Consider the following 138,514-nt stretch of genomic DNA (forward strand, 5'->3'; position numbering starts at 1 on the left):
CACCTAAGATTATGTTCCGTAATTCGTGAAGAGGAGAGAGAACATAAGGCTAGATAATGATCAGAACACTTTTTAATCAAAATGAAAATTGTTAAAATCAGAATGCATTTGACCTAGAAGGAAATACACCAATTTGTATTAGGACAGAAAATTCGGCATGGTCCTTGCCGACCTGAAACTCTTCATATAGTTCAGATCACAATGAGGGAGGTGGGAAGGACATTTTTATTTTGTTATACAAACATATATATGAAATCGTTGCAAGGTTTTTGGATTAAGTTTTCACACGAGTAGATTCCTTTATTGAAGTTTATATCTTTGACCAATGATTATGATTTCAATTCTTACTATCTCATTCTCTTAGAACGTGTTTGGGAGTTAAAAGAAAAAGAAAAAGAGAATAACTCTTCCATTATATATATATATATATATATATATATATATATATATATATATATATATATATATATATATATATACTATTTGACTTGAGTTACATACTTAAATATGGTAGATGAATTTATCATTTATATCTAATTGAATTAAAGTGTGTGAAAAAAAAACTTTATAAATATAAATATAAAAACTATTCAAAAATTATATATATATATATAGCAAACTTTTTACAAGTTATTGAGAATCCTTTAAATCAAGTCATGTAGTAGTAATTCAAGGAGTTCTCACAAAGAATAAGCATATTCAATTACAACTTAAATTTATTTTTTTATAAGTTAATACAAGAGAAAAATATTTTTTTTTATTGTACATAAGATTTTTTTATTATTTTTTATTTATTTATATTCATAAAAACTATTTATAAAAAATTGGATAAAATAGTTTCAATTTTGTTAGCCAAAAATGAGAAAATGAAATCTAGATAAATACCAATACATATTATGAGTATAAGAATCAAAATTAAAATTAATAATTCAAGATTTTTTATACTAAGTCATTTGTCAATTGAACAACTTCTGTTGTTATCCAACTTTTATTTTAAACTATATATACTCCAAAATATATTATTTATACAACAAATTTACATAATAATTTTTATAGCAGTATTATTATTTTTTTTATCTTTCTCATTTCATGAACCATTTTGTCTCACAGCCTCTCTTCTTTTATATCTCTTTTTTGTTTATATATATATATATATATATATATATATATATATATATTCTTAAAAATGGAAAGTATGCAAACATGACTTTGTGTTTTACCTACCAAAGAATGAGCATAGTCTAAAATGTTGTTGAACATAAAAGAAAAGAAAAATCTCATGATTTGATGCTTGTGTGCACTTTTGGGTCTGTCCAGAATGCAGATGCAGATAACTACTTGGAGGAGTTCAACAGAAACACTACGAGGATCAAGTGACCCTTTGATTCACGCTTGAGCCGTTTTTTCATGTTGATGGAACATAGTTGACGCTACAGAATTCGGAACAAGGAGCCAAGGGTTGTTTCTACAAGTTGCAGGCACGTGGAAAATTCTGTTGCTAAAAGATTACGAATAATGTCTAAATATGAAAAATGTAATTTTAAATGTTATCTATCTGCCCATGATAATGCCATAGAAAAAAAGTAAGATCCCCATTGATGCAAAGCTAAATCGAGATGATATTGAGCTATTACCTCTTTTGTTTTTTCTTTAACCAAATAACAAAGGAATCACTTTTTTCTATATTTCCAATTCCCCATTCACATTTCTACTTAAGTAATGACAACATTTGCTGACATGGTGTAGGTGACCTCCTTAATTTACTCAAATAAGTCAAGAATGAAAACTCGATTAACATAAGATAATAATGTCATTAATATATGATGGCATATTATGCAAACTTGAGCTAGTTTTGTTTTTGTAAATTTTATGATTTCTCAGTTCTCACTTTTAAGAACAGAGCGACTTGTAAAACAAATTTCGACCTTTTCCTTGTTAGACTTTTGTGTAAGATTTTTCTAATGAAAAAGAAAATGCCTTGACAATTCCTCATAACCCAGTCAAAAATAGATGCTCAAGAAGGATTATGTATCCTTATGTGACAATTATCAAAGATAATTTTCTAACAAATAATTCGGGAAGCAAATAATAAAACCCTAACCACATCATAGTACTTTTGAGTTGACTAAGGTTTTATGCAGCATTTAATTTACTAACCCATTTAGTCCTACAGATAAAAAATAAATGATACTTATGATATAACGTCAATAGAATAATACATTGAGTCCAAATGTTCATCAATTTAATGAAAATCATAAGCTCTACCCGTAGGACTAGGAGCATAGAACATCTTCTCAGTATCTTTCTCTTCCCCAGTGTAACAGCACAAATTGCAAAAAATGGAAAATTCCGTGGGTATATGTAATTTTTTTATAAATTTGACTTTTCTAAATAGAATATTTGTAAAGTAATAAAATATATACTTGAATTATTAATTTAATCAAGTGTGTATTCAATAATGAAAGAATTTATAACAGCAATTTCATGAGAAGCCTATTAAAATGAGCTAAAACTTTCTTTATTTTAATAAACTATACTAATAACTCATTTAAATGAGTTATAAAAAAGAACTTATGAGTATTGTATGTTATATTTTATAAACTCTTTTGAACATTCCTAAAATAAAACTCTATTCATTGTTAATTTAAACTCAAACATTATAAACATAAGTAATTTTAAATCACCGATAAATAGAGCTTTACTTTTTAGTTTTTTTTTTATTCTCCTTAATTTAATTTAAAGAAGTTAAGTATGTAGATTTTTATGATATCAAGGACCAGCCAATTAGAGTAGCCCAAAAAAGCCAAATGCTATTAACGAGTTAACCTTTAAATCAGCATCTGCCAAAAAATAAACCAAATAAAATAAAAACTCTTTAGTTTTCCTCACTTTTCCAGTTTCCACTCTGCCTTCGTTATTCGGTGCGAATCTTGTAAAAACATAAAAGTTGCTACTTCTTGTCGATTGGATAAACCCGACACCTCTTAGGTCCCTTTTATTTAAAATTACAAATTTTAAGTTTTAGATATTTAAAAAAAAATACATTTAATTATTCAATTTAAAATTCATTTATATCAATTATATTTAAAACTAATCACATATTTGAATTCACATTTAATCGAGCATATGTTTATTTTAATATTATTAAAGTAGGATTTAAGATAATAACTTATAATAGTAAAATTTTATTAAAAAGATAAAAAAAATTATACTTTTTTAACTTGAATGTAGGCAATTATATTTTTATAATTTTTTATTTATAAATACTTAAACTCAGCTCTTGAAAATTAAGATTAACAAAAGTCAATTATTAATTATAACTTTTAAGTTAAATTTGTATTTGTTTATAAGTACACGCTAACACGTGGTGGGTAGACAAAGCTTTGTTTGTGACATATAAAAAACAGAGGTAAAAACAGAGGAGGCTAGTCAAATTATGATATACTTATGTTAAATATTTAATGTGTTAGTGATTAATTAAATTCCATGTTGAGGGAAAAGTTTGAGATGATTAATCATTCTCCGTTCTGGAATAATTTTCATAATGCTTGCTGCAATTGAATGAATACTACTAACACTAATATTCCAAGCTAATGCAAAGGACGGTGGGTGCTATGCCTAATGTAGCCAAAAGCTTGGGTTGGATTCATTGTCTCACTCGACCATGAATTACCACTTTGAAACAGTACTTGGGGAATCCATTTTTCTGTTAAATAGAATTTTTATTTCCTCATTTAAATGCAAAAGGAGTTTAGACAGTCATATCAAACACGTCCTTCTCCTGAGGCTATGTGTAGATTGTCATAAACAATCTCAAAAGTTAAAGCCGTGAAGTGTTTAGTAAAGATGCAAGAATGGTGGTTTTACATCTCCATGCTTTTTTCACATTAGAGATCTTTAGACTTAAAGTGAGACTCGTGAACCAGCTATTTCAAAGGCTTAAGTAAAGATACATGAATGGTTTTGAATCAATTTGAATGCTTTTTCATATGACATTTATTGTATACATTAAAAACAACTTCTACACATAAAACTTTATTAAAAACCTATCTCATTTAACTTTTATATGAATACCTATAAATTTATTAGTACTTTTATGTAAGTTTGGAATCATATTCATTTGAAAAATTCTTAAGCCTTTATTTTACTTCTCTCACATTAATATCAAATGGTGTGTGAACAAGGATGGAAAAGAATGGAGTAAGAAATAAAATAAAATATTGTTATAATGGAATAAGAAAAATGTTCTGCCTCATCTCAAATTAACGAAGAGGAAAAAAAAAAGTATTGGACGATTGTTGTATTTCATTTCGTTTCATCCTATTTTAAACTATTTAATCAAAAACATAATATAATTCTATTTCATTCCTTTTCATCAACCCAAACAAATCTAATAAATGAAACTCACTTAAACTCAATTGCACTAACCGTGCAGGTTTGGGGAATCCATCTATGACATTACTTTAATGTTTATTCCTTTTTCAGATGTTTATTCCTTTCTATGTGAAACTATCCAATCTCATCTACCAGAATAAACCATCTACAACTGGTATAAATAGACCTCCACTTGATCTCAAGTTCCTCATAGCAAAACAAACTAAATTCTTCAATTCACACCTAAACCACATATTTAGCCTTAACCCAAATTATATCATAACAATGGATGTGGTGACAACATTGACAGCTGACAAACCAGTTGTGATCTTCAGCAAGAGCACTTGTTGCATGAGCCATACTGTGAAGGCTCTCATATGCGGCTTTGGTGCCAACCCTGCAGTTATTGAGGTAGACAAAATGCCTAGAGGACAACAAGTAGAGAGAGCATTACTCCAACTTGGTTGCAGCCCAAGTGTACCTGCAGTGTTCATTGGACAACAATTCATAGGTGGTGCTGATGAAATCATAAGCCTCAACGTTCAAAACAAGCTTGCCCAATTGCTTCTCAGGGCTAAAGCTATATTCATCTAGGGTAGGTGATGCAGTTGAAAACTCCCCCCCACATGATCAAATAAGAGGTTCCAATCTAAAAGTTGATGATGATACTATTATTGCAGTCCCTAGCTATTAGAATCATGAGGCGTTTTAGTGTAGAAATGCTTGTACTCGTCATTTTTCTTTGTCTCTGTCTTTCTTTTTTGTGGAGCAGAAACTGCACTCTTTCTTTTGTATAATGCAAATCAGGCTTTGACCATACATGGCCTTGTCATGTAATGCTCACCTACAAATAATCCGATTTTGAGTTCTGTGGACAGACGTTTATTAATTAAAGTTAGTATATGATAAATTTTAGATGAATTATACCAAATTCGAAGATTTTATCTGGGCAATATGGAAGAGATGTGTAATTAATAATATGCAAATAGCACTTACTCGAAGCTACTTAAACATTGACAGCATCAATCACAAATATATAGTTGTGGTAATTGGTTAAAATATATATTCAAAGTGCGTACATATGTTCAAGCGTGTATACATAGTAATATACTATTATTTGAGTCACATAAATTTTGAAATTAAGCAAATATTCCCACTCTTTTGGGTACAATGAAATTATACCGTATCCTAATTCGATGACCTCTATTCAAAATTTTATCTTTTAAAATGTATATGTGTAACATAAATGTGTTATTATTGAATAATTTTTTTTAGTATTCCAACTTTTTAGGAATTGAATTCATTTTTTACTCAATTTAAAAAATATTTACTTTCAAAATTTTATATTAATCAAATTTTTTATTTGCCAGTTTTTTCTTTATTATATTTGAATGCAAAATTTTAATGTTATGATTTTTTAACATGCAAATTTTAAATAATATTAAAAAATCAAAACATGGATTTTTTTTACCATATTTTTATGATTTTAATATTTCTTATTAGCATAAGGAGATTAATAAATCAAATTGAAGAAAACAATACAAGTTACAAAAAAGAAAAGAAAGAAGTGCATGAAAAGTAATCCCATGAAGGACAGTAGAACTTCCTATTTGTAGTGTTTATAGATACATTGAAACTATTTAAAGTAATAAGTGATCTAAAGGGTATCGCAAGGAAATTAAACACCAGTTTCTACGTACATTGATGTAGGAGAGTAGCCAATATGGCACAGTTTATTTACTTTTTTTACGCACATATTCCAGCTTTATAAGTGGGATATCCTTAAAATATGAGATGAGTGAAAAGTAAAAAATAAAATATGCATATTAATTCTGAAGCAGAAGCTATTGTCGAGGAATCCATAGTCCCCACTGCGATGCCAAGAACTGGCCTCGCACTAGTTTTTCTGTTCCATACTAATTGTAGAACCGCATATGCCAAGGTCCTTTTCATTTTTGTTTTACAAGGGTTGGTATATGCCAACAATAATTGAACTTGAAAAAAAAATATGCTCAAGAGAGTGTCTTTATAGTTTATATTTAGAATATAACCTAACCTTCTTTTGAAAAACAAAATAATATTGTATTAATTCAGTCCTTCTCATTTATCAATTTCAAGTTTAATTTTCACCCCCTCAGTTTATTTAAGCTTAAGGTTATTAACTTTAAAATGCTTGCTATAATCCTAAAAGATGACATGACATGTACAACGAAAAACAGTGTTGTTTTGACAATCTTAAATATCGTTTCTGTACAAGTATAACATTACATTTTAGAATATCCATATTTTTTTAGATGAATTTCGACTAAACGATATCATTTTTGTATAATCTGTTAAATTGGACAAGCTGTATCATTTTTATCATTACTAATTAATTTTTAAAGTTAACATTGATAAACTCAAATAAATAGTGGAAGAAAAATAATTAAGAATTTCAAATATTAAAGATTGAAGTATAAGATTAATTTATGAGACTACGTTAGTAAAATATATACTTTTTTTAACATATTATTTTTATCCGATAAATCTCATAAGATCCCATTAAAGAAAAACTTGGACCAGTTTGTTTTTAGTGAAACTCACGTAAATTCACTCAAAAGTTAAATGTTTTAAAAGAAAAAGAGATGGTTGATGACGAACACCTTTTGAAAAAGTTCATTATTATACACGGCCAAGAGGAAAAAATGACATAAGATCTGTTGTAGTAAAAACAAAAAATTGTTAAAGAAATGTGTTAAATAGTGTTCTAACATTTTTCGGTGCATTAATTAATCAATATTTGTATTTGGATAACCAAAACACATGCATAAGAGTTGCTTTGAAAAACCAGAACCTTCGGGTTCAAAGGAGCTTTCACCTTTGCATAATGCTCCATGTCAAAGAGCGTGCGGTTTCCTTAGCTGATAAACCCACCGAAAGCTTGACGCATGTTTAGGAATTGGGCTAGATAAAATCCTTATTAGATAATACAAGCAACAAGATAATGGATCTACTTCATTTCTCATCCTAGTTGATAAATAGATTTTGCTATAAAAGTTGAGTCTCTTTAAGCAATTTTAGTGCACTTTTGACGTGTTTTATATCGTTTTTTATGAGAGGGGTGTCAGCTTTGTGCCTAAATAGCTAAGCAGAAGAACTCCTTCCCGGTCAAAGATCAAACACAAACGGCTTACGTAACTCAAACCCAAGAAGAAAAAAGATCACTAACAAACAAAACTTTCTCCCCTCATTTTCTTGCATCTTATCCTTAAATGGTAAATGCAATTGAAACACGGCGAAACTGCGATGATATGTTTTGGATGTTAAAGTAAGAGAAAAAGATACGTTTTTTATTTAAGATTATAAATAATTAATAGTACAATTCACTAATTAAATTTGATAAAAAAAAATCATATCTTTTTCTCTTTAACATAACTATGCAATATTACTTAGTTAATAACACAATATTACTAACATAAAGGATTAAAATTAAGAAGAAAAAAAAAGGATAACGTGACATTATTTATTTATTTCTCTTGGAAGGGGCCATTATTCAAGAAACAGAGTTTTCACAACTAAAGTACCCCAAAATACACAAATTCAGAAATAGGTGAGACCCAACAAAAGCAGATGGTAAAAAATCAAGATTGATTATTCCATAGCATAGTGCATATCATCATATTATAGTAAAAACATAATAAATGACAAGTTTACCAAAGTTCACTTGTGAATATAGTCCTTTAAAACATGATGATTTACGTTGTCTTGAAAGGTTGCATTAGTTCGCCAATTGGCTACAGCTTTAGAAACCGTAGCATTAGCCTTACGAATTTCCTCAGCAGAAAACTTGTGCTCTATGATTCCCAAGGGTCCAGGCTGCAGCACCTTTATCACAGTCTCCATTTCTTCCTCAACCTGTCTGTTACCAACACAAACAATTAACTGCCCCATTTTAACATAACACAACAAAACCCTAACATTTTTTTTTGGAAAAAAAATTGAAAGAAACAAAAGAGGAATGCTATAATAATAGAGAGTGCGAGGAAGCAGTGAAAATCGATGGATTGGATTACCTAATTAAACCAGAAAAGGGCAACGAGCTTCGAAACCCTGCCAATGAAACCCTCATCCTTCACACTCCACACTGCTGCAACACGCCGATTCCAAATCCAACACAATGTTTCTGTTGCTACGGCGTCGTTTAAACACTGGGCCGCACAGCCATTGGGGTTGAAATACGTGATGGGCTGGCCCACGGAAGAATGTACAGACTGTTAATTGTTGACGAAAAGAAGACTAGTGAAAAAATGAATGAATAAAAATAATATTAAATATTATTATAATAGTGTATTAATAATAGTTTTTAACAATTTTTTCTTCATTTTTAATTCCATAATCGATGTGCAAAACATTAGTTTGTGTTGATTTACATAATGTGATGTAATTTTTGGAACATATATATATATATGTTGGTCTTTGGGCACCTTCATGATTTGGACTTTGGATTCCTATTATTGCTCATAAAAATGGAGTGGGAAATAATTATTACTTGTTTCGTGTATAATACACTTTCCCTCTTCCTTTTCTCATTCTTCTTGTGTCTCCAATGAGTTGTTGTATCTTAAAAATCACGGTATTGGTAGCATGTCATCACGCTTATACCTCTCAAGTGACGACAAATTCTTATTTCGAGTATCGGTATAGAAAATTTTGATGTCTCAGAAACTGTTTCCTGTTCTCATGAGGGTGATACTATTATAATTGAGCACCCCATTTTCGAATAGTTCATCAGGGTAATGATAGGAGCACTGAACACAGCTAGCAAGGACATAACTCAAAAAGCTGTTGACTGAAAAATAGACACAATCACACCATGCATTATGTTTATGCATAGTATTACTATACATATATTACATATTTGAATATTGTCATGAAACTGAGTGGCGCCTTCGCTTTGGAAAAGGGAAGCGAGTTTCAGAACTAGCTTTGCCCCCAGTTGGCTTAATACTATTTATCCGAAATAGGGTATTGAGTTTGCTTAGTTTTTTGGTGAATGATTTGAAGAGCTTGTTGGCAGGGTGAGACTTAACAAGCTCCTGCTTCATAGAAACATGGTCTTTCTCCAAATCAGTGAGCCTCATTCTCATTCTTGCAACTTCAAGCTTCAGCTCTCGGTTCTCTCTTCTCACTGATGCATAGTTATCTCTAGGGGAAATGGCTCCACTCCCTGCGCCACTGCCAGAACGTTGAGGGAATTGACCAAAGAAGAATTGGTTGTGCCCTCCATTCATGGCATTGCGAAGCCTTATTTGCTCAAAGTAAAGAACTTGAACTGCCATTTGCACTGGTAGCCTTTCATTCTGAGCTGCATGACTGCATGCTTCTTGAGACAGTTTCTGACAATCAATGGTTTTGCACAGCCTGTACCTGTCTGTCTCCTTCACGTTTGGATGAACCTATCATAAGGAAACAAACACCAGATACAACATTGGTTACTAGAATCAACGATAATAGTATATTTTAGATGACATTAGGAGTTGAAATTATGACACCTTTAAAATAAAATGTGTTTTTTATAATTGTAACTATACTAAAATATAACTTCCTGTAAAAAAATTCTAAGGAAATAAGTGCATGTTTGGTTCAGCTTATTTTGAAGAAACAATCGCTTATTTTTTGACAGTTTTGTGAGTGATTTTAAAATATAAGTGATTATTTTACTAAAAAAAACTTGTACAAGCATGCACTTAATCACTTTCTAACACAATCTGAAACCATAAAGAGTGAATTAGAGGGGAGTTTTCACCTTAAGGAAGATATCAACGGCTCGATAGAGTCCATCACTCACAATACGTGCATGATCTGGGAGTAGCTCTGCAAGTGCTATGAATTTTGATGGCAACAAGTTTGAGTCTAGCGCTACTTCAGCGAGGTAATTGTCCAGTAATTTAGATACCTTAAGAATTGAGCTTTGTTTTGGAGATCCAGGACTGTCAAAGTCATACACCATTTGGCTTTCATCAACAAAGTTATCACTGTCTTCGCCATCCTCCTCATCCAAGTTAAGGAAAATAGAAAAGATCCTCAGAACTGAATCTGTGTCATACATTGTGACGAGGGTATTTGGAGGTGAGTTTGTTGGAATCAAGATGTCTTCAAGAATTGCCTGGTCAAGTTGTAGACCAATTCGCCTCTCCAAATCAGATTTGCAAGGAGTTGAAGCTGATGTTGCTATTGCAGCTTTCAATAAACTAGAGAGAAATGCCATTGGAACCGGACTTTTTCTTGATTGAGTTGGGAGTAAGCCAACTATGGTTTCAACAATGATCCTTTGTTTCTTCTGTTGTTCCATGTCAATTAGACTTCCTTTGACCACTTGAGGATCTCTAACACCAATCCCTTGAAGGGAACTATGTGCATAGTTCATCAAAATCTTGCTGATCATGTCTTGTTTTAGTCCCTTTGACTTCACAACAGATACAACTCGTTGGAAGAACTCAAGACTAAGAACATTGAAAGACTTGCCCCACCAATCTGAGGGTGTTTCTGGTTCCATGGTTGGTATAGATTTAGAAGGGAAAGTGTGATCAAGTTTTAGTAAACCAGATGTAAGTTGCTCTTTGCATGCGTTATTTGCAATTGCAATGATTAGCTTATTGACAAGGTTTATTTCTTCTGACATGGGAAGAAGAGTCTCACAACAGTGAAGAACATGTATGGTGTTTGGTATATTAGGGAGCACTGTGTCCCTTAGATATGATTCAGCTCTAGACTCTAAGTTTTTTTCTGCAAGTTCTTCTGTCATTTCAAGAAAATGAGCTGTGCAACGTAGCAAAGCAACATTTGAGAGTGTGAAGTCAACATTGATTCCATAGCAGAATTTGGCAGCAAGCTCAAATGCCTCTGCACCACCTGGCACACTTGGGAGACTTACGCGTGAAACTTTTGAATCTTTTGCTTCTAAGACCAGCTTCCGAATTCTTCCACTCCGGGAAACAAGAGGAAACTGGTGAAAATTTTGCAAGTTCACGGTGAAAATGTTTGCTATGAATTTTCTGTTTTCATGATAGCTTAACATTCTAATTTATTTCTTAAGTTTATTTTTTTTACTTTTTTAACTTTAGTCATGAAGAGAAGTCACCAAGAATTCTTAGCATATCAGCCCCCAGCAAAAGCAATGAGCATATTTTATGATTCTATTTTCACTTACCAGCCACTATTGTTAGTGGACTATGGTTGGGCATGAAATTCTCTTTAAAGGTGCTAAAAATATATGTTTGATAGCAAAAATAAAATAAAACAACGATCAATTCAGAAAATTGCCAAATATTTATAAACACCTAAGAAAATCATGCTGAATATTTAATCTAACAGAATGGCAGCTTGTTTCCATTACCTTGTGAAGTGCAAAGGTTGATGTTCCTACTTCAATGGTAAGATCACTAGAGACGTCAGATATTGGCCTGCATAAACAAATCTGGCTTAATTATTATATGACATAAGACATGAAAATTTCAATATTAAGCAAAAACTTCAACTGCAGGCATACATATTACCAAAATTAATTATCATAGAGTTTGAAATAACCTCTCCTAGCATGTATTTTCAATATAAATGGAGCTCAAGCCATGTGCTTTTGATAAACCAAAAGACAACTTAATCTTCCAATATCAAGATCTTAGGTGAGAATGGCCCCTACTCAATAAATACAGAATTTGGGCAAGACTAAAATATAAGCACTACTGCAGACAACATTGTTACATGAGTTTCCATGTCAAATTGATATTTCAGAATCGGTTGTGTCACTGCAGTGGAACCCATTACTTCAAATCATTGAACAGCTAAGATAAGAAGGAAAAATCAATATTAGAGCTACTCTAGAATGGTGAGGTTGATGTTAAGGGTTGTCCTGTTCTATGTGCTGCCAAAAGGTTTACATAGTCGGTGAGCTCCTATTACATCATCCCCTCACTCATTTAGGGCCTAAAGATATAAAAGCACGAGAATAATTGACAGACAAACATTAATTGTCGTTCACATTGTTGACAAATGAGATCTGAACATTCACCATGCAGCACCATACCCCTGTCAGGTGGGTAAAAAGCACTACATGAAGGTCAATGTTACATCTTTATCTACAAATCTCAGTGTTTTAACCTATGCCATGATGCATGAAATGTTGTTTTCTTTCATAAATTTGGACAGGCTGTGACTTTGTCACATGAGAAATTTTGGAAGATTGAAAAAATACATGAGTTGGATTAACACAACAACCAGATAAGACCCTACCACCACTAATAGCAACAACAATCGAAACTTATCTCACTAGATGAGGTCAATTACATAAATCATACAACGTTATTAAGCACAGTCAAAAATCAAAGAAGATATTATTTATTGTCATTGCACTATCACAATGGCAGATAAGGCAAAATAAAAAAAATCACCCTCATTAATGTATATAAATGTCTCATGTATGATTGCAAACAAACACTAAATGAAACAAAACATCTTGGGAAACAGAAGATTATATACCATTCAGCTGTTTGTCTTATGCTTGAACTTGGACGAAAAGTCCTTTTTCCTGAAACGCTAGGCTTCAATTCACCAACAGTTACAACTCCCATGTGTGAATGTGATAAACTGATAATGCTTAAGCACCAACCTCCACCAAAGAATTGTCACTGATCAGCCAGTGATGTCACTGTGTTAACGACCTATTTCATATCAGTTAAATCGAATCCAACAGAAAACTGTGTTTTGAGGACCACTTCTTGAGCCCTCTTCCTTCTGTCAATAGAAAGTTGAAGTGAAGTGTAAGTCACATGAAACCATGCAGGCATAAAGGATGGAGATGACATGGAAACATACTTTATAATCTTAAATAAAGGCAAATGCAGGTGTGCTTGCACTTTTCGGTGAAAGCTATAAGTGGTCTTCGCTTTTCTTTACATGGTTTTTGTTTTAAGATATTGCTGGAATCCCAAAGAGTAGAAATAATAATAGTAAGCTAAAGATACCCACGTAAAGAATAGCATTAAAATAAGTAGTTAAATACATGTATTATGTGTAAAGTTCGCTAAAAGTGGAAATTAAAAGTATGAATAGCATTGCGTGTTACTACTATAATATGAAACATGGTAGTACACTAATGAGCCAAAATACGTGTATTGTTTAAAATGGTGGAAAATTAGCATGTTGCAATCTCTTAGACAAGCTTCCAATCCCATTATTTTAAAGTTAAATTAGGTTCAGAAGCAACTAGCAATAACAACTAAAAAAACACTTGTTTATTTAAATCACCCACAAAATATTTTAATATTTTTTATTAGAAATAATTCTATTTGAGGTGAATAAAATTATTACAGACGGTAAAAAAAATTCTGAATATTCAAGACAGTAACATTTAATAAGACTCATTCTCAAAATCACAAATTAAACTAAGATAGTCCGTATTAATTGACACGAGATAAAGAAATAATTATTTTGACGTAGGACAGGGACAATGCATGATTGGAGCTTATTCGATGCGATAGGAACTGAAGTTTAGTGCATTGTCTCCGGCAACATGCATTAAATTAAATAACATGTGCTATTTCTTAATATTATTGGTTAAGAAAAAATTGAAAAGTTTAATTTAAAAACATTTATTATATCATAAAATAAAAAACATATAAAATAAAATAATTAAGTGTGATAGAGAATAATAATAATAAAACATTATGAGTAATATCAATATAATATATATCACCATCACATATCACTAAAGTTGTTATCACAATTACTCATGTGACAACTGTTGGATGAATCATGATAATTGACTGCGTCCATCTGGTGGTCATGATGAGACCATCAATTTCTTTTGTCTAATGGCTGAATAGTCCGTGTGGTAATCAGCACAATGAAATATTAAGTTTAAGATATTTTGTTATTTGGTTTTTGTAATTGTGTTTGAGGATATTTAAGTTTATAAATAGAAAATTTACTTTTAACACCTTAAACTTTAAAAAATGTCATGATTTTTAAAAACTTTATAAATTCTTATTTATTTTTAAAAATATTGAGTAACCTATATTTTCAATTTCTCATAATATCATAATGTTTTATTTTGTCTCCTACTTTTAGAAAGTTATTTGCTAGCTCTCAAAAGAAATTTTCCATCCATCTTTAATACCCCTATTAGACTTTTATTTGTTTTATTTCTTACTTGACACTTTAGACGAAAGATATAATAAAAAACTTATAATATTTAAAAGAATTAAGTAAAAATATGATATTTAAAGAAATCATGCAATAACCAAAAATTAATAGATAAAGTCAACAGAAAGCTAATACAAAATTACATAAAAAATGAAAAGAAAAACCATAATTTAACCTTAAAAACTTATTTTAATGATTTCATTCATTCATCAGAACTTCACTGTCAACAACCCCACCAATAGAAATAAGAACAGCTGAAGGTGGTACAGTTTAACTCTGCAATTTACTCTTGTCAAAGTGCAATTAGCTTTAGAGTCACATGGTAATAAAAGAGACTCAAATGAGCATAATTTTGTACTCCTTTCCTCATTCATATATATGTCAAAACCGCTCCCTTATTATCTCTATCATAGGATTAGGAATCTAACTTCAAAATGGACCGTGTGTCTCAAACCTTAAGAGTGAGATCCTAAAGCAGAACTATGATGTAGTTAGCTGCATTAGCCACTACTTTTTCTGTCTTCTTACTTAAAAGGGTAAAAAGAAAAAGCATTTCTTAATTCTCTCTCCCTCTCCTGAAATATTTGTTGTTTGATACGATATAATTATTCTCTATGTTTGATTTGCAGGATAAGGTAAAGGCAATGCTGATTCTTGTATCAAGTCTATAAACATAGGAGACACACATGCATTAATTCGTGCCACTTTGTCTTTACATTTCATCAATACTTAAAATGCTCATATCAAGTAAACTTTCTTAAACTCAAAAGTGGCTTTGTTCGTGCTTGCTAAAGTTCGTCAAGATTAATGGTTCTATATATCATAAAATAAATACTATAAAGTTGAGTGTGCTGTGACTCTTGATATTCAATTTGACTTTTACACTCAAACTATCATTTTTCCTCTGTTAATTAATTAAATAGTTTATAGAAATTATATTAAAACCAATTAAATAAGAATAATAATAGATGCATTAGCGTGTTAATAGACATTCTCTTATAGCCTTATAGGCAAAACATTATGAAAACGGATGTTTGAAGAATCAATTATGGGTTTTGCTTCGTTTTAAACATTAATAAACATATTACCACTTATGTTCTTTTACACAGTCCATTAAATTCGAATCACCATTATTAATTTAAGTCCAAGTACAATAAAGTGTAGCTTTTGGATCGCTGAACCTCCTATTTCTATTTGCTTTTGGAACATAAAAAGTTCAAAAACATTGTTAGTACATAGCAACCATAAAATTGAAAGAGAGAAAATCAGATAGCCACAGCCAAAAAAGTTTTAAAAGAGGACTTCTTACACAAATCACACATCGGGATGAAAGAGGTTATATATATAATAAAAAATTCTTAACACCACACTTTTGTAATTTTTAATTAATAATTCAAAATATGTCGAAAAAAAAATCTTAAAATAGTATATTAAAGAGTGTTCCTGAACACTCCTGCGTGTATCATTAGACATTAGTGCAGCAGGGGTGAAAAGAAGGTGACCACATCATGATGTGCACTAAACATTTGACCCCACCCTTTTAAGACTTATGGGCAGTGGGGACACACACTCAAATTCTAAGCATCGCCTGGGTGAGCCAATAGGTGACGGAATAGTGGATATGCAGCTAACCTTGTATGTTCAACTTGGCTTCAATTATATATATCCACTTATCTATGTTGATAAATTGGATTTCTGATCATTTCTCACTCTACATGAGAGAGATCACTAAGACATTAGCATTAACATAATTGTACCCATCTGTGTATGAAAACAAATGTGGCCTTTTCAGAATTAGTATCAAATACTTTTTCTTTGTCAACAAATAATCAGTTACTACATGTCTGTCTTCTGCTGATCAATCACTTGATATAGCTTTTATGTTTGTATCAAATCACTTTTTTTTTTCAAATATTCATGAATTAACAAACTCTAACGACACTTACTATGCTAAATATTAAAAGCATTACAACAATGCATACTAAATACACATTAAAAGATTAAACACATGAATACTAATCACAACTTATCAATCCTCCAAATACTAAGCACAATAAAATTTAAAACTAATCTTCCACTTTCTAGCACAACAAACTTAACTTTTAGATTGGCCCAAATTTGAAAGTAACTCCAATGAGGTTTCTTCTTCTTCTTTTTCTTTTTGAATTAACATAAGTCTGAGGTGATTCTAATAAATTTAAATCCAGGAAAAAAATGAGACAAATATAGTAAAAAAAGAATAAATATAGATAAATGATAAAAGGAGAGATAAACAGTTAGAAGAAAGATTGAAAAAAAAAAAGACTAAATAAAGAGAGACAAAAATTCATCGTATATGAATAAAAACTTTATAAGAGAAGGAAAAAAAAATGTTATAAGAAAAGTTCTATCAATCACTTAATAAACATTTATAATATCAAAACGCAAAACCCTTTTCTTACCACTTTTTAAAAATTAATTTTTAAACTTAATTTATGAAAATAATTAATATCTTTCAAATTTTTGTTTTTAAAAAATTATAGTATGATTAGTAAAAATTACTGGTGCAAAAAATAAATTCCAATTGTGAAGTATTATTCAGGTGATATGTCTGGAGCCCAATGTGGGGCTCGTTTACCAGAAGTCTGGGCCGCACTGGATCCAAATGCTCGGGATGCTAAAGCAATCTCAATGTCATCATTATAATATAAGCACGCGAGATATGGTTAATTAAACACTCAATCAATTTGCCTAACCATATATTCCATCAGTTATTTATTTTAATGATGATATTAATGTTATGATTGGCAAAATGTATCATAAAGTTTATAGTTTTTCTTTTTAACATGTGTATTTAGGTGTTTAAAATCATAAATAAAGACAATGTAAATAACATAAGACTAAGTACATATTTGAATTAAACATGAAAAATATAAAACTATGAAACGTTTCTTTAGGCATTTATTTTATATTTTTCCACCACCATCTCACTTTAACAACGACGCTTATAAATCTCGTATTCAGTACGTGTCATTTTTAATAATAATAATAATAATCATAATAATAAAATTACCATTAATTTAAAATTTTAATTACATATAGACTACAAAACTTATTGACATAGGAGGGTATTTTTTATTTCACATTATAAAACATTGTCTAGTTAAGTTCCGATTTAATTTTTTTTATGACTTAATTGTTAGTATTGATTAAATTAATATACGTTGTCTAACATGTCTTTTGTATACTGCAAATAGGTGCACTCGAAAAGGGAAAAAAGGCTTTATAACACCAAACGAAAAAATACAGGACTAGAAGATATAGAAAAAAATCTCATTAATTATTAAATAAAAAATATTTTAAAACATAAACTTTTAAAATGACATATATAGAATAAAAAAATTTTATACTAGTATAAATTTAAAAAAATTTACACTTAATTTAAGTCTTTTATTTAATTTAAATCTAATGAATTATAATTTATTACTTTACTGATCATTAGATTTAAGTTAAATAAAAAATTTAAATTAAGTCTAAAAATTTTTAGACTTACACTTATAAAAAATAATTTCACCCATATATTATATATAATACGAAAGAAAATGTAACGAAATTAGTAAAAAGTCAAAATGGAAGAAGGCAGGCCAAGACATGCCCAATTGTTAATGGGCCTCAGAAATTGACAGAAGAGTCTGACCCGAAACCGACCCAACGGAAACTGTCTCTCATCTCATCCAAACCGTAACACAACCACTCTATATACGTGTCTTGCGCTTCTTCACCGTATGCTCTGCGACCATGAGTAGCTTAACGGCGAGCTTCACACCTCGAATATGTGGCACACGTCGCAACCTACTCCCAATACGACACCGTCCCCTTCATCATTTCACCAACAGACGCGTCACCACCACTCTCACACTGCCAAGAATCGTTTGCATGGCGGTGCGTCACCATAATCACTGAAATAACAATACAATTCGTTACTTCAATCCACTATTGCATTTTGCTTTATTCGTTTCGAATTTCAGGAACCTTATCTCATAACGAAGCTTGAGTCCGCTGAGAAAACATGGAAAGAGTTATCGGTATGTCAATGTCAATACACGCTATGCTCCAATTTTCTGCTACAAATTTTGTCTCAAAAGTGAAATTTCAGGTGAAGCTTGCTGATCCGGACATCGTGTCTAACCCTAGCGAGTACCAGAAGTTGGCACAATCAGTGGCGGAGCTTGATGTGGTACTCTAATTTATGTTGTAATCAAATTTTCGGCACTTCAACTTTGCGTATTGACACTAGTGTTGTTTATGTGGTGTAGGTTGTGTCTACGTACAAGAGATTTAAAGACTGTGAAAAGCTTCTAGAAGAAACCAAAGGTTTGTTGAACTCAACTCTCTTTGTGTTAGACACTTGAAGTTGATATTGATCGTTTTCTTTAACTGTTGTTAATTAGCCTTAGCGAAGGATGATGGCAACGATGAGGATATGGCGGCAATGATATCTTATGAAATCGACTCTTTGTCCAAGCAACTCTCTGAGCTTGAGGACAAACTTAAGGTTTTTATGTTTTGTCCTGGAGAATATTAGTCACATTTTCGCTTGAAAGTTTGTGTTTAGTTTGGTTATTCTAGTTCAATACCAATGTAGCAAACATCAATTCAAAATGTTGAATCAGCTGAAATTTCAAAATCATGGGGAGGAATTTGAATTCTCTTCCGTAATATTCATCATATATACTCTCTGTTGTCATTGGCTATAATGAATGTTCATTCCTTTTTTTTCAAAACCATACCATGAAACTCCTCGATTTTGTCTCTCATTGCTCTCGCCCTTTTTGTCTTTGGCTATCTTAAGTTTTCGAGCCTCTCCTCCGTATTTTCAGTTTTTCCTCACTTCCCTCAGTTTTTAGCAACTTATTTATTTTTCCTACACAACCACAGGTATTACTTCTTCCCAGTGATCCTCTGGATGCAAGAAACATAATGCTTGAAGGTACATTGTCTCTTTCAGTCTTTCTTTACAGTATTGTTGGAGCCCACTGATTTTACGTTATGGCTTAGTTGAATGTTTCATGAATCACGTCATAGACTTATGAAATAGGACATAAAGCTAATTTCTGAAAATTTAAATATTATTTGCATTTTAATAATGGGAAATGTGGAAAATATGTTAGATTCAGGAATTTATTAAATTGATAAAAGTGAGAGTGCATCATCATATGCTCATAACTGGATTTAATGGTTACAACTTGCTCATTGATTTGATTTATACATCACAGAAAGGCATAATTTTGGGCTTCCCCCCTGTCCCCATCTTGAAGTCATCACTGAATTTACATTCTAGAATTTCTAGATAGCTTAGCTTAACATATTGATGCATGATCATCTCCATTTATTTTATTTTATTTTTCAAGTTCTAAATGTTATTGTCATCGTTGACTTTTGCAGTACGAGCAGGTACTGGGGGTGACGAGGCTGGAATATGGGCTGGTGATCTTGTAGGTACATGCTTTCGTTTGTCCTTTCTAAGTATAATCCATGCAGAATGCATGAAGTACACACACATATAATAATTCTGTCATTGGATCATTTCTGAATTGCTTAACTATCTCTAAAACATTTTCATTGTTGTCATTCAAATGTTTTAGTGAATGAACCATTAATGTGCAGTTTAATTATAGGCATATTCTGATGCTGCTTTGATATTGAATCAGGTCCGAATGTATGAAAAATATAGTGAACGGAATTCTTGGAAGTTTTCTCCTGTCTCGAGCTCTGAGGTATTTCTCATGAAAACTTTGGAAGAAATAGCTTCTCACCACTTATGTAGTTTGTATATTTTTTTGCTGTATTTTAGGCAGAGAAAGGAGGATACAAAACTTATGTGATGGAGATAAAAGGGAATCGTGTTTACAGTAAATTGAAATATGAATCTGGTGTCCACCGAGTTCAACGTGTTCCTCTAACAGAAACACAAGGTCGTGTACATACTTCTACTGCAACAGTGGCCATCATGCCAGAGGTGGAGTACATATTTCAGGCTTTTAGCAATAGAATATTCATGATCCTAACTTTTAGTTTTGAAAGCAATCAGGGAATTATTTAAAAATTAAAAAATTTGCATTTGGACAATTGTTAATTTGATATTTTATCCTAAAAGTTACTGCTTTTGTATATAGATCCAGTGTTTTGTCAATTCTTTGTCTAGTATCGTTGAAGGAAGATTAAATTTTGTGATTAAAGGTTGATGCACTATTGAGTTGTTTGTTTTAATCATTTTTAAATTCATGTGTTTTAATCTGCAAAACTTTTAGCATACTGATACAGTTAGAATATATTTGGCTTCCTTCCTTCTTTTAAGGTTTGAGAGCAATATCTAAATCTATAGGCCTGAAATCTTTGTCTAGGCTGATGAAGTTGAAGTTGTAATTGACCCAAAAGATATTGAACTGACAACAGCACGTTCTGGGGGTGCTGGAGGTATAGATCTATGAACATGAACTATTCCAGTCAAGCAATCAAATCCTTCTATTTCTTGAACAATAAACAAGTTCCTCCATGAATTCACATGCAAAGATGTCTTGCAGGGCAGAATGTTAACAAGGTTGAAACAGCCATTGATCTTTTCCATAAGCCAACAGGAATCCGCATCTTTTGTACTGAAGAAAGGACACAACTTCAGAACAAGAATCGTGCTTTTCAATTGCTCCGAGCAAAACTGTGAGCATCAACATTTCCATTTTTTTTTTTTTGCTGACTTCTCAAGTCTGGTTTTAGAATTGAGTCATGTTTATGTCTGCAATGTTTTCAAATTGTTTTTCTCCTTTTCCTCTTAAATAATGTTGGCAAGATTAAATATCCCAATAATTCTTGAATTTCAATTATCATGAGGAACTAAAGGATATTGATGTCATGAAGCCAAAAACTAACCAAATGCTGAGTTCATTAGTATAATTTTTCTGAGTGTTCTCTTTAACCTATATGGTTTGGTATGTCGCATGTAAAAATGATACAATCTTTTACAGGTATGAGATGAAGGTAAGGGAGCAGCAAGAGTCAATACGAAATCAAAGGAAATTACAGGTACGCTCCTTCTTGTGTTTGTGTTCAAAATACTAGTTAGACATTAAAATTCAAATAGTATACTTGCTATATGTGTGAGCAGAGGAGTATGGAATTAAAATTCTTTGCCATACTTTCTCAAATTACAGGTTGGTACAGGTGCACGTGCAGAAAAAATTCGGACATACAATTATAAGGTACTCAATGTTGCTTGCAGTCTAAATATTTTTTCACATACATACACTAGGTACATGTAGTATCTCCAATCCCCGTCAAAAAAACTTTATGAGTTTCATACATTACAATTATTCATAACAATTTTTCCCTATATAAATGTGTAAGGTTAGGAGGATAAGGTTATGTTGTTGTTGTTGTTTTTATAAATTTGTAAGGCAAGCAATGTTGATGCTGTTTAGTTAGAAAGAAAAGTTAAAAATATACGATAAATATGACATTGAATTATTACTTTAAGATCCCTCATTATCATGTTCGTTAAATGAAGTAAATAAGATTCAATGATCTAGAGTTGTGTAGTTCCTGTCAGTATAGTGGTTTGAGGTGGAATAGCTGAGTGTTACTGAAATTTCGTTTTGCCTTGATGTGATTATATTGTTTACTAGCAATTTTTGACACTTCAATTTTTCTTATTAGGACAACAGGGTTACTGACCACAGATTGAAGATGAACTTTGAGCTCACCTCTTTTCTTGAAGGTGATATTGAAGATGCTGTTCAGGTATTATCTAGGACATGGAATGAACTTCTGTTTTGGATACGTTTCCTATTGTTTGACTCCGTGCAATATAGGCTTGGAAAGTGGTATCTATTAATTAATGTAGGTGCACCTGTGCACTTTTTGAGGCGGCTAAAGGTATATTGATCAAAATAGGTTTGTATTGAGATGAAAATGGGTCTGGTAAGCAAGGACCTGCAACAAGAAAATTTTGAAGGGTTTCTGAGAAAACCAATATTTAGATGTTTCATAGCGGTTAAGAAATAAAATACTCTTATAAGGCTAGAACAAACTTCGTTTGATGAGCTAACTTTTGGAAGCAAGTTAAACCCAATTTTTTAATATGGTCCAATAGCTTATCCAATTTGAATGTTGGTTTACCTACATATTTCAATCCTGCAAATTCCATGCTCCAATTATCCAGTCTTGAATATGAGGATCGAGCAAGAATACTTCTCTTATAAAACGAGTGAATTAGGGCCTAGTTTTCTTATACCCAAAAATAAAATCATTGAAATTCCTGGATTGGATTTGTAATGTTGAGTGGGGTATTTGGGAAGGAGATGGTGGGATGCATCAGCCAAATGGCATTGTTTCTCTAACCGAAATTCACATAATCACATCAACCAACAAATAACTTGTTTATTCAATAGTACCCAAACACGGCAAGGGTGAGCAATGGAAACCCCAGCAAAACAAAGGATTAGACCTCTCCCCACAGGTTTGCACTCTGCTTGGTCTTTTAAAAGAAAAAAAGTGAAAACACCCTTGACTAATCGCAACGAATGCCAAACACTAGACTGACCAAAAGTTGCACTGGTGATATACTACAGACCTAGCCATTAATACGAGTTAATATGAATGAAATTGTTTAATTGATATCGAGGCTCTTCATTATTAAAAAACTTTTTCCTTGCAGTCTTGTGTTACAATGGAGCAAAAGGAACTTCTGGAAGAACTTGCTGAATCTATAGGTGCACCTGCTAGCTGATATGCAGCAGATTTTGCCTAAGTTATTTGAAAATTTTTGTTGAAGCACTTTTCATAATGAAGATCTTCCATATTGTTGTTCTCCTGAATGTGTCCCATCATCCAAAGTTTGAGACATACGGTATCGAGTTGATTGATTGTCATAATGTAGTAGATATGGGGCACTTTCACATGTAACATTTCATTATATACAGTACTCTGTAAAAAAACTGTCTTATTATGTAAACCGATGCAATTAACTTCTGCATTTTGTGCTCGCTGCATTCTATATGGTGTTGAACGACAGTTTGATTCTCCCTCGTACGTTGGAAGTAGGAACTCACTTCCTAGTTCCAAGCCATCTATAGTCAAATGGATTATTGTTAATACTAAAAATATGGGTCAAAATTAACAAATTTTCAAAAATTAGACAATAAAATAAAATAAATTAAAATTGAGAAATCTATACTTTATACTTCTATTTATAACTTAATTATTCAAAAATTGATCATTCGAAATTTGTTTTGATTTATTAACATGCGACAATAATTTAGGCGGTTGGGTTTTTATTGATTTTTTCATCACAATAAGTTTAAGCTACTATTTAATTTGAATATATGAAATCATAATTTATTTATTCTTTCGGTTATCTACAGTGTTATTTTAAAATTTTAAGACTAATTATTTAATAAATTTAAATTTTTATCAAAAGAAAATAAATTTGAGTATAATGCACGTATAGAATATTTGAAAGATTAAGAAAAGGAAATAATTTTATGTAAATAGTCAAGGATGTTTTTGTCAAATTGACACAAAATAATTTACCATTAACTAATCATTTTTTAAATTATTGTTTTATAAAAATAAATAATTTATTTATTAAGATCAATAAAAAATAATTATATATTATAAATTTTTAATTTATTTTAAAAATATTCCTAGTAATAAATAGTAAAATTAATAGTCATATATTAAATAGATAAATATAATTACTTATAAAAGATAAGATAATAAATGAATGTCAAATTAACACTAATTTAATAATAAATAAGAGTATAAAAAGAATTTAATAATTAACATATCTAAAAATAAATATTTATTTTTATATCAGATTTATGAAAAAATAATAATTTTTATAAACAATAAAATTTTCGTATAAAAATAAATAAAAATAAAATTAGAGGAATTTCATTTCCCCTGCATTTAACAATTGAATTGGATTATCGTATAAAGTTTTATCCATTTTTAACAGAAGTGTGTCAAGAACAGGGCACTTGTGGACGAAAAAGCAGGTCCAACCCAAGCGTCGAGAAGTGAAGTAGTACACATGGCACCTCAACCACCCTCCCTCACAGAGACGCAAATATACAACAGTCACAGTGCCAATACTCCCATTCACAAACACAGATAGCAATAACAGTAACACCTTCTGAACTCTTCTATGCTCCACCGCATCACCCATTCCTCTTCTCTTCTTCTTCTTCCTCGTCTTCTCTCTCACCATCACCAACACCTTCCTTCAAATTTCAATTTCCCTTTCTCTTTCTCACCAATACCTCCTTTCCCTCTCAAACTCAATCTCCTCTCAATGGCAACGTCTCTTTCTCACCACAACCACACAAATCGACTCGCTTCCGAACAGAGTCCTTATCTTCTCCAACACGCACACAACCCTGTGAGTTTAACTTCACTCAATTCTCATCTCACTCCTTGTGCAATTGCTTCGTTCTCACTCATAATCCATTTTCTCATATTCAATTGAAGGTTGATTGGTATCCCTGGGGTGAAGAAGCTTTCGCCGAAGCACGCAAGCGAGACGTTCCTATCTTCTTATCAAGTAATTCTCTCTTTTTTCGATATTCTCTTTACAATTTTCGTTTGCGTAATTAACTGCTGCTTTTGTTTGTGGTGTTGATGGCGATTCTATTCGAAGTTGGTTACAGCACTTGCCACTGGTATGTGTGAGTCATAACAACTTCTGTTGTTCATGTTGAGTTTGAATTATGGATTGATTTTTTTGGGAATGTGAACTGTTTACTGGTAAGGTGTCATGTTATGGAGGTGGAGTCTTTTGAGGACGAGGGGATTGCCAAGTTGTTGAACGATTGGTTTGTTAGCATTAAGGTAATTAAGGAGTTTTGTTTCTCTATTGCTTTGGATTGTAACAATCTTCTCTCCATTTTGTTTTACTTTGTTCTGTAGCGTTTTAATATGTCAATGTCACAGGTGGATCGAGAGGAACGACCAGATGTTGACAAGGTATGTCAACTGTTCAGTTAATTTATGTATATATTCTTTCTTATGGAACCCAAAAAAAATGCTCATAAATTATCCTTAAGTTATGCTCGTAGAAAGTTTAAGGCGTTCCACTGGTAACCAAGGTTTACTGAAAGAGTTTTTCTTCAGGTGTACATGACGTATGTGCAGGCTTTGTATGGTGGTGGAGGTTGGCCCCTGAGTGTGTTTCTTTCACCGGACTTGAAACCTTTAATGGGTGGAACTTATTTCCCCCCCGATGATAAGTATGGGCGACCTGGATTTAAGACTATACTTAGGTGAGAACTATCGCACATGTCAGTTTGAACGGTCAACCTGTTTAGACTCTTTTTCGTGGATAAATTTGGTGGACAGCATTTCACAACTTGTTGAGTGTAAAATTTCAGGCCAATTGTTTGAAGTTATTATTCTGGTTCTTGATTTTCTTGTTGGTATACTATTTGTTCCTGTTTTCTCCAGAAAGGTAAAAGAGGCTTGGGATAAAAAGAGGGATATGCTAATCAAGAGTGGAGCATTTGCAATTGAACAGCTTTCTGAGGCAATGTCTGCTAGGTCAGATTTTGATAAATTGCCTGATGAGGTTCCAGCTGATGCATTACGTCTATGCTCAGAGCAGGTGATGATTTGAGTATCCGCTTTTTTTTCTACTATTTCAATTTTGTTAGAAAGCCTTCCCCTCATTTCTTTGACACATAAAGGAGAGAAAAGGAAACGGGAAAAAGAAAAGAGTGTTTTCATATATACGGTATTGCTATCCTTGTGTAAGCTGCGTTTTATGGGTTGAGAGTGGGGAAATTGTTACCAAAATAGCAATCATGTCTTCTCATTTATAAAAAATGAATTTATGGATGATAGTAACCAGTGATATATTGTAACAACAGAGAGCAAAAAAATATCTTTTTTTTAATGTGAGATAATATCTCTGCATGTAGTTGTTGAATGTTTTGGATCCTTAATTCATATTGAGTGTTTCAAATTTTGAGTATCATTCAATCTACTATTTTCTTTGTAGCTCTCTGGGAGCTATGATTCAAAGTTTGGTGGGTTTGGATCTGCACCAAAGTTTCCCAGACCAGTTGAGATCAACTTGATGCTTTACCACTCCAAAAAGTTGGAGGATACAGGGAACTTGGATGGAGCTAATGGAAGTCAGAAAATGGTTTTATTTACCTTGCAATGCATGGCGAATGGGGGGATTCATGATCATATTGGAGGGGGGTTTCACAGATACAGTGTGGATGAGTGCTGGCATGGTAAGTTTACCTTGAACAGCAGTCATTTCTGCGAGTAAATACCTGAACATTTTATGTTAAGTAGGATATGCTGTTGCATCCAATACTCTTTGTTCTGAAATGCTGTAAAGATGATTTAATTGTTTAGTTGTCATATCTTTGCAGTTCCACATTTTGAAAAGATGCTATATGATCAAGGGCAGCTTGTTAATGCTTATTTAGATGCGTTTTCTATCACCAAAGATACCTTCTATTCATGTATATCACGGGATATCCTTGATTATTTAAGGAGAGACATGATTGGTCCAGAAGGTGAAATATTTTCAGCAGAGGATGCTGACAGTGCAGAGACTGAAGGAGCTGCAAGAAAAAAAGAAGGAGCTTTTTACATATGGACAAGCAAAGAGGTCTTTCATCCACTTTCTATCTGACTTTCCTTAATATATTTCTTATGGATAATTACATTGTAGATCCCTGAAAAATATACAATTCTTCATTATGGTCGCCGGAAAATAAATTGATTCAATTAGATCATTCCAAACTTTTTATCTTTCAGTTGGGTCCAAAACCATATAGATCTATCCGAGCTGACATAAAAACTGTGACATGGCCTTCAAGTTTCTGACATTGCCCAATAACCCACTGATGTAGCAGTTGATTAAATTTTTTTTTAGGATTCAATTGTATCAATTTATTTTCCTCATATATGAATTAACTTTTTCAAGAGCACAATATGTTGTTTAGCCTGTTTCTTAATTAACTGTTAGTTTGCTAAGGACAATCTAACTACAGTATTTTTAAAGTTGATCTGGAAATTTTTGCTGGAACTTGTGAGCTATAATACTCCTTCGAATTTTGTCATTTATTTTATATTTTTCAATTTGTTGTTTTGTATTTGTTCTCCTTGATATTTATTGCACAACTGTGGATATTAAGTTTTTTATTTGTTTGGTTACAGTAGGCCTCTATATTGTACTTCCAAATAGAAATAGAATATTTTAGTTGATAATAAGCTGATAATTCATAGAGATCATTTTTGCTGAATAAAAACCGTGTTTTAAATTGTTTGGTAGTGTCTTATAATCCTGATTCCCTCATGTAGTTATGCAATTATATCTACATTGTCCTGACAATTTCTCATAGAAGTATTATGATTAATGATTGGTTTGTCATTTTTGGTGGTCACTTTCAACCCAGTTTTTTTCTGTTTAGGTTGAAGACATACTTGGAGAGCATGCTACTCTTTTTAAAGAGCACTATTACATCAAGCAATCGGGTAACTGTGACCTATCTGAAATGAGTGATCCTCACAATGAATTCAAGGGAAAGAATGTCCTGATTGAGAGAAAAGATCCTTCAGCAATAGCATCAAAATATGGCATGTCAGTTGAGACATATCTAGAAATTCTTGGACAATGTAGGCGGAAATTGTATGAAGTAAGGTCAGGGCGTCCAAGGCCACATTTGGATGATAAGGTAAATCTTACTGATTTATTTAGGATCCTCCCACGATGATTTCGACTCCCAACTTGTATGCATATTCTCAAGAGTTGCTACACTTCTAGGTTATTGTATCTTGGAATGGACTGGCAATCTCATCTTTTGCGAGAGCCTCTAAGATTCTAAAGAGTGAAGCTGAAGGGACCAAATTCTACTTTCCCGTTGTCGTCACTGCAGTAAGTTTTCTCCCTACTGATATAGTAGTGCAGTTAGAATTCTAATATTTTATTTAGGTGAAGACTACCAATATTTAAAAAGATGGGAGACACTCCTCTTTAATATTATCGATGCTGTTTCTGGTAGATGTCTGTGAATTATCATAAGTGTACAATTTTATTCCGTTGATCTCACAATTCTTGCTCTCAGCAATGAATAGTTTCTAACTGAGTTAAGAGGGCATCAACTGTTTAAGTTATGAAGGAATGGTGGATGTTGTTGCTGGAGGAACACCTGTACCCACCTTGATTCTTTTCATTGTGTTTAACTTTCTCTTTCTTTTGATGGTGCGAATTCCAGCCACAGGAGTACATGAGAATTGCAGAAAAAGCAGCATTCTTTATTCAGAAGCAACTTTACAATGTGGAGACTTGCAGGCTACACCATAGTTTCAGAGGTTCTCCATCTAAAGCTCCTGGTTTCTTAGATGATTATGCTTTCTTGATTTCTGGATTGCTGGATCTCTATGAGTTTGGTGGTGGAATTAACTGGCTTCTATGGGCCATTGAATTGCAGGAAACCCAGGTAAAATTGATGTCTGGGCTCAAGAAAATTTCTTTCGTCATACCAGGCAATAAGTTGCTAATGATACGAGTTGCTTGCAGGATGCTTTATTTCTTGATAGGGATGGAGGTGGATATTTCAATAATACAGGAGAAGATTCTTCAGTTCTCCTCCGTGTGAAGGAAGACCATGATGGGGCAGAACCCTCTGGAAACTCGGTTTCTGCCATAAATCTTACAAGATTGGCTTCAATGGTTGCTGGAAGTAAGGCTGAGCAATACAAGCGAAATGCAGAACATCTATTGGTCTGTAAATCCCTCTCCCCTTTCCTCCTAAAATCTGTTTCTCTCATTTATCTGCTAACAATGGTGGGATGGGATTATTAAAGGGAATCTCTGTTATTAGACCACTTAGTTGCAATTAACACGAATTCCCTTCAAACGGTAATGCAGGCAGTTTTTGAGAAAAGATTGAAAGACATGGCTATGGCAGTGCCTCTAATGTGTTGTGCAGCAGATATGCTGCGTGTACCTTCCCCGAAGCAAGTGGTGGTGGTCGGTGAAAGGACGTCACAGGAATTTGAAAGCATGCTCACTGCTGCTCACGCAGTATATGATCCCAACAGAACAGTGAGCATCTTACTCTATAAAATTGCATCTTCACATTTCTTTCTGATAGTCATCAATAACATTTTTGCTGGTGTTGATCGTAGGTTATTCATATAGATCCGAACAACAAAGAAGAAATGGAATTTTGGGAAGTCCATAACAGTAATATTGCTCTCATGGCGAAAAATAACTATGCAGTCAACAGGGTTGTAGCTCTTGTATGCCAAAACTTCACTTGTAGCCACCCTGTAACTGATCATTCGTCGCTTGAAGCATTGCTCTCTCAAAAACCTTCCTCTTCGTTAACATAAGCTACTGGTTCTGATTTGAGTAGGAAAAATAGTTGACGTCAGTGAAAGATCATCATTAGAAATCCCCGTCGTCATCTACGGAACTTGTTCGTTGTGACTTGTGTGTCAAATAAAAGTAGGTAGTATTATCCGTTGAGTTGAGGGATTGATACATACGACTATAGTTTGCCTGTACTTGGCCATTCGTGTCAGGACAATCTGTACAATTGATAGCTAATGATTCAAAAATAAATGTGTTCAACAGAATCATATAAACACATGGTGAGAATTTCGGGTATTAAAAAAGATTTAATTATATATTTTTTTTTTCCATACATATAATTTAACATATGTTAATTTTGGTCCTCTTAATTTGTTTTTCTAAATTCTTTAATATTTAAATTAAGCCATTTACTTTAAAATTAAAATTTTTATTATAAATAAGCATTAAAAAAAATTAAGCGCCCCACAAAGTACAAAAACTAGTAAGAAATGGGTTTCTTAAAACATTACGACACTAGTTTTTAATTAAACTAAATAAACTTCAAGTATACTATTAATCTTCAAAAGACACTTTAAATATTGCAACAATAAACGTTGCCAACGTTGTCTTCTTCCATGCCTTTGTCGATGAAGATAGGGAGTGAAAATAAGTGGAGTACATGAATAACAAAAAATAAGAACACTATTTCTTTCCATTGGATCGAATAGAGAATAAAAAATGGAAAAGAAAATGTGGGGGCCATCCAAGAAAAGAAAAACGAAAAGAGGATAGGCAATTTGTTAAAACAATAATTTACCCACCAAGTGACCTTCCACTAATATACTAAAAATAATTAAATCGTTTAACATTATAGTAATTGATCATTTTCTTTCACTTATTTTCGCATGCAAAGAATGTAACGGGATAGTACTATAGTAAGGGAGTGCGAACAGTTGCGCTATAAATAAAAGGATAACACAAGCGTTTCTGCAGCAAGGTGAATCTTAACACACAAAAACAGAGAACTAAAAAAAATTTAACGTATGCAAGATATAAGGTTCTTATACATGCAAAACTTACAAAGTCTAAACCAACAAAAGATACTCTTCATAACTACTATTGATTGTGCTGGCGCCATCAATGATTCAACACCCTTTGAATTTCAAGGAATGCTACTCACTTCTTGGATTTCTTCGGTGCTCTGCATGAAAGAGATAAATTTAGGCTACAAAACAGACGACCAAAAGCTGTATATAAGCATAAGCTGTAATATAATACTCACTGGGCAGACTGGGGTGCTGTGGAAGACGGTGCACTGGGTGCTGTAGATGGTTTATCACCCGGACCCTAAACATTTTACAGAAGATGGAAGTGTAAAAATTTCCATTACCACCTTCACTGAAAATACTTCCCAGTGCAATAAATCCCCAAGTTTCATGAAATATACAAGTAAAAAGATTCTCAAGGCATTCTGAAACTCACTTGGGCTAAGCGCTCCTCCCTCCGAGCAATTTTCCTTTCCCTGCTTGCTTTGTTCTTTGCGCGCTTTGCCTCAAACTGATCAGACAAAGTCTTCTCTCTTGCTTTCTCAGCCTTGGTTTTGTGAATGCTCTCCATCAAGACTCTCTTGTTCTTGAAAACATTACCTTTCACTTTCATGTACATATCATGGTACATGTGTTTGTCAATTTTCTTTGATTCCCTGTACTTGCGAAGCAATCGTCTAAGCACACGCATCCTCCTCATCCAAAGTATTTTTGTGGGAAGCCTTGCCTCCCTTGTACCCTTACGCTTACCTAATATTTTTTAGGTGAACAATATAATCAGTAAATGATCCCCCTGCCCCACCCCAAATGACCATAGAGCAATTTATTTTATGGCCACCCATACCCACTAATGCTCAGAATACATATAGTATATAACATTGTCTCATAATATATTTAGCAGAATTCTAACATTATTCTTTCAACTGATTAGCAGCTCAGTAAAACCTTGACATTTTAAACCGACTAAGCCCTAAACTATAAAATGACAAAAAAATCCATGACCATGACCACAGCTTCTAAACATGCATAAACTGCAAAATTTCGAGAATTACATCCCGACAGAAAATTTCCAACTCAGGGGTTGATATTCATTGTACATTAACCCCGTAATAGTTTGGGAATAAATACCATATCCGGAGTGGCGCCCCTTCCTCTTAGCTTCCTTCATCCTTCGAGCACGTGAACGAGAGTGAATCTTGGTTGGCTTCCTGATAATAAACCCATCCTTAACCAACTTCCTGATGTTTTGCCCTGCAAACGGAAACTCACCAAGCTAAGTAATGCTTTTATTGCAAAAGATTTGTATAATAGAATATCAGAGTAGATATTATATACAATTAAAAGGGTTTTTTATTCTTTCCAATGGCTTAAGCTCATGCAAATTTGAGCCACGGTGGAGGTTCAGCAAAGCCCCCCAGGTGCCAAATTGAGGATTAAAAACCCCTTGACACTGCACATAAGATTCCCTTGAAGTCCCATTCCACTTATCAATAAGAAATATATTCAAATAAGACGAAAAAAAAGTTTACAAAGTGTTAGATGCAGAACTCTTATGCGTCATAGCTTTTATTTTGTTGTTAGCAAATAGCATTAGTTAAATATCGCAAACAACAATAAGCTTCGGATCCTACACAAGTTATCGATCCTCAACATAATCATAAATAAATGGTGAAGTGAAAAGAAATGACAGCAACGGAAAACAACGAAGAAAAAGAGAGCGTACGAGAATTGGCCATGGAGATTTCATTGACTTCATTTGGGTCAAGCCAAACCTTTCCTCTTCCACACTTCAAAACGCTTGCCGCCAGCCGCTTCTGCAATTTCAGCGACACCATTTTCACACCTCTGTCGCTACGATTCCTCAATCGGAGGAAGGAAACCCTAATTGCTTCATTTTCCTTGATATATATAGGGCCCAAACTATCTGGATTGGGCCGGGTCTTTCCTTCACCAATTGTCTGGGCCTAACATTTTCGGCAATGTTGTGTACTTGTGTGTCATTTTCGTATTCTAAATTAATTATTGACCAAAAAAAAATATTATAACGTAATTTTGTTTAAGCTGTGTAAAATGTTGGGACTCAAAAGTATCATATAAAAAATACGGTGATCTAGAAAAAAATTATAAACTAATTGATTTAATTTATAACATTTAAAATAAAAATAATGATATTAAAATTTTAGATATAAGAAATTATTAAATTTAATAAATAAATAATAATATAATTCAAACTGAAGAGATGAAAATTACAATAAAACTTGAAAAGGATCAGCTAACGAGCGAAGATAACCTTTGTTAAAAAAAGAAAACAGAGACAGTGTATCTGAGGAAAGAAGGGGAGATTAAAATGGTGGAAGCATTAGCATAGCATAGCATAGAAAGAAAGAAGTGTAGGGTTTGTTGTTTTGGATGAAAATGGTGGAAAGGAGAAAGCCTCTGATACTGTGTTCCACCAAACACATAATCAATTCCACTTCCCCAAACACCAATCTCTTCCAACACCAACCTTCTCCCAATCTCCGTTTGCCTGTTGGTATTCTCCGTTTCTCCAATCTACCAAATCCCTCTCTCGACCACTCTGCAATTCTCGCCCTCTCCACTCCCCTTCTCAAAACCCTTTCCATCACTTCTGGTTCCCCGGTAACTCAATTTCCCCCTCTATTTGTAATTTCATACTTGTTTTCATTCCACTTCAATTTTTTTATTTTTCAATTTTCTCAGGTTCTGGTCAAAAATGCTGAAATGAACATACACAGAATTGCACTGGCTATTGCTCTTGATCCTCCAGGCACACCCACTAATACGAACTCGCTCTCTTCTTCTTCTTCTTCTTCTTCTTCACGGATGATGCTTCTATTTCCTTCTTGTGATTTCCCTCTTAATGGTCCTTTATTAAACGATCACGTTGCTTATTTATCTCCGTTTTTAGCCTTTAACCTTAACTTGCACGTAGCATGCTTAAAGTCCATTTTACACCACGGCCAAGACGCTTTAGCATCATATTTCAAACCTCAAGGTAAAGGGGGTGATGAGGATACTGCTAGAAGCGTTGTAGATTCTGTCATCAACGTAGAATTGGAACCGTTTCTTCAACCTCCAAGGTTTGCCTCTCTTCTCAGGGTTTCTTTTGTGAAGATTCCGGAATGTGGCATCCTTGAATCTATTAGAACAAGTTCACCGATTGAGTCTCAAGAGCGTCAAGACATGATTGACTTGGCTTTGCAAAAGTACTTTGAAGTCGATAGGTATTTGTCAAAGGGAGATGTTTTCGGAATTAACATAAACTGGAACTGCAATTCCACCATTTGCATTCCTTGCAATCAAAGAACGCCAAATAAAGATGACAACCTTATTTGTTTCAAGGTATCCTTGAGCTCAGTTTGGATAAATTTTTAAATAAACATTTGTAGGAGAAGAAAATAATGAATTAAACTTCTGTCTTTAAGTTAAATTTAAAACCTTAGTGCATAAGTCAAAATTAACTTGTGTTGTATAAAAGTTTATCTAAACTGGGCCTTAACTCTCATATTCTGGCTAAACCGCAAGAAATATGTTGAGTTTGTTGGTAGAGTGTAACTTATATCTCCAGGTCGTTGGCATGGAACCATCAGATGAACCAATTCTCCGGGTCAATAAAACATTAACTGCTCTCGTGCTAGTAGGGAGTTGCCCATCTGCACTTCCTCCAGATTTGATGATTGGTGGACCGCAAGGACCTGTGCCTTTGCACGGGGACACTGTAGATATCTTGGCTTCAATAATTACACCAACTGTCTGTCCGTCCGTGCTTTCTTCCAAGTTTAGAGTTTCAGTTTTATTGTATGGTTTGGCAGGTATGTTCTATATTGTCCTGCTTTATTTTCTCCTATAATTCATTAAATTATTTTGTGAGTTGGATTACCATTTGATATCCTCAAATTGTTGTTCATTTAAAATGTCAAAAATGGTGGTTTTGGATTGGATTGATGGTGCATGTATTTCCTGAACAACATAAATATGCAGGTTGTGGGAAAAGGACTGTCATTAGATATGTTGCTCGTCGACTGGGCCTGCATGTGGTGGAATATAACTGTCATGATCTAATGGTGTCAGATAGAACATCTGTTGCTTTAGCACAAGCTTTCAAGACTGCTCGAAGGTTATATATTGAACATTTGGAATGATAAGAACACATAAAGTGCCAGAAACTTTGTTCCTGCACATTTTTTTGTTTTGGAATGTGGTAGAATGCAAACTTTGCTATCAGGACAGGAATATATAGTTCCATTAATTTATCCACCTGCTTTTTCCTTCAGTGTCTTTTCTCTCTACTTAACATTTATTAAATTATCGGGCTTTACATGGGCCACTTACCTAATTGCCTGATTATGTCAAGCTCTCAGAAGTTTACCATTTTCCATATGATTTCTCTCTAAGCTTCTAGTCTGCACTTACAGGATGATATTGTTACAGATACTCGCCAGCAATACTTCTTCTTCGTCATTTTGATGTTTTTAGAGATTCACAATCACCCGAGGGTTCACTAAATGACCAAAGAAGTAATACAGCTGAAGTTGCATCAGTTATTAAGAAATTCACAGAGCCAGTTAGTGAACATGCTGACAATAACTCCCTTGGGAAATCAAATGGTGAATTTGTAAGATCTAACCTAGTTGAACTTTGATATTGCTTTTACTGTTCTTTGTACTATAACTTTCTTTCTTCACATCACAAGTATTATATTATATCTTATATTGTAAATCAAATGAAATAAAACTAGTTAACCTCAAAGAAATGGAGAAATAATTGCTATACTTTGCCAGTTCTCTAATAGATTTTTTAGAGGTAGGGGAGGGAGGCAACTATTTCCTCAAAAATAAGTGTTAGGTACTTAGGTAACATGGCTTAGATAATTAGTAAGCGATAATATCAGTTTCTGTAATAGAAAAGAAATGTGATGAAAAAGAATTAGTTTCTGGGAACTCTAAAAAGTTGAGCCAACCACTCCGCTGGGGACAAAAGCTTGTAAAATTGACTGTTTCATTCTAGGGAAAAACTACTATTAAGTGAAATGCAATATACTTCAAGACATATAAAATATATCTTGCAGAAAGTTTCCTTCACCATGCAATTTACACTCAAACACTGCTCCTTTAAGAACTGAATATGTCTTTTATCATCAAAAACCTGGGTTTCCTGTTAGTTTTTTATTTTAACTAGAATTGCAAAGATATTTACTTTTACACAATGTTGGTGAAGGTGGAGAAGAATGCTGAAAAGACAAGTGGGCATCAGGTCTTGTTGATTGCTGCTGCTGACAGTTCAGAAGGTCTGCCTCCAACTATTAGACGTTGTTTTAGCCATGAAATAAGTATGGGACCTTTGACTGAAGAGCAAAGGGCTGAAATGCTATTCCAGTCACTGCAAAGTGTTTCTGGACTGCTCTCTAATGTAAGTGTGGAATGGAGCTTCTTCTTCCTGTGTTTGTGTCTTATTTTGATTTTTCCTTTTATGGACAAAACATAGATCAAGTTCCATGTATCCTTGTCATCAACTTCTCAAATCAAACAACATGTGGCTGCTTCATTCATTATTAAACAGCATTTATTAAGAATATGTTGCAGAATTTCCAAAAAAAAATTTGGCCCTTCCATTTTTTATTTGAGAATTTGTTGGAAAAGTTATAAGGAGTTGGTTTTAGTTTTTTTCTTTTTGGTAAATAAATTGGCTAGTAATGGCAGTACTGACAACAATTCTCTCTCTAAATTTCAAATAACTCAGTAAAAACTGACTTAAAAACTAATTTGTAAAAGAAAACAATCTTGATAAGAAGTTCCTTTGAAGTTGGCAGTGGGTGTAAGAGGTGGGGCCATGTGATTATTTGGAAATCAAATTTTCTTCTTTCATTTCAGCTAAAAATATGACACCAGGCTTCTAGGAAAGGGGAAAAAATGAGATTCCAAATATTGGAACATTCTTGTATAATGGTATAGATGTTACATGCTCCTTCAAATTATTAAGAAAGGCACTTTGCTACCAAATATTGGAAGTTGGAACATGCTTTTTATAATGGTATAGATGTTTCATGCAATATCCTTCAAGTTAATAAGAAAGGCACTTCACTATTGTGCTCCAGAATCCTTGTTTTTCTGTTGAGTGATAACTTTGATCAATCACATTGTTGCTTCTTGCAGACTGATTCAGAGGCTTTAGTAAAAGAAATAGTTGGACAGACATCTGGTTTCATGCCCAAGGATATGTGTGCTTTAATTGCTGATGCTGGTGCCAACTTATTTCCCAGAAACAATGCTAAGGTAGACAAAGATGGGCCTGATGATGTAGATAGTTCTCTTTGTTCTGAGATGACGGAGGATAACATTCACCAGAAAGTTTCACCTCAGATTCCCGGGAAAGAAGACTTGATAAATGCTTTGGAACGATCAAAGAAAAGAAATGCATCAGCATTGGGTACTCCAAAGGTAAATTAGGTGATCAGGCTTTTATGGTGGTTGTCTTATGACTTATCTGCATTTAAAATCCAGAACAATGTGCTATTATTTTATTGCCAAAAAGTGTATACATTGGTATGTAACATGCATTCTATGAAAAAATGTTCCTCAATGCAAATAAAATTTTAAGGATCTTGTTTGTAGGTTCCAAATGTGAAATGGGAAGATGTTGGTGGACTTGAAGATGTGAAAAAATCAATCCTGGATACTGTTCAGGTGGGTTCTCAAGCACAACTCCCTATTATGTAAAGTTCTGCTTAATATATCGGGGACAATACCTGTCACCGCAACTTGAAAATATATTTCGTGGAAAAAGAAACTCTGGTTATATTTATATGATCAACATTCCAGAAGATACATTAGGTTGTCATATTTTATAAGCAGCATAAGAATAAAAATTAAAGAAGAAAGAAAGAGTGTGCTTTTGGAGTTTCAAAAGTGAAATTTGAATGCAGTACTGAATTCTGCTAAAAAGAGATTGAATAGGTTTTTCTACTTGAGCAGAAAGAGAGGACCCTTCCCAAAATGCATACAGAATAATGGGATTTTCCCCTCCACTGTCAACTTATTACTGCATATGTTGACTTTTTCTTTTGATTGGCAAATAACATTCTTCTCTTTCAAGTCGCTTATTTGTCTATTTTAAGAAAATTCCTCAGGCTTTTTTCTTTTCTATTTTAATATTTATCTTCCTAATTCATGTGTTACCAGGGAGATACCATTTATCGTCTGTAATTTCTGAATATCTGATTTTCTGTATACCATATTGTAGTTACCTCTCCTACATAAAGATCTGTTTTCATCTGGATTACGTAAGCGATCTGGTGTTCTTTTGTATGGTCCCCCTGGAACTGGCAAAGTAAGTTGTAATATACCTGTAAATGACAGTATTCTATCTCAGTTTTCTTACTTTTTAGTTATAAAAGGTTTCTAATGGCATTTTCTTACTCTTTCTTTTAATGCCAGACATTATTAGCAAAAGCTGTTGCTACAGAGTGTTCCTTAAACTTTCTTAGTGTGAAAGGCCCTGAGCTGATCAACATGTACATTGGAGAGTCTGAGAAGAATGTTCGAGACATTTTTCAGAAGGTATATAATATTTGGGTTATTTTGATCTAAGTAGTTTCTCAAGTTGAATTGAATATGTATGCATGTATGTCTTTCCTGTGAACTGGACAGTTCAGAACAGAATTTGACAAAGTGAACTTCAAAATAATTCACAGGCCAGATCAGCACGTCCATGTGTCATCTTCTTTGATGAGCTTGATTCTCTTGCACCAGCTCGGGGTGCTTCTGGAGATTCTGGGGGTGTTATGGACAGAGTGGTTTCTCAGGTGATTCTCTTTCCTGAGCAAGACTGTGATGTATGTAGGTTTTTTTCTCTTAGTTTCCGTATGTAATATATCTCCCTTTTTATTAGATGCTTGCAGAGATTGACGGATTAAGTGATTCAACACAGGTTTTTTGATCTACTTGAAATAGTTATCTTTTCGCAAAATACATTATCCTATTTTGCTTCTAACAAGTGATGTGTTTGTTGCTGGTTTAATAGGATCTGTTTATTATAGGTGCAAGTAACAGACCAGATTTGATAGACCCAGCACTTCTACGCCCTGGTAGATTTGATAAACTGCTATATGTTGGAGTTAACTCTGATGCATCTTACAGGGAGCGGTAAGTGTTTTTCTGGCTCTCTTTACTGTGGAGTATCTATTGTTGGTAACATATTAGGGTGCACCTCTGATCTCCATCTTTCCCAGGGTCCTGAGAGCTCTTACCCGCAAGTTCAAATTGCATGAAGATGTTTCACTTTACTCTATAGCAGAAAAATGTCCGCCAAACTTCACTGGTGCAGACATGTATGCTTTGTGTGCAGATGCTTGGTTCCATGCTGCAAAACGCAAAGTAAGTCCAGCCAGGATCACTGGATCCTATGATTACTTTGCACATATTTTGTTTGTTATTAGGCCCGTGTTGTATCTGAGATTGTAGTGGGCTATCAATTTATAGAGGAAATTGCAGCCTGTATTTACTATCGCAAGCAGTTCAAGTGTTTAGAAACCTAGGATTCAAGGTTCTTTATCTCACTGCTTTCTTCTAGGTTTTGAGTTCAAATCCAGAGTCTTCCAGCCAAGATAATGGGGCAGATTCTGTTGTTGTTGAATACAATGATTTTGTCCAGGTAACTTGCACTATTTCTTGATAAATCCAGTTTCACGTGGATCAAACTCTCGTGCACTTTTAGAGTTACCATCTCCTTCACCAATTGATTTCCCAACTGTTTCTGGTATCTGTTTGTGTGACTGGCATTCCTGGACTTTTCAGGTCTTAGCAGAGTTGCCACCTTCCCTCTCCATGGCCGAGCTTAAAAAGTATGAGCAACTGAGAGATCAGTTTGAAGGCACCTCTAAATGAATTCTGTTTCTATTTTGTTGTTACTGCTGTTTCTCGGATTATAAAACAAATATGCATCAAATATTATTTTTTTTTTGGGGGGGGGGGGCAAGGGGGTTGGTTGGTGACATTCCCTGTATTTATAATTTTTTTGGTAAAATAATGGTTATACATTATATTTATTTTAACTTAATATGCAAGCATAAAATTATTTTGAAACTTATGTATCAACATATGAAAAACAAAACTGTTTTAGATTTTTATTTTTTTTCAGTTATAATGGATAGAATTGAGATTAGCACCCCCAAATTTTTGGAAGACAGACTCAGTTCTCTTTATAAACTAACAGCGAACTTATAAGAATATTTAAATCATTATATAGTAGGTAAATTATTTCGTTTTTTTTTTATCATAGCTCCCGTTATTTTGAAGAGTCTGGGTGAGGATTTATTACCCATGGTATGCCAATACGTTTAGGTGGGGAATGGTGGCTGTGTCTTGGAGCTCCTTCGATTCGTTTTCATCTCACGCTCACACAGTGACTGAAACCAGCGGCTACGGGTCTTTCCGGATCTGGATTGTCTCCAATTTAGGTGGACCTCTAGTTCTTTTTTCGCTTAAGTGAAAATAGGTTATTTTCGTTTAAAATCATGACAAAATGACTTAAGCTAATTTTTATAAAACAAATGGCTTAAGCGTAAAAAAAATAGTTTAAGCGAAAAATAAATAGAGAGTTTTAATTTTCACTTAATTTTCTCTTCTCCTTCTCCCTAAACATAATATTTCTTCCTCAACCTCTATATTCAACCTCCTTTAATCTCCATATTCAAGTTTCTTTTTTCTCTTATACTTAATTCTTCTCTTTCCCTCTTAACTCTTTTTTCTTTTAACCTCATACTTAACTCTTCTCCTCATCTTTTCATTCTCACATCACCAAATATTTATCTCTCCCTTTTTTCTCTATACTCAACTCTTTAATTTTCTCTTCTTCTACCGTTACTACTATATCACTCGCTCTTCTTGTCTACATTTATTCTTAATTCTCTCTTTTCTCTATACTCAACCTTTATATTTTCAAACACACAAAATTCACTTAAGATAAAATAATTCGCTTAAGCGAATATACTATTCACTTAAGGCAGAAAAATTAGCTTAAACTAATTTTGCATAAAAAAATTTTGGCAGTGGAGGAAGAAGAAAGTGAAGAGTTGAGTATAGATAAAAGAGGGAAAGATAGACATTGGGTGAGGTGAGAATGAGAAGAGGAGGAGAGGAATTAGATATGAGGTTAAAGGAAAAGAGAGTTAGGAGGGAAAGAGAAAAATTAAGTATAAGAGAAAGAAGAAAGTTGAATATGGAAGTTAAAGGAGGTTGAATATGGAGATTGAGGAGGAAATGTTATGTTTAGGAGAAAGGAGAAAGGAGAAGAGAAAATTGAGTGAAAATTAAAACTCTCTGTCTATTTTTTGCTTAAGCCTATTATTTTCGCTTAAGCCATTTTTTTTTGCTTAAGTCATTTATTTTATGAAAATTGACTTAAGCTATTTTGTCATGATTTTAAGTGAAAATAATTCATTTTTGCTTAAACAAATTTTTTTGCTTAAATAAAAAAAAAATTAGAGGTCCAGTTCCCACCTAAACTGGAGACAATCCGGATTCGAGTCTTCCCCCATTCATTTTCTCATACACCAAGTCACTTTTACATCCTTTTTCTTTTGCTACGAGCATCACCGACAAGGCCCTACTCATTTTTCTTCTCATTGCCATCTACATTAACAATCACCAATGACCGTACGTTTCTTATCTTTTCCCTCAAATATACCAACCTTTACGAGGATGAAGGTTAATTATGCTGACATTTTCTTGTTGGGTAACTTCCCAACAAGAAACAGTGGGATTCTATTTGATGTGTAAAACATTATGGGTTAGAGTTTAATTTTGATGTCAATGCCATAGAAATTTTGTTGTGATCGTAATAAATGTTACAACGTCATTTTATTAACTTCGGGTCATAAGATGTCAATGTTAAATTGGTGACGTGAAATGATGAATTTGGTGATGCATGAAATTTCCGAGGAGTAAGTTTAGTAACAGAACTATTAAAAGACTAATGCGTAACGTTTTGAACCTTCGAAGACATGAATTTGGTAACACATCTTTGTTGAAGTAATATAAAGACCCACATAACAAAAGATAACGTTTCTTACATATTTAAAAGCATGTTGTCAAATCAATAACTGAGACATGATTTTTTTCCGACATTAAATTGAAAAGAAATCACATGTAGAATTTAATCTAAAATTTATCCGTAAAAAATTAAAAAAAATTCTTTTCCAAAACTACACATGAAAATGAAAAAAAATAACATTGTGCGTGGATAAATAGAGAAGGTAAATAGAATTAGGAGAAAGAGAATTAAAAAAATGGAGATGAGAGTGTACTTGGTTGGAGAGAAAGAACTTTGTATATTATGGTGCCTAAAATAAAAATTCTTAAATTAAAAAGAAATGAGAAAGTGACTTTTTAAAAATTTGTGTTTTATTTTTTAGGTCAAATAATTTTTATATAATATAAAAACATTAAAACATTACAAATATTTTGCTATCAAGTAAAAATAATTTTTTTTTTCTCAAATTAAATTTATTATGATTATTATTAAAAAAAATAAAGCTTACTTATTTTTCTACTATTTTTTAACCTGTCTAAATAAATAAAAAAATTCACTTCTGTTTATCTAAATAATACATTATTTATATTTTATTTCTACCATACATTTCATATATTTATTTATTCTCTTTTTTTATCTCTCGTCCAGGCACACTTTTAATTAATCATCATAAACATAATTTATCCGATTCATAGACCCTCGATCATGTTTTTGAGGTACAAACATGGTGCAGACAATTAATTTTCCTATTTTGATTTTGACAAACAAGGTGTACTATTCTTGAAAATTCCATATGCACGTGTCACATTAAAGTTTGGATTCATTATATCAACTTGAGTGCGCGTGTTAATTGTTATCCATTCGTGACCGTTCCCACATTCTTAATTTGTAGGTTTGATGCGCAACTCAGATAGCATATTCTCGCCATATATGCTTTGAATCAGCACTGTATATTCCAATGCTGCGTGTAGTAGTTTTTGTGAGTAGCGAATGATGGATATGGTTTCCATCACTTTCAACTTCAAGGGCCCCAACATCAAAGCTTGAATGACTCCTCCACTCATGGCTCGTTTTTCTTATGGTCAACGTGAGTAACATTAACTTTATCTCCTATTTTCCCTTTCCATTTTCAATCTTCAAACTTTCCATTTTTATATATGTTTTCTTGTAGCAAAGGTTCTTTAGTTGAATAAACATAAATCAATATGTTTTGGCAATTGTTTTGGACTATTATGTAAGATACATGCACTCTATTCGGTATATCATATATTTCCCAACTTAAAAATCACAAATTTTATTATATTGATAATTTCTCCCTGTACCCTGAAATTTTACAGGATAGTTGTTGTCCCCCTATCAAAAATCAAAATGTAATAAATGGTCATTGTTTCTCCACATCACACTTAGTTTTTACTCATTTTAATAATAAACTATTTGTTTTTAAGGATTTGATATGTTTCTTTTTTTTTTTTTTTTGCAAATTTGAAGTTGGCATTATTTATTATTTTGGATTGAAATGTCTCTCCATGCCTTGAATCTACTAGTAGGTGATGCTGTGTTTGGATTGACAAATTGTAAAAGCAAATAAGATAAAGTAATGAAAGATAAACAAAGAACATACCTTGGAGGATGAGAGGGAGAAATGCTTTGCCTTTTTTTAATTTGTTTTATTGCCATCAACTTTCCAATCCATTCAGATTATCATCTTCTCCACTTCATCGCCCAGCCACAACCACCTCTGTTATGAACAACACACTTGCTACACTGTGTCTCTTATTCGATGAGTATCATCTAAGATGGTACAAAGCACAAGCTTTCAATTCACGTGGAAGATTAATGGTTCTGTCATGAAGAGATAAAAAGAGACATTAATATTAAATAAATAAGTTATTTAATTTTTCACATGTATTCTTTACTAAATCCTTAAAAGTAGTGAAATATTATAAAAATAACAGGTCCTCTATTACGTGGATGAAAAATGAATACATATTATAAAAACCCCTCTAAAAAATAAGGTATAAAATTATAGACCCACTTCATCGCAAGAAAAGGAAAAGAAAACTCTAGTCCCGAATTAACATTGTGTCCAACTATAATTGCGAATGATCTAAATGAGTGTTTAGATTCTTAAGAAATCTCTAAAGAATTCTTCGAGAAATGATCTTAATGACGGGAACCAGACTTCAATTTTATATTAAAAAATTAATTTAGAAGCATGATGTGTTAAATTAACTAGACCCAGTTTGAATTTTTTTAATAAATACTTATAAAAATAAATTAATAAATAATTTTCATTTAAATTAATTAAATTCAACTTATATATCTAAATTTTAAAAAAACATACTATTTTATCTATTTTTATAAACATATAATTTTTTTTTATAAATTGAGATTAAATCTCGATCAATTAAAAAATCAACATAAATTAGAAGCTAATCTGAGCTAGCTAGCTCCTGTTGCCGATGCATATATTAGGTTAAGCGTAGTGATTTGCATGAAATTTCTTCAAACTAATTCCAACTATTCATTCAATATGTTGTAGGTTTCATGAGTTGACTTTTTGATATTACCAAATCAACTTTGATACCCAAAAATGTCTCAAATGTCGCATTGATAAAAATCAGTTCTTATACGTTGAATGTATTCCTTCACACCCACGTCACTTGCTTGCGGTCAAATACGAAACTTACTCTATGTATTGTGAATAAAAATAAATTATGCCAAATATCAAATTCTAAATTAATACCAAACTAAAAAATAAATACATAAAGTATATGATGTTATTTTGCTATATATAACGATAGTGTCATAAGAGAAAAAGACTTGGTTTTCAAATTATAGATGATTTTAGTTAGTTATGCATAGGTTGTTTACCTCAAATCCTCTACTCTGTTATATCTAAGTTAGGTAGATGCAAACTGTCGTAATTTTCTTATTTCAGAAATATTGCATCAAATAGATTCAATCTGCGATGATGACGAGGTTGAGTCTGTCATCACTCAATCTTAAAACTCGTATGGTGGCTGTAGCATTAACCGGAGACAATTATCGTAACAGACCACAGCGAATGTGGCGACAAATTATTATTTTATTATTAAAATTTAAAAATTATAAGAATAATTTTAGTCAATTTGTATATTTTAAAAATTAAAATGGATGTTTATTTATTTTTATTTATCTTTTCTTCAATATTAATTTTTTTATAATTTTTTTATATATTTTTAATGTAATAAAATATTTATTACTACAACTATAATATTTATTAAATTTAAGATAGTTATGTAATTTTTCACTTATTTAAAATATCAATTTAAAAATTATTAGTTACAATAATCGTATTTGACGTGGTAGAGATGTAGATGATTTATCTTGTGAGTACTTACAAAAATTATTTACAATGTATAAAATATTTATCTGTTAAATAGGTACAAACATAAGTATAAGAAAATAATTCTAAATTTTAATGAGAATGAATGCATGTATGAGTATCTAAATATATACATCGTCCTATATCCAAATATATATATATATATAGGAATGATATTTTTATATTAGTGTAAGTTTAATAACTTTTATATTTGATTTAAACTTTTTATTTAACTTACATTTAATAGTTAATAAAACAATAAATTATAACTCAACTTAAATAAAAAAACTCATATTAAACTTATACTAATATGAAAGATTCTTCTTCATATATATATATATATATATATATATATATATATATATATATATATATATTAATTATGTAAATTTTTATCTATATTTAAACTTTATTCTATAACTGTGTAATAAATTTTTTTATTATTATACTACTTAAAAAAAGTTATATAATTATTTTTTGATAAGTGATTGTATATAAATATTAATTTTTTTGTATAATATATAAAGTATTTATAATTCATTAATTTTTTATTACTTACACATTTTTATTATATATATTTTTTCACTATTTAGCAGAAACAAATATTAATTATCTTTAGTCATCTTTAATAAAGATAAGTTTTATTTTCTTTCTTTTTTTTCTTTTATTATATTTTTTGTATAATGTGTTTAGAATATGAATAATTTTTTGTTTATACAACACTTCTAAAATATTCTATTATGTTAGACTTTAATTTTTTATATTTTTAATAACAAACATTACTTACGTAAATAATATAGGAAGTTAATAAGTAAATATCAATATCTTATTTTAAAATATAATAATAATAATAATATGTATTGTTTTATAAGATTAATATACAAATATTTTTTATTGGTAAAATAAACTGTAAAAATAATATTTTTTTTAATAGAAAAGTTTATTTACTATTTTATATTATTTAATTAAACTAATATAATTTAATTATTATATAATTAATATAAAACTAATTTTTTAATTTTTTTACATATTCTATATATATATATAAAATGTTTTTTATACATATTTTTTTCAAGTACAACTACATTAACATTTAAATTATAAAATAAATAATAAATAATAAATATATTTTAAATATTTTATAAATTTCAGAATTATCTGCTATTCTAGCAAACTTATTATTTATTTATAATATTAAATTTTAATTTAAAATAATATTTTTTTTTGTAATATATGTATGACAAGTACAACTATAATTCATTAAATTTAAATAATATTAATTTTAATTTTTTAATTTAACTTTTTATATATGATATTAATAAAAATAAATTTTATCAATTTAATAATTTATTTATATTTTTTTTATTTTAAAATATTAGTTACTTAATTTATATTTATTAAAAAAATTAAACAATTATTATTAATATTATTATAATATATTAATTATATATATATATATATATATATATATATAACACTCCATGAATATATATATATATATATAACAAATTTTACTAAAAATTGTAATATGTGGTTGCATTTATATATTTTTTATTTTTGCTAATCAAAATAGCTAAAAAGTCCAAACAAAGCATAACAAAGTTACAGATCCGATCTAGAGGTCCAAAATTGTAACATGCAGTTGTATCGATACATTTAATTATTTTATTAAAAAATTACTATACATAACTTATATAAATTAGAAAAGTTGACAATATAATATTAAATTAAAATAGGCAATTAAGAAAAAAAGGATAATATATTCATTTTTAAATCTAAAAGGTTTATTTTTAGATTATCAGCGAGCTTAACATTTAATTGATTAATTTTAATAACAAATAATAGTTAAAGTTATTGATAATTTTGTTGCTTCGAGCTAGTGCTATGCATATGTAAAATACATACGCAACAAAATAGCATTCCATTCCATTCCATTCGATGCTATTATTCTCCATCAACAAAGGCAAAAAGCTTTTCAAAGAAGAAAACTGGTTGGTCTTGAGTAACTTTCAAGGGCATCTTAACCAATACAAATATAACAACTAATTTAAGCAGTTTGTGAACAAATCCATTATTTTTCACCAATTTAAGGATTCTATAGGCTTTATTATTTTCCTTAATAACCTTATCTAAAGTTGTTCTCAAACTTTTATTGTGTCATTGCATGCTATATTGTTCACTTCACAATAATAACGAAACTTAACTCACCAAATCTCTACTTTGCCGTGTTCATAATTTTTAAAGATACTATGTTCATAAAAACATCAATTTTATTTTATTTTTAAATGCACAAGCACTATTCCTATGTAACCGATCAAAATGACAAAATATCAATATAACCGACACTAATATTTTGATAAGTACGTAGTCAAATATTTTAACAACAGATGTTAATAACCGTCTTATTTTTATTTGAGTAACTACCAACACAATGTAAGAACATATTAAAGCTTTTAAATTATTTTAAAAATAAATATTATATTAAAATGTTTCTCATGCAACAAATTAACCAACTTTTTTAAAATTTGGTCTATTTTACAAATAAAATCTAACTAAAGAAAATCATGGATATTTTCATTATTTTTTTTACATAATGAGTATTTTGCATTAATAAGAATACATAAAAAAGAGAAAATTTAAAACAAAATAATATGAAATGAATTTAATTAAATTCATGTATATTATTTCTACTAAAAATGTGTGTCAAATTTTAAATTAAATTTATGAGTATTTTAAAAAATAAAATTTCATAATAAATTAAAAAACAAGTTTGAAATTAACCTATGGTCTGGAATACAATTATCAACAAATACAGTTAAGTTGAACAGAAAAAGGGTGAGGGTTAAAAAGAGGTGGATGGGAGTATAAGCACGCGGAGGGCGAAGTGTGTGGATCTATGTGGGAAGGTTGGAGGGTTTGAAGGGGAAACATAAAAACGATGGAGCCAAATGGTAAAATGGTTTCTTTCATACTTTTTCCCTTATCAACTAGTCTTCTCTCTCTCTCTCTCTCCAAGGGATTAAAATATTGTTTTTAACGAAAATAAAATTAAATAATTAAAGAAAAATAAAAAAACGCGGCTGCTGTATTCACCAAAAACAGAGACACGGTGAGAGAGAGAGAGAGAAAGAGAGACTCCGTTGATCGATCCCAGCTGAAGTTTCTTAACATCGAACACGGCGTTTTTTGTTTTTCGATTGTCCGAAGGTTGTGGTTTTTATTACTATAATTTTCGTAAAATTTGAGGTTGTGGTTTCTACGCGAGTCCGCGATCGTGTGGAAAATTTCAATTATTTGCGGGGTTGAATCCTTTCGGTGGGTTTTTGATTCTGAAGGATGGATCGAAGAGGAAGTGGGATTTCTATTGGGACGAAGGGTTCTCAATGCGGAGGTTTAAGTTGGAGGGTTTGATTTTAATTGTTTTTGGTAATTTTTTGGATGATTTCTGCAGGAGGTAGGGATGCAATAAAGGGTCTAGGGTTAGGGTTAGGGTTAGGGTTAGGGTTGGGTGCTGGGAGGAGAGAGATGGTGGAGTCTGAGCCTGAAGAAGGTGAAGCATGCTCGTTTCAGAACCATGAAGATTACGACGCCACCGTTGATCCCGATGTTGCCCTCTCTTACATTGTAAGGGCCCTTGTCTTGATTTTGCCTTCTCTGCTATTCTAAGTAGACTTTTTGGGTTGTGAAGTATTGATGCTCACTTGTTTTACTTCGTTAGATCCATGTCCTGAATTTGTTTATGCGGTTGGTATAGTTGACGTAATTTTAGGGTGTGGAGTGCTGAATTATGTTTTGTTGTGAGTTGAATTGAATGGATTTGATATGTGTTTTACATAGAGGATGTTGTAGGAGATTTTGAATTTTCACGGCCTTTGTTATATAAACACGATGCATTGAGTTGTTGAGGAAATTCTTGATCAATCTGCCTGATCTGCTGATGGAAATGATGTTTGAATCAGGCTAGTACTGTAAAGGATTTTTCCTTTTTTCGTTTCATGAGAAGTAAATGTTCCATTTTTATGTGGTGCTTGTAACTTGGTGTTTACTGTTTTGGAGTGCCATTTTTCCTTCAGACTGACTGATATATAATGGCCACTGTGCACCAAAAATATGCTGTTGTTTTCTCTGTTATCTCCTTTATAATTATGAGACTGCATGAAATACATTTTTTACTGTTTCTGGTTCATAAATTCGTATTTTGGAAGTTGTGAATTTAAACAGCTTCCTTAATTTGAAAATTGTGCCAACTGTGAGATGACTACTTGGCACATCCTGAGTTGTCCCATCATTTCATTATAGGAGGCTGTTTGTTTCTCGATCATAAATACCCCTACGTCAGTTTGATTCTGTCAGTTAGATTTAGGCTCTTTTCCTTTTTTAATTACTTGTTCTTTTTTCATTTTTCTCAATGATTTACTTTTCAAAAAAAAATTTCCTAAGGATGAAAAAATTCAAGATGTTCTGGGACACTTTCAGAAGGATTTTGAGGGTGGGGTGTCTGCCGAGAATCTGGGTAAGTTTGAACTTGTTAGAACTGTGACTCATTTAATTTAGGCCTACACAATAGATAGTTACTGGTTCTAATGATGTTGAGAGACAATTGATCATTACAGGGGCAAAATTTGGTGGTTATGGATCATTTTTGCCTACCTATCAGCGCTCTCCTGTTTGGTCTCATCCAAGGACTCCCCAAAAAAATCATAGTCAAAGTACATCCACATCTACCAATAATTTGCAAGTGGAGGTAAATTTCTGAAATTAACATGGGGCATGTGTTTGTGTCTAATGCTTTTTCCTAAAATTAAATTGATGATTGTATATGAGGTTTTAGGACTTGCCCTCATGTTATTTTCATTTCCAACTTATTACAAACTAATATTGTTACTATACAGGGTGGGCAGGGGGATGCTGTACAATGCTCAACAGGAAGTCAGACATTGAGACTTGGTCCAGGTACTGCTGCCTCTTCAAGAATGGCTGCAAACAAGGGACTTTCTTTAGATGATGGAATCAATCATGAAAAATCCATGCCAACCACTAATGCTGAGGCATTCACTTCTAAGCATGAGTCTCTAAACAAGAAAGCTGCTAGCACATCAGACCAGAAGACCCTGAAGGTTAGAATCAAAATGGGTCCTGACAATTTGTCAACACGAAAGAATGCTGCCATATACAGTGGACTTGGTCTTGATGTATCACCATCATCATCACTGGATGACAGCCCCTCAGAAAGTGAAGGGATTTCTCGTGGTCCTCAAGATGCTACCTTTGAATCTCCAACCATTCTCATTCAGGTGAATTAACTTCTCACATTTAGATTCTCTATTTCTTTGTGTTGACGTTGAAGATTAGGTGTAATTTTTTTATAATGTCTTGGAACAGATTTTGACAGCCCTTCCTAAGTTGTTGTCACCTCTTCCTGATGATATCATTGAAGTAACTGAAAAGGAAACTCGTCCCAGAGATAGCATCACTGGTCCTGTTCATATGGATGACCCGGAAAGTTCTGACATGTTACTAAATGAATCTAATATTCTAAAAGATGACAGAAAATTGTCAGGATGGAGGAAAATGAAGTCTCTAGAGGGTTATGAATCCTCAATGGAGATCAAGGGTTGTAGTAAACAGAATACTCGGAATGATGCTGGAGTGCTGTCACGGAAGGAACAAAGTACAGATGCATTGAATATGGAGGACCTAGTTTCAAAAACTATGAAGCTTCCACTTTTATCCAGTTCCTATTCTTTTACTGATGACTCGGTAAAGGCTTTAGATGGACTGTGTGATTCATTGAAGGAAGCCAACAAGGGTATGGTGAGAGAGAAAACCTTCCCTGATCAAGGACAAAAGGAACGGGTAGAGCCAACATCTACTGAGGTGAATGGTTTTTCTGAGAGGGTGAAAGGAAGTTCAGGAAGAAAAGTTGTGGGAGACAAGGTTTCTCTCAATGACTCTACAGTGAAGGACAATCCTCATGTAGACAAAAATTGCCACTCTATAACAAATGAATCTAATGTTTCCAAAGTTAGGACATCATCAAACACTGAAGAGCCTCCTAAGAAGGGTAATCAGAGAGGTAGCTTCTGTGAACAAGACAATATGGCATTACCTGTTTGGACAGAACATGGACTTGCAGGGGGGAAGAAGAAGTCAAAGGGAAGTCATGGCACGATGGTTATGGAGAAGGAAAAAGAAAACTTGAAGGTTGAATCCTCTTTGGTTTCCAAAACCAAAAAGAATTCCGACGATGGTTCTGCATCAAAAAATGAAACTGAAGATGTTAGAGTACAAAAGGGTCTTGGAAAGGCTAGAGATGCATACAGAGATTTCTTTGGGGAATTGGAAGATGAGGAGGACAGAACGGATTCACTGGAGACTCCTTATGAGGAAAAACTGAAGGAATCTGAGGTGGTTGGGAGGAGTGCACCTACAGCTATTGGTGGAGCAAAGGAGAGATCTGGTGGTAAGAAAGTTGATAAGCCATTAACAGCTGAAATGTACCCTAAAACAGCCACAAATGTCTGGTGCACTGGAAATGCAAATGGTACTGAAGCTGAGAATGGTAAAGGGGTTCCTGTAATGTTGCCTCCTGTTGAGATGGAAGATAATTGGGTACAGTGTGACAGGTGTCATAAATGGCGTCTTCTTCCTGTGGGCACAAATCCTGACAACCTACCTGAAAAGTGGTTGTGCAGTATGCTTAATTGGCTGTAAGTTCTGATTCACAGGTTAAATCTTTTAAATATGTTCATAATTAAAATACTATGCATTAATGAGCTTGTAGATCAATGGAAACTGGCCCAAGCCCTTTAAGGTTGGAGTGTGATGATGATTTTAGAGGTTTGATACTCCAGCAGGCCACCTATCCTCCCCTAGCCAAATGCTTGCACCTCCAATGTACACACAATGAAGAAGAAAAAATTACTAGGGAAACTAGATTACTGGTTAACACATAATAAGAACTACTTACATTGGTTATAATGAATAGCACAAGTAAATAAACTTTACCTACTTCAAATTAACAGTGTGTGCATAAATATGCAGGCCTGACATGAACCGATGTAGCTTTAGTGAGGATGAAACCACTAAAGCACTTATTGCATTATACCAAGGGCCTCCTCTGGATGGTCAAAGCAACCTGCAAAATGCCTCAGGCAGTGTTATGGTGGGAGGAACCATGGCAACATCCCAGCATCCTCACCTGCCCCAGCTAAATAATGATCTGCATGCAATGTCTGGGGGGAAGAAAAAGGTTGTGAAAGAGATGTCAAATTCTATAAATAAAGACAGCTTTTCTCAATCATCACATTCTATAAAGAAAAATTTGACGTCAGCAGTGAAAAGTAGGAGCTTAAATGATGTGAACAGATCTCCTGTCGTGAGTGAGGCTGATGTTCCAACAGAGAAACACAAAAATAAGCAGAGGATGCTGGAGCACAATTCTGATAGAGGTAACTTAATCCACATAGTCATTGTCCTTTTCTGCTTAGGAATAAATAATGTTTAGATTCTCAAAGACCTATTGAATTTCTATGATGCTATCTTCATTTCTGGAAATTTGCTGGCAGGTGATATAAAGAATATGAAGGTGAAAAGCAGGAGGGACCCTGATCAAGATTGTTCCAGGCCATCCAAGAAAGGTAAGACTGATAAGGTTCATTCTACCAATGAAGAGTGGATTCCAGAACCGGGTGGGACTACTAGAAAAGTGGGTCATAGCTCAAATAGCACTTTTCCAACTGCTTCAGTTGGCAAAGATCGACCTAGACAGAAAGACCACTCCTCTTCAAGGGACTCCAAATCAGGAAAAGACAGGCTGCCTGTGTCTGCTGAACACACAAAAGACAAAGGTCATGATTCTTTAGATGAGGGATCCTTGGATTTGGGAAATTGTGATTCCATTGGTAGTGTGAAAAAGAGGAAGTTGAAAGGGTATCAGGATGCTCAAACTTGTAGCACAGGTAATCCTCACCTACAAGAGAGCAGAACTTTTGAACATGAGTTCAGTGATTCCAGGAAGGACAAGAAGGCAAGAAATTCAAAGTCTGAAGGCAAAGAATCAAGTGCCAATAAAGGCAGTGGAAAGGCTGACAAAAAGGTTAGTCATACAAAAAACCATAAATTCAGGCAAAATCCTGAGAGCAGTCTGTCACAACGGAGTTTAGATGGCATGGACTGTTTAAAAAGGGACTTGGGGTCTGTACAGGCTTCTGTTGCTGCCACTTCAAGTTCTTCTAAGGTTTCTGGCTCACATAAAACCAAAGCCAGCTTCCAGGAAGTGAAAGGATCGCCTGTGGAATCTGTTTCTTCATCACCTATAAGAATTTTAAATGCTGATAAGTTTGCGAACAAGGAAATTATTGGGAAAGATGATTCTCATGATATTTCTGCTGTTGATAGTCCAAGAAGATGCTCAGATCGTGAGGATGGTGGTGGGAGTGATCGGTCTGGAACAGCTAAGAAGGATAAACCTTTCACCATGGCCCACAGGTCAGATTTTCAGAACAAGGGTGTTAATCATATGTCAGATACTAAACTGAAAGCTCAAACAACCAGCTATGGTACCAATGGTGGTGTGGACACTACAGCTCAAGATGGGACATATCCAGGCACAGACCAGATAAAGCATCAAGGTGAAGACCGGACTGATGTTTATTATGCTAATATGTCTCATCCAAGGAAGAATAGCATAGAATCAGGTTTGGAGGACAACAATGACAGCTATAAGTCAGAGCCCTATGCAGAGAAGAACAAGAATCCTAGCCCTCCAAGTCAACTGAAAGAGCAGTCTCCTCTATGTGAAGCAAAACATAAGGATGGAAAAATTAAGTTGCAGGAGAAGTTTGGGCTCAAGCCTGACCAAAGTGAGAATATGCATGCTAGCAAGAAAGATTATACAGGAAAAAATGAGAGTAAGAAGAAAGAGAGTCACTCAAATCAGGGGCATGACTTTCAAGAAGTTAATATAGATGCTATGTGCAAACAGGAGTTATTGCATGCTCCCCTTCAGAATCAGTTGCCAGACTGTGATACTGAAAGATCTTCAAAGAGGTCTCTTTTGGAAAGAACTGATCAGGAAGTACTGGGAAAAGGGAAGCCTTTGTCATCATTGCCATATGAAGGATCTCAAGTTGAGACATTGGGTCGTTTCCCAAGACCAGTTGGCTTCCATAAAGGAAATGTTGATATGGAAGTTGATCCTTGCAAAGCTGATGATGTATCAAAGCTGCAAAAAAAGCAATTGAAAAAGGCAGAACATCAAAATGGAAATCAGCAAATTGGTTCAAGAAATCCCGTTGTTAATGGACACAGGTCCAAGGAGCTCGATGCCCCTAGTCCAGTTAGAAGGGATTCATACAGCCATGCTGCTAACAATGCTGTGAAAGAAGCTAAAGATCTTAAGCATCTGGCTGATCGTCTAAAGGTTTTTACACAGACCCCTTTAGATTTTATGCATTTGCTCTTCTTGGTGCTTATTTTACCAATTTCGGGTTTATTATACAGAATTCTGGATCCACTCTTGAGAGCACTAGTCTTTACTTCCAGGCAGCCCTCAAGTTTCTTCATGGAGCCTCTCTGCTAGAGTCTGGCAACAATGATAATGCTAAACACAATGAGATGATTCAATCAAAGCAAATGTATAGTAGCACAGCAAAGTTGTGCGAGTAAGACAAGAATTTTCTTATAATTGTGTTTTAACTTTGCTTTAAAGATCATACCACCTTCCCTTGTTAAATACTGGTGTAAATATTCTTTCCCTTATCTACTTTTATATTTGGTTGCAAACATGCCTTCAAACCTCATCATTGTACTTGGCATAAATTATATCTTTAGATTGATTTTATGCTATATACTGCAGCATTTATGATTGAATATTTTTGTAGCACCATCATGATATTTTCCTTTTGATAGGTTTTGTGCCCATGAATATGAGAAATCAAAAGATATGGCTTCAGCTGCTCTGGCCTACAAATGCATGGAGGTTGCATATATGAGGGTAGTATACTCTTCGCACACCAGTGCAAGCAGAGACCGGCACGAGTTGCAGAGAGCACTGCAAGTGATTCCTCTTGGTAATGAATTTTGTTACTTGATTTTCACTGCATTAGCATGATGCAACAATTCTTTCTGAAGTCCTCACCTTCCATTTGAGTTTGTCCTAGACATCCTATCAAGTCCCATCTCCATTTGATGTTTTGATGAATAAGTGTGAATATTGTGATAGTTCATGTCACATGCATTATAATAGATTATCTAACATCCATATGACAAGAATTCCATACAGCATAATGATGGATGCATATCTCTGGTTGTTTGTAATTTAGGGGACATTTTTCAAGATTAGCTATGGAGCATATTTGGACTTACAAATACGGCATATGATCTTATACGCACTTTTTAGTTCATTTTAGTAAATTTCATGGAGAAGCTTATCAAAATAAGTTTTATTAGCAAAATTTTAGTAAGCTTCACAATCAAACTTGTGAAAATATGTTATTCATTTTTAACATTTTGTTAGATAAGTGTTTCATTATGCTGTTTGGCCAATCCCTCCCTTAATTTATGAATAAGAGAAGGGGGGGAAGAGGGGGGGAGAAGAATGAGAACAGGATTAGTAGATGTTAGATATGGCTATTATGTTTAATATTATTAACTATTTCGTCTCTAAAACATGTTTTTTCTGTTATCATGTGAATAGACTATGTTTCTCTTTCCCAGGAGTGTCAGAGTCATTGACAGTGATGGGATGAAATGGGAGAATTTTAAAATCTGATCTTTCTTATTTTTGTTTTGGAACTTGTTTCATTTGCCAGGCGAGTCTCCATCATCATCTGCCTCTGATGTTGACAATGTTAACAACTCAACAGCTGCTGACAAGGTTACTGTATCTAAGAGTGTCAATTCACCCCAAGTAGCTGGAAACCATGTTATTGTTGCACGGCATCGTCCCAATTTTACGCGGTTGCTCAATTTTGTGAGTATTTTTTTTTTTTTTTCACAGAAGGATGATCTTAACAAAAGAGAGGAATATGAAACTCTGATGACACTTGAACTGTTGATTGCATAAATTCACTCAATGTCATGCTTTTGATTATTGTGTTGTAAAATATGACTCCTAGTTAGGTTCTTTGATGGAGCTTGCAGGATTTAATTTATCAGACCAAGGAATGTAGGATCGTGCAAAAATATAAGTGCCAAAAGTTTAATAAAATTATTATATTAAAAAATGCAACAACTTAAATTATAGTAAGTCATGAACTTGACACACAATACTTATCCTTTTTCAAGCTTTCACAAGGAGAGTGTAGATTTAGCCTTCGATGGCTGAGCTAACACAGAAATCAAATTTATGTTCCTAGTAAAAATAAGTAAATTATTGTATTTTTACCTGTAATTATAAGGATGGCCAAACGAAATCTACAAATAAGCCATCTGTTCAACTTCAAAGCAACCTATTGTTTCCCATTATATCATTTAAATGAAGCAGATCATCAAGGGACTTGGGATATAGAATTATAGATTTTATGGTCTTATTTTCTGAAACTTCTATTTGCTATGCTATCCTGTTGCTAAAGGATTTGTTCAAATTGTCCAGAGTAAAAAAAATTCTTCAAATGAAAATCTGGTCTGTCCAGTGGGTACAATCGTTTTGTGATCCTATTTTATCCCAATTCTATTCCTACTTTAGATTGATAGGAGATGTTAGCTTTGTAAAATCAAATCATTCAGTCTTGTGATCTGGTTTTGCAATTTTAGTGTTCACAACAATTACTACAGTCCTGCCAAAAGGAAAGCCCGTACCAACAACTATAATGCTAGCTTTTTTTGTTGACTGTCTCTTGTTTTGATTGCATATGATGTATTGGAATTAAAGGCGTGTATCAATTGCAGACTCAGGATGTGAATTTTGCCATGGAAGCCTCAAGGAAATCACGAAATGCTTTTGCAGCTGCTAATTCAGGCCCAGGTGTGGGCAAGAATGCCGATGGTATCTCCTCTATCAAGAAGGCTCTTGATTTTAGCTTTCAAGATGTGGAGGGGTTACTGCATTTGGTACGGGTTGCTGTGGAGGCCATTAATCGTTAAAGGATTCATTTAATCATGAGATGATTCTAGCCTGTGAAGAACATGTGTTTCTTGATCATGTATAAAATCTTCACTCTGACGAAAAGGCGTACTTAATTAACTTATGAAGGGCAAGGTATATTTTGTTGAATCTGAATCCAGTCTTGCCAACTGATGAAGCTATACTGTCTCTCTACATAAGTTTGTCATACACAGTGGAATGGAAGTTTCAGTTTACAGTCAGAGGAATTCAGTTGCTCTATGTTGCGTAAATGAATAAAATCTTTGCAAACCTTGAGATAGTGTGAAGGCACTCAGACGTCAACTTCTGTAGAGCAGATTCTAAGCTACTTTGATATGTGGAATAATGCTACGTCAAGATTATAAATTCAAGATATAATTGGTGGACATGGATAGACTTAGAAGTTTGAAACTAATTGCCATCTTTTGTCCTCTTCTCATTCTGGAGAAATTATTATTTTGTCAATCTGTATATGTGTAAAGTTCTAACTTCTGGAGAGAGGGAGTTGTTGATTTTATTTTAAATGTAACCATGCTTCAATCGATGGGTACTGCACTTTCTCCTCTTGGTCTGTATGGGGGAAGAAGAGTCAAAGGGAATCAGACTAAAGTGAGTATTTCTTTCTTGTTAATACGTGGCATGCATGTTTTTCTTGTAACAAAAGATGCATGTTCTGTTCCCTTAACTTTTTATTTCTCAATGGCCATTTTTTTCCTGATTCAAATGTTGACTTATATGCAGGTTATCTTGTACAATTTCGGGATTAGTGGTAGAACTATATTCTTTACTCATTTTGCTGTTGATAGAGATTAAGCCAAAAAACAGAAAGGGAGGGATGTACAGCAAGAATTTTTTTTGTAGTGCGAGCAATTTATTTCAAATGGTTTGTCAATGTAGAGGTATAGAAGTATGCTGGTCTTGTAATATATGTTTTGGTTGTTAGCCAAGTGGATGTCAATGCATCTCTAACTCTTATTACATTAACATCTCACTCTCTTTTTTTCTTGAAGGTACACAGTGGACGTGTAAATAAACATAGAATCAAGTTAGGGACAGGCAAGGTCGCTGCTGCCTTATGCAGAATGACAGGTATTTTGGCTTTTGACCATTCGCATATTCATAATGATTATATTACTGCTAAACTAGCAGTATTGTGCATTGCTAAAGAAAAATTTCTTATAAACATGAAAGTGTTACAAATTTTTATATAAATAATTATACCAAACACTGGAATCAATTCCTCCCATTGTAACATGTTATAATGTAAAATCTATGATTGAGATTAATTGAATATATATCTCAATTATGTTCCATGATTTAAAATTAATTTTATTTTTACTTAACTTTAAAACAAACAAACCGAGGTTTATTGTCTAGTTTCTACCGAACCATAGAGATTGTTTCCTCAAACATGAACAGCACCTTATGGAAATATACTATTTCTTACTGCTGGTCTTTTTGTATGTACAAACGTGCATTCATCTGGGTACATAGTAGTTTGTGGTTGTTTTGATTTCAACCAAAGAATGCATGTGGTTGCAGGTTTGAACAGCTGAGGCAAATTCCAGGTGGAGCTGCTGTTTAGATGGCCAACTCTAACTGACCTTGGAGGAGGTCTTTTTATTTTTCTGGTTTTCCCTTGGTCAGTAGGATTACATGTATTTTTCTTAACCGTTGCTTGCCTTGGGCATTGGACATTAAATTTTGACTTACCAGCTTACCTGTTCTTTTTTAATGTACAGAGCTATATTCATTTACCTTGTATGTTCTAATAAACTGAGAGTCTCTCGTCCTTTATGGTGCATCTTGTGAAAGTTAAAATGGGGTATAGAATTCAAGGACAGGTGTAAAGTTATCCACGGAATGTTGTATTACGTTTGGATTAGCTTTTTTATTTAGCAGTTTTTTTTCTTTCCAGTTCTTTTAGCTTTTTAAAATTGATTATTTTTACTTTAATTAAAGATAAAACAGACGTGCATCACCATAGAAAAGTTCTATTTATTGCAGAGAAGGTATTTTAGGTCGGGATAGTGTTCAAGGAGATATTGTTTTAAAATAAAAAGTTGTGGAATTATGCCAAGAGTCATCCACAGCTTCCGGTATTTCTTTTGTATAAGGCATAGCATAAGGTTGGACAAGATATTTGCTAAAGGCTTAGATATGTTTATTTTTATAAAATTTGCAATATTTTAATTTAGTCGCTAAAAAAATTGTCAAAATTTATTTCCTAACAAATTGAGTAAAAAATTAATCCCTACAATTAATCTTTGTCAAATTAAGTGTTGAATTGGCTAAAAGAATTATAATTTAATATTGTCACATGATGGACATTTTTTCCACTCAGCACATAATATTAAGAAATATTTTTAAATTAAGATTTAAATAAATTTTTAGTTCCTATAAAAGTTGTGGTTGGAATTAATCTTTAAAACTTTTTTGTTGAGATTAAGTCTTAACAAATTAAGAGAATAAAAAATTAGTCCGTTAACTTTTATCTATTAAGCATAGAATTGGCTAATGTTGTACTTGGTGTCATCACATCGTAATAATCTTTATAGCTTATTTAGTAAGATAGAAATAACAAAAAAAAAATGTAAATTGCTTTATAAAACTTGAGGAAAAACTTCTTTCACTAGTTAAAATACAAAAATTAAAGATTTTGAAGGAAATACGACTTTAAATCATTATACTTGGGGATACACAGGAAAGATTTATCCTGTCAAGCAAACTGGATATTTTATATTTACTTTTAAGAGGGTAAAAAAATTAGGATAATTTTTAATTTCCATAAGTAATACTTGATAACCATCTTCCTATGTGTGCACTAGGAGTAATTATTATGTCTTCAGACAATGTTCTTTAAAATTGTTCACAAAAAAAATAATAAAAATCAAATATGCAAATAACATTAACCAAATACATACATAAATTCTATCCAATGACCTATATTCCATATGCACAATTTATTTTTAATGACCACACAATAGATGAGAAAAAGGCAAAAAAAAAAAATGCTTGTATTGAGAGAAATTGATTAAAGATATTTATGTATAATTAAAAAAAATGGATATAATTCAACTTAAAATCAAGGTATCGATAAAATTTATCCATTTTCTCATGCTGTGCTCTCTTTGCTTTTATTGCAATTAATAAATTTTAGGGGCAAATTGAAATTATGGTTTAAATGTAACAATCTTACTTTCTTTGCTTATCCTAATGAACATTTAATTGCTTTATATCTTTGATCAGTTGTATGATATATCTAAAAAGTAAACTAAAATAAGCATTCGCTTGATCAAATGAAAATATAATTTGAAAACAAATGATGACAATAATCCGAAACTAATCGTAATTTCATAAATGACATCAATCGACGTTATGTCAACTATCCCCCTCCCCTTTCCATTCAAGTAACCAAGAATATAACAATACCGCATTTAGTACGATATCTAGCTTCGCTCCTGTATTTATATCTCTATATATCAACAAAATAAAGTAATAACTAAATCTAACTCTCAGGAGGTTAAGTATGGAAAAAAAAAACCTCGCTCCTGGTGCTATTGAATTAATTAATCGACTACGATTATTTACAGCATTTTGTATCCTTAAGTATTCCCAACTGTACTTCCCTAAGAATCAAATTCAGACAACCCCAGTGCTCAATTGCAGGCTTTATAACTGACCACTCTCTATGCCTTAGTAACTTCCATTACGCCAGATACCTGAAGGTGTTTGGGTTATCTTTGTCCCTTTCCAGGTAGTCCCGAGTGATGAGATCTTCGATCCGCTTCTTGATTGCTTTGATGTCAGGCTAAAAATAAAAAACAAATGCAAATTGAGAAGGTACAGAAAATCATACAGCTAACCAAAATCTATACAGCAATTAAAATACTTGCTGAACAAATCTGTCACGTTGACAATAATAAACCAAATTCTAACATTTGATACCTTGAACATGCGACCCAACTGCTCAACACACTCCAAAACTAATTGTTGATGGCCCAAAACTTTCCTACTCTTCATAATACGCACAATTGCTGCGTCAATGGCATATCTCCTATCCTTATCAACATCTTCAATAACTTTTTTCCTTTCATCGATCGGCGGTAGAGGGATCTATGATCAACAAGTGCAAGATTTATTATCTTAGAGGGGGAGAAAAGAATGCATCCCAGCCAACAAGGCTTCCAAATCTAACGGTTTAATAAAACAAGATATAAGAATTATGGCTACAAGTAGACACAGACCTTGATCCTTCTCATTTTATCTGTAAATTTGTAGTTGAACTCGAAGATGTCACTTGGAGATATAGTTTTTGAGTTCGGCTCCTTCATAAGTATCTTATGTTTTGCACATGACAGAGAATGGAGTAATCTAACAACATCTTCATGGGCCAAGTTCAGCTGAGTCATAATCTCTGAATAGCTCAACCTATCAGCATTGTTGAATAGCAGTAGAGCAGCAGCCTGTAAAACAATTTTCAAGCCAGCAGCATGAGTTCATAAATCTCCAATACCATATTGTTGAAATTTTCAACATAATGGAATAGGACCAGTCTTGGCTGAAAGGAAGTTTACCTGATACGTTGAAACAATCAGTTCAATGCTTTTTACTTCAAATTTGCCAACAACATGGCAAGTTCCCAGTGAGTAAATCCATGTAAGTTTTCTGTGTTTTGTCTTTGTTTCATAGAAGTCCTTAAAAACTTCCACACACTTGACCTGAGAAAAAAATTCAAAATAGAGTATTAAATAAGTCTTGTCTTCCTCATCACAAAAGAATAAGTCTTGTCTTCCTCATCACAAAAGAACACAATGGAAACTTGAATAACTATCATTACCACCATATTCTTACCATCTCTGATGGAAGGTTGAGATCGAAAGACTTGTAACTAGGCCAAAATCCCGTGGTAAGAACAGTCACTGTCAGATCAATTCCAGGATTTGCTAGTGAATCACAAAGATATTCCTCAAATTTCATCTGATTATCCTTGGCCAAGTTCAGATCTACCACCTGAAAGATACATATTTCAATTAAATCCTTAAACAACCTGATTTAAAATAAAAAAACAAATGACAGCGAAGTATGCTAGGAACAAAGTCAACTAACCATCCCCTCCATCTTTGATGTGAACTGGCCACCACACTGTTGCTTTAACTTTGTCAATATGCACTTTTCATGGTCATCATTGGCACTCCGGTCAAAAAGCAATCTCCGGGCAAGCTTCTTCCTGGAAACAATAAAAGCATTAAGAAGGACTTCACATAATAATAATATGGAACCTAAAAAACAGATAAGTAATATATAACTGAAAAATTTAGAAAAGAGAAGTCTCACCTGTAAAATTCTGCAAAAAGATCCTTATCACTGATGTATGCAAGCAGTTTGACCACCTGAAGGAATTAAACAAATTTGGTAACACAAATCATAGTGATGGAAAAAAAAAAAAAACTAAAAACTACCTTCTCAAGGGTTTCTTCGATCCCTTCATCACTTAGCTTCTCACTTCCACCCTTTTTAAGGATATTGTCACAGAAAATAGCTAATAGTTCTGCACTGGAACTACCAGCAACAGTTTTATTGCAGAATACCTCAAATGCTTCCTTCAATGCCTGCAAAAGCAACCAAAATGAATGTACTGCTTAGTAACTATAGAACATTCTATTATTTAGCAAGTTATTGCTTCAATTGCCTTAACAAACCTTGTGGAATAGAGTGTGATTCATAAAGCAATCATTAACATATGCCATATACTTGTCATGGAGCTCTATGAATTTTCGGACAAGGACCTACACAATGTCACATGATTAACCTTCAGGCCTTTTCAGCTATTATATAATTAAGTAATAGAAAGCAAGAAACAGTGTGGGGACTTGCTTCCTGAAAGATAGAAGAACCACTTGTAGTCTGGAGAAAACAAAAATGAAAAATTTATTAGCAATTAGCAACAATCAACTACTTAAGACAGAATAAGATGCATTAATGTCTGTAAAATAATACAACAGAGAAAATTAAATGAGAATAAATCAAACAGAGCAATTCAAAATCATAAAGTAAGCCAAAAAGTATCAAGTGGTAACAATAAAATGTTTAAACTTTGAAGCTCATCAAAGATTTGAAATTAGAAGAAAAGTTGTGTTTGCATTTCTGTAGGTAAAATAGACAAAAAGCCCAAGCAAGGTACATTTGTATGATCAAACTAATATGAAAACACACTTCCTCACACTGATCCATCTTCTCATTATGTGAAAACCACTTAGCAAACTAATCCAAAATTGCACTTCAACAGAATGTCCTTCAAATGACATAAGCTTTCAAAATGAAGTATCAAGTTTCTACACACCCAAAATGCTTACCCAATATTATCTTGTTTAGAGGGGGAAAAAAGAACATGGACAACATACATATTTTTAAACAACCAGATTGCTGAAAAGGTAATAAAAACATGGGTTAAGCTTGTACGCATTGTATCCATGTTACATAGACTAAAATCCTCCATCCAACTACCAGAACAGCCAAATCCATCACACATAATTTGGTAAGCCTTAGCTAAAGCACTGCATGAAGCGGGTGAGTCATCACATTGTTTGATTTGTCTTCTAAAATAAGGTAGGAAAAACAACAAATTGTAGCACTGGCTCATGTGAATGCCAGCAATACAAGTACATAAAATGCCAGATCAAAATAAGGTTACAATGCACAATTTTTCCTTACATCATCCACATTTGACCATAAGCACAACCAACCAAAATGGTAAACTTATGGCATGCAAATTGAATTTAACTAACAACTCCATGTATATTAAACTTCAATACGTTTGCAAAGATTCTACCCTGGTATTCGTAACCTTTTATTGTTAAGGCAACCCCAACCCTAGATACTAGCTGCAAGATCAGACAACATGATAACAATAAATCCATTAAGCAGCAAAGGATATCAATGCAATCACATTGTTCAAGTATAAACTGAACCTGACTGCAAGCAGCTTCTTCAGCAAGTTGGACCAATGCTGTACCCTCAGCTGTAATATGCTGCAATCAGATAATCATCATAACACAGCCTTGAAAAAGTGTAAAAACAAAGAGGCTCAATTTAGTCGCCAAGCACAATACACAACTAAAGAAACCAACCTGCTTGAATACATTAGCAACAGGATCCAAGCCTTTAGGTATTTTATGGTAAAGTCTATACATCCTAGAGAGATCTTCCACCTAGGGAAAAAAACAAATTGGAAAGATAGTTAACCAAAATAGGCATCGGTAAAATGATTGAGTGCCATGTGGCTAAGACTTTTAAATAATTGGCTTTATAGTTTCCAGTTGTGTGTATATTGTAATGTTTAAAATTTAGGAATTTTTTTTTTAAGTCTTCAGGGTTGTGCTTGTTAAATCTATTTTTTAGAATTCATTGTAGGGATATGGTTAAAAAAAATACTGTGGCTCACTTTCTAGAATTAATTTGGAAGAGACAAGTTACACTGCATTTACTTTGAAACCCCAAACATGATGGCAACCCGATGAAAAGAAATGGATTGGGCTGTGCAAAATCTAAATCAAGCATAAGCTGAGAAAAGATCATCAAACAAAACAATCAAGTACCTTATCGTCTCTAAGCAAGGCGCGGCAGCCAGAGTTCTCTTTCTCTAGTAATTGATTTGCATGAGTCACCAGCAACTCATGTTGCACTTTCTATTAAAATGAAAAAATAAGAAAATAATAAATATGCAAAGAGCGGAAATAATTTTAACAGAAAATTATGAGTAATTCGTAAAAAGGAAAAATCTTTCAATAAGGAATATTTTTGTTTTGCCGTTTGTAAACTCAATCACAGTTATCAATCTCAAATAGCTACACAAAGCAGCTAACCCCAAAAACGTTAAAGTGGGATGGCCACTACGCATAATTTTAACATACAAATTAAATAATTTATACAATGGGTGCATTTGGAAGAACTAATGAAAATATTTTACAATTATTATAAGCTTTTTTCAACTCATTTCAATAAGCTGATTCATATAGCTAATCAAAACAAGTTATTTTCAGTTAATGCTAATAAATCTCATGCTCAAGTTTATGGTGTATACCTGTTATGTAGTAAAAGTTTATTGAATAAGTATTTAATTAAGATGTTATCCGGATACACCCTATATATGTTCAAATATTCAAAAATTAAAAAATAATTACTCAAAATTCATGACATATTCATAATTAACAAAAGAAAAGACAGATCTTGAGCAAAAACATACAAGTAAATAACAATTATCGTCAAGAAAAAAAGCAAAATTCAAAAGACCTATTCATATTTCAAATACAAGGCATTATAATTTATAAACATTAACAAAAGTTGAGGTTGGGGGTTGCACAGATATTCAAAATCGGTATTCAAACATCAAGGTTTAAAATAGAAAAAAGAATAAATGATCAGTGTTGTCAGAAATACTGATGAGAGAGATGGGTGGGTGCTCGGTCCAAGTGTGGGTGCTGTAGAATAGACAGAGGTATTAGAAAGTACAAACTACATCCAATTAGGAATTTTTCAAATTCTGAAAAGGGGAAGAGAAATGAGAAATCTAAAGTTTGCCCCTACCCCCCCCCCCCAAAAAAAAAAAAAGATGTTTTGCCACTAATCAAAAACAATCCACCTTTCAAGCTTTGTAGCAGTCCATGGTCACATCGCACTGGCAGCACTACTATACTGCTATAGTGGCACTGTAGTGAGCTATTGATTTTGAAAGTGAAACTTCTTCCCTCAACTTGGAAATAAGTTTATAAAATAGTGACACCAACATGTGCTTCAATTTGAATACTTCATAATCTTTGCAACTATTCATTTAAAACTGTGAATTTATCAACATAAAGAGATTCAAGTTTCACACATAAGGCATCCTAATTATCCCCAACATTTGTGTAATGATGTGAGCTCAGTTGTACAAGTAAATGGAAATAGACAAAAAATTAGCAATATTAATCATTCAAAAAAATTATTAAAAGAAAAAAGACAGATTAATGACCTCTACCAATTTCTGCTCAGTGCTAGCATGTAAGTAATGAGACACTCTCTCTCTCTCCCTTCTCAAGCAATCCTCAGCCTGGCCAATAAAAGGGGGAAATTTGTTACAGAATGTCATTGTCAACCAACAAGATACACAATCACAACTCTCAAAGCACAATATAGACCGACTTGCCTTTAGCATATAATCTGGACAGAAGTCAGTCTCAATCCAGTTTGTTGCCTTACTTCTGTAGTAATCAGCAGTATCTTCAAGCATCTGTATCTCAAAATCCTGTTCATATTTGTCCATTTCACTCATACCAATCTCAACAAAAATATCAAGAACATTTTTCAACAATGATCTATCAATTTGTTCACCCTCGCGTTCTTTATCAATCTGAAACGTGAACCATGGTTATTCTATAGGTCATCATCAGCAACTAAGTATATCATCATAATATGAAGTGATAAACTTACAAGAGCAATCACAGCTTTCCTAGCATTGGCTCGTACTTCCATATAAACCTGTAATGATGCACCTAGTATAAACTCATCTATATAGAGAGAAACTATATGCTTAAAGAGATATAACTGACCAAATCACGAAAGCAAGTGAGTCCAACTGCATTGAGTCCAGGCAGGGAGCGTCGAGTAATGAAGTAGCGATCAAGATAATAGAAGAAGCGTGAAAGCCACCTGACCATGACCTTATGGTTTAACCATCTTTGGACGAGTTCCCGCAGCATAAATTCATCATGCTTCTCTCTTAGGGACGGCAAAACCTATAAATGGAAGAAGTTGAAAAAGAAACAGGGTATCAAACTCAATAAGTTAAGCACACTACTAAAAGCAAATAAAACAAAAGCTGAAACAGTAAAGTGAAACAAATGATAAATAGCAGAGATTTCCCTACAATGGATTTAATGTATTCATCAAAAGCTTCCTTGTACTTGTCATAAAGCTGTTGCGAAAAATCATATGGTGGCTTCTGAGTACACATATTATAAATGGTTCTGTGATAGTTAAATTAAAGAAAAACAGCACATAATACCTAAAACTAGCGTTAAAAGACATTATAATAGAACACAACAACATTATGGACAACAATAACGGAATCCGTGAAAAAGGATACGTGTATAGCATCATGTACTCCTCAGAACTGAAAGGAGTTTCAGGTAACCCTTCGAGAATTCTCTTCAGCTTGGTAATCCCCTTCTGCATATAGTCCCAACCTTGGTCTAAATCAGTGGTCTTCCGCTCCATATTGGCTGCAGAAATAGCAACAATCTTCAGACTATACTATATTCCACGCACGCACAAAAACCACCAAAATCAATCTCATAACACGCAGAAAGACAAAAACACGTCCATGTCATGCGAAACCAGATTTCAAGTATAACCTACACACACCATGACCTCCTGGATTTCAATAACCAGTGCGTGAACCAAGACTAAACCCTAGTAGCAGCAAGAGAAACATATGATTTCTGACAATGCTCAACGCATAACAGCACACGTTTCAAATAACAATACGCAGATAGCAAAGAATAAACCCTAAAGCCCCAAAACACATCGATCATCCATTCAGTAGGGGAGAAAAACAAATTCGCGAGATTAAGTTTACGAAGAGAAATAGCAATACGAACCCTAACTGTTGCGTTGAAGCAACACGATCCGATGGCGTGACCTGTTCGGATTCAAAAGCAAGATGGTTCAAGAGTGGCAAATAAAGTTGTTTCGATTCTCTCTGTTTAGTCTATTGTAATGTGTAGAAATATTATTATAGTATATTATATTATTATTCTTCTTACTAACGCGATTTTTAAGCACAAGGTATAACAAGGATGTAGTTAAGCACGATGAATGAGATTGTAGCAGATACACGCGCGTGCACACACGCGGTGACTGTATCAGTTGCAGAGAAAGAGAAACAGAGAAGGCTTTTGCAGTTTGCAGCGCTACAATCCTGTTCTTCTCTCCTTTTTGTACGTATGGCCAGCTTTGGTTTAGTTAGAGAGCCTTAAGTTAGACCTCAACAATGACTCATTTTCACGCTGATGACCAATTATTAAACATGTTAAATTATAAATTCAGTTTCAGCGCTTTTTAAATTTCTTTTTATTATAAACAAATTACAATTTATTCTTTACATGAATAAATATTTTTAAATTAAGTTTTACAGTTAAAATTATGTACAGTAAATAGGGTTAGACAAAAATATCTAAACATAAAAAAAATATTTATATAAAAACTAAAATATAAACTATAAAAATTAATTTACAAATAAATGCTAACTATAAAAAATAATGTATATTATGATAAATAATAAAAAACAAATTATAAATTTATTTTAAAAATAAACAAAATACTAAATAAAAAATTCATAAAAATTTACGAGACTAAAAAATTATATTTCAAACAAATTTATATTCAATATAATTTTATATTTTAAAAAATATAAATTTTTTAGAAATTTTTTCTTAAATATTTTATCAAAATTAATATAAATAACAAATTTAACGTTAATAATTTATTTATTAATCTAAAAATAAAATAAAATATAAAAAATTTTAATTTCAACTCTTAAAAATAAGTTTAATTAATGACTTATAATAAAAAATTAAATAAAAAACATTATTTACACTTTTATAATTTTATATTATTTTTAATGCAAAACTTACTTCTAAATATTTAAATTCAACGGATTAAGCTTAATACAATTCTATAAAGTGAAGTAATTTTTTATTAATCAATAATTAAACGTATTTTAAATATAATAAAAATTTTTTAACTCCACAAGTTTAAATTAATAATTTTGTATTGTATATTCAAATAAACAAATAAAACATCAATATTAATATTTTTATTGTAATTTTTAAAATATATTAATTTTATAAATTATTTTAAAAGGTCATTTTTAAAAAAATATTATTTTTATAATACAAGATTATACTAAATATAAATTTAATCAAGTATACAAATTTTTTTTTTTAAAATAAAATTTAAAAATATGACATTTATTTATAAATTAATTCTTATAATTCACAGTTATACTTTAGTTCTTATATATATATATATATATATATATATATATATATATCATATGTCTAATAATAATAATAATTAATTTAAAAATATTTACTCACATGGTAAAATAACTAAATTGAAAGGGCATCAAAGAAATTAAATTTATAATTTAACCTGTTTAATAATTAGTAATTCGAGTGAACAAATTAAATTAAGTTAAATTAAATTAAACAAAAACATATTCAAGAAAGCCCCATCCGGCCGTTTAGTTTGTGCTGAGGTGTTTAGTTTAACAGTGTGTTTTGAACTTGTTCTGTTTCATTCTCGTCAGTTAGGATCGAAGTTAAATTCACTGTGGTTTGGGAGTAGATTTGGATTATTCTATTTTAAATTGTATCAACTAAGGATGATATTTTTTTAAAAAATTATAATTTTCTTATCAGTTACACGTAGATGATAACAGTATTTCTTACGTAATATAATATTGTTTTATATTGATATTTTGAAAATATATATTGTAAAAAATATCTCCATTGAAAACAAAATAAAAATAAAAAATATCTTCATTTTAATTATGCATTTTCTAAAAAATATTATTTAATTATATATGACATTAAAATTTATGTACTGTGATAATAAAATTGTGTTAATCTAAACATGTTTAATGTATTCCAGTCTATTCGAATTCAATAGATAATGTTATTAAAAAAAGTCAGTTACATAAGGATCGAATAAACTCGTTATATTCCCATCCTTTAAACATGTCTAAAAGTTAGTAGTTACTAAATAGTGATAGCTTTTTAGAATAAGGAAAAGTGTTTATTTTGTAGTGTTTGTTTTTAATATTGTTTCTTGCAGTCAAGTTTAAATATTTAAAGTGATAAAATGTGTTAAAAATACTAATTATATTAAAAATATAATAAACATTTAATTTTTTTAAATAAATAAATTTAACCTAAAAAATCAACAAAATTATTTAAATAAACAAATATAGACACAAAGAAAATAATAAAAAATTACTTATTAAAGATGTCAAAAGTTAATGATAAAAAATTTTAAATTACATTATTTTGTATCTATAGTAAATTTTAATTTATCACTTAACAATATAATAATTTTATTATGTAATTTTAATATCTTTAAATGATAATTACTAAATTAATTGACAATAATTAATATTATATACTAATATTTAAATTTTTTTTATTTTGGATAAGTAATTTAAATAACACTACAAATTTTTTTAAAAAATGTGTAAAAGTGTAAGATATTTAGATAATTGTAAATATTTTTATAGATATTGAAACATAAATACTGACCATGTTCACAACAATAGGGATATGGAAGATGGACAATCACATGTTTGGTTGCAAATATGGATAGAAATAGAATTAAGCCTGGGTTTTGACTTTTTTATTTGTCATATATTTTATACTGAAACATTAAAAAAAATTATTTGATTATTTTTATTTAGACAATACATTTTGTTAATTTAGAAATAATAATAATAATAAATAGTTACCTATAATATAAACAAACACTCAAGAAGATGAAATGGCAATAAATGTAATTAAAACAGCAAATTAATGTCATACCTATAATATAGGTCAAATAATACTAACACAACAAATTTCAGCAAACAAATTTTTTTATTCTTATTGAATATGCAGTACGCATACTCTTTAAAATAAAAATTTATAATTTAAAATTATATTTATTTTAATTTTGTTTATTTAATATATTATTATAAATTTTAAATAAGCCTAATTTTTTTAAACTCAAAACTGACGTATTTAATTAATTAAATTTATAAAAAAATATAAATTAAGTTCATTATTAATAATAGGTGAAGTCAATTTTCAAAAAATTAAATCGTAAATTTTGTTGAATAATCAAACTTGTTTTCATGTTTAATTATAAATTAAGTGAAAAAAAAAAAAAGTTAGATTATGAAGCGGTGAAAGAAACTCTTCTAAGCAACGAGTACAAAAAATAAAAAATATAAAAGTTACAAAACAACACATTTTTAAAGGAAGTACGCTTTAAAACATTTTACAGTCAATATTTTTCACTTGAAGAGCATCTACTAAATTGATAATTCAAAAAAATTTCTTATAAATTTATACATAATTTAAGTTTTATTTTAGTACATGGTTATTGTCATTTATTATACAATAACATATGAAAACTCTAAATGATAAATAGTGATTAATATACAACTTTTTTTAAGTTTTTAATGATGTAACAAAAACATGATATTAAGATTACTTGCTATTATAAATAATTGTTGAACTTAATTAATGATCATTATAAAATTTAATTTAAAATTAAATATTTGTCTCATAATTAAATTATCTTAACATTACTTCTCTTTAAGAAACATGTACTAACCTCAACATTGATTGTGAAAACAAACTTTAAATATGTTTTATTTATTATAAATAAATCATGACTCATGCTCATATTAGATTTATATGTAAACTATAAACATCAACTATGATATTCTTAAAACATTGCCAGCTTTGTTAACATGTTGCGCATATTGTATAGCTGCTGAATGCGTATTTATACACAATCGATTATAATATGAAGTATGTATAGTACAAATTATCTTAACTAATAGTGTCTATATACTTTAAAGAAACCTTTGACCTAAATATGTTATTTTACAATCTTATATTCTTATTTTAATCAAATTTTCACTGCGTCATATAAGTTTTTCTTGCAATAATATTATAATTTGAAAATGATTAAACAATACGCATTAATATAAATTTCATTTTTATTAGAAGTTTAGATTGTCATTAATCTTAGTATACATGAAAAAAAATTATTAAATTGAATAAATTAATTTTGATTGGTGTTCACAATAAAAAAAATACAATGTAAAATATATTGTTAGTAATTTTTATTTTTTAAATATACAATACTTTTACTGACACACTTGTTACCTTTTTTTTATTTGATATTTTTCTTTTATTTTTTAATCGATGCCACGAAGCAATAAATGTTATTTTCCTATATTACATAAATATAATTTAGTATCTTTACTTTTTATTTAAATACATATTTATGGAAATATACTATTAAAGTAAGAATAAAGGTTTTTATTAAAAATAGTTATTACACAAAAAATCAAATATTATTTAAGATTATTAATATTATATGTTTAATATTTTTTACAACATGTTTATAATTGTAAAATATAAAAGAGCTTTGTTAATATCATATTTTCCACTGTTTCTCTGAGTATTTTAATAAAAAATAAAAAGAATTAACATATCAAAATATAAATAATATTTAAAAAATAATTTTTTTAATAATTCGTTATAAAAAATTTAAATTATACGAGTGTAATTTTAAAAAAATACACTATTAATAACTTTACATGAAATGTAATTTGTGAATCTAATTATTATTAAATTTGTGAAAATTTAAAAATTATAATAATGTAATGAATAATTTTTATTTTTATATATTTTTTAAAATGTATTATATTAATTTTGACCCGCATAAATAATATCTTAAATAATTTATATTGATGTAAATCATATTTTTAATATTATATATTTATTAAAATTATTATTTTAGACGAAAACGTTATTTTTAGTATTATTTTTTTCCTTCCAGTTCATAACATTACCATACACGGCATCAATAATCAACAGCTTCTAGTTTTTTAATCAACATCAACATAAAAAACAATTCCCGAAATTAAGGCGAGTCCCGAACACGGCCTAATTCTCTCTCATCTCATCTTGTTCAGTACCCTCTATCTGACTTTCTCTCTCCAAAATTAGTTCCAAACCAAACCCTAACCAGTTCCGTTCCCAACTGGGAACAAAGAGAGAAGCATTGGGATTCGATTCCCGTAAGTTAAATGCGTGTTGCTACACATTACGGCGAAGGAACTTCGATCTTCGTTATCAACGATGGATGTCTGGAACGAAGATTTTTTGGAGCTGGACGTTGGGAGTTCCGTGGAGTCGTTCCAGAGGTTTTTGGTTTCGCAAAGAGAACTCTTCCACAGCCAGATCCACCAGTTTCAGGAAATCGTCGTCACACAATGCAAACTCACCGGCGTCAATCCTCTCTCTCAGGAAATGGTGTGCTTTCTCTCAATTTCCACCTTCTCTCGAACCTTTGCAACTCTATTTGTTTTCTGCTTAGTTATGTATACAAACTCGTTTAATTTTGACTAATGAAAAATTTGCAAGAGCCTCTTGGTTGCGTTTTGTTTGACGATTTCCTCTGCTGCTTGAAACGTTGTTTTGGTTTTTAAAATGTATTTTGTCGAATAAGTTGTAAGCACATTCCGATTGTAATTTTTCCCTTATATGCAATCAACCATTTTAAGGTATCGTCAGAGTGTTTGATCTTGTTCATTTTTGTGTTTTTGTTTTTTTTTTTGTGCAGGCAGCTGGTGCTCTGTCAATAAAAATTGGTAAGTTTTGGTTATTAATATAATTTTGTGCAGGCATCGTTCTGCTTCTCGTTTCATGTCTAAACTTTCTAACTTAATCCAATTTTGCAGGGAAAAGACCTAGGGATTTATTAAATCCAAAGGCTGTAAATTACATGCAATCGGTTTTTTCCATTAAAGATGTCATTAGCAAGAAAGAATCTCGTGAGATCAGTGCTTTATTTGGTGTCACTGTCACACAGGTTTATATTACTCTACTTCCTTTTTAGTCCATTGTATCTGAATTTATGGAATGTGGTGTACGTAATTGAGACGCTGTATATACATATATTTCCCGTCCAGCACCTTTTTTGCTACTCATCTGTTTTTAGTTTGTTATTCTTTCCAAGCTGTCCCTAGATTATTATTTGTTACCCCTTTTGTGGACATAGGAGGGGCTATTCACTTCAAATTTTATCATAAGATAACTTGTTACCCAGTTCCTGTTGTGAATTAAAATCATGAAACCTGGTACTTTGGTTTTAGGTGCGAGATTTTTTTACTAGTCAACGTTCAAGAGTGAGGAGACTAGTGCAGTTGTCAAGGGAGAGGGCTTTAATATCTAAATCTTGTGAAGAATCTCATGATGATCAAATAAACACTGATCCAGTGAGACCAATAAATCTGGCTCCCTTAGATTCTGCTGGCCCCACCAATGCTGAAGAAGCATCTTGTTCAGCACAGGAAGCAGATTTGTCTGACTTAGATGACTCAGATAAACAATTCGTTGATAACATTTTTAGTTTAATGCAGAAAGAGGAGACGTTTTCTGGGCAGGAGAAATTGATGGAGTGGATATTGACAGTACAGAATTTTTCAGTATTGTTGTGGTATACAATTAGTTTTCTCAATAGTTGAATTATAATTCTTAATATTTTCTGATTTAGTTTTTCTGTTGTATGCTTGTAGGTTTTTGACCAGAGGGGGTGCAATGACTTTAGCAACTTGGTTGAGTAAAGCTTTTGTTGAAGAGCAAACGAGTGTCCTTCTTCTTATCTTGAAGGTAGATTTGAATCCTCTGGTTAATATTTTGAATTGTTTTAATTGGCACCTAACTGAATACGATTGAACTTTCTGGTCAACTGTTTTGCAGGTTCTTTGTCATTTACCTTTACATAAAGCTCTTCCTTCACATATATCAGCTATATTGCAGAGTGTTAATAGACTAAGATTCTACAGGACATCAGGTGTGTTTTTGTCTTTTTCCAGGCCCAGTGCCCATCAAACTTGAAACTGGGATTCATTCCTCATACTCTCCCCTTCTTCTGGATGTATATTTTCCTTAGATTTTTCCTGGATAATGTGATAGACAATGACTGTAGTGGGCTGATATACGATAACAGTTTACATTTCTTGTGTTAGGACTTAGGAGACACTTCAACATGTCATTAGCTTGTTTGACCATGATGATTGTTCTAACAATTACATGGCTGATTCAGAGTTGTCAGTTATGCTTGTTTCATTGTGTTTCTGATTTGTATATTCCTGTTTTCTCTTCGGTGTGGGATGCTGATCAACAGTGAGACATGTGTTGGGATTTTATTTTCATTTCAACCATGAATTCTAGGTTTTATACAGTAGTTGGAGAATTGCTTGTTATTAATGATAGTAGGACTTGTGAGATATGAGGACCAGATATAACAATTTGTGGATTATAATCTCACTGATTTGATAAACCTGGTGATAAATTTGTGATAAACTTTATGAATTATAATCTTTGTTATAAACTTGATAAACTTTTTGAATTATAATCTCACTGATTTGAGGATCAGACATATCAAACAGGGCAAGGGTTTTGTTGTCAAAGTGGAGCAAATTATTAGCAAGGAACCAAGCAATTAAAAAGCCCAATGGTGTTAAACCTTCTAGTGATGGTCAAAAAGCGATAATGCTTTCTCAGAGGTAAGCTTGGTTTCTTTTTTTTCTCTTTTCCATACAAATTTTGTTGGACCTCCTTTCTCCATTATTAAGATTTCTATATTTGCAGTATTGGTCAATTTATGGTTTCTGAATCATGGCATTCAAATATTGATGTTCCTGTAAGTGTTTTCTCAAAGATATATGTATCAGCTAGCATTGCCTTTTGAATTTGCATGTTTATTAGTGTGGTCCTTTTTTGTACTCAGGAAGATATTCTTGCTCTCTCAAATGAATGTTCAGATAATGTCAGGTATGTATAGGCTGTGGCTAATCACTTTCAGTCAATTTTTTTTTATTGAAAATGTCTTTCTTCCAATAATATTGTTTGGATTTTGTGCCATACCTGTTTGAGTTAATCTGCTTTGCTTTTGCTTCTTGTGAAAGTGCTCCAATTTATTTCTTCTTTGTTCAGGAAAGGGGAATCTTCACAATCTGTGAAATTGTTGCCTCCCAGCTCAGACGATTCTAAAAAGCCCACCCTTGGTGTATCTTCATCTCGTATCCTTGGAGGTTTTTTTGTTGAATTGACTATATCTTGTTAACGCCTTCATTTTCCGCCTTATATATTGGGCCAAATGCTGATGGATTCCATCTATATTCTATAATCATATCAAATCACATACGTGGGAATTAAAAAGCTTTAGATAAAACCTTTGAATGATATTCTTGAGTGCTGATGTAGGTTCATTAATTTTCCTTTAAACAAACAAATTCAACAAAACTTTGGTGCAGGTCAAATGATTTGATCTCATAACTTCACTAACTTGAAACTTTTTCTAGCTTCACTAGCTACTTACGTTTCATTATATCTGGCTATTCCAAAAACCAGATTGATGTTCTTATTTTCTTGAAGTGTTATGGCTTGAATTTCTTGTGTACCCTTATGTTCTTATGCTGCCTGATTTTATGTAGCTTCTGCCTTGAAAGTTCTTTTGTGACATACCGATATCTTCGAGACAGGACAACTGCCAATTCTTGAAAGATCATTTTGCCAATTCTTAATCTAATGTAACTTCTGCTGTATACCTGAAACTAGCCAGCTAAATATAGAATTGGAGTAAATCCTCAAATGGTAATTTTGTCATTGAATGATATCAGTTTGGTCCCAAAGAACCATAACTTTTGGACTATTTTGATGTCAAAACATTATCATTGAAAGGACCATGTTGATATCATAATGTTTCAAACTTTCAAGGACTGAAGGGATAGTTTACTTCAAAAATGCTGTAGCATATCTCTAAGACACTCTTTCGGACATGCTATTTTTGGTTAAAATTTATTAATACTTCTGAAATTATGTGGTTCCCATTCCCTATTTACTGAATATTCTTGATTTCATGATTCTTAATAAATTTCTATCAATAATAAAAAATTCGTCTGAAAGTGTGTTAGCAGGAGCACTCATCTTACATAATTGCCAATGGTTCATGTCAGGTGTTGAGTCATGCAAAATGTAGGTTAATCTCTTTTCTATTCCTTAACCCCCTATCAGAATCTAGAGAGCGCAGGAAAGTGCAACTGGTGGAACAGCCAGGCCAAAAATCGGTGAGCAGAAGCTCACAAGGGACAAGAGCAGGGCCTGTAAGTCAAGGCCGACCCATGTCTGCTGATGATATCCAGAAAGCAAAAATGCGTGCATTATTTATGCGGAGTAAGTATGGGAAAGCTGGCTCTTCGAAAGAAAGTAAAGAAACAAAGATTGATAGTCTGAATAAACCTCAGACAAACCAGGCCAGCATTGCAGCTTGCTCTGCTAAAGTTCCTACTTCACTCAAAATTGAAGACAAGAAACCTCTGTTACTTGCCTCTAAAACCACTAATAGGCCAGAAGCTTCTTATTCAAAACCGAAAATGGATTTGAAGGAACCTCTTTGGGAGAAGTGCAAGAGGGTGCAAATCCCATGGAAAACACCAGCAGGTACTTTTGCAAATTTTTTGTTGGTTCCATCAATTATATGTCTATAATATTAGGATAGAAAAATTGGTGCGAAACTCTTTGACAGCCGATAAAAGAAATGAAAGACAGATTGAGAACAGAACCTATTAAGAGGTTTCCCAACATTGAGTTAAAAAGAGGTATATCTTAGTCGATTCCCTGCACATTTTCTTAGAGGACAATTCAGACTCATTCTTGCTACCTTTGACGCTAACTCTTTATTGATCCCATCCCCTTTTTGCAGCTTTTATTATATAATTAGAGCAAGAGTCGTGGTCTAACAACATGTTCTGCAAGTAACTTGGGTATATTGGGCAGTTGTATATACACCTACGATTTTAGTATTGTTCAATAGATTAATAAAACATTGCTGTACAAATCTGTCTCGGGATTTTGATATTCAAATACTAACACGGATTTATTTAAGGATTTTAGTCTCTTCCATTCCATTATCTCTCAAAAATTAGACATTGGTTCAAATTGATTTTTTCCCGTCATCATACCTGCACACTTTTTGCTAAAATGCTGCAATACTCCCAAATATCTAATAAAGAATGGGCTTTAAAATAATTCGTTTGAGGACTTGATAGTTGTCTGTCCCGAGCTATGCTATAAATATTGGGTGTGATCGCGTGGATGGAGGATCAGTTATACAAATTGGCAATATCATGAAGATCATTGTTACAATGTCTTCACAAAATACAATATTGCTATCCAGTTTTTTTGTAAAAATTTTCTAACGTATCGCAATTAAATGTTTGTTCCTTTACACCTTGACATGGCTCATGGGAATCAAAGTTAATATAAGGATGGATTGGTTTGGGCATGACCCGGTGGTTTAATCCATGTCATGACATTTTTGCTGTAATGAGAAAAGCAGCAGGGAAATTCAGTGCTTCATTAGGACCAATACATCACCCTGAGTTATTGATGTATAGTAATGATAGAAATATATGAGGTGCTTTGCCCCGAATGAAAGATGAAAGTAAACAATTCTGAATTCCTTAAAATATAACCGGGGTGTTAACTTTCAAACCCCCTACAAGTCAGCACAGACATTCTTATTTTATCTACTCCATCCGGCCTCTCACATTATAGTTTTCAATTTTCTTTTTTTTTTTTTTATATTAACGAGTAAGAAGGGGCTGAAGCTTTGATTGTGGGATCGAAAGGGTAAATCTTTTCCATGTGATACTCCACGTTCAGGTTAATATGTTGCATTTGGGGTAGCAATTTAATTTTGTAATTTGCAATCATGATCATAAATCCCGATGGAGCATTGGTTCTTTATCTATGGGGTAAAGGAGTTAGTGATTTTATTCATGGCGTCTTCCTTGCATGTTTATACTACCAATTGGGCTAGGTTATGGAGTATAGTTGCAATTGTTAAGTATATAAACTACATCCTGCCATGATAAGAATTCCAGCACCGAACTAATCCAGTTTGGGGTTTGATTGGCGACTTTGCTACATTCTGAAGTATGGACCCGCCATTGAACCCATTGAAATAACAAGTTTTGCAGTGTATTTATTACCCAATCTCCAGTCATGGAGGTTCCTATTCATCTTATCATGAAACACATTTTTAATTTGCCCCTTCCTGGGTTTGATTATTCAACACCGAGTTCATTATGGAAGTTTGTGTTAATTTTGTATTTCATAAATAAAGTTGGAAAATGAAATGATGGCGGTAATATTATGTATTTACCAGGTTACAGGTCGTGGATTTGTTTCTAGTTATAACCTTATGAAAACACAGCTTTGATATTGAAAATTTCCTGTCTCTATTCTTGAATTTGGCCGCGGTCACTTTGCCCTATCATTCCATTGCACCCACAAAGTGTCTGTTGGATACTAGCATAAAATTTACTCCCCTATTATTTTTTGAGGTAGTCCTGGAAGAAGTGGACTTGCCATATGAATTTTGTTTCTTCTGTCGTTTTTGTGTATTTCGTGTAACCAACAACTTTCTTGAAGTTCTAGTCAAATATTTCTACGTTTTTCAAACCTTTCCTTTTTGGTTCCTTGTTCCTTTTTTTTTTTTTGCAGAAGTTAAACTTCAAGATACGTGGAGAGTTGGTGCCGGTGAAAATAGCAAAGAGGTTGATGTCCAGAAAAACAGAAACCGCAGGGAAAAAGAAACTATATATAAGATTGTCCAAGAGGTACCTTCTAACCCCAAGGAGCCGTGGGACCTCGAAATGGACTATGATGACACTTTGACACTGGAAATTCCCATTGAGCAGCTACCAGACGGTGATGGTGCAGAAATAGCAGTTGCCCCCAACCAGGTTGCAACTCATATTGTTCAGGGGGTGGCCTCCACATCTACAGCTACTGCTGAACCTGATTTAGAATTGCTTGCCGTACTGCTAAAAAATCCGGAGTTGGTGTTTGCCTTAACTTCTGGACAATCTGGTAGCATACCAAGTGATGAAACCGTGAAGCTGCTTGACATGATCAAGAGAGGAGGATTGAACTTGGGTTTAAGTGAAAATACAAATGGCAATTATGGAATGAGTGTAAAGGCTCCGGAGAAGGTGGAAGTTTCTCTCCCATCGCCAACTCCTTTAAGCGATCCAAGAACGGTGCGTGATTTGAGTTCATACTACAACTATTTGTCAAAGATCTTATCATCATGTCTGATGTCTCACTTTAGCCACGTCGGCTTATACGTGTTGACAGGGGAGAGCATATAGCGCTCTAGTATTGGGTGTTGGGGTAAATGGGTTTTCAATGGTGGCCCAAATTGAGATCGAAAAGAATTAATTTATAAGTCCTCTTTTTTAGTGTGTTTTTTCTTGGACAAGATTTAGCGCGGTCAAGTTCTTGGATGCCATGTAAAACGTATTCCATATTAGCAAACGGCCAATTTGGGGAAATCAATAGGCCTAATCTCACAAGCTTTCGCACTGCTAATAGGGATCCCATTGAGTAGTTCTACTTGTATCGAGAATAGCTAATTGGTTTGATGCTTGTCTCTTTGTTTACGATTTTGAGATCCCTGGTCTGATCAAGAATGCATGAAGGGCCCCTCGCTATTTTCTAACAATTATCAACGTGCTAAAAATTTTGAAATCATTATTAATATAATCATGAATTATATTAAAAATATTTTGGTTACTGCACTAACAGATGGCTTCCCATTTTATGCATTTTTCAGAGTGGATGGAGCACAGCAGCATCAAAAAATCCTTTTTCACGGCGACCTGATAGATTTATCCAGAGCCCTGCTGCAGTGGCAACAACCAACTCATTATCTCAGATTCCGATAACTGGCACTACAGTAAGGCAACAGCCAACAGTTGCGGCTCCATCATTGAGGCAGCTCACCACCTCATCGGTTTCTCCATATTCACTGCCTCAGGCAACTAATATTGTTCCTGAAAAGCAACCATCACTCGCTCATTCATCTGTGCATATGCAAACACCGTCCTCAGATATAGGTTTAACCATGAAGAAGAACTTAATCACTGCAAATGCATCTTCAGTTAACTTACCTGGCACACATTCATCTCTAGCAATGCGAGCTGATGGCACGAATTACTTAAAACCTGTTCCTAATTTGAGTGTACAACAAGAGGGTTTGTCTAATTCATTCTCGCAACCCTTTATGTTACCCTCACCAACGCCACCATCACATTCAGCCACACCGCAACGAAGACATCCACAATTGGTTCCGGAAGCTCATTACACTGAACCTTCCTATCGTAACTCTGTCAATTCCTACCCACCACAAACCGAAAAATCAGGTCACGTGTCAGATATGTGGAGAATTAGACAGGATATTTCATCCAGTTATCATTCTCAACGAAATCATAACAACTATAACACAATGGTTGGGGGATCCATGCAATCCGGTTCTTGGGATAGAAATAATCATGGAAGGGAAGAATTTGAATCATGGAGTCCGGAGAATAGTCCAACTAGAAATCCTAGGTATGTTCCTGGTAGAAATTTCCCAGAGTCCAGAATGAATCACGCCAGAAATCATAGACCTGAATGGTCAAGGCAGCGGGGTTCTTCTGGACACTGGGACCCTGGTAGACAGGGGAACAGAAGGTGGCATGATCAGAGACGATAGATTTTATGTTCAGATTGGTTTGGTCTAAACGCATTTTACCTGATTTATTGATTTTCTGGAGGATGTATAGAGTTGGATTCTGATAGCAATGGTATTCCTTTTAGTGATTGGAGAGTGGAGATGGGATCTAAACCCCCGTATGAAGTGATTGTAGGAAAAATGGATAATAGTTCAGCTAGCACCGTTGCAGTGTCTGGAATGTCATGAGTTTGACTAGTTTGTCAATTGTAAAAAAAAAAAAAAAAAATCTAAATTTTGCCTGAAAAAGGATTGATTTTGCTTCCTTATTGGCATCTTTTATGTGGCTTTTAGAAAGAGGAACTAATTCCATTCATTTTCATTGAAAGTTTTATGACGAAATCTAATAATGGGAAGTTTTTTATATTAAAATCTTGAAAATTAATTAAAATTAAGCAAAAGATTTAATTTACTCAAATGGGTATGATTGACACTGGTATAAATTACTGACACACGGTTGTTTTATTGATCGAGTCTTGGATTGGAGTATTTACAAGTACACTAGCGTTGAAATAGAGAAAAAGAAAAAAACTTGGGAGATTATCAACCAAAATAATTGAATGTATAATGTGTATTTGAATACGAGGGTCCAAGACCAAAATGAGTATCATAGGCAAAAAAATGTAAACTATATTTTATTTAAATTCATAATTTTAAAGTAATTCATGTTTCCGCTTGTTGTGTAAAAGCACAGATCGGTGTCCGGTTTGGATCAGACCCTTTTTTGATATTAACTTTAAAAAAAACTTCAACTTTCCATTAGGAAGAAATTCATCCCTATAATCTCCAAAATTTTTCTCGACACTCTTTGGAACTACTCTAGTCAACTTCTTTGCATATATAATTTTAATTAATATAAATAAATAGTGTTCATAAATTTAAAATGCTATTTTATATTATTTTTAAATTAACAGTTGTGATTGTTGACATTTATATATTTTTTAACAAGACTATTAATCCTACAATTTATAATATAAAATAACAGTGATAATTATTCTAAATAACATACAATATCTTTTTAATTTACAAGACACTAAAGTAATTACCTAAATTAATATGTATATAAGTATATTTTATTATAAATTGTGAAATATGTATAAATTGTGATCCATTGAACTCAAATTAAAGTTTAGATGAAAGAGACACAACGTAAACCACTACAATACTGTTTATTATTTTTTATAGGAAATTATTACTTATTACTTATTATTAGTATAATAATATTTATTTTAATATATATATTATTTATCTATTTTTAATTTAACCAACTGAACCAGTATTTTGATGGAGTCATTAGCGAGTTTGAATTTAATAAAATTTGTCTTCAAATTGTGATTGATGCCAAATTTAGTCAAATTTCTTTGAACTTGACGTAAGAACGGAACCAACCCGACTGAGAGTCCAACAAATACTGTATATGATGCAACTAATTCTGTACCCTATGCAGGGGGCGTTCTTCGGTTGCTATGGCTACGAAACTCTATTTTTTATGAGGTGGCTTCTATGTAAAAAAATTAAAATTACAATTATTAACAGAAAAAATATTGTTTAAATAGTTGTTAGAATAATCAAATTCAATGAAAACATTTATATGAGATCATATTGTTGAATGATAATTAACTAAATCAAAACACTTTAATGTGACAAATTATATTTTTTTTTTGTTATAATATCGTAAAATTATAAATAATTATTTGAAAAATCAATTTAAAATAACCTTAACGATTCAAGATGCGTTACCTTTTTTAAAATTAATTGCAAATTAAATCGAGCACTAAAAGACGTCTAAATATTGAAAAAAACAAAAAGGAAAAGGAATGGTTTCTTGCAATTTGGATGAGAGAGCCACTGATCAGATAATTGTAGTCTGATTATTTATAATTGACACTGATGAATTCTTCGGAGGAGGATATGATCACCTCAATAGCTATTTCTATTCTATTGAGTAGCCCTATCTTTCTTATTCTTCACCTTGAATTTCAAAAATTCAAAAGAATAGTACAGTTGTTTTAGATGTATAATTTGTCTGGCATCTATCAAACAATCAAATAACCAAATTATAAATAGTTAAAAGGCTCAGAAGGATCCATTGGTAGTTTTATAATCACAAAGGGACAACTTTTCATTCCCTCATAAAATAGGTAGTTTTCAAGATCATCGCCTTCAAAGAAACACCACACAATAGAAGAAAATGTAAAAAAGGTAGTTGCCAACGCGAAGAGTTGAGGAAGCAGAGAACGGTGAAGAAATGGTGATTTCGCATGTTCAATAACGAAACTACACTTCATTTTTGTGCAAATGGACCTTTAAAAAGTTAATTTGGGCCTCTCTCTATTGTCAAGCCCATTAACTAAATGACATTATGTTAAGGAAATTTCTTTTTTACACTTTTTTTTTATAATTTTAATTCTATTTTTTTGGAAATTTAATTTTGAAAGTTATTTATAAATTATTTTTTTAAAATTAGATTTCTGAAATGTGTTGTTTTCTTTTGAAAGTTCTATATTTTTAAAATAACAAAAATCAATATATGAAAAGGGGCATTAAAAAAAATGGGGATGCAAAAGAATGGACCTATTTTCAATTGTTTGTAACCAATCTATGACTTGGTCTGGCATGTATTTTTCTTTTTGAAACCTGAAAAAAGATAAGGTAAAAATGCTGGTCAAATGTTTTATAAATTCAATTCTACACTGAGAATGTGATAGTCCTAAATCAAGTTTTATTTTGTTTTTTTCCCCTTTTCATGAACATATTTCCAGTAGATAAGACAATTTGAGTCAATTTATCAGCTTGAGCTTAAATAATGATTCAAAAGGTAAACGCAGTATTGAAATTGGCTACTGTTTCGTATCTAGTTCTAACCATTTAAACCTTCCACACTTTCCTGGTCAAATTCTGTGTAACTAGAATCATAGGCTTTCCAATTTCTAATTTGACAAACTCAATTAAAAGGAACATGGTTTGTATCCATTCTCAAACATCCCAAATGGGTTCCTCCATAGCTGAATCCTCATGTGGAAGATGGTGATGAAAGTGGTTCATAATTTCTGACCTCTGGTGACTCAATGCTTCCAATCTTTGTTGTTGTTGTTCATGCAAATTCACAGCTCTTGAAGTTGACCCTCCAATGCCCAAGAAATCATGAACCGTTGTCATGTCATTCCCTCCAAACCTTGATGCCTGCATTGGGTTACCTTTAGTTCCATCTCTTCCACGGATCAAGCTCGAACCATTACAACTCTCTTGTTCCACATTATTCATCAACCCTTGGTTGTGCCCACTTCCCATTGACATTTGGTTAAACATTCCTACATCATTGATTGTAGACCCAGTAGTGTTAGTATCAAAAAGTTGTGAAATTTCTTCTTGTCCTTTATGAAACAATTGGTTGGTGAATGCTCCTCCACCACTCACCCCAGCAATGTTAGACAAATCAGGCTGAGAAGGGAAGTGATCAAATGAAGGGTTATGCTGAAGAATAGGAGCAGAAAATTGTGGTCTAGCGGAAGAAACTTGATCAGGACCGGCCATGCTACTAACATAGCCTTTTTGCATCATTGGGGAGTTAATGCTATTGCTTGCAGTGGCACCCATTTGTGCTGCTTTTTGTAATAAAGCTGTTGCTGACATCTGAGCTGAGGCAGAAACTAGTGCTCCGTTTTTGTTGTCTTGCAAGTAATTGAAGGTTGATGATGAGGTATTGGAACTAAGCTGAAGGGTGGAAGAAGAGGGAGACATGCTTTTTGGGGCACCAAAAAGTGGACCTGCATTGGTGGAGAACATGCCTCCACCCTTGAATGGTATTGGGACAAGTTCTTGGGGAAGTGATTTTAGAGGGTTCTTAGGGTCATAGTCCCTCAATTCGGATGCTGTATTGGAACAAGTGTTTAGAGGCATGGTAGACATAAGATCCGGCATTTGATTTTGCAAGTTTGGTGGCATGCCACTTGTTAATCCCTGGTTCACTCTATTGTTTTCTTCAGTTAATGCGTCACAGAAAGCTCTGTGGGTGATAAAACTATCTCTCCTGCACCATGTAGAGAAAAATGTTCACATGTAATAAGACTTTTGGGTCTTGGTAAGAAACTAATTAAGAAAACAATCAATAAATAAATTTATGAAAGATTATGTTAGCTCTATATTAAAAATCACAATAAAAGAGTTCAATAAAAAAAATTAAATTTTTAATACTTTTTACGAAAAATTTAAGGAAAACTTCATGTAGAGTCATTCCAATTCAATGGTGCCGTGTGCATTGAAAATGTAAGAATTGTACCTGGAAAATATGGTTCCACAATCACATTTGTATTCCCTAGTACCACATGTTTTCTGGTGGGCCTTCCAATCAGATTGGACTGCATATCTTTTAGAGCACTTGTCACACTTCCATTTTTTCTCACCATGTTTGCGGCTATAATGTTTTTTTATGCCAGTGAGGTCTCCTAATGCACGAGCTGGGTTATGATGGACACATGATGGCTCAGGACACACATAGACCCGTTTCTTCACCTCAGTGCTTGTTCTTTGCCTTAGTTTCCATGGAAGATTGTGACCTCTGCGGTGCAACTGAAGGTTTTGGTCCCTTTGAAAACCTTTGCTGCAAATCTCACAGACGAATCTATTTGTTGCCATCAATGTGGTTGGTGATAAAGCAACAACTTCAGCATTAGGATCTATTTCACAAAAAACACCCTTTATTATCTGGAAAATATAAAGCATATTGAATACTATTTTATTTAGTAATTAGGATCATTTAGAATTATATTTTAGCATAACTTCGGCAAATAATAATAATATGCTAGCCATCATAAAAGGATTAATCTCTCTTCTGAAAAGTAAAAACTATAAAGACTGAGCAGATTAACCATTTCATAATAATAACAGTTTGCATACGTAGAATTCGAATCAGGGAACATACTGTCAATTCATGATTCTTTACTTTTACCTTGGATAGTTTGATAGTCAGAATCAGAAGTAAAGATATTAATAAAGTAATAGCTTTTTACAGTTACTTTTTATCACTACATATCACACCTTCTGCAATACTAGAGCTTGACCAATAGAACAACAATTATACATCATAATCATTTCAAAGCAAAATTCAATTTCTCAAACATGAAATCCTCATTTGTTAGGCTGTAATTACATGCAGCAACAAAAATTGAAGTGAAGGGTATTTGAGTATTTGCCTGGTGTTCCAGGAAGGTTTCTTTTCTTCTTGGTTTGTTGTTCATTAATGGAGCCATTGCTATTGCTAGCACTGGATGGTCCTGAACTTGAGTCATGAAGGTGCTTTTGTAGCTGTGGCTGCTGGCTTTCTTGATGAACCTCTTCTCCATTGTGTCCTGAGGAGAAACTTCCTTCATCACCTGAAATATTTGACATTTGAACAGAAGTAGTAAATGTTAATGTTAATAGAAGCTTCTGTCTGTCCTCTCTAATCTCTCTTTCTTTTCTTTTCTTGTTTTTTTTTTTTTTGTTGTTGTAGGTGATGGACCTCACTAAAAGCTATGGCTTGTTTTTTTGGTGCAATCTAAACAAGAATCCACTCTCACTCTAGAGGAAGACAAAAACTTTCACCTTGGTTTCTGTTGAGGAAATAGAAAGCAATTGATGCCATTATACCAACATTGGAAGCTGGTCTTCTTTGGCCTTATATAATTATATATAATGCTCATATGAAGACAACTAGTAGGAAGGTGCCCCCTAATTAACTTGCTGGTATTATTGTAATATCTTAAACAACAATTAATTTCTCTCCTTTCCATTTAATTCTTAGTTCACACGTATCCTCAGATTGTTTGACCCATTTATATGCATAAAGTTGAATATTTGTGTCAAAAAGTCTTCTGCTTTTAATTTTCATCAGACTTCAGCATGATTTTACCTTTGTACTACAAACATATTATACTATACTAGATAAAACAAGTAACTGGATAAGGGTCTTTCTGAGCCATAAAGTACGGGTGACAGTCACTGGTAATATTCCAAAAAATAATTTCAGGTTATTGATATATGATAGAGTTTAGCTAGTTAATTTCAGAGTATACAAATGAAACAGCCCTACGTAGCTAGGCTCATAAATTTCATAATGATTTTGATTATTTTATGTTTACTTTCTCTTGCATTTACTTTTTTAATTACATCATTTATCACTATATCTTTTATTTTTATCTTTCTTTATTCTTTACTAATTTCGCACGTCTTCACAGGGTAGTGTAAACTAAATAAATATTATTCCTTTCATAATTGTCTTTGGCTTTTAATTACTACCCTCCTCATTATTATATAAAAAAAAAACTGTGGATCAAAATTCAAGTTAAGAAATATATTTTCTTGGGTGTAATTTCAATAATGATCTCCACCACTATACTAGGACTATGAAGAAGTCAGACATTGATTTCTTACACTAGCATGATAGACATATTTAATATCTCCTTTTCCTTCTCTTTAGAAGAAACATAAATACATGTTCAAATCTTAGCGTTGTCTTCTATCTGGAATTGGAAGTTTGTTTTATTTCATAATTTTTTTCTGTTCAACTTGCCCAAATGTGTTTAATTGCGGCCTTCATGGGAGTGATATTCAACTTAATTATACTTATAAACAAGGCACTGAATATTTTCATATAAAAAAAAGGGTATAGTAGCAACCAATGACATAAAAGAGGGTTGAATCCGAGTAAACCTAGATTGAAGCTTACCGTAAGGGGCTAAGGGCAACGGCATTAACTAAGAGTATTATTCTAAGGCTTACTAAATATTCCATTGCGTTTAAATAAGAAAATAATACTTTGTTAGTGATCTTTTCAAGATTAGTTAAATTTTAATTTCAGTAGAAGCTTGTTTCATGTTAAATATTATTGTAATGATTGTTTTGTTTACGGTGTTATGCACTTCATGAGAATATTAAGATTGCGTGGAAGGTCTCTCTAGTCATATTTTATCCACATTTTTTTTTAAGGTAATTACTAATAAATACCGTCCTTTCTTTATGTTGAATTTTACAGCTCCCTCACACTTATTGTGAAATTAACAAGAAAAAAACAAGGGGACAGAAACCAGAATATCAAACATGCACTAAGCTTCAAATTTTCAGTCAATTTAATTTTGAATATTGACCTTATTTTTTTAAGTGTATGAGGTGGAAAGATGAGAAAACAAAAGACAAGGAAAATAAAAAATGTATTGTGATAAGAAAAATATGACATAAAAAGTTACTTTTTAACATTTATTTTTATGGTTAAGTTTTTATTTTAAAAATTTATCACATTTAAGATATAAAAGTGTACTAATTTTTTTAAAAAGTTGAAGTTAACAAAATTGAAAATAAAATAAAACAAATAACAATATTATATGAATGTACATGATATATTGTTTAATCTTATAGAAACGATGAAAAAGACACCGTAGAAATTATCGACATAGAGATCGATAAAATTGATGAAGGTTGCAAAGTTGCAACAAAGTAAGGACAAAAGCTTGTTAACATTGATATGGGTTATACTACAGAATTTTGGTTTCATAATTATTAATTGATGTGGTTGCTAAATGACATACACAAGGGAGCTATACAGGTAAAACCAACATAGAAGACAACGGAGAATTATGCTTTCCTATGGACATGTCTTGTAGTTCTATGAAAGTTTGTTCATGTTTTATCCCAGATTAAAACGCATGTTGTTGACATCGGCACAAAAAAATTTATAATTTATTTTTTATCATTAAAAATATGTTAATAACATTAAATGAGACCCACTAAAACGTTAAAAAAACTAAAATGTAATTGTCAATTGTAAGAATTAATAAATAAGTGTCAAATTTTCAAGATTTTAAAAGACTAAAAGTTATATCTTTAATTCAATTTATATCTAAGTATAGTTTCATGTTTAAATATAGTGAGTTTTCTTTTAAGATATTTCTTTTTAAAAACATTTTATTAAAATTAATATATAATAAAAATATGAATATTCATATTTTATTATTTATTTAAATTTATGATAAAATATTTATTGATTTAAGTTTTTAGAATTGAATTTTTTTAATCTTGTATTTAAAACATGCATAATTATTTCCTAATAAAAAATTTATTTTATTTTATAGAATTGTATTAATCTTAATTTTTAAAGTTGAGTTTAAACCTTTAAAAGTAAGAATTTTTTAATTAAAAAATAATGCATAAATGATATTAAAGTTATAAAAGTAAAAATAAATACTTTTTATTTAATTTTTATAAAATATTTAATAAATATTTTTTATAAGAAACAAATTACTATTTTTATATATAAAATTACACTAAATATAATTTTGCTTAAATATATATGTTTTAGTCTCTTAAACTTTTATAAATTTTTTATTTAATGCCTCAGTTTATTTTTTAAAATAATTTTATAATTTATTTTTATTATTTATTATAATATACATTTAATTTTTGTAATAGACATTTATTTACAAATTAGTTTGATATTTATATTTTATATTTTAATTATTTTTGTATAACGCTGTTAATATAAATTTAATAATAAAAACTAATTCAAAAAAATATTTACTCATATAAGAATTAAATTGTAACTTTTTTATATATAAATAATAAATTAAAAAAAAAGACATCAAGTATAAAAATTAAATTTATAATTTAACTCCCGATAAATAATTATTAAAGATTTTCATTTTTAAGTATTTAGTCGTTTATCAAGCTGCGTGGAGTTTTCAGGGTTGGGAAATTGATGTCAATGATTCTATATATTATCTTAACCTGAATATTAAATAATTGATTTTAATTATTTAATGAGCAGGTAGACATCGATCTTGTGTCACGATTACGCAGTTCTTGAATTAAAGATTTATAGTCTAGATTAAGATGACACAATAGTGAATATATTTTGTGTGACCATAATGTTTATAAACATAATCAAATAAAAACTGATAAAAATTAATTAAGTCGAATTAAAATTTGTAAGATCTAAGGAGCTAACTCTGAAATTCAAGATCTGAACTTGACCTCATTTATATAGTATTGGACATTTTTTTAAGTTTTGATTTAACCCTTTTTAAAATATGACATAACTTGTAAGCATATTTAAGATCTACATTAAAATAAGATATTTTAAATGTGTCAAAAAATTACCTTAAAACTCTAGACTCAAAAGACTTTTTGAATAATTTAAAGCTTATCTTTTTAACTAAATAAATTTTTAAAAATTATTACCATGATCTATTTAATAATTAAGCTTGACTTAGTCTAAAATTGATGTAAATTAGATCATAGACCTAATAAAGGACTCACCCTCTTTTCCTACATATAATAAACTTTGCACTAAATTTATTTTAATTTTATTTGAAAAGTTTAATTGGTTATTTCTATAAATATAGTGCTCGATAATTAAGCTCTGATCGTTAAAAATGATTTGTTAGGTAGAAAAAAATTAGTCGTGCAATTAAAATCTATTTTACTTATATCATATTTTTATGGTGCTAAAGAAATATGAAATAAAACATATGGTTTCTTGTACCTTTAATGAATGCGGTTGTGAGATTCCATAATTTAAAATAAATTAAAAAAAAAGTTCACTAACTTGATTTTTTTTAATTTTAAATTGAGTTGGGGAAACTTGATTAAGGCGTTAAAGGCTCTATAAGTTTTTACTTTTTGATTTTGCTAATCTTATTTTTTAAGATTAAATGTAAATATTAAAAGTAATATTTTTTACATTTTTAATATAATAAATACTTTTTAATAAAAAAATTGTCACTTTGATTATTTAAAATAAATCTTAAAAATTAGGTTAACAATCTTATTTTTTTCATTCATATGACTCAAAATAAGACCTTGCAAAAGAATCAAATTCTTCATTAGTTGCACCAATAAGCATCGATAGCTCTTTTACATTCTATTTATATTGGCGCTCGTTATAATAGCGTTTTGTGTCTTATTTTGAGGGGTCATTTTCCATTGTAGCGGTAATAATAGTAGAGAGAGTATGATATACTCATAAAAATATTCTAGAATTGAAGTTAGTCATGGTAATAAAAAAAAGTGATAAAGAATTAAAGGTTTAAATAATTTTTTGTTCCTCTAAAAAATTGTAATTTTTTTAATTCACTTTCTTAAAAAACATTTTTTATTTTTTTATTTGTTTCCTGTGGAACATGACACATAAGAGATATGATATTAGTAACATTATTTTTTTTTTCAGTGAAGCTTTAGGTAATAAGATTAAAATTTTATGGATTTAAGCATTTTAAAATTGTAATTTCAATACTAATTAGAAAAAAAATTAAATATCATAATTAAAATTATAAGGTGCAATTTTAATTTCAAGCACCAATTTCATAAGCCAAATGAACACTTACAATTTAAACTTCAAAGAATCTTGATAAAATTTTATAACAATTTGGATTAAAAATAACAATTGGATATCAATTTTGCATAAATATTTGAGACGAGAAGGGGCTTATGTTCATAAAATTATCATCATCTTTTCTTAGTGAGACATGTACAATGGATCATACGAAATTTTAGCCTCTCACCATATTAAAACTCAGGCACATGAGATTCTTAATAACATCTAGCTTGCAACCAGTTTAGGTTTAAGATAGGAAGTGTTTATTGTTACTTTCATTTGTCTATTGTCACTCCTATTTAATACATTTTTATTTACAATACTGTTGTTATTAATATAGTTATTGGAATACATTATATTTAGACAAAAATCACTTAAATAAGAGTGATATAATAGATAGGAGTAATAATAAATATGCCTTTTAAGATATATTGTATCAACGTATTAAAGTAGGTTTTAGATGCAGTCTTCAATCATGCCTAAATGAAATACCAAAAGCCTAACATGTTCTATTCACTATTGACATTGTGCCACTAATAAAGAGAAAATCTATGGTAGTTACGAATCCAACATAATTAATACTCATTGGTTGGCAGCTTACAATGCCTGAGTTACAGAAACTAATTTATGAAGTGATCATCTGAGACACAAACGTGCTTATGGAGATGACTGCTACAATTGTGTTCTCATCAAAGCATGGTTTATAGTCCTGCAGTCTGATATAAAACAGAAACCACCACTTAGGTTGATTCCTGCTGAAGAGAACGGCTTTGATCTCAGAACTTCAACACCAATGGTACTTCATCTTTAAATCATTAATCATGAGATAAACTCTTATTTTATTCTATTATTCTATCAGTCACATTCTGAAAAAACAAAAAAGAGTTAAGTGAATATGGACTGATAGCTTTGATGTTCATGTATAGTTGTGATGTATGGATACGTTTGAAACAATGAAATTATATGCAGTTTAGCCTCAACACTCGAAATATTTATGAACTTGATGCCCCCTCAAAGAAGAAATAACCCAACTTTTCACAAATTATAGTGAGCCTCTCTATTCAGATTGATGCTACAGCTATATGCCTGGATTACATTCTCCTCCTCTGCTCTTGTATCAGCCATAGAATTGCCGATGTCATTATCACAAGGAGCACCAATAATTGTCTCACTACTTACACGTAAACATTTGGGCTTTGAATTATTGTCTGAAGATTCTGTGTTCTTTCTCTTCCTCTTTGAGTTGAGAAATCTGTACTCAAGAGCTTCCAATGCTTTTGTGGTCAATGGCCGGTTCCTTGTGCTTTGGCGACGATTGTTATTGATCGATTGCTGCTCCTTATTACCATCAGGAAACTCCTGGGTCACATTGAACTGGGTTCTCTCAGATGGAGAAGACAATGCATTTGCACATTGGTTGTCATTTTGCAGTATGACCACAGAGGATGGTATTTCCATTTCAATTCCTAACTCAGGTGAAACTTGTGGAAAATTCAAGTCAATCAACATCCTGGTTTGGGAATTTTCTGCAGAAACTTCTCCAGATAGGTGGTTCTCAGTGTCGGTGACCCTGCCTTCATCACTCAAGTTTGGACTCCCTTTAGCCAGATAACTTGAGAAAGACACATTTTCTAAACCCATTGACAAGACCATGCCCTCAGATGCTTCATGCAGATTTGACGGTGAGATTGGCTCATTTAAATCAAACTTTCTATTCACAGAAGTACTTTCAGTGCAGTGGCTAAATTCTCCATGGTTACAAGCTCTTAACTTCGTCATTTCCATGATGCAGGGCAACGTGCAATCAGATGTCATCTTTTGAATCAAGTGATGCTCATTGATCTCCCTTGAATTCTCATCAGCATGCAGATCAGAATAAAATTTATGGTTTTCTACTTCTTCTTTGGTGGTGTTGAGTATATCAGGAGCAGGAGCCCGCGTACAATCTGAAGAGTCTGTGCTCAACCTCTTATCAGAGAATTCTTCAGTAGGGTTTGATGAATTAGCTTCTTCAACCAGATCTTCAATAGGATAGGAAGAAATAGCTTGTCCAACCTGATCTTCAGTAGGGCTGGAAGCATTAGATTGCTCAACCTGATCTTCCAAGTCTTCAGATGTATCTTGCTCAGATTCACTAGAGCAGCTTGAGATGGGGGATATGTTCATAGTTTGAAAAGGTAAGCTTCTCATCTGTCTCACTTTACGTTGATTCTTATCATGAACCATGCTGGTATCTACAATTGTAAATTTCATGAGATCTTGATTGCACTTTGAACTATGAGACTGAAGGTAACAGAATTGTTGCCTATTTGACACGCCCTCTAGGTCTTGTTTGTCTTGTCTGTTTTCCCTATCTACACTGCCCTCAGTTGCTTGATTTTCAGTCTCAAGAAGCCCAGGGTCAGATCCTACTTTATTCAATACATCACTTATAGAATCAAAGTAGTGGTTACCTTTTACCAGTTTCCTTCTTGAAAATTTCTTAACACCAGGTACAAGAAAAACCAAAGATTGCTTTGACCCAGAAACAATTTGATCCATAGGCTGTTCAGAATGCCAACCTTTTGCTAAAAGACGAGGCCAAACAGCTTCCCAGAAGAGATCACTGGATCGAGCTTTACTCAACCTAAAATCTCCTGTGAGAAACTTGATTATATCTGCAGATGTAAGAGAGGAGCAAGCTTTGCCAATTGGTATTTCAGGGCGAACAGAGAAGGTGTGATTGGTCTTTGTTGGCTCAACAGCAATGCCAGTGAGATCCTGCTTCCCTTTTCCAATACCTACTGCAGCTATTAGCAAGTCAACACCCACTGCATCCTTTAAAGCAAATACATATTCTTCAAAAGGAATCTTTCCCTCCCCAAAATTCCTTGAAATCTGCAGTAATATTAACATGAATTAAGGATACATTGTTTTTCTGGTTTGAAACTGCTCTTTGTTTTCCCCATTTCTAAGATTGTTACATTTATATTTATCTGAACAAAGTATGTGGATTTTCATACAGCTCAGCTTAGCACCATATTATGCAATGGCAAGGTAGTGAACTATGGATACAGTTAGAAGGAAGTGTCTATACTACCACTTGAGAAATGAAAATGTTCAGAAAGCAATGTCGATAAGACAAATACATGACCATATAAATTATGTCTCATGAGACTTAAAAGAATGTAAATGAAGAAACACATCATTTGTAATTTATTCTAGTGAATATTCTCCCAGTTGAGAAGCTAATAGACTTATCTCAACAACAGATGTAAGGAAAGAGGTTCATAATAGAAACCATAAATATATTTCATTTAAGGACCTATCTACTTGCATATCCAGTCCTTTTCACTTCAAAACAGAACCATTAAATGAGATCTAAGCAAATTCTGCATCTAAATTACTGCTAAACAGTTCAATTTTTCAATGGGTAATAAAGAAGGGATCTTGCATTTTTGTCAATTGTATTCTGCACTCTTCTTGGAAAGTAAAGTAGATAGCCCTAAATACCTGTAACAGAACAGGTATTATTCTTAAAGGAGTTGGTCAGTAGGATAGAAGTATAAGAGAGGAGGTATGCTGGAGTCTTTGGATATATTTCTAAAATCAACTACAAATTTTCCATGGGAATAGAAAGCATTTGTATTTAAGGTCCTTGTCTTGAAAAAACAGAGAATGACAATGCCAACTTCTACAACGTCCAGACAAATGTTGCAAACTCAGCCTTAAAAACAGAATCAAATTATTCAAATGAAGAGAGACTCAAGGAGCAAGGAAAATTTGTCAAACAAAGGAGAGTATGAAACTCTTCTACTTTAGTGTAATGATACCAATTTGCTGGTGTCATTTTTTTGTTAATTTTTTTCCATTAATTACCATATCTATTCATAGTGCAGCTTTCATGACCAATGTAGCAGCCAATAATTGCTGAAATTTCTGTAACATTGCTACATTGCTGATAGTCAATAATTATAATGATAATCCACATATAAAGCAGAAATACTTCATGAATGGATGGTACTTATTTTAAATCAATTTCCTTCATTGCAAGTTCACATATTAGCATTACCTCAGTCCACGTCATGCAAAACTATTTCACAAGATAGCCAGAATGTCCAAAACAATTTTCCAGTCTATCAGAAAATTCTTTTCTTAAGAGACAATGACCTATCCCTCAATAATCAAGATAAAACAGTGCACAAATGTGTGTATGACGTGAGTATAAGACCAAGGATCCTTTGAGTTGGTGCACAAACAGAATTTGGTGAAACTATCCTTTTCAATTTTTTCTTACCAGGACAAAAAAAGCTCAAACTTGCTGGTGGTTAATTGGTTAGTGCTTGAACTCCAACCAAAATCATCATTTAACTAATGAACCTTGTAAACAAATATATTTAAGCAAGCAACACTGACAAAAGGAATTTTTCTTAATCACTGTTCATTATCGTTGGATGCCAGCACAGCTTGCAATGCCAATAAATCTCTACAATGTTTAAATCCTAAAAGAACATTACTTAACCAGGGGAATATTTATATGGAAATTCCCTTTCATCCAGATTATGTGTGATAGTGACTAGTATACACTGAAATATGACAAGAGAGATACCTCAATCAATTTAGTTTGACACTCCCTTGGCACATGGGAAAATAATCTTGACAGCAATTCGTGTTGCCTCCATCCTGTGAATATTTTCTGGCCAAATATACACCGCTTAGTTCTCATCTTTCGGCACTCTGACCATCGGCAATATTCTTTAGATCTAAAAAACTTTCCATAATAGAAAGACAATATGTCTCCCATATTTTTACTCCCAACAAATCTCTTTAAATAGTTAAGGTTCTTCCCAAATACAAAGAGGCCAAGAAGAAAACTGTTATATTCAATATCTGTCCAAGATTGATCATCCAACAATCCAGGGAGAAGATACTTGCCTTGTGGTTGATCCTTCTCATCATCACTTCTAGAAGATGATTCCAAATTTGAGAACCCTCCGACATGTTTTCCTTCAACATGCGAAGCAGTAAGACCTTCCAGTTTAATTTTTGGACATTCGTTCTTAGAAATCACTAGCCCCTCTCCACTTGTGACCGATTCTAAAGTCCCACAACCACAGCTGCTTTCAAATTTGCAATGTGCCCACATAAGAGGAATGGGCAATCCTAGTGAAATAGAAGACTTTGGCACCTTGACCATGATTTCTGAATCTCTTTTCTTCTTTACAAGCTGAGAAAGATAAGGTGCTGCAATTAATGAAGGAATTTCTGCCTGGTACTGGTCTCCAACACGAGGGAACACTTCTGGATCTCCAAATCCTTCTTCATATTTCACTTCAATATCTTCTTTGTTGTCATCAAAGCAAAGAGAATCCATCTGCTAATATTGGATTGTAAGTTGAATAAAGAATAATATATTATGATTTCTCTATTGCTAAAACATCAAGTTCTAGCACCTCACTGCAATTGCTCCTCGTGATGAAACAGTAAAGTTAGGAGAACAATCTCATTACTAAAGCATTAAGCCAAACAACTCAATCATTCACACATTAAGTGAATTGGTAACCAACTTGATATTCAAGAATAAAACTGATGCAAAACATTATGTTAAATCTTCATACCTTTATAAACACCAAATTATAAATCCCATTAGCAAAAAGAAAAATTTGCAATAATTTCTGTATCATATCAGAAAATACATACATACTACAGAAAATACAATTCTGCCATAGTTCCTATATGTTTTACTAATCCGTTGCTAGAACGAAACAACTATAAACAAAAATTAAAAAAGTGATGTGAAAATCAATGCACAGAAAAACACTCTCAAGTTTTCTTAAAATCTAATCGCCCACAACGCCCACTAGATATATCCAAATCCAATTCCAAACCCAGATCAACGCTCCACGTTGTAAGACATGTTTAAATAGAGATTAAACACTAAACAAATAAACAATTAAGAAATTGCAAAATCGAAAAAAACCATATACGAAATAACCAACTACGCCGTTTTTTTCCCTTAAAAAAAGGAATGAGAAAAAAAACTACCTTTATAATTATAAGAACCAAACAATCTGCAGCCAAGTGGAAATGATTGAACCAATCACAATGGGCTTGTTACGATAATTCAAAGATAATAAAACCATCAAAATTAACAGAAGTAAATAACCGCGTAGAATCTAAGAGAACACTATAAAATCAAAAAGGCACAGAAAATATTTAGAGAGAGAAAAATGCAAAGCATGCAAAGTAATGATGAGAAATAAGTAAGAGAGGTAAATGTTTTGAGGGGTTGAAGACCCACGTGTGAAAATCGACCTGGGAAAATGGGTCTTTTGAATAAACCTCGATTGTCAACGTGTGTGTTGTTTCCTTGGTTTGCTTGTAATTAGAACTGAAAATAATAATAACAATAATAATAACAGAGACATTAACAAGTGAATTATGAGCAGTAGAAAGAGGTTTCGTAGATTACCTCGTATTATATCACTCACATAGCTCAACTTTCATGACAGCAAACTTGTGTTCCGTACCTAGAGAGAGAGGACCAAGCAAACGAGAAATCAAAAGAATAAAGAACGGAAATTCTCTCAGGTTAAAACTTGGAACCAAGCAAAGTTTTATAATCTATAGTCTGCGGATTTATTATTAATAATATAATTGTTTAATATTACTAATTAGCAATTGATTCTAATTTTTTTTCCCACTGTTATCAGATCGTACCTTAATATATATGATTGGAGAATAACATTATACGCACACAACTTTCTTTTGTATTTCTATAAATTTTTATTATTTGATATAACTAGTTTTATTCCAAATTCCAATTCTCTAGACCAGTGTTTTTCTTCCATGTGGCGTAAAATGAAATAGCATTTTAAAAAATGATAAAACATATATTTGACAGTAATTGGGATTAAAAATAAGATCAAAGGTATAGAAATTAGTAATTGATGCAGAGTAATTGAATCGGCCTAACCAGCATGGATATGATACCAACGTAAATTTATTAAATGATTTTTCTAACATGTAAGCATTAAAAGCTATATATAAGTAAACTTTTATATAAATTATAATATTTGATATTATTAATGTGTTGAATTATATTAAATTTTATAATTTTAACCAAAAACTTGTCATATATAATTTAAAAACATTCATACTCATGTTTGTTCTAGTTGTTTAATGATAATGAAACGATATTATATTTATAGAAATTAAGTCATTTAATAGGATTGCCCATTCCTCTTAAAAAAATTAAAATATACAAATTTTGCATATATTTATATTTATTTTTATTATACATAGTGTATTTTTGATATGGTAATCATGTACTTTTCAATATATTTTTAATACAAATTCTTGTTGAGTTTGTATTAATTCTTTACCTCAGCAAGTGGGTAATCATGTACTTTTTAATATGTTTTTTGATATGTTTATTATTAGATTAATTTTTACATGTTTTTTAATTTTATTTTAAATTTTTAAAACTAAAATTATTACTTAATTTTTTACTACCTTATATATTTATAATTTTTTTCATAAATATTTATCTTTACATTTATAAATTTTATTATTATCTTATATTTCATAGTTATAGAGTTAGTTAAAGATAATTTTACTATATATGATTATTTTAAAAACTTATAATAGTATATTACATATATATATATATATATATATATATATATATATAGTTATATAGTTATAGATTTTTTAAAAGAATTTTAAAAACTGATTATTTCACACTCAAGACAGAATACAGAAAAAAAAATTAGTTTTTTATAGATAAATTGAAAATAAAATTTCCATTAAAAAATATTAAAATTCTACAAGACCACAACTAAATATAAATCTTTAGATAAAAAAGATGACAGCGCATTCCACTTTTTTCATTTTTAACAATAAAGGTTTTTTTACCTATTATCTTAAGGATAATAGTAAAAGAAAATAAGTATAATTTTTATAAAATTATATTTATAATATTTTTTAATCATTATTTTAAAGGTAATTGCTAACAAATTTGTAATAAGAATTGGTAAAGGCAACAGTGAAAAGAAAGCCACGGGACAAACTCGTGTTGTTTGCGTATTCTTATGAATCATTCTAAATTTGAAGAAGGAAGGGTGGATGTAGATATATTTTCGTGTATGTTATTCAGGGAAAAAAATATTATTTATTTATTTTTACGTATTTTAAATCAACATGCTCTAATACATACTTAATAATGCATTAAAGGATTTATGTATTACTTTCTGAAAATTACAAATTTGTTTTATGTAGAAATCTCGTTGAGTAATTTTTCTTAACTTTAAAAAATTATGTTAAAATTTTTATAATCATAATTTTTTATTTATTTAAATATAAATTTTGTTTTAAACTCATTCATACGTGAATCTAAGCGTTCTCTATTTGCTTTTAGCCTTTGGGTTGAAACCTTGGGCCCTACAAATTTGGACTGCAAATACTTAAGTATGTATGGTCAATTTAAATGCATAAAGAATGAAGTAGGACCCTAAGAAAAAAAGAAGCCCAAAAGAAAATTTAGGATACCCACTGTTTTGCCATTAATTGTCTGTTTCTGCAGTGTGAATAGTTGCATATCAATTGTTTTGTTAAGATTATGGTAAAGTTGGCATTTGGCAGTGCCATTTTTCATCAAATAAGGGAGGGGAGCACCTATTCATCAAGACACACGCATAAGATGAGTCAATGGAGTGATAAACATGGAGGATCTAGAAAACACTCACAGATGGAGTTGAAACTTGAAACTGAACAAATTTTAATATATATCAACACTTAATGACTGATATTACAAAATCCTTGCGTTAATTACTAATGAACAATTATAATCTACACATAATTTTAAAAGAAATTAACAACAAACTCTTTTTAAAAAGTCAAAATAACAATTAAAAATTATTAATATACCAAGCAAATGCCTTACCTTCTTAAAATATGAATCATAAAATATATTCAAAAGTAGGGATGACAATGAGTAAAGTACACGATAGACACCCACAATATTTATCCACAATAGGTAGGGTATTTACTCGCTACATGGGTACGAGTATGGGTGTAGGTAAAAACTCACAAATTTTAATGGGAATGGATACCGGTATAAATATCTAAGTACCCATCCTGCCCCATACCTGCATAATATGCTTGAACTTTGTTCTACAATTATGTATTAAATTTTTGTATTATTATACTACTTATGTGAAGTTATATAAGATTAATATAAAAATATATTTAATAATAAAGTAAACCAAAAAAATTTATTTTGGTTTATATTTTTAATAGAAAAATTTATTTACTATTTTATATCGTTTAGTTAGGCTAATACAATTTAATTATTACATAGTTGATATGGGATTGACTTTTTTAAAAAATGTTATTTATATATGACACATATAAAATATTTGTCACACAAATATTTTTGTTAATAAAATTATATTGGTATTTAAATTATAAAGTGAATGATAAATAATAAACATATTATAAATATTTTATAAATTTTACAATCACCTACTATTATCGTAAACTTATTACTTATTGATAATATTTAAATTTTATTTTTTTATATTTTAATTTAAAATAATATTTTTCTATGCAACATATGCATTACAAGTACAACCATAATATATTAAATCTAAATAATATTATTCTTACTATTTATTTACATTCAAAGAAGTTTTTGAAAAAATATAAAATATAAAATTATTGTTAATTTTTTCTTCAGAAAAAAAAAGTATAATTTTTTTATATACACATATATTTCTTTATTATAAAATTTCATTGTGACTATTTATCTTTTATTTAAATTCTTTCTTTTAAAATTTATATACATTATAAATATTTATATTTTTGATAAAATACTTTCGTATAGTATATGAGTTAAAAATACTAGTATTAATATATATATTATTTTAATTAAATCTATTATTTTTCTTACAATTTCAAATTCAAAAGTTAAAAAAAAATAATTTATATATCTACTTTTCGTTATTAGTACTTGAACTTCTTTGTCCTAACTCTACTCTCATTCTTAATGTTTGTCTCATTAAAACCTAACAAATATAAACGTTATTCATTAGAGTTTATTGTCAATACCGTCACAAGAGGTCACTAAGTGATCCCACACGAATGACCACCCATTGTGCAGATCTATTTCGTTGTTGCTTTGACATTGTCGATCGATCGAATCTCACATAAGATAGGGTTATCGTCGATAAATAACTTGTGTGTTTAATTTCACTTATTATTTCTAAGAATTTTAATTTAGAAAATTATTGTATTAAGATACATTTAGCTTTTAAATATTTATTTTTTATCTATATTTGTACCTTATTCGGCAACTGCATATTGAATTTTTGTATTATTATACTATTTATGTGAAGTTATATAAACATATTTTTTTATAAATATATTTTTCTCAAATAAGCGCAGGTAATGGATACAAGATGGATATATGAGTACCCAAAAAATACAGGTACGGAGATTAATGTTCATATCCACGCGGGTATAGAGTTAGGTATGTGTATTTTTTTAAAACGTAGGTATAGGAATGAGTACTATAGTACCTTACCTATACCTTACCGATTGTCATACCTATTAGAAAGAGTGTTTTGTTAATTTTTTATCAAATACTACTTTATCCTCAAGACATTAATTAAAGATTTTTTGTTGTTGTTAGAAACATAACAAATACAGTGTAACATAAATTTTAATAAAAACTTACCCGTTTTTATGGTAACCAGTGTCATTAAGACAATTAAGAAATTAAAAATAAAAATATTTTATTAAAAAACATAATAAATATACTTGTAGTTTTTAATTCACACCAACATAAATTTTAATAAAAATTGATCATTTTCATTTGATTAAGCGCACTTGATAGCATAAACCCTATATTTTTTGTTTATTTTTTCATTAAATTTGAGCAAATAGGCGATGAAATCTATGCTTGCCCGTTTTCTCCATGGCAAGGCCAAGGATGAGGGAAACCTACTAACAAAAGCGACAACAATGATTATCCTTTGAGCGAAAATACACGTCTTCAAGTAGCTGATAATGAATTTTATACTTGTTTTTTCTTTCGAATTGTATGTGATTAATTGTACTTTTATGCATTCGCACTTGCTTATAAGTGTTGATACTGTTACTTTTATTATACGTAATCTGTGAATAAAATTATGAACGGATGAGAGAAGGTTTATTAATTACCAACTCTCATCATGAAATGATTAGTCAAGACCAATGAATCAATATTTAATTAAATTGCTGTATCAACTAAATTTTGTTCAAATTAAGATGTGTCATTAAAATGTAATTTAAATATGGACAAATATATATAACAGCTTACAGAATTAACAATTTAATTTGTGTAGAAATAGATAACAACAGAAGGCATCATGAACAACACAATGACCTTTCTTTTTTCTACAATTTTGATTGAAAAAGCACACTAGAACTTCTTTCTTTAAAGTTCGTAGGTCATTCCCACTTTGACCATACGCTTGTGTGGAATATCAAATATTTTGTCACTCTGTCTCAAGTTTTTCTTCAAGAAATTGTAGGCATAATCTATCAAAATCTTCTTCCCAATGTTAGCTCCTTTGATGGCAATCACCTCATTTTCACCAATCAAGTGAACAACACCTGCTCGTGATGCTTTCTCAACTTCCTCAATCTCTCTTTCAATTGCCTCTTGTACTCTCTCATCATCACTAATTTCTTGTGCTCCATTAACTTTATCATCATCAACGTTGTAGTTTTCATCAGTTTGACCATTCTTAAGCACTTTTTGTGACAACAAAAATTCCTCAGCAATATATTCCTTTAACCTTTCAACCAACAACTTCTCAAAAGGTTCTTGCTCATTGCGCACATCAGTGTATCCATATCTAACAACACATCGAAATACATTGAGGTTTTTAGGCTGTACTTGTCTAAAAAGGAACCTTTCTTCCATTGGAACTTTGCTAATAGGCAATGATTTGATTGAAACAAAGACAAGGACTGAATGCAGTGCTGGCACATTTGCCACATAATGCTTGAAAATTGGTGGGATACCTTGAACAAGCTCAGAGTAAAACAATGCAAGACCTGGCATTCTACAAAAATTTGTGTTAGCAGCAATCTCTCTAACCTTCTCTGGAGAAACCTTATGATCTAGTTCATAATAGTACTTCCTTCGGTACACATTATTCCAAACATACATGATGATCATTAGCACTGCAGCAAATGCAAGAGGAAGATACCCTCCTTGGTCAAATTTATATAAAACTGAGCTTAAATAAGTAAGCTCCACAGAACCAATAATGAGCACATAACCAATAACCAATAGCATGTTGGTCTTCCATATCATGATCATGATTAGCACAAGCAAAGCAGATGTAAGTGTCATTACAAACACCACTGCTATCCCTGCATTGTACAAATATATACATTAACAACTTTCATTGTCCATAATATTTTACTACGTGGGCTGAAGTGCAAAAATTAAGGTTCTAAGAGAATGAGTTACCATAAGCATTGCCAATTTTGGTGGTGGTTTTGAACCCAACAGTGATGGCAATACATGCAATCATGAGGATGTAGTTAACCTCTGGGATATAAACTTGTCCTTCATACTTGGTTGATGTATGTACAATTCTCACACGAGGAAAACATCCCAGCGATAGGGATTGTTGAATTATAGAGAAAGTACCAGAGATCATGGCTTGAGAAGCTATAATTGCTGCCAAAACAGCAATCACAAACATTGGCCAATATAGAGAGTCTGCAACATATGTAACCATGATTAGTCATTTCTTATAATACATTTTGTTTTTAATTTGTAATAAACTAACAATTGAATTGGTTATTTCCATGGTTTTCAATTTTAAGTGGTTACACAAAATTACCTGGTATGGACTTGTAGAATGTGTCACTAACAAGATTGTTATGTTTACGAAGAAAGGATGCTTGTCCAGCATAAGCCAATATGAGAGCAGGGTAAGTGACAGAACACATACTTATTTGTATGGACCGAACTGTGAAATGTCCAACATCAGCAAATAGTGCTTCAGTTCCTACAATAAGGTAAAAATCACATTCGCATCAAACCTAATGTTATGGTCAGCACGTGATTAAGAATGATTAGTTGTATACAAAAGTGAAAGTGAATATGAACCTGTTATGGCCAGAACAACACCACCAAGAGAAATCCAAGCATCTTTCTTGTTTCTGCTGAAGTAATCTACTATGTATTTTGGATTTATTGATTTTATAACCGATGGATCATGCTTGATGAAATTGTACACGCCAATACCTCCAATGAAGGTGAACCATATACAGATAATGGGAGCAAAAGTGTAACCTACCTTATCTGTTCCAAATCTCTGAACCATGAAAAGACCGACCAAGATTGCTACAGATATCAAAACAATTTGATCTGTGCACAAGCAATAGAAATTGCGTTAATTGTTATCATGAACAGTACCTTTTACTAAACTAAATTTAGTGTTTTGTATCACAACCATTAAATGATAATAATTTGAAAAACTTTTACACAAAAACAGTCAAGAGACTTATAAATAAGTCGATCTCCTTATGAAATCATAATTTTTTTTTTATCATAAAAAATAAGATTATGCAAGAATGAGTTTTCCTTGTTAATTCTTTAATGATTATCATTATTTTTTGTGGCATCCACACCAGCATGAAAAAATTGAAAATTATTTTTAAAGGTCTAAATGTACGTTTAAAATTAAACACGCTAAAAAATATGAAAATATAGATTTAAAGTAGAATTTATGATTAATAATATTTAAAATAAACGCAAATTTAAAGTAATGCAAACTTAAATTTAAACATACTATAAGTTATTTAAAAAAAAATTGTCACTGTGATAAAATCAAAAGAATATATCAAAATTAAAAAAAAAAAAAAAAGGTATTTACCGTCAGTTATTTGGTTAGCAGCTTGCTTAATCCCTCCCACAGCAGACAAAACTGCAACAAAATTAAACCTTATTTCGTATGTTTGTCTCATGGTGAAAATACAAAAAGAAAAATCATAATTTATATAGATATTTTTATAATAAAAGAAACAACATGCATTGCATAAACAAAGAAGAAAAATTATCAGAGGACTAACCAGAAATGCAAGGGGTGAGAACACCATCACCAATGACCATGGAAGTGCCAAGCATGGTAGCAAATAACAGGAAGAGCTTCATAAAGTGGCTGTTCTCAAGATTAGACTTAAGCTTTGATGCTCTCCTCTCACGATTGTTTGGTGATTGTAGCTGGTAATTAGACACTTCTGCATCCTCAAGTTGTTGATTTGGAATGAGTCCCACTTTGGCATAACGGCATATCAGGGAGTACATAGCAAAAGTCCCTCCTACAAAATGTCCATACACATGCATATATTAAAAAAATGCATTCACAGGGTTATAAGCATTCCCTTGTGAAAAATTATATGTTAAGTGACAATAAATGCAAGATAACAATAGTATACGCACCATTGCCATTGTCGTTGGCCCGTAAAACGACGAAGACATACTTTAGAAGTGGGATGAGAGTGATTGTATAAAAGATCAAAGAAAGAACTCCTAATATGTCATCGTTGTGCTTTATGCCATCCGTGAAAGTGCTTGAATACACATACAACGGCGATGTTCCGATGTCTCCGTACACTATTCCAATACTTTGAAACGCAAGTTGCAGAATCACCGTCATTGCTGTCCCCTAATATCATCAAACAGTTGACCAAAAAACAAACCAACGTAGTGGTCAATTAAAGTACCTTTCTTGGCCCACGTAATATTAAAGAAAAACAAACTGATATTGAGAAAAAAATAGTTTTCTTAAACGAATTTAATTAAATTAAATTACAAAAAAAGTGTAAATAATATCAAATAAATATTTAAAAGAACTTTAAATTGACAAAACCATGTTTAATTTTTCCATTTTCCACGTAAATTGGAAGACACTGTGTTTGATTTTATACTTTTATAATTTATAATAATTTATGAGTCAATAAAAGAGATTAACTCGAAAGAGTACGTTAAAAGAGATTATTTTTATTTGAACAGTACAATCAAGGTTTATAGATTAATGAAAGAGGACAAATATGGCACATACTGTAGACGCATGGCTGTGGGAGGTGGGAAAGCTGCGAGATTCCATTTCAAGAGAATCATTTCTTCGCAACTTTTGGAAGGAAAGCTTCTTTCCTTTGAGCCCGGGTTGCTGGTGATTTTGCTCTATACTTTCATTGTTAGCAATGTTCTCCATGTCTACAACTACTGTTTCTTCTACAGACATTTTAATGTTTTGACAATAGTGTTCTACAAATTTGCTCGAAGAACCAACTGATAAGCTAGACTTTCTCCTCTCACAAATAACTTAACACTATCTTTCTTGAATTACGTTGGTCACACCCATTTAAACAAAAGGGAAAAGTTGTGATCATTGATCACACAGAAATAAGAGAGGTACTCTCTCTACTTTGGTTCGTGAAGGGTTGTTTATATAGAGAAATAATAAAAGAAGAAGGCATAAAAAATTCAACTTCCAAGTTCCAACCATGTTGTAAGAAGCTGCAAACGTCGGAGTCAAGATCCTGATTGGCGCCCACTATTTAGAAGTAATGTTAACTCGTGACAAAAGCAACAGTAACAATTGCACTTTTTCAAAATAGTGTAAGTAGAGAAATTGCATTTATTTAGTTTTTTATTCGATAAAGGGAGATGAAGAAAAGGGTCAGAGAAAAGTGTAATTAAAATAATTAATGAGATGAAAAGAAATTAAGGGAAAAATATATTGTAGAAGAGTATTGTATAAATGATATCACGTGTAATTATTTCAAAAGTTTGTGGAGAAAGTAACGTTGAGATTTTCTGCTTTGAACAAGTGGGAAAAAGAGATACCGTAACGTGAACAAAGTCCTCGTTACAAGCTTTTTCTACGTCTTCGCATAACGTAAATGATAATATCTCAGACACGGTTAGGCATGGAAATTGGACGCATATTTGAAATTTGTGTCTTCACCATCACTAATGTGAAAATGAATTTCCCAATAGAAAACTTGTTCTCATATTCATTTCATTATATATTGTTTTTTTAAAAATTAATAAAGCATTAGTTATCTTTTAATGTTATTCTTTTATCATTTTAGCATTTCATTAAATAAAAAAGAAGACTTAATGGAACACAGTGGAATTAATATAATAAAAAATTACTATAACAAATATTTTAACAAAAAAATGATAATATCTTACATGTCGCATTCTATAAAATACAAATGTTATAAAAGAGCTTGTAGGGTTGAATATGGCGTTGATGTTGAAAATTTGATGTCCATATTTCAAACTATTCCAATTTCCAAGCACGCTTTATCCGCAGCCTCGTCCAAGTTTTCGTGCGATAGATAGGAGACGACCGTGAGAAATTAAGGATAAGAATCGAGTGTTTTGAATAACTTACGAAAATAATTTATAATTTTTCAAATTATTTTAACATAATAAATTTTTATGTTATAAAAAACTGTTGAATAAAAAGTTAAATAAAATTTGAATTTTACCAGTTCACATGAGACTGTTCAATTGGGATGTTAACATGTCTTTAAAATTGTTAGGTTTGGTGATTTGTCACACGATGAACCATATTCCTACATCTAAGACCAACCCATTTCTCCAATAGAAGAGGGAGCAACCACGGTCACCTTGAGACTTGTATAAATAAATTTTAAATAATATTTACATTTTCTTATATTCTTATTTATTTGTCAAGAAACCACATAGACTAAATGGTTTAACTATTTTATTGAAATTATTTGATTATTTTTCAATTTATCTTTTATTAGTGATTTTTTTTCTAAATTTTTAATCTACTGTAGTTAGAATTTTTATATGAAAAAAACAGTATTAAGAGAAAAATGATAATTAATATCATTTTGAGTTTTTATATATTCACTTATATAAACAGGAATCTACATGCATTTCACTATCATCTCTAATTTTATGGTGTATTTTAAAGTAAAGTCCATATTTAGTTTTATTGTAGTTATTTTGCAACCTTGTCTTTGTATCTATACTGATTGATTTAAATCCAACTTGTATCCCATCATTTCATGATTTCATCGTCCATAAGAATATATAAGCTTCCAAGTTCCAAAATAGTCAAAGTCAATAGTCACGTGATTAATCTTACAGCTTTCTGTACTGTGTAGGGTTCCCTTCGCAGTTGCTATCAAATTGCAATTTGCAAGCAAATACCCTTTTAACTCTGCGGCCCCGTCCGAAAAGAAAGACGTAATTTTCAAAAGTTATCCAAATATTGGTTTTTATGCTTATTTTTTAATTATTAAATAATTTTTAAAATAATATATATATATATTACTTAATAATTACTTTCTTAAATAAGTAAAAATAATTAAAAAAATCATCAGATATTAATTCGACTAGCAAGCAATTTGATATTATTTAAATAAAATTTTGAATATTATTTAGGCATGGTTAGAGATTTGAATTTTTGTATATAAAAAAAATTTCAATGTTAGACTCACTTAAATTGAATAAAAAAATAATTAAAATATTTTGAAAAATTATATAATAAAATATATATATATATATATATATATATATATATATATATATATAAAGGTTATCCCGTTGTCAATCTCAATCGGGGATGGGCAACACGTCCCCCGTCAACTTATTCCTTAGTCGATGTCTCATAATATGTCTATTAGATCATAGAATAATTGTTATTTTAATGATAAGTAAAAAAAAAAAAATGAAGTAGTATTAAGTTAAATGAGGTTGCTAACTTTTATTCTACTGTTTTTGTCAGGTTTCGTAATTTTTATTTGTATGAACTTTAGTAAAGTCTGAGTGTAGAATAGGGCATTTGTACAGTAAAAATTTAGTGCAGATGTATATTTTACCAACATGATGAGGTCTGTGAAGAAAAATTACAATTTTTAAATTCAATTATATTTTGACTATTAAGTTCTTAAAAGTAAACATTAATATGGAAACAATTTTTTAATTCCCAAATCTAATGTTAGCAAAGACTGCTTGGTATTGAAAAATATTCATAATATTATTATTTAATTTTGAAAATTTAATGACACATTATCTCAATTTTGTTAGCTAAAGAGGTTGGGTATAAGGATCAATATCAATTCTCAAAGATATATCTACCTAATAATTGTGCTACCATAATGCTAAAAAATATCTGAGTAGCAACTAGGGTTGTTTTCTCATAATGTAAAGAAATAAAATGTATTTTATCTTAAAAATTATGCAAAGATTATCAGCTGAAATAATTGACGGGAGAAGATATTTGTGCTACAAATATCTAAGAACCATGGCCACAGCACCAACTCTACTTTAGTTTTCACATATGATGACGATAGTTAAGTAGAAGTCAACAGTGGAAATCACCTAGGTGGTACTGGGTGATTTAATTTATAATACAATAAAAAACCATACATTAATATTATTAACATTAAACTAAATTTGATAAAATTAAACTTTTACATATTTAATAAACTAATTACTTTTGTTATTTTCTTAATTCTATTATAAATAATATTGAGTTGACTTCATATTTAATTTAGAGTTATTTTGTTTTATTTTTCTATTTTTAAAAGTCTTACAAACTAATTGTTGTATTAACTTTTTGTTAGAAGTGAACCAAATATAATTAATTTTTTTTACATTAACTAAAAAAATGAAAAAAAAAATCTCATTGAAATATCTTACTTATTTATCTTTTTATATTATGTCCCTTTAATGTCAATTAAAAATAAAACATTTGAATTCTAACAGTTTTGACCAAAAAAGATAATTAATATTTAAGAGAAGAATATTTCTCTATAAAAAGGGTGCCGAAAAAAACAAGATTTAAAACTGAATTCAAGTTAGATTATTAAAATAAATATTATGAAGTCAAATATGAAATAACTCAACATTGTTATTTATCAAGTTAAGTGAAATTAACAAAAATGAGCAATTTATTGGTTCTGTAAAAATAAAGAACTAAAAATAAAATAATTAAAAGTGAACAGATCAAACTAAAAATAAATAAATTAGAATATCAAAAATACATGCTTTAAAGAGAAGGGAAGTACTGAAACATTCCTTACTTTTCCACATTGTTTGCTTGTGATGGGAGGCTGACATCGTTGACAAGAATAAGCACAAACGCATTCTCTTGGCGGCTTGGCTGGACCATCCATCTCTCATTCCTTACTCCTTCCGTCTCTTTCTTTCGCTCCACACCCCACCAACAAAGAACAACAACCCCTATTTCTCCTGCTCAACTTAGGGTATGTTTAGATTTTTAAAAAATGGTTAAATGTGCACTTGGTATCACGCATTTTTAATTTAATTCTTATAATAAAAATTTAGTTTAACCCACAATCTTGAAAAAAACAAATGAGTAGTCTATAATGTTTTGGTAGGATTTCTTACTAATGACAGATTACAGGACTCTGCTCTTTTCTTCTTTTTGTGGAGGATCCGGATTGAGTGTAGTTCTTATAAATTGACTATTCCTTGCTAAGATTATCTATAACGCTTTTCTGTTGAGTTTAGGCTCCTTTTGTTAAAAATTTGAAAAAGGAAATTACTGAGTCTTTTTTTTTTTTTAATACAACTGAAAGCAATTTTTTTAATACAAAAAGGCCCTTTTTCGGAGAAAAAAATAAGATAAAATAAAAGTATTCAAAGATCAAACTGAAAAATATTAAATCAAAAACTAAAATAGTAATTTTACCTACATATACGTATGATTCAGCCCTTCCTATAATCTTTGCCCTGAATGAGGTAAAAAAATGCAGCAGAAATAACCAAAATTTTTATTTTAAGGGCCCCTCTTTGCCAAATGCCTTTTGCACAGTGATACATTACTATTTATAACAGAACTGATTGGACCAATGCATTTACAATATTGGCACCATGCTCGACAAAAAAAATGGTGCATATATATCCAAAATAGACATTTCACAAAATTGGCCATGATATAATGAAGACAGGCCATACATAAATGACGATCCAACCCAAAAACAAAAAAAAAATCGTGGTTTTTCAATTTTTCGCAGTTCTTTGGGCCCTGTAAAATATTGGATTCTCTAATAGCTCTCTAGCAGAAGGCCGCTTAACCGGATCAGGGTCTATCATGACCTGAATGAATCACAAAAAAATCATATAATTCAACCAAATCAACCATGCATATTTGCCTAATAAAAAAGAACAAAACAAATAATACCAGGCAGAGTTTTACTCCATAATACATGGATGATAATAATAATAACAGCGGTTTTGCAAGTAACTTAGATTTTACGCGATTGAAACTGAACCAATCATATCAATTCATATAACTTTCACAAAATTATCATCGTGCAAATCAATATTTTCCAATTTTAGATGACGTAATGGTTGGATGACTCAATAAATACCAAAGCTTCAGGACAACGAACTTAACTTGAAATCGTAAAAATGGTAAAATATGTATTAGGGCAAAACGAGTGTATAATACCACTAGTAGCTTACACACTTTAATAATGTTCCAAGCCAAAAAAGGACGAACCGAATTATGATATTCCTTCATATGTGTGCATGTCTAGTTTCTTAAACGAAGTACACCACAGACCATACATTGGACTTCCCATTGGAGCAAATTGTAGTATTTTAAAATTTCATTGATATTTTAAACCACCACCACGTTGAAACTTGGAAGGTAACATGAAAACATAGGTAACAGATATTCATTGATATTTTAAAAAATTTTAAACCAAAACACAAGGCCAACTAGATTTCAGGTAAGAGAACAATGTATGGTACCTTGAGCAAGTTTTGAAGCTGCAGTGAATGACCAGGCAAGAGTGGCAACTTCCCCTCTTTAAGATTGAAAAACTGAGATCCTGACTCTGGCAAAGGCAACCTCCTAATCAGTTCAAAAATAGAAGCTCCCAAAGAGAAGATATCCACCTTGTCAAGGTGATCATAATTCTCATTAAGGATCTCCTGGGGCATATAACGTGCGTCGCCCTCCTCAATTGACAGGCTATTATCAAGTAGAGTTGCACATCCAAAATCACCAAGCTTATAAACACCATTTTTAACATAAATATTATCAGGTTTAACATCTAGATGAGCAATTCCCTTCTCGTGTATAAATAGCAGTGCATTGGCAACCTGACCAAATTTTCATGTCAAATTAAAATATGAATAAGAACAACGGATTGGTAAAAACTTGTGTAGGACTGTAAAAGGATAAGGCTGTCATAACTCTCAGATGCCATGCAATGACGCATGACAGCAAGATCTATTTAAAAATGCTCATGAAAGGAAGTTCACCTGAAATAAAACCTCAAGCACCTGTCCTTCTGTAAATAATGCAGAGCATTTTCTTATGGATAAACTGTGATCACATAGCTCCAACTGAATGTAGAGCTGTTCGTTTTCAAACCATGAAGAATAATACCCCACAATGTTCTCATGCGCACCTAAAAGGGCAAAATGGTTAATGAAATTAAGAAAATTAAATTTGGTACAAAAACAATTACGCAGAATAATAGAACAGAAGGTGAAAATATAAAATAAAAACCTAAGGCTGCCAAAGCTTGAACTTCCATCAAAGCTTTTCTCCTTTCAGTTTCCTGGTGTAATTGTCTGATGCTGCGTTTTACAGCATACAAGCAGCCATCTATTCGTTTTAATGCTTTGAAAACACTACTAAAGTTCCCTCTTCCAATTTGCTGGCAAGATAAGGAAAAGTTACACTTCAAACCAGAAAATTGAATGGCGACAAGGTAATACTATTTCAAAACAATCTATGACAATTTCAATATCTTTTGAAACATAATACCTCAATTTCATGAAAGTCAGTGCGATAGCGTGAAAGCCCATCACCACCAGTAATTGCAGGGAAGAGACCTGCAATTCTATCATTATACACTTAGAAAATTGCAATAAGTGTGAACGAAGTTCCAACTTCCAACAGATATAATACAGTGCATGTTGTGTAAACTTATCCACAATTCTTGAAAATGGCTAGCGAAGGAACTGAGTAAAACTATACCTGCACATTTTGATCTTTGGTTTCCAAAAGGATCTGTCTCTTTTTCTGAAACATCTTTCAAATAGGGGTTCCTAATGCAAGGAGGAGGCATAACCCTGCAACGCAATGCAATTGCTGAATGTGACACATAATTTTGTGCTACTGTTTTCTCAACGGCTACTTCTTCTGCAACAAAATCCTTTCCAAGCTCCACAACTGGTTGATGATCACCAGAAAAGGTAGGACTGAGAGGGATTCCTGAGATGGAATATACGACAAATATACATGTTGATTAGAGAATATAGGCTTTTAATAAATGTAGTTGCGTGAGAAAAGTGAAAAAAACAAAAACATACTGAACTATTAGTTTTAACACGGTTTAAATCTATGCGGCAAATAATGTATCAAAATACCCGAGTGAAGAGTGATAGAGAACAAGACAAACTGTAATAACATCCGACAATTTTCCTACACTTTTCCCAGCGATGTTCGAACTTGACTTCAAAACCTCAGTATAGACAATTCACAGTAGGTTCCACTCTCTCATTACACATGCATAGCCTAGATATCTTCCGTTAAAAGCGACAAGATCGGGGGTTTTCAGTAATTTTGTTTCTGGAATATCTTAAATTACAGCCATGTAATGAAGAATTGGAAAACTACATCGTTGAGTTTCAATAGATGTTAGAGGCGTTATGACAGCCGCATTTGGGATCATTGCAAGGTCGCTGGAGAACAATATCAGAATAAATAATTCAGGAAGTCGATCACATTCACTAATTCCTTTCTTGAATGCAGAGTGAGAGATACACTTCCCTTATACTTATAACGGTTTCGCCACTACATTCCTTTCCATAATGCAACCCCAATGGAATCACCTGACTTTAAAGTTATAATAAGGTATATTCTATCAAGTGAACATGTCTGAAAAATTGGTTTTTACCGAGCCCAGGGACATTATATGATCCATATAGCCAACTTCATCCAATAAGATAAAGCTTTTTTGTTATTTGTTTGTTTGTAATGCATTCAAGTTATCCATGTTAAGACTGTTAAATCTCAATGAACATACCAATTTAGTCAATGAAATTTAATCCTAGTGTAATGAGTTAAGCCGAAGAAGCTGTTTAGCTAACAGCACAATCACTCGAACAGTAGTATCATGCAAGCAGCCAAGAAATATTAATGAGTTCCGAAAGCTACAACCCGCACGAGCCTAAATCAACTATAGACATCAGTTTGTATACTCGTCACGAAGATGCAATTTCAACTCCGGAGTAACAAGATGCAACTAGTCTTACCCAGTCGGCACCTCTTGCTTTTTGTAGTGTTCAATTTCTCGGGTGATTTGGGGCAAGGAGTATCTTCCTGCAGGAAAAAAAAAACCTAAAAATCTGCTTCTCATTTTCGATAAAATCACCCCAAGCATCATCAATGCGATATTCATTACCTTGTCACAATCGAAGCCATTCAAAACATTCTGATTATCAGGGGTTATGTAATCGGGAGTGCTGACAAGACAAACAAAGAACAAGGTGAATGAAAGAGAAAAGGTAAATCGCGATTCTTTAAAACGACGACTAGGAAAAAGAGCGTTACCAGAAGATGTCCTGGCTGAGAATGAAGTCTTTGTCGTCCGCGGCAGCGGCAGCATCGTCGTTAACCGGCACGCGAGAGGAAGCAACGTCGTTAACTTCAGAATCGAGAAGGTTCTGGAAGCGAGAACCGGAAGTAGAAGATGGTTGGTGGAGGGGAAGGAGGGAGAATTGACCAAGCTGAAGCTGTAAGTGCCCACTGCTATTGCCACACAACGTGCCTTTCATCTTCCTCCTCTCTACCTCTCCATTCCTATTGCTTTTCCTCTTCATCTTCACCATAGATCTTCAATCAGTGACAGTGACGATGAAATACACTGTGACAGTGATGAGCTGAGTATATAAATATATAAACAAATGATTTTACAGAAAATTAAAAAATAAATAGGAATACGAAGAAGCTGAATAATTCAAAATCGCGCGGGTTACTTTCGATTTTATAGGTGGTTGGGTTAGATGTAGGTAATTCTATTGTATAGGTTTTTGTTCTTTCATCTTGGCCGTTGATTGAAGTGTGTGGTTTGATTAACGCTCGGATTTGGGTTTGAATGAAGGAGCTCTTTTAGAGGGCACGTATTGTGTTGGAGTACTGGGTAAGCTGATTTCATTTTTCGCTCATTTTTTTAATAAAATATTGATGGAAATTGAAGCATAGCGGGTGCGCAATGCGCATATTCGGTCTCTTAAGCCAACCGATGTGTTCATGTAATGAGACGGATTAAGATCTTTTTATGTCAAGAAATAACGTGATATTATTATCTTGAGATATTTTTAATTATTTGTTTTTAAGAAATTTAAATTAATGATTGAGATTATAATATTTTCTTTCTCTTTTAAAAAAACTCACAGTTTTAATTATTATTTTTTTCTTTTATTTTAACTAGAGAGTCAAACCCACCAAATTATGATGGTGTCAATAAAGTTCTTTGTTCTTAATTTATCTTTCAAGTTCACGTGTCTTTTTACCATGTAATACCAATCAATACTTTCTATAAAATGGAAGACCGCGTAGATGTTTACATGACAGTTTTTGTATACTTATCTTCCTCTGTTGTTGATTTGATTATTATTTTACTAAACTAAATAAATGATATCATTAAATAACATTAATATATATAGCCAGCATTCATTCACCATATAAATCACTTTTATGCTTTCAAACTGCGAAACTCTCTTTCTATTTTATGAAATTTTATTTAATCTAAACCAAACGTATGAGAAGAGATATAGAATGATAGTTGTTTGTTGGAATTGACGAGAGAATTTTAAATGCATGCTCATTGAGTTATGCGTCTTTACTATTTTAAGTAGGAAGATTAATATTTTGAAATTGAGTTCATAAACTTTGTAATTTGAAGTTATTTTTCAATTCTTTGTGTTCATTGTTGGTTTTGGGCTTACATTTTTAAATTAGGTGTCTCTGTATTTATTTTTTTTCAAATTAAATGGGAGTGTAGTTTGTTTCTTATTTCATGTCTTAAAGCTTTATGGATTCATGTAACTATGTAGGTATTTTTATTTTGATGTTACTGTGTTTTTTTTGTTATTATTCTATTAATCAACAAGGAAAAACATTGAGGCAGTGCACCCTTTTGTTATCAACAAGTTTAGGTCTTTTTTTGTATGAATTCCATTTTCTTCACTTCTTCTCATCTTATTAAGCACATTCTTAGTTTAAGTTGCTAGAATTTTAATACATTATTGTTGCTTAGTATCCTTGATTAGGAAAATAGTTAAGAAATTAAAAATAATTTTTTTATGAAGACTTATATTACATAAAAAATTACCAAAAAATATAATTTTTTAATAAAAAACTTTATCTTAAATTTTTAACTAGTACTTTGACAACCACGTCGTAATGATTTTAAACAAAATTATATTTCTCAATTAATTTTGCAATATAGGAAACAAACCTAAGTTATTTCACAAGGACACAAATTCATTATGTTTTTAATTTTAAACATGCAAGCGTAGTTAAATTGGGGGGAGTTTTGTGATTTTTAAGAATTTAAACAAAACGTAAACCCTAAAATTGGAATCGGAATTGAAATTGAAATGCATTAATGTGAATAAATAATGATGAAAACTATAAATATGAATTATCAACATAAAAATGAAAATGAAAAAAATTTAAACTCAGAAAAATGAAATGAATTTAAACCCAAAAAAATGAAAAAAAATTAAACCCAAAAACACAAAATGAATTTAAATAAAAAATAAAAGCAATTATAAAATGAATGCAATCAAAACAAATGCAGATTAAAACGAACGAACGTAATTTAAAATGAAAATGAATTAAAGTAATTATGAATTAAAACAATTAAAACGAACACGAATTAAAACTACGAATCACAGACATAAACTAGGATTACTCTATCAAATTTGTCTAAATCTCAAATGCAAAAGAAATCAATCGATCAATCTTACATTCAAAATTAAAAATTAAATTCAATCAAATTATGCATGCACAAATCTTAATCAAGAATTGCGAGAAAGTAAAAAAGTAAACTCATAGCGATCAATTGATCTTGTAATCCACGCTTTAGACAAGATGATTAACGAGAAAAGAATAATTAAGAATTGTAGCGGAATCAAAAATTAAATCTTTACAAAATCTGAAAAGAGGCAAGTACACAATAACGAAAAAGGTTTTCTCTCAAAAACGAGAAAAGTCTTACAAAATCCAAAATTATAAAAAGGAGAGGTCCGAAGTCAACCTTTTGACCTTTATATATACTGGTATTAAAGGAAAACGAAAATAAATGAGGCAAGATTACCACAAGTAATTATAATAAAAGCTCTAAATAAGAACTCTAAATATAAAATGTATGTTTTAAGTCTGAACTTAAAAAATTAATAGAAAATAGCTACAAACTTCAAACAATACGATCTATATGTCTAAATTGAAGCCAGGAAGTCAGGAATCTATTGCAAAAAGAACTAGCCAAAAAAGATATTTACAGAAAAAATTATAGTCAAAATAATGGACAAAGGTCAAAGTAGAGAAAATATGAAATATAAAGTAAAGATAACAAGTATTTATGAAAATTCTAATTTAATGCAAGAAATGCAAAAACATATTAAATGAAATGGAAAAACTATAAATGTGAGTAAAAAATATAAATTATCACTCTTAAAGCATTGGTTAGCATTTGTCATATTAATAAAAAAAATGAGATAGCCTTTTTAGTGGTTTGTTTGGCTCTAAAACTAAAAGTATGCAACACAATAATCTTTTGCTGAACCGACCATATTTGAAGCATGCAAACATGTGTCATTTGTAAGTCTTTTGAATATTATCTATTTTGTTTAGATGAAAAACTAGCTGAAAACAAATTGTTGTGGTCAAGTGTAGGTTTTAAATTTATATTTCAACGGTATCCAACTCGACTACGATACGTATTTAAACACAAGTCATTTTACAAGTGTGTGTATTGTGCACTTGCAAACCTATCATGTTTGACTGGCCTTAAATATTTATATTTTAATCAATAAATTGTGACGAACTTAAATAAGAATCTAAATATCAGTATAAATATAAAGACATATAAAAAATTTGTTATCCATATAAATATATAAACAAATACATATAATTTTTTAAAATACGAAACATATGATATACTATGGCACTCTACCTGACTTTATCGACAGTGATTCCTAATAATAATAAAAACCGCAATAACACTCCATAACGCTATTGTAAACATATCAATCAATTCGGGGTGTAACTAGGCCAAGAACTGTAAATTCAGCTTCAAGGATGCAAGTGTCGTCCACCAAAAACCCTTTGTCTGGGTCTTTCAGTTTAGCCAAGGCCACAAGCTGTCTTGAACCCCACGTCGATTTCGAGTTCGAGAACTTACGACAAACTACAAGATAAACCAAGTTAATATCACGAACTCGAAATGTAACACCTCGTTATCTTTGATAACTACTCTTTAAGATAACAGTCAAATTAAGAGTTGAGAATATAATTTTTTGTTAGAAAATATCATATTTCTCAACCAAAAATATTATATTTATTGAGTTTTTTTACCGTTGTTTTTAAGTGCACTGTTACTTGTTAGAGGAGTTGATGAGATTGTAGTTAAGAAGGTAAATATGGCCTTACATTTTTGTTGAGCATGTTGCCCACTGATTTGATCTTTTGCACGTACAATGCAATCCGCAATCAATTTAGTGTTAGGGGGAAGTGTTGAGACTTCCAAAACTAAAAATAAGGATATACTGTTGCCCTTTCCCTCAACGACTCCATCAGGGTATAAAAGGAGCTTCCTGGGGGGAAAAAATAGATTTGCCAAAGATAAACATTAATCTAGTTTTTCAATACATATTTGGACATCTAATCTTTAAATTTGTGATTATTTTCTTCTATAAATTACTTTGATGAACCAGCTAAATTACTTTGATCATTTATTCATACAACAAATCAGTGATAAGAAAGTAAAAAGCGTTTGTGTATACCATTTATAGTTTCCACCAGCAAACGGTTCAGATTCGTACTTGTCTAATTTTGCGATGGAAAAGTTGTTGAATTTCCAAGTGTAGGAAAAAGTGGCAGGTCCATGAATCATTGATAAACAATCGCCTTTGTTCGTGGTCTTGACAACGAAAACCTCAGCTCCAAACACACAGGTATCGTTCATCAAATATCCATTTGAAGGGTCGTTAAATGTGTCAATGTCAATGAAATTTGGGATACCCCACTCAGTTTTCAGGACATGAAAACGCCTTACATCTGCATCTGCATGAATTTCAATTTGTTAACATTTAAGTTAAGATTAAGATATAAAAAAAATTGATAATATCCTTTAAAATAGTTTCACCCGTTTGATCGTAAGCATGGCACGTGACCTGAGAGAGAGAGATGGAGAGAGGTTTGTACAATACTAGAAATCACCAAGATATATATAGAGAAATTTTTATATGGTTAAGAATGACATGATCTTCATTGATCATATTATAGTACATAAGTTTTATAATTTATAAAAACAAATAATATATATCCCAATGTGAATAATTAGAATTATATCGTATCGTCTTGGACCATCTGAAAAATTCTTCACATAAACTAACTATAATGTAATAATAATAAAAATGTTATTATAAAAAAAATACACTTTTTAATCAATTTATTTTAATATATTTTAGTTATTAGTTAAAATTTAATAGAAATTATAAAAAAAATAAAAACATATTAAATTAAAAGTAAAATTTATATGTTTTAATAAATTTTATTCAATAATAAATATGTTAAAAAAATAAATTAAAATAACATATGATCAAGATTTTTCAAAATAATAATAATAACAACTCTTTGTTGCTAGTGTAATAATGTTGATCATAAGTTAGAAATTACTCAACTCCGACTGTACCTTGTGTTGTTACATACTCATCATTCATAAAATTATATGCAGAAAAATTTACGATGGCGTTGACCTCCCAATCAACAGGTAACAAACTTGGGTCCATGAGCACCAAATAAATAGAAACATGGCCTTCCCCACCTCCTTTTGAGTTCCCATTTGGATAAATCGACAGGCTCCTGCATGTACATCCATTGAGAATCGATTGAATATATATAGAAGATGAAAAGGCATAAACGAAGACCAAAGCAAGATCAATGATGTTATCGTTGTTGTGAAGCTGCAGTTTTGAATGTTGTAATTAACTTGTAAGTTTCAACTACTTATATATGTGAGTAAAAGTAGAGGTATCGTTTGAAGGCAAAAGGAGTACGCATACCATTTGTGACCTCCTGCTTCAAACTCTTCCGAGGAAAATTTTTGTACTGAGGCCTTGGAAAGCCATGAGAAGGAGATTATTTTGAATGTGTATTGACTTGGTGGAGCTTTTCTTCCTAAGAGATGTAGCCAAAAGATAGAGTTATTTAATTGGGTATGGAATAGATTTATCCACCTTCTTTTATATATATATATATATATATATATATATATATATATATGTGTGTGTGTGAAGGGAATGGGAGAAAAGAAGCAACACCTTTCATGGGTGTGACAGAAAATAATGGATTAGCAGTTTTGATCTCCATGATGATTGATGCAGGCAATTAAGTGGCAAGGACTACAAGGAAGCTTAATTTGGATTTTGGAGTTCCTCAAAATTATAACTTTCGTGTGCAGGTGCAGATCTATTACCGGTTCCATATGATATTTTAATTAAATGCTTCAACAAGCAAAGGATTGTTTAAGAGTTATGCATTTGGTTAATACCTAGCTAGGGCGATGCTTACACGTTAAGCAGCATTTTCATACGCAAATAAGAGGATCCATCACCTTTGGTATAACCCAATACACACACACACACAATCCTTTCCTTGTTGTACTAGAAACGTGAAGAAATTGTATTGAACAACCCAGTGATTGGATTTCAAGACCCTCGTCAATGACTCGGTTTCTTTAAAAAAAAATTAAATAACTAAAACAAATTACTGCCAGTCTAGTTTTTTGTGGTTACGGCCCTAATATTTTGTGCTTTTATATTTTCAAACATTTTTCCCGTTATCTTTACAAGTTTTAATATCAAAATTTAACAATACTTTTTTATTTTTTAAAATATGCTATTGATAGAGAAAATGGATCATAAAGAGAAAGAAAGAAAACGGTGGAAAGAAAATTAAGATGAACTGAGAGGAAAAAATTCAAGTTGGAACAAGAAGGAAAATAAAAGAAGTGTTAAGAGTTCGCAAAGGAGAATTGGAGGGAGGGGAAGAAAAATTAAATAATTAGGGTTAGGACTTTACTCATATGACCGACCCAATTTTAACTATTTCTAGCTAGAAGTAAGATTTTTTTAGAGTTAGAGTAGATATAGAACTTTCTTTTTTAGTGGTGGAGGGGGAAAAAAGGGGATGTGTTATCATTTTTTTATATTATATTGATTTAGTTGGTTTATTTCTTGAATTTATTGTTTTAAATATATAATTTTTTATTTTTGTGTCAAACAATAAATTTTGACAAAGAATAGATAAACAATATATAAAATAAGTAGTGAATCTACTTTTTTAAGAAACATAGCATTTTGTTTATTGTGTCGTTGAATTTCATGTAATGTATATAATATACATTTTTAGGTGATTTTAAGGTGTGGTTTATAATTTGAATTTATTGTAACTCGTGATGGGGTTAATGCCTTGGATAAGTTTTTTTTTATATATATATTTATTATATATATACTATTTTATTCAATATGTGAATTTGAAAAAATAATAAAAAAGGTGAATAGTCAATTTAATTCGAACAGTAAAAGATTAATTACATTTAATAAGCATTCATATCAGATTTAGTTAAAACTACATGTTTTACATTCAAATTTCACAGCTTTTAATTAAAATGGTTTCGAATTCAATTGCAAATATTATTAAAAAAGGTGTTTTAGGAGTGTTAAAAATGACTCGAGTTATAGAGTACAGATTCAGAAATAGTAGCAATAACAGCAATGTTTGGTATTGAAGATTGATTATGAAGAATGATTTATCTTCATTTATATATTCTGTCAATAGCGTAAATAATAAAAGGCCCCATAGTAAAATGCTCCACCCTTGTATCCTTGTGCAATGTATTTGAGGATGAAACGTTACTAAATGGAAGTCATTTCATACCCCCAAAGAGCATTAAAATGAACTTTTTAAAAGCATTTTCCTCACACATGCATGGGTCAAATTAAAATAATCAACTTTGGTTTTCTTTCTTGGAAAAAAAAAACTGTGATAATGGTAAATTACTTTTGAATTTAATTTATTTTTCTGTTAAAAGTCATATATTATACAAATATCACCTTAAAACCATATATAATATATTTTTAAAGATAGCTTATCTAATGAATTTTGACAATTTAAACAAAATTTTAATTAAATATAATAAAAGTCGAACTTTTAGTTCTAAAATATTAAGGCCTTTTACAGCATCAAGTCGTTGTAGTATAGTGGTGAGTATTCCCGCCTGTCACGCGGGTGACCCGGGTTCGATCCCCGGCAACGGCGTTTTAAATTTTTTTCTCCTTTAATTTTTAAAATATGCGTGTTCCTTAATTAACGTACTTGATTAAACCAGTAATCTCACACTTAATTTAATTAATACAAATTACTGAGAGCAGTGACTGATAAGGTTGCGTGCTTAGCGGGAAAGAGAAGCTGAGAATAATTTTCAATCCTTCAAACACCAAAAGTATTATTCTTCTCACTTCAATCAATGGCCACCCTCTCCGCTTGCGCTTCACCACCTTGGCCAAACCCTAACCCTACGCCCAATTCAAATCCAAACCCTGATTTTCTTCCCGACCAATCCCAAACACTCGATTTCGATTCCCTTATGCCTCCCCAACCTCAATCCCCACTCAATCACTCCCCCACTGCCTCGCCGGAATCTTCCCCCCCTCCGCTGCCGCTGCCATCGCTCCTTCATCTCTCCTTCAACCAAGACCATGCTTGCTTCGCCGCTGCCACTGACAACGGCTTCCGCATCTACAACTGTGACCCGTTCCGGGAGCTCTTCCGCCGCGAGTTCGACGGCGGGGGAATCGGCCACGTGGAGATGCTCTTCCGGTGCAACATATTGGCACTCGTCGGCGGCGGGTCCCACCCTCAGTACCCTCCCAACAAGGTCATGATCTGGGACGATCACCAGGGCAGGTGCATTGGGGAGTTATCGTTTCGCGCTGCCGTTCGCGGCGTTCGGCTCCGGCGAGACCGAATAATCGTGGTGGTGGAGCAGAAGATATTCGTGTACAACTTCGCTGACCTTAAGCTCTTGCACCAAATTGAGACCGTTGCGAACCCTAAGGGGCTCTGCGTGGTTTCGCAATTGTCAGATTCTCTTGTCCTAGCGTGCCCTGGTTTGCATAAGGGTCAGATTCGCATTGAGCACTATGCGCAGAAGAAGACCAAGTTCATCTCGGCGCATGATTCCAGAATTGCATGTTTCGCACTCACTCTTGATGGGCAGTTAATCGCCACTGCCAGCACCAAGGGTACGCTGATTCGGGTTTTCGATACGGATCATGGCACGCTACTTCAGGAAGTATGTGTTGTTTTCTGTTTCTAGTTTCTCAATTCTGTTATTACTTTGGTGTTTGGTTTTGGATGGCATCTGTAGTTTCTATGCTTTTCGCATGCGTTGCTAGTTACGTGGTTGGTTGTGAATTAGTGTACGTTCTTTCTCAGAATTGTTGAACCGCGTTATGCTGTGGTTCGAATCAATACTATCACTCTCTTTGAAACCTCAGCTGGAAGCTAAATTGGGTTAGGTACAAAATATCTATTATAGTTTGGCGTGAAGGTGACGAGATAGTGTAGATACTCAGTTAATTGAGTATAGATGAATCAATTTGGTGAGTTCCCTCTTCTCTGTGTTGACCAGTTTGATAAATTATGGTGCAGATTTGGAATGATACTATTTCATCCCCTTCAATTAATGGTTGTTCCATGGAATACAGCAAACTAGTTGGTGCTTTTTTTAGTATATTGGGAAATAAACTAAAACCTAGTTTATTAAATTACTGTATTGTTAGCTATAATTATTCAAGGTGTAATGTCTATCTTTGTTATCCTTGTTTATGTTGTATGCCTTGAAGCGTTAATTTACTGTGTCTCCATTTTGAACATTTTGGTCCTCTAATATAAATTTATTGGGTGTAACAATTAGGTGAGAAGAGGTGCAAATGCAGCAGAGATATATAGTTTGGCATTCTCTTCTACTGCTCAGTGGTTAGCAGTTTCAAGTGACAAGGGTACTGTCCATGTTTTCAGCCTTAAGGTTAATTCTTGTGTCCCTGAGCATGAAAAGTCACAAAGTTCATCCAATTCTGATGCTGCCATTACCCCATCTAACTCGTCCCGCTCCTTCATTAAATTTAAAGGTAATTATTTTATTGTATTGTTTCTTTCCATTTTCTCACTAGTATACTGTGTTGGAAATTTTGTTAAATATCAACTAAGATCCTTTCTGCCATCTTATGGCCTATTCTATTTGTCGAGCCTGTGTAGAAGTTTGAATGCTAACATAATTAACGGATGATAGAATATCATAATAAATTAGTGGCATTGAGCCTGCTTTGTATTTTGGGATTGGTCTGAAGTGGCAGATTTTGAATAGAATTGGTTTTATGTTTGCTTGCTCTATATGCAAAGTGCTGTGAGTGAAATTGATTTCATTTAGGTATGTTTGGTAAATCACTATTTTAAGTAAAATTTACCTAAAGGGTATTAGAAATATGTTAATTCAAATGATCATTGGTAATAAATGGTAACAGGAAAATTCATATTTACATGACTGATAAGGACATTTATTTCATTTAGTGTTCAATATCAGATTTTGCTAATAGAAGCAAATCCTTGTTCTTTACCTATTTAGGAGAAGTATTCCTTTTTATTTTATGGATTTTTTATTTTGGCTTCAAGAGGTGCTTCTCTCCCCATTGAAGCATATACTTGTGGGGCTTAGACATTGGTCGCACTGATTTTCTCCGATTAATGTAAGTCATGTGAAATTAGGGAATAATTGATTTCACCTATTGTCAGTAGAATATTTTAAATGATAAGCAGTGCTTTGATTTCAAAAACAAGGGAGGGGAGGACATATTTTTTAATTTTAAATTAAAAATATATATATCATTTGTGATGATAAATGTATGATTAATAAATTAAGTTTATGTTAATATATCAATTTATATATTTTATTTTGAAAAATATTAATTTTAGATATATTTATTTAAAATACAAAATTTGTTTTCCCTTCTCTTCTCCCCTAAAACCCGCTTCCCAAATAACTCGTAAAGTATCTCCTTGTTTTCTCAAGATTGAATTATTTCAGACTGGACGTTGATTGTCTATGGAGTGCTTTATGGTTTCTGGCTGTTTGTCTATTTAATTATTTTGCATTTTCAGAAAAAATTTCAGTTACGAAGGGTAATGATAATCAATTTCCTTTGCCCCTTGTTGATTCTGTATTACTTTTTGCTTGCAGGAGTGTTGCCCAAATATTTCAATTCTGAGTGGTCAGTTGCTCAGTTTCACTTACAAGAAGGTTCTCATTACACAGTTGCATTTGGTCTCCAAAAGAATACAGTCATAATTCTTGGCATGGATGGAAGGTATGACTTGAGGAAATGACGAAATGATTATGTTCATATTAATGCTGTAGATTCTATTGTAATATGTAAAACAAGTTAATAACAATTCAGTCTGCACTCTAAAGAACTGAGTTGGCGTTTTGAAGAACAACTTGAACCTTGTCTTGAACTTAAGAATTCTAAGTTTGCTACCATCGCTTCAAACTTTTTATTTGTAAGATTAGATGAAGGCCTTCAATTGAGAAAATAGCTGGAAGCACTCGGTCTTATACATATAATTTTGTTCATACGTGATGCCTTCCCATATATCTCTCTATTCACTTTTTTTGGGTATGCTTAAATCTGAAATGCTTCTTGTTTAGTGAACCTTTTGGTATGCCAAAATGAGGCGGACACTTGTGTTATATGATGTTGATGAATTGCAGTTGATTGTTTTATGCAGCTTTTATCGATGCCAATTTGATCCAGGGCATGGAGGGGAGATGACTCAACTGGAATATCATAACTTTCTAAAGCCAGAAACAGTCTTGTGAGACGCCAAGAAATGAAATCCTGTAGCGGTTGGCGTTTCAGCATGTAGTTAGGGTTGTTCTAAAGCGATGTGCATCGCGTAGAAGTAAATATATGGAAAATGAAGTGACACTGACCCCATTGTTACTGACTGAGGGTCGACCTCGTTGCTTCCATTGTAATATTGTAATTATATAGTTTACAAATTTTTTAGTGATAAATATCGAAAGCTATGGTAAAACTTGCAATCTCTTTCCTTAATCTGGGTTCTGTACGGGTAGTATCACGTGCATGAGAGCTGTGGCATTTTACATATCATAACAAATAATTTCCAAGATGAAAGAAAAATTTGTTAACATCAGCTTTTCACGATAACTTTAAGTAACTAAAAATAAGGTTTTGTTAATAAAAACATTTATTATATTTTCAATAAATAAATTTTATTTTTTAACAGAATTGTATTACTTTTAAATGTTTTAAATTTAACATGTCAAAAATAAAAATATTGCGGGTTACAGGTATTTTGATAGATGTTAAAAAAAACTACATCCCGGTGTAAACTTTAAGTTATTGCGGGTTAAGAGTAGAATATCCCTGTCCAAATGATCCTAAGTCATGCTGCTAATGCCTTATTTGATCAAAAGACACCACACTGCAGAAAGCGCACATATCCGGGTGGATCTGTAGGTCCTTCAAGAAATGCAGTATATTGATTATCGCCTAAACTGTTAAACTATATACATCATGTAGAATGATGGTAACATATTTTTACCAGAAATGACGAGTTGAAATTGTGATGATGGTCTGTAAACTAATTCTGGCTCACTGACATCAAGGGCAATTTTCAGGATGCTCAATAGGGAACACTGACCATGTATAATTACTTTCCCAGTGAACGATAACAAACCCAATCAATGTATCACCATTCACCACCAGCAATGTAGTCTATTACACAATACAAGCATCCTGACTCACTTAAAATCAAGAAATATGCGTTGTAGCACAGTAGGCCTAAACAGAAGTAATAGCTAACTTGATGTTCTTTGTTGTGTGTATCTCTCCCTGTCTCAATATCCTTGAACGCCAATTTAGAGGATGTGATATCTTAAGTTGCATGAAAATACTAAGAGGGTAGTACTATGCCAAATGTTCACCAACATGCCCTCGGTGTTTAACCTCCACAGAACTACAGCCCAAGTCCTTGTTCAATTGTCTATCTTTCATCATTCCCCTTACTTTCTCAACATCGCTCCATCTTCCCATTGCCGCATACAGGTTTGACAAATGAACATAATAAGCAGGGTTATTCGGCTCCAATTCAATAAGCTTTCTAGCTGCCAACTCCCCCAATTCCAAGTAACCCTGAGCTTTGGAACAAACCAACAAGGAACCCCACATAACTTTGGTCGCTTCAAAAGGCATTCGTCCCATGAACTCAATAGCCTCTTGCAAACGACCCGAACGTGCTAACATGTCAACCATACAAGCGTAGTGTTTGACATTGGGATAAAATCCATACTTCCCATCAACCAACAAACCGAAAATCTCTCGACCCTTTTCCACCAAACCCGAGTGACTACACGCAGAAAGAACAGCAACCAAGGTCACTTCATCAACTCTAACTCCCTCCTTCTCCATTCTATTAAACCACATAATCGCCTCGTCCCCACTCTTAGCCAAAGCCAGCCCTTTAATAACCGCATTCCAAGTAAACACATTCCTTTCCTTCATGCTACAAAAAACTCTCAACCCCTCTTCCACTCTTCCACACGTTGCATACATCTCAATCAACGCTGTCCCCAGTACCACATCCAATCCCCATCCATTCCTCCTCACAAAATCATGTATCCACGTCCCCATTTCAACAGCTCCAGATTTAGCACAAGCAGCCAAAGCATTTATCATAGTGACCCTATTAGGCACCACACCCGCATATTGCATCTGCTCAAACACAAGCAAAGCATCATCATAGCACCCAACATTACGGTACCCCGTGATCAACACACTCCACGAAACAACATCCCTCTCATGCATTTCATCAAACACGCGTCGACAAAGTGCCACATGGCCACACGAAGCGAACACGTCAAGAAGGGAGTTTTGTACGTAAATATTATGCTGATGACCGAGTTTGATGACATGGGTATTAACGCATTGGGCTTGAAAGAAGTGGCGAGAGTCAGAGAGGGACTTGAAGAGGGAAGGGAAGGTGTAATGGTCGGGGAGAATGGAGTTACGGTGCATGCGGGAGTAGATAAAGAGAGGGGTTTGAGGGATTTGGGAGTAGGAGAAGGCTCTGATGAGGTGGTTGAAGATGAAGACATTTGGGTGTGGGTAGTGATTTGAGGGAAGGAATGTGGTGTAGAGGAGAAGAGCGGAATTGAGAAGGTTGTGAGATTGGCATGCGATGATGAATCGGAAAGCAATGGAGGTGTTGGAATGCAGGTTTTGAAGGATCAGTTGCGCTAGAATCTGCTTAACCTGAATCCTACTATGGCAGAAATCCTTCAGTAGTAGATCAATTGCTCTCGCTGTGAGTCCACCCTTCATTCTACCTCAGTGTCTCCGAGGCCACCATCTGGAAATAAACATTAGCAGTCATTAAACCCTCTTTTACAAGGATGTTTGGTTCACATCTAAATACGTTAATTCCGTTATTTTAACACATTATATGGTTTTGTATACCAAAAGGTATCTCCTCCTAACATTATATTAAACATTGTTATTCTTTTTTAGATTTTAACTATATTTACGTTAAAAAAGTATTATATATATATATATATATATATATATAATAATCTATAATACAAATTCTTTCTAATTTAAATGAAAATTTATTTTAATATTTTATATTATAAATATCAATAACTTAAAAAAAAACATGATAATAATATTTGATTTAAATAATAATAATAATAAAGAAATTAAAGTTAAAATTTTATAAAATGGGAGAAAGATATTTGAATTTTAATAAAATTAGAGATAAAAATGCGCATCCGGGGAATCGAACCCCGGTCAGTACCGTGGGAGGGTACTATGATACCACTACACCAGATGCGCTTGACGGACGGAAGCCTTCAAATAAAAGAGGAAAAACCTTTCTAATAACTAAATTAAAAGAGGATTGAGCTTAGTAGTTGGCCGTGCTCGAGGGAATGAGGATCGTTGGACTGACGGGTGGAATCGCGTCTGGGAAGAGCACCGTTTCGAATCTCTTCAAATCGCATGGCATTCCCGTTGTCGACGCTGACGTCGTCGCTCGTGTAAGTTGTTTTCGAGCTTTTGCGTTTCAATTTTAATAAAACTCTCCTCATTATCCGAATTTGCAGGAAGCGTTGAGGAGAGGAAGTGGTGGATGGAAAAAAGTCGTTGAAGCGTTTGGGGACGAAATTCTTCTCGACAATGGAGAAGTCAACAGGCCGAGGCTAGGCCAAATCGTTTTCTCCGATCCAGATAAACGTCAATTTCTCAATCGGTATTCTTAATTTTTCTATTATTTACAAATTTTGTTGAATTTGCATGAATTGTACTGTTTGAGTTTCGGTTACATTACGAAGTTGTTTTAGGTTACTGGCACCTTATATATCCTCTGGGATCTTTTGGGAAGTTGTGAAACTGTGGTTAAAAGGTTATCAGGTTATTATTCTTGATGTGCCGTTGTTATTTGAGGCTAAGATGGATAAGTTCACCAAGCCCGTTGTTGTTGTTTGGGTTGATCCTGAGACACAGATTCAGCGACTCTTGGCGAGAGATAGGTCTAGTGAGGAGGATGCTAGGAACAGGGTTAATGCTCAGATGCCATTGGATGTTAAGAGGGGTAAAGCAGATATTGTGATTGACAACAATGGTTCTTTAGATGAGTTGAATAAACAGTTTCAGAAAGTTTTGGTTGAGGTCTCAAAACCCCTGACATGGATTGAGTTTTGGCGTTGCAGGCAGGGAGTCTCCATCATTCTTGCTTCTGTTGCCTCAGGTGTTGTTGTTTTGTTTGTCAAGGCATTTAATAACCACACTTCATAGCCACTTATCTCGTTTTCTTTCTTTTTCTTTTGGTTGTTGAATGCTTCTGAACACGTGTTTGATAAATTTTGAAAATTTTAACTATATATCATGTTTCTGAAGGCTTTGATTACCCTATAGTGGGTTGAAATAAAGGGGAACTTGTTTGTGTTCTGCCTTTTTGAATGGGTTCTGCTTCCATTTCGTGACCTTGAGAAGGGCATTTGCAATGCATCTACAATTTGTTTGTTTATCAATGTATTGTCGTGGAGCCAGAACTTTTTCTGGCCACATATATGCATGTTAACCATGTGCAGAAAACATTGTATCAGTATTACATATGGGTTGCAAATTTTTTGGTGGAGGAACTTTGGTTGTTAATGTTGGCTTTTACGCTCTGATTGGTCAGAGGCCTGATAAAACTCAGTCAACTAAGTGAAGATAAAAGAGGAATGGATGAAATTTGAAAATCTCTTCAAGGATTATAACCTTATGTCATGACACTCTCATTTTGACTAAACTTTTAAACCATCTTTAGCTGCAGAAATTTTTTAAGGCTTTGTGGCTTAGTAAGTAGAGGTTAAGTTGCACACTTTCATTGAATGTTGACTACATCATAACTTTCTTTGATGAGGATGACTGCTGCCTTTTTCTTTGCTTGTTAGATTGTATCCCGATTAATATCCTTGTTTATATCAAAATCATTGTTATTTTTTGTACTATGACTTCTACAACTATCTCTCTCTTTAATGATTAGTGTTTAGTGTATTTAAGAATTAAGTAAAAATAAGGATATAATTATAAAAGTAATCATTAATATTGTCTTAAAATTTTAATTAGAGAGATAAATAGAAACAAAAAATGAACAGATAAATAAAAATAACAAAGGGAGTAGATGAGATTGGAAATATTGCTAATGGTAATCCTAGGTCACTTTTCCAAAAGCCTGCCAAAACCATTACCTAACAAAGTGGTGGAAGATAACCTAGTGTCCATTATGATATCATGCTGTACTGATATGGATGTTTTTGGTCTTATATCGAATACTATGGCTATATCATTTACCAAAAGACTGCGTAGCATCTAATATTCTATTTCTAATGATTAATGGTTTGACGTGGAACTCCTGCACTACAGCGATAATTCATTTGTTTTTCATTTTCTTTTTACTAATTTTTGCTTGAGGCAGCAATATCTATATTACAATTTGCTTTCACTTTTTATTTCTAAGATAAGATCTATGACAAGCGTGCATACACCAGCTAGCTTCTGGGTTGGGTTTCCTCTTTTAATTAGATATTTATGAATTATGATGTGTACCTGCTTTTTGCCATGTCATGGAGATAAGTAGCTTACGACCTACTACTTTATCATTCCATCTTTCCACTGGTTGACTTTTCTTTCCATCCATGGGGCAAGAATATAACAAGGCACGCCATGGGCCTAAGGGACGTTGTGCTGGTCATAAAATTACTCTTGTTACTATTTGAACGTTCGAAATTTGCCTTTTGGTAACCTTGTATTCAAGGATTTGTAGTATGCTATTGGTATAAGTTGCTATTTACAGCTTATTGCTTGACAGTTTCCAAGAACCTTTGGACTTCTAAGATGCATTATTTATTTTATCCATATTCCGTTGTCTGATTGCGTGAAATTGTATTAAAGAATCAATTCCTCGTTAGTCGATTGGGGACGTTGGGCGATGGTTTGTAATTCACCAGAGTAGCCGCTGATGTTCAGAGTTTCATGTTGAAAACAGTTCTTCCTGGCACTTGGATTAGTCTTGGCACCACCACAATCACAATTGTAGAGTCACGAAAATGACAGCCACCTTTTGCATTGCAAATTCTTTTGGTCTTTGACAGCCAAGTGGGTATGGGTCACAGGCCACTTTTAATACAACAAACCACTACTGGGTACTTGTTGCATATTACCCATTAAATTAATGTTCTGTAAAAATAGTGGGTTCAAGTAATTATGCGCTTTTCTTGAACAAAAAAAGGTAATTGTGCGTTTATTTGATGTCACGTGATAAATTGGTGGGAAAAATTATTGGATGCCATTGGTTAATATGATCTGAATACAAAAGTTACAGCGCAAGGCTGCCCCTTCAGAGTCTTGTTCTGATGCTTATAAGTCATCAACCCCAGCGAGCTAAACACTCTAAACTGTAAAGCAAGAATGGGCATGTTATGACGAAAACGTACGATTTGGTGATTGGCTTATTAAATAGTCGATGGCTTTAATTATTGGTACATGCAATTATAAAAGGTTTAAACCTCAAGAGAATTGCATGTAGTTATCATGTCAAACCAACTATTACATCGTCTGTCACAGATTACCTTTTGTTCTAACTTCTAACCCGTGTTACTTAAATCGTAATCTTGATTAGCCAGGGCATGTTTGGCTATATGAACCTTCTAGCATCCAGACAATGCATTCATGGGTTGTGGACCCATGATCGTGTGGATTGTAGTCCCATGAAGCTCAGCTATTGGAGTCAGAAAATGAGTGTACTAAAAGTGATGAAGGCCTTAAAACCGTCTGATATGATAGATAAGATGTCACAAACGTTTATGCAAAGGACCACCTAGACCCCACATCTGCTTTTCACATTCTACGGAACTAAAAACGTAACAGGGGACCTTAATCCTATCATAAAATATTGTAGAACTTGAAATCTTGCCTCATCTGAAGGTACTTTTACCACATGAACGCATGCTTCTCCCAACTGAATATTCTCCTTCCGCATCACGTGACCTTACCGATGTGTCATAAGCATAATGGTGAATGCGGGTTCAATTAAAGGTGATGTGGCATCTGCACCAAACGAGTGACTTGGTTTCTCTTTTCCTTAAAAAAATGAGTATTTGACACTATTTTTTCAACACTTCTATTAATGATTACAATTTTAGATTAGATTCACTAATTAACCAAATTCAGTTTTAATTAATCGCAGTCCCTTAATATTTAGCCCAAAAGGAAAATGTATATTAATAATTAAAAAAAGCATCGCGGTCAAGTGTAAATTAATTAGTCGAAAATATTTTAACTTAACCCGAGTCTTATCTTCAAAACCTTAAAAGGACAATTTTAATAAAAATTTGAGAGGAGGGAGTCTTATTATTTATAGAGGTTTTTGTTTTACACGCAAAACAGAAGTTATACGATTTTCAATGCATAATTTTTTGTTGTAATTTTAAAAAAAAATCAAAGCAACGGAGGTTGAAAAGGAAAAGCAAACAAATTTATTATAATGCTAATCAATATATATTAATAATAAAAGGTAGTATAATATTTAGGCACCAAAAATCTTAGACGATTAAATAGTGTCAAAATATGGAGCTATGAATGTTTTTCCCCCTTTCAAATACTGTCCCTCATGGACCATTTATTTATTTAACTCCCCCTTACTCCATGTCTTCCTTACTTTGAAACATTTGGGAACCAACAAACACACTCACACACACTGAGATCAACTTTCCTCGTCCCTTACTTTCTACTCCATCAAGGTACCAACCAAACTACCAAATGGCAGCCAAGCCAACTGAAGAAGCTCTTCATGGAGAAACCCTCAAGTACCAGGTGATCAACAAATTAAAACACATTTTTCCTTGCTCTCTCAACTCCACTTATTTATTTATTTTGCATGTGTATTTAATTATTTCTTTCCATCTATTAAATTTTCATTCTGATCAACTTCACTCTAATTAGCAATTAATCCATTCATTCTACACAGACCTGGGTTTTGAAAGTATTGATCCACTGCGATGGCTGCAAGAAGAGAGTCAAGAAAATTCTTCAAGGAATAGATGGTACCTTTTTTATTTTATATTTTTATTTTTGTTGCATATGATGGTATCCATTTTATATATAGATGTATCTCAACTTCAAACCTTCCAGGTCTTTGTGATATTCATTATATAAATATCTTAACATAGAAGTAACTAATGATATGTTTGTCCATGATGAAAATAACAAAGAAAAAACAGAAATACTAATCATATGTTTGTCATCATTATAGGAGTTTATACAACAGAGGTTGATTCTCGGCAGAACAAGGTTACGGTCACTGGTAACGTGGATGCTGAAACTCTCATCAAGAAGCTTTCAAGATCAGGGAAGCTAGTGGAGCTTTGGCCAGAAAAACCTGCAGAGAAAAAGGATAATAAGAAGTCTGGAAAATCCAAAGGTGGTGGTGATGTTAATAAGGACAAGGAAGACCAAAAGAATAGTGAACCAGTTCCCGATGGTGGTTTCAATGAGGATTGTGTAGACGCAGCTGGTGAAGATTCAGACAAAGAAGGTGGATGTGAGGAAGGGAATGGTGGTGGTGAAGGTGGCCAAAAGAAGAAAAAGAAGAAAAAGAAGAAGAAGAAGGTGGAAAATGGTGTTTCTGCACCTAATAATGGAGGAGGAGAAGAAGTTAGTAAAGTTGATGCGTTAGTCCCTTCAAATTTGGCCTCTTCCTTGGCTCCTAAGGATCTTATTAGCCCTCCAATTCAGCATGCTTACCCTTATCCACCTGTGTATTATTCAACTCCTCCTGCATATGGTTTAAGCTATAACACAGCATATCCTATCTCTAGTGCTTCATATTATGTTGGTGCCCCCACCATGCCTATGCATGGTTACACTACTGCATACTCTAGAATGCCGCCACCTCCTCCACCGTCTGATCCAATCAAGCTCTATGGTGATGATGAGGATGAGTACGAAGGTGGATATTGCTCCATTATGTGACAAACCACAACAAAATGGAGGATGATGTACTAGCTAGCTTATTACTTGTTAGTGCTAATACTCGGGAAGTGGGGATTTAAATTTTGTAATATGGGCTACGAAATTAGAAATTAACTAGTTGAAAAAAATAATGGGGACAAAAAATAAAAAGAGGGTATTTGCAGGTATGGAGGGTCTTCAATGCTTTGTCTTTGTTTCGCTCTCTCTCTCTCTCTCTTTTCTCCCTTGTTAAAAGTACGGCTTTTGGGGTTTGCTAAAGAAAGGCCAATCTCCTTGTAATGCAGTGCAATTTGTAGGTCCGGAAATCCTCCTTTTCCTCTCTATCTTATGTGTAAAGTATATTTTTCTGTACAAGCTTTCTTTTTCTCTTTTCATATATAATTGCTAGTTACAAGCTGGTAAATGGTTTTGCTAATTCTCATGCATGCAAGTCAGCTTGTCAGCCAACTAGTCTTAGCTTACTAAAGAGTAAATCATATGTGTAAATAATTCCTTCCTATGGAAAATGCTTGATCATCTTTTGCATTTAAAGTAACCTACTTGTTTGTTAAGCATATATATCTATTTTACTTTAAGATATTTTAAGGGATAGTATGATAGTAGTATCTCACTTTCAAGTGATCGAAAGCTTGTTGGTGCATAGCTGTTGCTAGCTGCTACCTTTTATTACTTCTTTCTGAATCTAAAGGAGTCAGCACCGAGACCAATAACAATAGAAGGACAGACCTCAATTCCTAGTCTTTTGTATTGCTTTTTTTTTTTTTGCTAGCTTTGGCTAAAACCCATGTTTTCAGTATTTCATTTGTGCAGGTTTTACCTTGGATATGGAGAGACCAGAATTGCATCAGTTGAACAGAAGATCAATATAGTTGAAGTGGGCCATTACTCTTCAATGAGTTAATTAACTCAGAAGAAAAAGAACAAATTAAGAAAAAGTGGTATCTTATGATCTCAGCCATGAATTCATTAGTTTCAATTTGTGCTCGTTGGACCCATTTGAGTTATAGCCTGCACTAAAAGTATAGTTTTTGTTGGGCAAATTAAGATTACATTCACTGATTATTAGCAATATTATATCTAATAGTGCCCTCTTTAATTTCTAATTTTACACAAATCGTTATTTATAACAACACTGTATTCATGGAAGATCCATGCTAAAAGAGACACAGGATTATTTTGATATATATGAAAAAAAAATTGGAATGTGTAGGGTTAAAAAAGAATAATATTGGTCCAAATTCTTGTCATTTTATTAAAAATATTTACGCAGATTACTTATTTAATTAATTTACACAAAAAATTACATTAAATGGTTTAAAATGTTACATAAAATAACTTAATATTTGTTTTAAAACGACATGGAGATAAAATTTATCAACAAACGTGATAGTTATAATTATTAGTTATGATATTTTAAGTTTTCGAATCAGTCCACTTGATTATCAAAATCTCTTTTTACTTCAATACTATTAACTAATCTTCCTGTTTTATTGAATTACTTAGGCTAATACCTTAATCCTGACACATTTTATCAGTCCTACTCAGTTACTTTACAAAGCCAACAAAATACGATTCTCAAGATACAAACTAATATTTTATCCAAGAGTAGAATATTCATACACAAAAATACCTCTACTCTCGTTCTGATCTCATATAAAAAAGTATGTGTGGTTGTGTGTGCCTACATACAACATATCTTCTTCACAATGTCACCATATCTTCAACATTAAGCATTGCAGGCCCATATATCCCCCTCGAAAGAAAATCTAGAAAGTCCTGTAAGACTAAGTATTAGGTCAAAGAAAGACTATTTAATATTAGACTATTTAATATATGAATATTAAATAGCAAATGTATGAGAGTTAACTCTGTTTGGATTTTCTTTGTTTTGGTGGATCTGTTGTTTGGATTAATCATTACAACAAAACATCATATCGAAAAGTCCTCATCTGTAGACTTTAGGTGCAAAGATATATGGAGTGACATGATTTCTTGGGTCCCTCTTGCCTGACTTTGATTTATTTCGAATCTAGAAAATTCCCTTTTTTGTCTACATTTTTTTCTTTTTAATACTTTATTTTTTCTTCACACCACTCTCATGCACTGTAATTAAATAATTTAGACCTATACACGTTTTTAAGTATTATTTATTTAACATTCTTTATTCCTTTTATTTATTTTATTTATTTTTTTCACCTCATGTTTATTATTTTTCTATATTCTCTTCTTATTTGTCTCTCTACATATCTACACCTCAAAAGTAATCTAACAAATATTTTCTATAATAAAAATGTGAAAATAGAA

General features: G+C 32.2%; 19 protein-coding genes and 3 non-coding genes across 34 annotated transcripts; 10 read left to right on the forward strand and 12 right to left on the reverse strand.

The window, feature by feature from the left end:
- The first annotated feature begins 4,659 nt into the window (after positions 1-4,659).
- LOC113861361 (monothiol glutaredoxin-S6-like) lies at positions 4,660-4,968 on the forward strand. The gene has a single exon (XM_027494133.1). The coding sequence runs from the start codon at positions 4,660-4,662 to the stop codon at positions 4,966-4,968; it is 309 nt and encodes a 102-aa protein (XP_027349934.1).
- A 2,974-nt stretch (positions 4,969-7,942) lies between these two features.
- Positions 7,943-8,540, reverse strand: LOC113861362. Its single transcript, XM_027494134.1, has 2 exons — positions 8,427-8,540; positions 7,943-8,272 (listed from the first exon to the last, which is right to left on the reverse strand). Exons 1-2 carry the CDS (start codon positions 8,480-8,482, stop codon positions 8,074-8,076), a joined length of 255 nt encoding a protein of 84 aa, XP_027349935.1. The 5' UTR covers positions 8,483-8,540; the 3' UTR covers positions 7,943-8,073.
- Positions 8,541-9,281: 741 nt separating this feature from the next.
- Positions 9,282-12,991, reverse strand: LOC113863581 (BTB/POZ domain-containing protein At1g03010). Its single transcript, XM_027497214.1, has 4 exons — positions 12,889-12,991; positions 11,750-11,816; positions 10,160-11,359; positions 9,282-9,809 (listed from the first exon to the last, which is right to left on the reverse strand). Exons 1-4 carry the CDS (start codon positions 12,978-12,980, stop codon positions 9,282-9,284), a joined length of 1,887 nt encoding a protein of 628 aa, XP_027353015.1. The 5' UTR covers positions 12,981-12,991.
- Positions 12,992-18,288: 5,297 nt separating this feature from the next.
- LOC113861157 (peptide chain release factor APG3, chloroplastic) lies at positions 18,289-23,578 on the forward strand. 3 transcript variants are annotated; one of them, XR_003504128.1, is made up of 15 exons: positions 18,289-18,474; positions 18,561-18,617; positions 18,689-18,769; positions 18,849-18,906; positions 18,984-19,087; positions 19,471-19,522; positions 19,978-20,027; positions 20,244-20,309; positions 20,387-20,551; positions 20,937-21,009; positions 21,117-21,249; positions 21,555-21,612; positions 21,741-21,788; positions 22,251-22,326; positions 23,243-23,578. XR_003504128.1 is itself a non-coding variant. In XM_027493776.1 (15 exons), the coding sequence occupies exons 1-15, from the start codon at positions 18,331-18,333 to the stop codon at positions 23,312-23,314; spliced, it is 1,245 nt and encodes a 414-aa protein (XP_027349577.1). In that variant the 5' UTR covers positions 18,289-18,330; the 3' UTR covers positions 23,315-23,578. The 3 variants fall into 3 exon arrangements, 1 of the variants encoding a protein (XP_027349577.1); XR_003504129.1 differs by lacking the exon at positions 23,243-23,578 and adding an exon at positions 21,430-21,477 and having other exon boundaries at positions 22,243-22,269; XM_027493776.1 differs by having other exon boundaries at positions 22,243-22,326.
- A 966-nt stretch (positions 23,579-24,544) lies between these two features.
- On the forward strand, positions 24,545-30,287 carry LOC113863945 (spermatogenesis-associated protein 20). 2 transcript variants are annotated; one of them, XM_027497747.1, is made up of 15 exons: positions 24,545-24,967; positions 25,057-25,129; positions 25,226-25,247; positions 25,338-25,416; positions 25,519-25,551; positions 25,699-25,847; positions 26,029-26,185; positions 26,582-26,822; positions 26,967-27,208; positions 28,014-28,277; positions 28,367-28,477; positions 28,818-29,042; positions 29,123-29,326; positions 29,474-29,650; positions 29,734-30,287. In XM_027497747.1, the coding sequence occupies exons 1-15, from the start codon at positions 24,734-24,736 to the stop codon at positions 29,938-29,940; spliced, it is 2,418 nt and encodes an 805-aa protein (XP_027353548.1). In that variant the 5' UTR covers positions 24,545-24,733; the 3' UTR covers positions 29,941-30,287. The 2 variants fall into 2 exon arrangements, with proteins under 2 accessions (XP_027353548.1, XP_027353549.1); XM_027497748.1 differs by lacking the exon at positions 25,226-25,247 and having other exon boundaries at positions 24,554-24,967; positions 25,699-26,185; positions 29,734-30,249.
- A 554-nt stretch (positions 30,288-30,841) lies between these two features.
- Positions 30,842-32,836, reverse strand: LOC113861529 (60S ribosomal protein L19-1-like). The gene is made up of 6 exons (XM_027494402.1): positions 32,672-32,836; positions 32,077-32,199; positions 31,385-31,698; positions 31,185-31,249; positions 31,077-31,103; positions 30,842-31,032 (listed from the first exon to the last, which is right to left on the reverse strand). Exons 1-5 carry the CDS (start codon positions 32,781-32,783, stop codon positions 31,079-31,081), a joined length of 639 nt encoding a protein of 212 aa, XP_027350203.1. The 5' UTR covers positions 32,784-32,836; the 3' UTR covers positions 30,842-31,032; positions 31,077-31,078.
- A 393-nt stretch (positions 32,837-33,229) lies between these two features.
- On the forward strand, positions 33,230-40,044 carry LOC113861445 (peroxisome biogenesis protein 6). Of its 2 annotated transcripts, XM_027494258.1 has the most exons (16): positions 33,230-33,588; positions 33,670-34,311; positions 34,538-34,781; positions 34,951-35,086; positions 35,401-35,584; positions 36,187-36,378; positions 37,122-37,406; positions 37,581-37,652; positions 38,209-38,295; positions 38,403-38,525; positions 38,660-38,770; positions 38,857-38,895; positions 38,989-39,110; positions 39,197-39,341; positions 39,538-39,618; positions 39,762-40,044. In XM_027494258.1, exons 1-16 carry the CDS (start codon positions 33,358-33,360, stop codon positions 39,849-39,851), a joined length of 2,784 nt encoding a protein of 927 aa, XP_027350059.1. In that variant the 5' UTR covers positions 33,230-33,357; the 3' UTR covers positions 39,852-40,044. The 2 variants fall into 2 exon arrangements, 1 of the variants encoding a protein (XP_027350059.1); XR_003504227.1 differs by lacking the exons at positions 39,538-39,618; positions 39,762-40,044 and having other exon boundaries at positions 33,299-33,588; positions 39,005-39,110; positions 39,197-39,333.
- Positions 40,045-42,188: 2,144 nt separating this feature from the next.
- LOC113860968 lies at positions 42,189-59,366 on the forward strand. The gene is made up of 16 exons (XM_027493552.1): positions 42,189-42,199; positions 43,169-43,173; positions 48,525-48,988; positions 49,805-49,877; positions 49,978-50,108; positions 50,257-50,658; positions 50,747-52,074; positions 52,409-52,815; positions 52,933-54,788; positions 54,869-55,029; positions 55,277-55,437; positions 56,179-56,339; positions 57,257-58,061; positions 58,194-58,351; positions 58,463-58,541; positions 58,995-59,366. The coding sequence occupies exons 3-13, from the start codon at positions 48,803-48,805 to the stop codon at positions 57,449-57,451; spliced, it is 5,061 nt and encodes a 1,686-aa protein (XP_027349353.1). The 5' UTR covers positions 42,189-42,199; positions 43,169-43,173; positions 48,525-48,802; the 3' UTR covers positions 57,452-58,061; positions 58,194-58,351; positions 58,463-58,541; positions 58,995-59,366.
- A 1,379-nt stretch (positions 59,367-60,745) lies between these two features.
- LOC113862972 (cullin-1) lies at positions 60,746-68,482 on the reverse strand. 4 transcript variants are annotated; one of them, XM_027496311.1, is made up of 21 exons: positions 68,259-68,482; positions 68,090-68,130; positions 67,576-67,711; positions 67,357-67,456; positions 67,040-67,225; positions 66,921-66,968; positions 66,637-66,840; positions 66,463-66,540; positions 65,051-65,140; positions 64,583-64,663; positions 64,424-64,483; positions 63,330-63,359; positions 63,155-63,241; positions 62,915-63,064; positions 62,790-62,845; positions 62,562-62,682; positions 62,307-62,465; positions 62,030-62,173; positions 61,700-61,918; positions 61,401-61,568; positions 60,750-61,263 (listed from the first exon to the last, which is right to left on the reverse strand). In XM_027496311.1, exons 3-21 carry the CDS (start codon positions 67,704-67,706, stop codon positions 61,162-61,164), a joined length of 2,214 nt encoding a protein of 737 aa, XP_027352112.1. In that variant the 5' UTR covers positions 67,707-67,711; positions 68,090-68,130; positions 68,259-68,482; the 3' UTR covers positions 60,750-61,161. The 4 variants fall into 4 exon arrangements, with proteins under 4 accessions (XP_027352110.1, XP_027352112.1, XP_027352113.1 ...); XM_027496309.1 differs by lacking the exons at positions 68,090-68,130; positions 68,259-68,482 and adding an exon at positions 67,844-67,938 and having other exon boundaries at positions 60,746-61,263; XM_027496312.1 differs by having other exon boundaries at positions 60,781-61,263; positions 67,357-67,711; positions 68,255-68,419.
- A 4,716-nt stretch (positions 68,483-73,198) lies between these two features.
- LOC113862040 (homeobox protein LUMINIDEPENDENS) lies at positions 73,199-82,129 on the forward strand. The gene is made up of 13 exons (XM_027495200.1): positions 73,199-73,576; positions 73,887-73,914; positions 74,005-74,135; positions 74,419-74,762; positions 74,842-74,935; positions 75,026-75,119; positions 75,705-75,834; positions 75,920-75,971; positions 76,059-76,102; positions 76,265-76,350; positions 77,345-77,770; positions 79,838-80,376; positions 80,952-82,129. The coding sequence occupies exons 1-13, from the start codon at positions 73,403-73,405 to the stop codon at positions 81,870-81,872; spliced, it is 3,063 nt and encodes a 1,020-aa protein (XP_027351001.1). The 5' UTR covers positions 73,199-73,402; the 3' UTR covers positions 81,873-82,129.
- A 1,829-nt stretch (positions 82,130-83,958) lies between these two features.
- Positions 83,959-84,057, reverse strand: LOC113864084. The gene has a single exon (XR_003504689.1). It is a non-coding gene; the product is annotated as a small nucleolar RNA R41 (small nucleolar RNA).
- Positions 84,058-84,866: 809 nt separating this feature from the next.
- LOC113863948 (zinc finger protein GAI-ASSOCIATED FACTOR 1-like) lies at positions 84,867-87,278 on the reverse strand. Its single transcript, XM_027497751.1, has 5 exons — positions 87,050-87,278; positions 86,170-86,566; positions 85,484-85,920; positions 84,999-85,438; positions 84,867-84,947 (listed from the first exon to the last, which is right to left on the reverse strand). The coding sequence occupies exons 1-5, from the start codon at positions 87,276-87,278 to the stop codon at positions 84,867-84,869; spliced, it is 1,584 nt and encodes a 527-aa protein (XP_027353552.1).
- Positions 87,279-92,611: 5,333 nt separating this feature from the next.
- On the reverse strand, positions 92,612-98,915 carry LOC113861890. Of its 6 annotated transcripts, none has more exons than XM_027494981.1 (4): positions 98,687-98,915; positions 98,516-98,605; positions 96,824-97,588; positions 92,612-95,112 (listed from the first exon to the last, which is right to left on the reverse strand). In XM_027494981.1, exons 3-4 carry the CDS (start codon positions 97,586-97,588, stop codon positions 93,271-93,273), a joined length of 2,607 nt encoding a protein of 868 aa, XP_027350782.1. In that variant the 5' UTR covers positions 98,516-98,605; positions 98,687-98,915; the 3' UTR covers positions 92,612-93,270. The 6 variants fall into 6 exon arrangements, with proteins under 6 accessions (XP_027350782.1, XP_027350781.1, XP_027350783.1 ...); XM_027494980.1 differs by lacking the exon at positions 98,516-98,605 and adding an exon at positions 98,260-98,324 and having other exon boundaries at positions 92,643-95,112; positions 98,706-98,796; XM_027494983.1 differs by having other exon boundaries at positions 93,233-95,112; positions 96,824-97,591; positions 98,687-98,808.
- A 4,778-nt stretch (positions 98,916-103,693) lies between these two features.
- LOC113860994 (potassium transporter 5-like) lies at positions 103,694-107,498 on the reverse strand. Its single transcript, XM_027493591.1, has 8 exons — positions 107,346-107,498; positions 106,724-106,949; positions 106,354-106,602; positions 106,158-106,208; positions 105,389-105,649; positions 105,120-105,287; positions 104,741-104,995; positions 103,694-104,640 (listed from the first exon to the last, which is right to left on the reverse strand). The coding sequence occupies exons 1-8, from the start codon at positions 107,496-107,498 to the stop codon at positions 103,694-103,696; spliced, it is 2,310 nt and encodes a 769-aa protein (XP_027349392.1).
- A 4,793-nt stretch (positions 107,499-112,291) lies between these two features.
- Positions 112,292-116,152, reverse strand: LOC113863649 (wee1-like protein kinase). The gene is given in 9 exon segments (XM_027497295.1): positions 112,292-112,396; positions 113,057-113,410; positions 113,573-113,721; positions 113,823-113,973; positions 114,084-114,151; positions 114,297-114,533; positions 115,565-115,643; positions 115,726-115,786; positions 115,875-116,152. Coding segments are annotated over 9 exon segments (1,473 nt in total). The 3' UTR covers positions 112,292-112,300.
- A 3,426-nt stretch (positions 116,153-119,578) lies between these two features.
- On the reverse strand, positions 119,579-121,995 carry LOC113860997 (probable inactive serine/threonine-protein kinase fnkC). Its single transcript, XM_027493594.1, has 6 exons — positions 121,874-121,995; positions 121,616-121,730; positions 121,246-121,415; positions 120,335-120,614; positions 119,982-120,145; positions 119,579-119,739 (listed from the first exon to the last, which is right to left on the reverse strand). The coding sequence occupies exons 1-6, from the start codon at positions 121,920-121,922 to the stop codon at positions 119,579-119,581; spliced, it is 939 nt and encodes a 312-aa protein (XP_027349395.1). The 5' UTR covers positions 121,923-121,995.
- A 1,805-nt stretch (positions 121,996-123,800) lies between these two features.
- Positions 123,801-123,872, forward strand: TRNAD-GUC. The gene has a single exon. It is a non-coding gene; the product is annotated as a tRNA-Asp (tRNA).
- Positions 123,873-124,021: 149 nt separating this feature from the next.
- On the forward strand, positions 124,022-127,717 carry LOC113862778 (autophagy-related protein 18a-like). Its single transcript, XM_027495975.1, has 4 exons — positions 124,022-124,908; positions 125,533-125,746; positions 126,853-126,979; positions 127,401-127,717. The coding sequence occupies exons 1-4, from the start codon at positions 124,081-124,083 to the stop codon at positions 127,489-127,491; spliced, it is 1,260 nt and encodes a 419-aa protein (XP_027351776.1). The 5' UTR covers positions 124,022-124,080; the 3' UTR covers positions 127,492-127,717.
- An 875-nt stretch (positions 127,718-128,592) lies between these two features.
- LOC113863710 (pentatricopeptide repeat-containing protein At5g56310-like) lies at positions 128,593-130,022 on the reverse strand. The gene has a single exon (XM_027497385.1). The coding sequence runs from the start codon at positions 130,016-130,018 to the stop codon at positions 128,606-128,608; it is 1,413 nt and encodes a 470-aa protein (XP_027353186.1). The 5' UTR covers positions 130,019-130,022; the 3' UTR covers positions 128,593-128,605.
- A 435-nt stretch (positions 130,023-130,457) lies between these two features.
- Positions 130,458-130,528, reverse strand: TRNAG-CCC. The gene has a single exon. It is a non-coding gene; the product is annotated as a tRNA-Gly (tRNA).
- A 64-nt stretch (positions 130,529-130,592) lies between these two features.
- On the forward strand, positions 130,593-132,074 carry LOC113862919 (dephospho-CoA kinase). The gene is made up of 3 exons (XM_027496215.1): positions 130,593-130,731; positions 130,798-130,943; positions 131,035-132,074. The coding sequence occupies exons 1-3, from the start codon at positions 130,624-130,626 to the stop codon at positions 131,486-131,488; spliced, it is 708 nt and encodes a 235-aa protein (XP_027352016.1). The 5' UTR covers positions 130,593-130,623; the 3' UTR covers positions 131,489-132,074.
- Positions 132,075-134,912: 2,838 nt separating this feature from the next.
- On the forward strand, positions 134,913-136,505 carry LOC113863153 (heavy metal-associated isoprenylated plant protein 36-like). The gene is made up of 3 exons (XM_027496611.1): positions 134,913-135,052; positions 135,207-135,282; positions 135,492-136,505. Exons 1-3 carry the CDS (start codon positions 134,999-135,001, stop codon positions 136,208-136,210), a joined length of 849 nt encoding a protein of 282 aa, XP_027352412.1. The 5' UTR covers positions 134,913-134,998; the 3' UTR covers positions 136,211-136,505.
- The last annotated feature ends 2,009 nt before the right edge of the window (positions 136,506-138,514 follow it).

Source organism: Abrus precatorius, unplaced genomic scaffold, assembly GCF_003935025.1.
Source record: "Abrus precatorius isolate BTA unplaced genomic scaffold, Abrus_2018 Scaffold3, whole genome shotgun sequence".
In the NCBI taxonomy this organism is placed as follows: domain Eukaryota; kingdom Viridiplantae; phylum Streptophyta; class Magnoliopsida; order Fabales; family Fabaceae; genus Abrus; species Abrus precatorius.

Coding starts and splice junctions, on each gene's coding strand:
- LOC113860968 (XM_027493552.1), top strand. CDS start 48,803: ATGATTTCTGCAGGAGGTAGGGATGCAATAAAGGGTCTAGGGTTAGGG. Junction 50,659..50,746: donor CTCCAACCATTCTCATTCAG/GTGAATTAACTT, acceptor GTCTTGGAACAG/ATTTTGACAGCCCTTCCTAA. Junction 52,816..52,932: donor GGAGCACAATTCTGATAGAG/GTAACTTAATCC, acceptor ATTTGCTGGCAG/GTGATATAAAGAATATGAAG.
- LOC113863945 (XM_027497747.1), top strand. CDS start 24,734: ATGCTCCACCGCATCACCCATTCCTCTTCTCTTCTTCTTCTTCCTCGT. Junction 25,417..25,518: donor ATTGGTTTGTTAGCATTAAG/GTAATTAAGGAG, acceptor TCAATGTCACAG/GTGGATCGAGAGGAACGACC. Junction 26,823..26,966: donor TGTGGATGAGTGCTGGCATG/GTAAGTTTACCT, acceptor ATATCTTTGCAG/TTCCACATTTTGAAAAGATG.
- LOC113860997 (XM_027493594.1), bottom strand. CDS start 121,922: ATGGAGATCAAAACTGCTAATCCATTATTTTCTGTCACACCCATGAAA. Junction 121,731..121,873: donor TTCTGTCACACCCATGAAAG/GTGTTGCTTCTT, acceptor TACATCTCTTAG/GAAGAAAAGCTCCACCAAGT. Junction 120,146..120,334: donor GCTGGTGGAAACTATAAATG/GTATACACAAAC, acceptor TTTTCCCCCCAG/GAAGCTCCTTTTATACCCTG.
- LOC113862919 (XM_027496215.1), top strand. CDS start 130,624: ATGAGGATCGTTGGACTGACGGGTGGAATCGCGTCTGGGAAGAGCACC. Junction 130,732..130,797: donor ACGCTGACGTCGTCGCTCGT/GTAAGTTGTTTT, acceptor CCGAATTTGCAG/GAAGCGTTGAGGAGAGGAAG. Junction 130,944..131,034: donor AAACGTCAATTTCTCAATCG/GTATTCTTAATT, acceptor AAGTTGTTTTAG/GTTACTGGCACCTTATATAT.
- LOC113861362 (XM_027494134.1), bottom strand. CDS start 8,482: ATGAGGGTTTCATTGGCAGGGTTTCGAAGCTCGTTGCCCTTTTCTGGT. Junction 8,273..8,426: donor CCCTTTTCTGGTTTAATTAG/GTAATCCAATCC, acceptor TGTTGGTAACAG/ACAGGTTGAGGAAGAAATGG.
- LOC113861890 (XM_027494980.1), bottom strand. Junction 97,589..98,259: donor TGGTTCTTATAATTATAAAG/GTAGTTTTTTTT, acceptor CAATATTAGCAG/ATGGATTCTCTTTGCTTTGA. Junction 95,113..96,823: donor GTCAAACTAAATTGATTGAG/GTATCTCTCTTG, acceptor ATATTACTGCAG/ATTTCAAGGAATTTTGGGGA.
- LOC113860994 (XM_027493591.1), bottom strand. CDS start 107,498: ATGGAGAACATTGCTAACAATGAAAGTATAGAGCAAAATCACCAGCAA. Junction 106,209..106,353: donor TCTCACCCCTTGCATTTCTG/GTTAGTCCTCTG, acceptor ATTTTGTTGCAG/TTTTGTCTGCTGTGGGAGGG. Junction 104,996..105,119: donor ATTCTACAAGTCCATACCAG/GTAATTTTGTGT, acceptor CATATGTTGCAG/ACTCTCTATATTGGCCAATG.
- LOC113861445 (XM_027494258.1), top strand. CDS start 33,358: ATGAAAATGGTGGAAAGGAGAAAGCCTCTGATACTGTGTTCCACCAAA. Junction 37,653..38,208: donor CAATCCTGGATACTGTTCAG/GTGGGTTCTCAA, acceptor ACCATATTGTAG/TTACCTCTCCTACATAAAGA. Junction 39,111..39,196: donor GATGCATCTTACAGGGAGCG/GTAAGTGTTTTT, acceptor CATCTTTCCCAG/GGTCCTGAGAGCTCTTACCC.
- LOC113863153 (XM_027496611.1), top strand. CDS start 134,999: ATGGCAGCCAAGCCAACTGAAGAAGCTCTTCATGGAGAAACCCTCAAG. Junction 135,053..135,206: donor GAGAAACCCTCAAGTACCAG/GTGATCAACAAA, acceptor CATTCTACACAG/ACCTGGGTTTTGAAAGTATT. Junction 135,283..135,491: donor AATTCTTCAAGGAATAGATG/GTACCTTTTTTA, acceptor TCATCATTATAG/GAGTTTATACAACAGAGGTT.
- LOC113863710 (XM_027497385.1), bottom strand. CDS start 130,018: ATGAAGGGTGGACTCACAGCGAGAGCAATTGATCTACTACTGAAGGAT.
- LOC113861361 (XM_027494133.1), top strand. CDS start 4,660: ATGGATGTGGTGACAACATTGACAGCTGACAAACCAGTTGTGATCTTC.
- LOC113861529 (XM_027494402.1), bottom strand. CDS start 32,783: ATGGTGTCGCTGAAATTGCAGAAGCGGCTGGCGGCAAGCGTTTTGAAG. Junction 31,699..32,076: donor GGGGCGCCACTCCGGATATG/GTATTTATTCCC, acceptor AAAAAATATTAG/GTAAGCGTAAGGGTACAAGG. Junction 31,104..31,184: donor ACAGCACCCCAGTCTGCCCA/GTGAGTATTATA, acceptor TCTTTCATGCAG/AGCACCGAAGAAATCCAAGA.
- LOC113861157 (XM_027493776.1), top strand. CDS start 18,331: ATGAGTAGCTTAACGGCGAGCTTCACACCTCGAATATGTGGCACACGT. Junction 18,475..18,560: donor CAAGAATCGTTTGCATGGCG/GTGCGTCACCAT, acceptor TTCGAATTTCAG/GAACCTTATCTCATAACGAA. Junction 18,618..18,688: donor AAACATGGAAAGAGTTATCG/GTATGTCAATGT, acceptor GTGAAATTTCAG/GTGAAGCTTGCTGATCCGGA.
- LOC113862778 (XM_027495975.1), top strand. CDS start 124,081: ATGGCCACCCTCTCCGCTTGCGCTTCACCACCTTGGCCAAACCCTAAC. Junction 125,747..126,852: donor CTCCTTCATTAAATTTAAAG/GTAATTATTTTA, acceptor TTTTGCTTGCAG/GAGTGTTGCCCAAATATTTC. Junction 126,980..127,400: donor ATTCTTGGCATGGATGGAAG/GTATGACTTGAG, acceptor TGTTTTATGCAG/CTTTTATCGATGCCAATTTG.
- LOC113863948 (XM_027497751.1), bottom strand. CDS start 87,278: ATGTCAAATATTTCAGGTGATGAAGGAAGTTTCTCCTCAGGACACAAT. Junction 85,921..86,169: donor TGTGGAACCATATTTTCCAG/GTACAATTCTTA, acceptor TACATGGTGCAG/GAGAGATAGTTTTATCACCC. Junction 84,948..84,998: donor GAGGGTCAACTTCAAGAGCT/GTGAATTTGCAT, acceptor TTGAGTCACCAG/AGGTCAGAAATTATGAACCA.
- LOC113862040 (XM_027495200.1), top strand. CDS start 73,403: ATGGATGTCTGGAACGAAGATTTTTTGGAGCTGGACGTTGGGAGTTCC. Junction 76,351..77,344: donor CCTTGGTGTATCTTCATCTC/GTATCCTTGGAG, acceptor ACCCCCTATCAG/AATCTAGAGAGCGCAGGAAA. Junction 77,771..79,837: donor CCCATGGAAAACACCAGCAG/GTACTTTTGCAA, acceptor TTTTTTTTGCAG/AAGTTAAACTTCAAGATACG.
- LOC113862972 (XM_027496309.1), bottom strand. Junction 62,174..62,306: donor TCAACCTTCCATCAGAGATG/GTAAGAATATGG, acceptor TTTTTTTCTCAG/GTCAAGTGTGTGGAAGTTTT. Junction 61,919..62,029: donor TGATTGTTTCAACGTATCAG/GTAAACTTCCTT, acceptor ATTGTTTTACAG/GCTGCTGCTCTACTGCTATT.
- LOC113863581 (XM_027497214.1), bottom strand. CDS start 12,980: ATGGGAGTTGTAACTGTTGGTGAATTGAAGCCTAGCGTTTCAGGAAAA. Junction 11,817..12,888: donor ATAAGACAAACAGCTGAATG/GTATATAATCTT, acceptor TTGTTTATGCAG/GCCAATATCTGACGTCTCTA. Junction 11,360..11,749: donor CAACCTTTGCACTTCACAAG/GTAATGGAAACA, acceptor AATTTTCACCAG/TTTCCTCTTGTTTCCCGGAG.